The 144179-nt window shown below is 41.5% G+C and overlaps 1 protein-coding gene across 4 annotated transcripts; it reads left to right on the forward strand.

Annotated features, from left to right (window-relative positions):
* The first annotated feature begins 20992 nt into the window (after nucleotides 1-20992).
* On the forward strand, nucleotides 20993-114918 carry msrb3 (methionine sulfoxide reductase B3). 4 transcript variants are annotated; one of them, XM_055650792.1, is made up of 7 exons: nucleotides 20999-21145; nucleotides 39948-40074; nucleotides 55200-55308; nucleotides 57962-58039; nucleotides 67558-67586; nucleotides 112291-112388; nucleotides 114153-114918. In XM_055650792.1, exons 2-7 carry the CDS (start codon nucleotides 39999-40001, stop codon nucleotides 114306-114308), a joined length of 546 nt encoding a protein of 181 aa, XP_055506767.1. In that variant the 5' UTR covers nucleotides 20999-21145; nucleotides 39948-39998; the 3' UTR covers nucleotides 114309-114918. The 4 variants fall into 4 exon arrangements, with proteins under 4 accessions (XP_055506766.1, XP_055506767.1, XP_055506765.1 ...); XM_055650790.1 differs by lacking the exon at nucleotides 39948-40074 and adding an exon at nucleotides 39046-39224 and having other exon boundaries at nucleotides 21033-21145; XM_055650793.1 differs by lacking the exon at nucleotides 20999-21145 and adding an exon at nucleotides 39097-39224.
* The last annotated feature ends 29261 nt before the right edge of the window (nucleotides 114919-144179 follow it).

Below are 144179 nucleotides of genomic sequence, written 5' to 3' on the forward strand. Positions count from 1 at the left end.
GAATGCTGCCTGATCTGAGTATTTCCAGCATTTTCTGGATTTATTCAGATTTTCCACATTTCTATTTTTATTGTGTTGCCATATCTTGAAAATAGAAGTCCCATTGGCTGCATAGTGGAACACAGAGACAATATAGTCAAGTCTGTCTGCTCACTGCAAAACTAACTGAGTTTTGTAATTAGAAATCTCTCATACAGACTTATAAGAAATATGTCAAAAACACCCAAAATAACTACTGACCCTTTCTGCATCCGTCTCAGAGACAATGGCCAACCAAAAACACTAAACTGGAGATAATTATTTTGTATTTCCAACATTTTTGTCAATTAAGGCATGCCAGAATCACATATCTTAATACGCCATTTAATTTCATCATTCCAACAATAAATGTCTGCTTCAAGATGTTGTATCTGGTTAAAACCAAAGATAAAACAAACATAGAAGAGATAAAATGTCAAAGTAGACATCTTAAAAGTAAAGTTGCCTGTATTTAAACCTGCAAGTGGGTCACAGGTGGACTTGATTGAATTTCTTAAACGGTTCAGTTCACAAATTTCACAAGTTCATCCAGGAAGTGCCAATGCGAATGAAATCATTCCATTGTGATGGAAATGAAGAGATGGAATGAACATTGGTGAGTAACATCCTCTGCAGATCTGGGTTCACCTTCTACAATGCTGAAAATACCCAGCTTATCTTTATTTCTGCCATCAAACTGCTTGTTTGAAGTCCTGCCTTGCATTGCTTACAGTTTTCTCCACTCAAATATGCGGCAGACCAAAACCTTTATCTTTGACTCCCTTCAGATATTCCTTCCCTTAAATCAATTCTAATTCCCTTCCTTGGATATAGAATATTCTTTTCCTTAGATAGACACAAAAAGATGGAGTAACTCAGCGGGACAGGCAGCATCTCTGGCGAGGAGCACCCATTCCTTCTCCCCAGAGATGCTGCCTGTCCCGCTGAATTACTCCAGCTTTTTGTGCCTATCTTCGGTTTAAACCAGCATCTGCAGTTCCTTCCTACACACTATTTTCCTTAGGTTAGTAGACTATGCTAGGTTAGTAGACCATGCCACTGCATGCTGACACTGAGTAGAGCTTCCTATCTCACAGTGACATAAACATCTCATATTTCCATTGCTGTAATTTCATCCACCTTAAACCATGTCTAAGCGCATCCATTATTGGAACTCACGGTGAGGCTGTAACTGGGTGATAACAATGCTCAAACTGAGCTGGATAGACTTATTAGCCAGATAACTTGAAAGCTCCTACCATTGAGTTTTTAATAGAGTCTTTTACAGAGCAATAAAAATTCCCACTTGCCCACCCCTTCATTAGTTCCAGCATTGCTGATCCAATGATTTCTGATCAGCCTTCCTGGTTCCATTCTCTAAAAAAAACCTCAGCTCATCCACAAGTCTCCTCTATCTGATAGCTGTTCATGATCATATAACCATTATCTACTTGTCGTTGGCTCCCCAAAAATTGTAATCCACGTTTGCAAATACTCTGTTTAACACATTTCTCGTTCCTTCTCCATTGTGCATACCCATTAAATGATCCATTTGTCTAACACAAGTCTCTTGTGCAGCCCTTAGCCTTGCCATTTGTCACAGTACTGTCAGGCTTCATTGGTTTTTGTCACCTACTCACTCCTTTCATGGCATTCCTGTTTTTTTATTATTGTGACTCTCGTGCCTCAGGATATTTGGTGTTATTTTTGGCGGCTGCATTCCGAAAAAAGTAATGAATTTGGTAAACATTTACAGATCCGTTTGAAGCTGATGAGGAAAGTCACTCATGGATCTTTTCAATAGACTTTTAATTTGTTGTATAGCAACATTCAAATACATTCCTTCCAAATGAAAAATGTAATTTAGTGATTTTGACAAATAGATAACAGTCCCAACAGAATAACCTTTTGATGAAACTGCTGATAAATATCCACTTTATCAAAACAACAGGTTTTAAGGCTTCGAATGGGAATTATTCTTCCAAAAAAGGACACAAAGTGCTGGAGTAACTCAGCAGGACAGGCAGCATCTCTCGGGAACATGAATAGGTAACGTTTTTGATCCCGACTCGTCTTCGGACTTGTAGATGGTTATGCATGCAACCAAATATGTAGCTACCTCATTACCATATTGACACTCCCACCTTATGTAGTATAACTGTAGTATCTGCATGTACCCTCCCCCTGTAGGTTCCAGTACGTGTGTAGACCAGTTGTGGTCAGTGCTGGGACGTGTGGATGTAGTGTCTTAATAAAGACTTAGTGAAGGACTAAGGACTACGTCTAAGCTCCTTTACATGGTGTCAGAAGTGGGATATGAACCCACGCCTCCAATCGGAGACCAGACATGGCCCCTCACCAGCAGCGCCAGCCCCTGTTGCAGCAGCCGGCCCCTGACATGCCCTGGTCTTCACTGGCTGCAGATATGTTTGAGTGGCGTGGGAAGCACTACCTGGTGTTAGTGGACTCGTATTCATCCTGGTTTGAAGTGGACCTTCTTCCCACCATCACATCGGAGATGGTCATCGGCAAGCTGCGACGTCACTTTGCTGCCTTTGGTTCCCCGGTCAAGCTCCAGACTGACAATGGCCGTCAATTTACTAGCGCCGAATTTGCTGCCTTCGCTACCAAATGGAACTTTACTCGCTTTACTAGCAGCTCTGCATTCCCTCAGAGTAACGGTCTGGCTGAACGTGCTGTGCGCAGCGCGAAGACGTTGCTGGAGCAGTCTCGCTTGTCAAACTGCGATTTTTATCAGGGACTGTTAAATCTGCGCAATGTGTCTAGAGATGGTGTTTTGGGTTCACCTGCTCAGCGGCTCATGTCCCGTGTCCTCCGGCCGCCAATGCCAATCGCTCAGCAGTCGCTGGTCCCGGTGGTACGCCACCCTGACGCGGTCCACCGCCGTATTTCTCAACGCCACGAAATCCAGGGCCGGTCCCACGACAAGTCTTGCCGCCCCCTACCTCCCCTCACAACGGGTCAGGTTGTCCGTTTGCAGACACCTACCAGGTTTTCCAAGCTTGCCACTGTAGTAGGGGTGGCGGACTCGCCCCGTTCCTATTTAGTAGACTACGAGGGCACTGTGTACCGTCGCAGTCACCAACATCTGTTAGCTGTCCGGGAGCCTGCGCCCCCGCTTCCATTCCCGGAGCCTCCCTCTCCGTGGCTCGACTCTCCTCCTCGGATTGTGCCGCCTAATCCTGTTGTTGTTCGTGCCCCTACCGTGCCTCTCACGGTGCCTCCTGGTTTCAACTCCCCGGCCGGTGCGTCTCCTCCACGTCTTTCGCCTACTGGTTCTTCTTCTTCTTCTTCTTATCCGCCTCGGGAGTCGCCATCTCGCAGTCCACCGGTTTCTGGCCAGTCCCCTGTTTTTCTGTCTGATCCGCCGTCCCCACATTGTTCTCCGCCTCTGCCTTTCTCTTTGGGGGAGGGGAGTGAGGGTGAGGGTGCTGTACGGACCCGCTCAGGTAGAGTTGTCCGGCCCCCTGATCGGTATGGCGACTTTGCTTAATATTGTGCTGTTTGATTAATTGATACTGTTACTATGTTGCAGGTTTGTATAATTACCCTGCTGCTGTTTATTCTACGGGAAAGGATGTAGATGGTTATGCATGCAACCAAATATGTAGCTACCTCATTACCATATTGACACTCCCACCTTATGTAGTATAACTGTAGTATCTGCATGCACCCTCCCCCTGTAGGTTCCAGTACGTGTGTAGACCAGTTGTGGTCAGTGCTGGGACATGTGGATGTAGTGTCTTAATAAAGACTTAGTGAAGGACTAAGGACTACGTCTAAGGTCCTTTACAGGACTAATTGTAGGGGCAAAGAAGAAAGCTGGAATAGGGGGGGAGGACAAAGTGTGGCAGGTGATAGGTCAACATGGGTGATGGGGGGAGGGGGGTGGTATCTAGTAGGCAGATGGTCGTAACAAAGGCCAGAGATAAGAAAGGGATGTATGGATCAGGTGTAGAGAGTTGCGGATTGTAAAGCCAGAGGGAGGACAATAGTGGGGAAGGGGAGAAATAGGTGGGGGTCCAGGTGGGCCACTGGGGAGAAAAGGGGGGAGGAAGAGAGAAGGCCCAGGACAGAAATGTCAGTGTGGGATTGGGAAGGTGGGGTAATATAGTTAGCAAAATAAAGATCAGGTAGGCCTTGGCAGACCGACCACAAGTGTTCTGTGAAACTTGGTCAGCCTATAACTTTCTGAGATTTCTGCACTGCAAACTCTGGCCTAAATTCCGGCCTAATACACAGGCTTAAATGTAATCACTTCATTGGCCTTGGAGTCCAGAAGAATAACAATCAGATTAGTACCTTTGTCAGGCATGTATCTCTCATCTCCAGCCATTTCCTCGAGGTTAGCTAGTTATCTCAGTATCTAGCTCTGGTCTGATAGTTTGGTTTCATATTTGAGCAGTGCAATTTCTGTTTGTTCACTTTCATTTTCAAAACATTTCAGAATCTGATCTGAATCTATTATCCAATGGCACTGTAGTCTTTAATATTTGGTATAAATAATAAGTGAGTGGGACTGATCTTTTGATATTTAAAAATCTATGCCTCATTTAGTTATCAGGCTCAGGTATAGACTTTAATGCTACCCGTTGCATGAAAGGAGAATTATTCCAATGTTTCAGTGGGGACAGTCATCTGAATGGACAATCTTATTTTGTTCATTACGCTCATGTTTTATCAGTAGTCTTGAGACACTGACACCAACTACCACCAGAACTGACCTCACCATTCTTAAAAGTAATTTGTTTTATGGTTATAGCTCTTGTTAATGATGTGACAATAACTCAATAAAATGAAAATGTCAACAATATACATGTATTATCTAATCTGTGCAAAATTATTGCTTCTGCAACAATAACTTGGTATTGAAACAAAATTTCAGCAGTTCCTTGTAGCAAAGATTAATTTTACTAGTTCCTGATTTCTAGGTAAAGGGTCATGTAGTAATCTTGGTGGTTTCCCGCTTTGTTTCCTTTAAATGAAAGGTTTGGATTGATACATAAAAATAAAGTTTGGATATACTCTTTAAATGAGGTCATTGGATGTTACATAAACAAAACCAGTACCATATTGTTAACATCAATCTTATTTGTTTAAAAAGCTCAAACCTTTCTGAACATTGACACTGGTAAAGTTGAACAAGAAAAATATAGTATCAAATTGCAAGTGATTCTAGTTTTGGTAAATTTACCTGAATTTTCAGTGGCCTTCAACTTCTTTCCTCCTATAATTAAAAATCACAATAACATTAGCGACAGTGTCAGTAACATGGTTAACCACACAAAATCAATTCAGTTAATGCCTGTTTTGCTAAATAAGCACAATATCTGTATAGTAATTGCAACAATTGGTCTAAAATTAAATTAAAATTCTTTCAAAGGCAGTTTCATCTCACCTCTTTATGTTTGCTTCTGTAAAGTGGGATTAGGACTTTGAATTTTTCATTGTCATTTCTTGTTCAAAATCTGTACACCAGATGTTACATTAATGTGGATACCTATTAGTTGTACTCTGCTTCTTAAATATGTCTGAAACAGACACAAGACTCCATAAATGTCAAAAATCTGCATCCCACAGTGTTTATACAAATTCAAGGCCCTCGTGGCTGAACCAGCAATATTTAGAGGCATTGTTGGTGTCTGCTCATAAAACAGCACATATCTTTGGATACATGAAAACTAAAACATTTATTTTATCATCAAAATCCAACCAATTAACCATTCACTTTTGGCTTATTCATTAAGTGTGCATGTCACCAGTATTCACATTACCTACTGAAACACATTGACCAATTTGGACATTACAGGGATGGCAAGCTTAAAATGCTTCAAGAACTGTTGCCCCTTGATAGACTTAATCCACAGAATGGAATGGTAAAAATACCAATTGGAAACTTGGGCACAAGAGACTACAGATGCTGGAATTTGTTACAAAATCTGTCTTGAATCGTCGACTGTACATTTCCCTCCACAGATTCTGTCTGGCCTATTGAGTTTCCCCCTGAAGCTCTCTATTTTATGGTCTGTTTTATAAACTTTCAGTGTGTGATCTTGCAGTTTTAATTCATAGGCTTTTATGTTGCAAATGATAACATTCCCATTTAATTATTTCATTTAATCTTTCATGTAGGTCAAATTGATTTCAATGCTTTATATTTTCAAGAGGAATTCAGCATAATTGATGGGGTGGGAGATTGCAACCTTCACGTGGCCCACCCTGTTTCGACAAATGCAATCAACCCGACGTGCACAAGCAAATAGATGTAGTGTTTTGGTGTCTACAACTTTAGGCTGTGCACGCCATACACAGGAAGCATCATTGATTCATCAACATGTCTAGTCAATTTCCATTTGACCAATTCTAAGTTTCCAGATCAACTTGGGTTGGAGGATGGGCAACAACAGAATCCATGGGCCATGGAAAACATGAAGACATGGGGTGGCAGGGTGGCACAGCGGTAGAGTTACTTCCTTACAATGGCAGAGACCTGGGTTTGATCCTGTTTACGGGTGCTGCCTGTACGGAGTTTGTACGTTCTCCTCATGACCGTGTGGGTTTTTCCAGGGTGCTCCCACACTCAAAGACGTACAAGTTTGTAGGTTAATTGGCTCTGGTAAAGATTGTAAATTGTCACTAATGTGTAGAACAGTGCCAGTGTGCGAGGATAGCTGGTTGGCGCGGACTCGGCCAAAGGGCCTGATTCTGTAAACTCTAAAACTCTAAAGATGTGTGTGAAAGGGAGGAAGGGGAGAAGGGTTATGAAGCAAGAAAGGATGGAAAGAGATGGAATAGAGAATAGTACAGGGAGATGAGAATGTAAACAAAAAGTTAAGTTTGGTGTTAAACAGGGTAGAAAGTGAACACCAAGACATTAAAAAAGAGGACTACATGTCGAGGATGGAAGAGAAAGAAAGATGAAAGAGACAGGGAGAGAGACACCTAATAGGAAGGATGAAAGAGATGGGCAGAAGAGTGCAGGATATTTTAGGAGTTCATGAAAAAGGACAGAATGAAACAAGCAAAAATATTATGTGCAGACAATATCTACTTTACTCCTTCCCATGTAAAAACATTGACTTGACCAGAAGAGATCAGGGTGGGTAGATATTAGATGTTTGATCCAACATGATCAGGTTATGTTTAAGAAGGAACTGCAGATGCTGGAGAATCGAAGGTTACACAAAAAAGCTGGAGAAACTCAGCGGGTGCAGCAGCATCTATGGAGCGAAGGAAATAGGCAACGTTTCGGGCCGAAACCCTTCTGATTGGACTCAAATGGAAACCTACCTCCTGAATTTTGCAGAAACTGTTGATTGAAAAGAATAATGAACACTTCAAAGCAAAAAGACAAAGTTTCATTGTTTCTTCGCTGTAGTTTAAATTTGTTCTAAATTGCAGATAGAATATGGTGAACATTCTTCATGACATAATTTACATTTAACCCAGCTGTGGAAGATAGCAAGGGGGTGCTGTCATTGCTTCTGATGTATTTCTGAATGAATGAATAAGTTTATTGGCCAAGTATTCACATACAAGGAATTTGCCTTGGTGCTCAACCCGCAAGTGACAACGACATACAGTGACAGTTAGGAATGACACAGCAAATATTAAACATTAATAATAAAACATTATTGATTAAACATGTGAATTAAAAAAAATACCAGAGCAAAAGGAGGCTACAGATTTTTTGTTATTTAGTAGAGCTACTGCTCGTGGAACAAAAGCTGTTTTTATGTCTGGCTGTGGCAGCTTTGATAGTCCGGGGTCGCCTTCCGGAGGGAAGTGATTCAAAGAGTTTGTGGCCAGGGTGAGAGGGGTCAGAGATGATCTTGCCCGCTCGCTTCCTGGCCCTTGCAGTGTACAGTTTGTCAATGGAGGGAAGGTTGCAGCCAATAACCTTCTCAGCTGATCGGACGATTCGCTGCAGCCTCCAGGTGTCGTGCTTGGTGGCTGAGCCAATCCAGACCATGATGGAGAAGGTGAGAACAGACTCTATGATGGCCGTGTAGAATTGGACCATCATTGCCTGTGGCAGATTGTGCTTCCTCAGCTGCCGCAGGAAGTACATCCTCTGTTGTGCCTTTTTGACTTGTATTTTTAAAGAATGTGCCCATATGTACACCAAATATATGGCCATGCCAACACACACATTTGAACCTCCTATTGGAAGCTGGTCTTCATGGAGTATAATTGTCAGAGAAAAATACAGAAACACTGGATGAAGGCCATGTAATAGACTCACAGAAAAACATCATTAGAATATGGGTCCTGGAAACATTACCCTATATCAGCCTCCTGAAGTATGGAAATGATGGCTTGGAAAGATGCTTCATTCAGGCTGTTGGATAAGCATGAGCATAGTTATCTAATATATTAAAGAGGAGAAAACGCTTATTCTACTTGGGTCGCTCCATTTCTTGTTAAAGTTGTTCTGTATTTATGAATGTCTCAGTGTTTCCTTCACCTCCAGCTGAACCCATCCAGTATGGCATGGATCCTACTTAGTAGGAAGGCTTAGTCAGCATTATTTGAAGGGATCATTCAGTACTTAAGGAAGTTAAGTTGGTTTCATATTTCAGGCTGGCTGGTTAACCTTTGGACATCTTTTGGTGTGTCACTCTTCAAAGTTTGCTTGCCGTACACAGAGACTGATTTTGCTTGTGGTTATACTGGTTGTCCCTGCCCCATAAATAATCAGCCTGCAATCAATAGTAGTATATTTGTACTAGCTTTAAATGAGGAACAACAGAGAAAAAAGAATGGTCGGTGGGAGCGCTGCGGGACAGCTGCCCTGCCAGCAGCATGTCCGTCGTTAGGGTAGAAAGGGAAGAACCGTTTTCAGTCGCCTCCTCCACGGAGAGGCAACTTTTTCCATGTTGCCTCCGTCGCAGGTGAAGAGCTCCGATCGCCAGCCCGCGGCCTTCAACATCTTGAATCCGTGGTCTGCGAAGCTTCTAGCCACGGGCGCGGCGTGGACTTACCATCTGGAGTAGGATCCCTCACCGGAGATCCTTGGAGATGAGCTCCGACCGCCGGCCTGCGGCCTACAACACCTGAAGCCGCGGTCTCTGGTAGGAAAGCACCGATTCGGGACTTACCTTCCAGACGAGAGGGCCTGTGCATCTGGCCGCCCGCAGCAGCGACTGCGGAGGTTTATGGCCCCGACCACTGGGGAACAATGGAGGAGGACTGACTGTACTTTGTGCCTTCCACCACAGTGAAGAATGCTGTGGTGGATGTTTGGGTTATTTTTTTTTGTGTATTGTGTGTTCTTTTTGATTGTACCGCTGCTGACAAATTCATTTCACTGCACTTTATTATGTATGTGATGAATAAATCTGATTGATTGATTGATTGATTGATTGATTGATTGATTGATTGATACCAGAACAGGAACTGTTGCCAGAAGAAGGAAAGCACGAGGAAAGTAGCGGCGGCAATGCGTCGCGGGTCGACCCGTGGTCGACGGTCGATGAGAGTGTGGAGAAACCGCCGGGAGGGAAAGAACAATGGAGGACCCGGCGTGGGGGGAACCGCAGTGCGGGAGGTGGGGGAGCGGGAGGGGGGGAGAGGAGAGAACAAAGGAGGAGCCGGCATACTTTGAAACTTTGTCAGCGCTGTAGGTGGCTGCTATTTGTGTACATTGGGTATGCAAGCAAAGAATTTCACTGTGCTATGTCACATGTGGCAATGAAGTATTCCATTCCAATATAGGAGAGATAACCAAGAGAAGGGATTTCAGAAATGCTTTTCCTACATTAAAAATCTTTACTTCGGAGCGACCACTAATGTGCCTTCACTTGACCAAAACTCTACAATCATAACCAGATTCAGGACACCAACTATAAAGTGCCTGCGGCTGTTAAAATTATTGTACCTCCCTCACTTTTCTTCCAGACGGAGGAAAGGAGGACAAAAGAGAATTAGATTTCTCATGAGTGATTGGAATGGTAATCTGGTGACCACACCTGTACTGCCTTGTGAAACAAACCCAGACGATATTAACCACTGCACCACTGTGCCACTCAATCACATCTACCTCCATTGGTTACCATTTGGGAGGTGGTTTGTTGACATTCTACCCAAGGCAGCCACTTCATTTGACAAGAGGTTGTTGGCAGAAGGAATAAAGCAATTCTTGCTGCATAAGCTCCAACTGCAAAGCTTTAGACGAGCTTTATAACTTCTTCTCACTTCTTCTCTAAAATGATCCTTGGATGGCTTTCTTAAACTTTAGGGGAAAGGAATATCAGAAAACCATTGCCTGCCATTCTTGTGTGTGTGCACCCCCCCCCCCCCCCCCCCCCCCCCTCGGCATTTAATACTGAAGGCATGATCATATTTCTGCAAAAATGAAATCTCATGAGGTTATTAACTGTGGAAAAAAAAACCTTTGTTTTTTTCTTTCAGAGAGATATTTCACTTCCTTATTTTTATTGTGGCCATTTATTAAGAACAGTAACTGATATTCATAATTTAGATATTCATTACATGTACAAATTGCTTTTCAAACAGATTCATCAAATAAAAAGGGAGTTGATTAATCTATCCAAGACCAAAATTCAATAGCCACTATAATTCCCAGGAATAAACTATTTTGGTTACCTACCACCTTCAGCTTGGTCTTAACCACTTCAATACAGATCTGCAGTTTCCTGATTTTGTAACCAGACAATCATCTTGAGCTTTGTCACATTGCATCTTCAAATATATGAAAAGTCATGATCTTTGAAAACTCTCAGTTCTGCCACTGTATTAGCCACTATGCTCAGTGTAGAGACCTATCAATGTCTCAATGTTTTCAGATTTGATTGAAAGATATTCTTTCACTGCCGTGGAAAAAAAGAGAAAGATTGAGATTTAAGATAATTGCCTAAGGTTGACGGGACAGTCATTCTTCATGCGTGAGCCTAGACAGGAAGTGTTGGCATTTATTTCACCATGGGGACAAGTCATATCTCAGATCGCTCCCGTTCTCATCTGATGTCCTCCCTCCCTGAATGATCAGATACCACCTTGGGTCATATATTTCCAGACAAACTGATTGGGAGAACTAATGGGAGTCGTTTAACAGTAAAGCAAAGTATTTCAAAGTGCTTAAGAAATATTGAAACATAAGAACTAGGGAAATGGCTATATCTTATTTTTCCATGAAATGACATATTTTGAATGCTCCATTTGTCATTGAAATCCCAAAGGAAACACCCATAAAACTGGGCATCCAGCCAAATCGGAATGTCTGGAGGTGACTGTGGGAGATACAAACCTGGAGATTAATTTACGAAAATAAGGTAATGCTGGGTCATCGATGACTATTTGAACTCCAGAGAGCTCCTTACCTTTGCCCCTTTAAGAAGGGGGGAGGGGGGGGGAGGGGAGTCTAATGAGCATACTCCAATAAAACTTGGAGACATGTAGGGACATCATTACACACCAACAGGTAACTTCGAAATCAGTACAAAGTGCACATATGATGCACTGCTTGACTTGAGCTTGAGGAGAATATTTTAATATTATAGGAGTAGATATGTTTGCTTTTCACATCACTATAAATTTACAAAGAATTTTTAAGTGTCTGGGGAATTTGAATGGACTGCATGAACCACAGAAATATGTTTGTGCTGAGCTGGATTTATACCACATCTAAGATGAATCTAACTGGATGTACGATAGCCTTTTAGCATCCTTTCAACTTTATTATGTTCTTAGTAGTTTTAGCTCAACTTGACGCGTTTGAGTTTAGTTTGAGTTTAGTTTATTGTTACGTGTACCGAGGTACAGTGAAAAGCTTTTGTAGTGTGCTAATCAGTCAGCAGAAAGACAATACATGATTACAATCGAGCTATCCACAGTGTACAAATACATAACATGAATAACGTTTAGTGCAAGATAAAGTCCGGTACAGTCCAATCAAAGATAGTCCGAGGGTCTCCAGTGAGGTAGAGAGTAACTCAGGACTGCTCTCTAGTTGGTGGTAGGATGGTCCAGTTGTCTGATAATAGCTGGGAAGAAACTGTCTGTGAATCTGGTCATGTGCGTTTTCACACTCCTATACCTCTTGCCTGAGGAGAGAAGAGGGAGTGGCCACTGTGCGATTCGTCTATGATTATGCTGGTGGTCCTGCCGAGGCAGTCAAGGACTTCTGAGGTTCACTGCTGTTTTCCGTTGATGCACACGGAATATCACTTTGTACCATTAGAAGCTCAATAGAACAGAGCATATTCATTCCCTCGGCATTGAATTAAATCAAGGATGATCTGTGACCTAACAATACTTATCACTATCATAAAAATATCAATCTTATATTTAAATTTACAATTGTCCTGTCATCAATTGCCATTAGTGGAATGACTTCATAAATTGTGTCCTTTGCACGTAAATGTGCTCAAATCACTTCTGAATGGCCTGCCTTGAAATGTTAGACCTAGATTCTCCAAGCAGCGGAAATAGATTTACTCTGTCTACCCCATCAGTCCCCTTAATACCTTGTAAACATCAGTCAATTACCAAAGTGTTGCTTGCAACTCCAGGTGTGTAACATTTTTCCTTTCCACTTTGCGCAGTTCTCAACAACCAGAAGAAACTTGGTGGGACACAGTTTACATTGATATCAAGGTCACTGGCGTAATATGAAACAAAGCATGTTCCTGCCATTAAATTAAGATATAATCATTATCAGAAATAAAGGGGCATTGATATATTACTTTCCTGAACAGAATGCCAGAAAAAGAGATTGCTTTACACATTCAGTTCTGTGTATTGTTCAGATTGTTTCCAGCATGCAAAACAATTTGTCAGTCCTGATTGCTAACATATTTTTTGTTCCTCCAACTTTTATGATAGCTTCATTGGAATTTGACAAGGAATTGAAGTCTAGAACTCTCATTAGAACCTGCAATTATCCTTCTTACATTCTCCCTCCAAACCTTAGTCTTTGTAATTTACTTACAAGGTACCAGAAGGACACTTCTTGATTTTATTTTGTATGTTATTACGTTTTTTTCCTTTCTCTTACCTAGTTAGACACTTCCATAATTTTAACACGAAGCAAAAGTTATGGATAGAGTTTGATTTATGCCTGGATATGGTACCATTGTAGTGTAGCTGTTAATGCTGATGCTTCATAGTTCCAGGAGCATGGTTTCCATCCTGAACTCGAGTGCCATCTGTTTGGAGTTTGCATGTACCATCTGTGATCATCTGGGATTTCTCCCATATCCTACAAACATGCTAGTGTGTAAATTATCCCCACAAAGGTTAAAATAATTAATGAAGAATTTATGAGGATGTATGAGAGAGAATAAGTTTTAGTGGCATCAGGTAATAAGGAGGGGTGAAATGGGACTAATGGGATTGCTCTCTTGGGAGCCAACATGAATCTGATGGGCTGAATGGCCTTTGTTGTGTCAAGGTAAGATACAAGATGTGAACCATTGTGAATGTGAATTAAATAAAATCTTACTGTTAAGTGTGCTTCACTCTTTGTGTCTCGTGAAAATGTATATAAAACAAGAAATGTTCAACCTTATATTTCTTGTGCCTGAACCTAAAAATGAACCGAGTGGGTGAATGGTCTTGAAAGGATCTTCAAAGCAGCAAAGTAATATAACTTCTTCCAAGAAAGCAACATTATAGTTTCTCCCCATGTTCAATATTTTCTCCACTGATTAGACATTTCATTCCTTTTAAATAGTCTTAAAAACTATCCCATTTATGAATCTATTAAAATTAAAACACAATTTTAATAAATTAATAATATGATTTGATCCTAGCAAGAAATTTAATCTGACTATTTTGTGAACTTTTTTTCAAAAGTGGCCACTGATCTTTCTTGTGATATTCAAATAAAAAAGTCCTAATACAGCAAAGAAAGCTGCTGGCCATTTTTTAAATGTTCAGGGTAAAACAATGTACTGAAATGATGTTTGTGATTGATCACCCCTGACTCTCAGTCTGAAGAAGGGTCTCGACCTGAAACATCACCTATTCCTTTTCTCCAAGAGATGGTGCCTGGCCCGCTGAGTTACTCCTGCATTTTGTGTGTCTTTATCTGATATCTAGATACTTGAGCTTCCAAGCACGAATCTATGGAGAGCAATCAGCAGAATGGACCACCTTAGCCCATGTTTTGCTCAGATATGCAGATATTAATTATAGATCTATTTTCCCCTTTTCAAATTAAATTAACATATAAATTAAATAATTTGGATATAGTCTAATGGATGAATACACTCAATGCTGACTTTTTGTTTTAATGCTTATCCCTAGCTCATGCTGTGCACATTTTACTACATTTGTGGTGTGTTCCCACCAGCAGTAATGGAATAGTTACTGCTGATCTGTTCTTAATACAAACAAATGAATCTTGTTGTAATAAAATGCCACACATTGACAAAAAAACAATGAAGCCAATTATTGAATGCTGGAACTGACTAAATTAAGACAGACTGGTATTTCCTCCCAACTTCTATGATTGATCAATTCCTTCACATTTGAGAACGCTGCGTTTCCCCCTCCCTCTTTTGGTTATGGTGATGCTTACAGAATAGAGGTGGTACTGTATGTTAATTCCTTTTCCTGTCTGTCTTAATGCTTCTCAGGATGTGATCTCCCAAACTGACTTTATCCCCCTCCTGTAGTCTTGATCTATCCAGATTGTGAGTTTCATCAGACGTTGCAATTTAGCTTGACTGCTAGTTCAAATATTCCTGACCATTAAATGAATTAAGATTTAATGCAAAGCATCATTTGTTCTCTGTAAATAAAATCACACCAACCTTCGCATTTAAAAATTACAAAAAAAATGCTCAGGAGAGAATGTATGCCAAATAAAGTAACATTATCATAGAAACATAGACATAGAAATTAGGTGCAGGAGTAGGCCATTCGGCCCTTCGAGCTTGCATCACCATTCAATATGATCATGGCTGATCATCCAACTCAGTATCCCGTACCTGCCTTCTCTCCATACCTTCTGATCCCCTTAGCCACAAGGGCCACATCTAACTCCCTCTTAAATATAGCTACATAAAGCACAATATCTTATGTGTTACTTTTCATTATACGACACAGAAACAGGCCCTGTAGCCCACTATCACATTAACCATTAAACATCCATTTACGTCAATCCTACATTAATCTCATTAATCTCAGCCCTTAATGTATTCAGTGACAACATGTTATTATTGTGTGATGTCCAATGGGTCTTATGGTTTCTACTTCTCTCAAAATGTTATTAGCATTTCTGTAAGCGACAACCATACTTAGAGAAGCATGTCATATAAATTACAGCATCTTATTTCAGTTACTGGATCATAGACGGCAATTCGGTCCATTGCATTCACACCAGCTCTCATACTAGTTCCATCCTCCCTTCTGTTCTCCACTGATCACCATATATTTATCCATAGGTATACTATATCTTATTCTTTTTCTTTTGAGTGGACTATGCTAATACAGGTACCATTATTATACAAATTTCCTCCAGAGATGTATCCATTCTGTCTTGGTAGTAAGATCGATCATTGCTCTTTTTCAGTCTATTCCAGGAATTTCAACAGTTAAAGGGAGGGGAGGGTTTGGAAGGGATTTTAAGATTTCCTTTTCAATTAATTGCAATTCCTTTTCCAATTTAAAAAACAGTTTTTATTTAAACCTGCAAACAATATTTCCACCCTCTGCATGAAAACCATGTTCAAAATAAATTCCACGTAGCTAATTTCTGGCAGTCATGGTCAAATTTATATATTTAAAGTTAACTCACTAATGGATGGTTAACCTACTGCTGATGATATTTAACACATGGCAAGGGCTTTTCAATGATAAATAAATGCACTTTGCGAATATTTACTGTCCAAGCCCTTTAACACCAACATGGAGGACAAGCACATTGTTAATTCTTTAGTAGCAGCTGGCACAATGTAATAAAGGTAACATGCACTGCAGTTTGATACTGTTCATATGCCCAATTAACCTTCTTAACAGGCAATCATAAAGGAAAAAAAAATCTTTATTGAGAAGAACTACAGTAAATGGTGTACACATCGCGTTTCTGGATATTTGTTTGAAGGGGTAAACATTGTTGGTGGACATATGTTTGCGGGATTTACACAATATGGGTTAATCGTATAAAATTATGTTTGGAAGAAGTCCATTTTCATTTTTCAAAAACTATTGATTGATTTTTGTAATGTCAAGGCTGGTCAGACTTTAATAAAGTTAGTGAAGCAATAATATTGAAAGGTACAGCATAATACATTACTGAAGGAATTAAAGGAGGTGATATTTTTACACAATTGACCAAAAATATATAGGGAAATGTCCAAATATATTTTAAACGCAAGATAAGTGTTTCACCAAAAGTTTCCAAAGAGCAAAGGTATGAGTTATGCACTCGATTTTTTAAAATAGTATTACCTGTTAATGTCCATGCTTGGGGTTATGCAGGATTCTTAATTTTAAATCATCACATACAGTGAATCAAAAGAAATGTTTATGGATTTGCAAAGAAAGAGAAGATTTTAAACTACATTATGTGTTAAACAAACCAAGCCACTGCTTCAAACTATATAAAAGATTATTGTTTTGTTTAACAGAAGGCACTCAGTATGTCTACTATTTCAGTTTACAGCAAGAAATTAGTTGTTGTATGATGAGAAAAAATTGAAACACACATGGTGAACATTTTAGACTGTGATGCATCTTCAAACATACCCTTTATTAAGTGATCACTATGTTTAACCAGAGAGCCAGCAATCTATAAAAGTCTTAACTGGAAAAAAATTGTTTTAATTGGTACTTGACAGATAATTGAGGCAACATTATTTCAAATAGAAATGACAGCAATCAATAATTTCTTAGTTCTAAAGAATGAAAGAAATAATACTGTTACTGAAAAGTTCATATATCAATGTGTGATTCATAAGATAAAGTAGAAAAACGTGCTGATAAATTTACACTTTCATTTTAATAAGATCATTTTTAATAAGATCATAAGACATAGGAGCACATTAGGCCATTTGCCCAGGGAGTCTACTTTGCCATCCGATCATGGCATCTATTTTTCCACTTAATACCATTCTCCTGCCTTCTCCCTGTAACATTTGACACCCTTTCTAGTCAAGAACCTATCCATCTCTGCTTCAAAAACACCCAATGACTTGGCCTCCTCCTCTGGGGCAAAGAATTCCACAGATTCACCACCCTGTGTTTGCCTGGGGTGCAGAGAAATCTTTACCTAAAACATGGTCACTATAAGCACTAATAGAATGCTGAGACACAATTGAATGAGAACAACATTTGGAATTAAATCTTGCTGAGCATAACATTCTCCTGAGATAAAGAAAAATGTGTTTATTTTAGAATGAAAAGGTTTTATTTAAGATGACTGTGGGCTTTAGACAGAATCTATCTATCTGCGCTGGATTAAAATAATAATGACAGATCCATATGTTTTGCTGGACTGAAGAAAAGTGGAAGAAGAAATCAAAGATACAATTAAAAGGTCCTTCAAAGAGCTTTGCAAGGTCCTAAAATCAATAAAATTAAAAGCAGTCAAGCAGTTCAACATATCTGTCTTGTTCGTCTAAGTATTTTAGTCTTACATTCATTCCCTGGATCATCTAGAGGCACACAGTTTATCATTCTTTGAGCACTTAAAGAGCATTAGTTAGTTGCCAATAAAGCAATCTGTCAGATTAAGACAGTAAATATAGTAAGTAGTCACTCCTTTTTGTAGCACCTGGACTATTTAATCAACAAAATTTGTTGATCAAAACAAATATTCGGGCAGTTCTTCATTAGGAATGCAATTTACAAATTATAAATAATTTCCCTGTTAAGATACTTGGCATTTTTTACTACTAATTGAGCCATCCATTTTCAGAATTAGTTATGAATTGCTGTGGGTGGCAAAGCCAAGGAGTAATTTGGAAACAAGTTTGAAAATATAACAGTGGAAGAACAAATCTACATTAACACGGACGATGAACCGATCAGCACAGGTGAGGACGCGCGCACAGAATTTTGGGTGAGCTCAGAAGAGAGGGTTTATGCAAAATGCTGCAGGTAAGGGTTTAGTGAAAATTCCTTATTAAGCTTCAGTGGATTGAAAATGAAGAGCCTGTCTTCATCCCTCGACTGATTTGGGGTGAATGTATGCACAAGGTTGAAATTGCAGAAAAACTATGGACACATTGGAGATACAACATTGATGCTGATGCCAATGGACAAATGATAATTCTGACCAAGCCAGAGGCTGAATAAAGTAGACACAAAAAGCTGAAGTAACTCAGTGGGACAGGCAGCATCACTGGAGAGAAGGAATGAGTGACTTTTCAGGTCGAGACTCTTCTTCAGACTAGTCAGGGGAAAGGGAAATGGGAGATATAGATGTTGATATAGATAAAGAACAATGAATGAAAGATATGCAAAAAAGAAATGATGATAAAGGAAACAGGTCATTGTTGTTGGGTGAAAACAAGAAGATGCTGTGACTTGGGTGGGGGAGGGATAGAGAGAGAGAGGGAATGCCAGGGTTACGTGAACTTAGAATAAAGTCTTATTAAATACACGAGGCCCATGCAAGGAACTGATGAAAATTTTGTGAGCATGAATGTGACGAGAAGTCACATAAAGATCAATGTTGTTGTTTATTCTAAAATATTTAAAGGCATGCTGATGGAGGAGCAGCTCAAGCTGAACATAATTGCGTATGGGGTGGCAAATGGTGCAGTGGAGAGCTGCTGCCTCACTGCGCCAGAGACCAGGCTTCGTGTGGAGTTTGTACAACGCATGGGTTTCCTCCACTTTCCTCCCACAGCCCAAAGTCGTGCAGGTTTGTAGGTTAATTGGCCTCTGTAAATTGTTCCCAGTGTCTCGGGAGTGGATGAGAGAGCGGAATAACATTGTCCTAGTGTGAACGGGTGATCGATGGTCGGCATGGGCTCACTCTGAAAGGCCTGTTTTCATGCTGTATCTCCAAACTAAACTAAACACGATTGTTTGCAATTTTGCCATTGTGTGTCAACCTTCGTTGGAATTTCACTCCTGTACACACAGTACAAAGACCATTTGTTACCATTTCCATAATAATGTTTATTTTTTATCCTACCTTAGTTTATCTGGAGAAACCATAATAAGATTATTATTCCAATACGCTCAATGCTGCTTTCTCATCTTCCAATAGACAATAGACAATAGGTGCAGGAGTAGGCCATTCGGCCCTTCGAGCCAGCACTGCCATTCAATGTGATCATGGCAATCAGTACTCCCTTCCTGCCTTCTCCCCATATCCCCTGACTCCTCTATCTTTAAGAGCCCTATCTAGCTTTCTCTTGAAAGTATTCAGATTCAGATTCAATTTTAATTGTCATTGTCAGTGTACAGTACAGAGACAACGAAATGCATGTATCCAGAGAACCTGCCTCCACCGCCCTCTGAGGCAGAGAATTCCACAGACTCACAACTCTCCGTGAGAAAAAGTGTTTCCTCGTCTCCGTTCTAAATGGCTTACCCCTTATTCTTAAACTGTGGTCCCTGGTTCTGGACTCCCCCAACATCGGGAACATGTTTCCTGCCTCCAGCGTGCCCAAACCCTTAATAATCTTATATGTTTCAATAAGATCCCCTCTCATTCTTCTAAACTCCAGAGTATACAAGCCCAGCCGCTCCATTCTCTCAGCATATGACAGTCCTGCCATCCCAGGAATTAACCTGGTAAACCTATACTGCACTCCCTCAATAGCAAGAATGTCCTTCCTCAAATTAGGGAACCAAAACTGCACACAATACTCCAGATGTTGTCTCACTAGGGTCCTATACAACTGCAGAAGGACCTCTTTGTTCCTATACTCAACTCCTCTTGTTATAAAGGCCCTAACATTCACTAACAAGTTCATCCAAAACTCTGTTACTAACCTATGCTCTCTTTGCCTGTTGACATGCATTTGTTCTTAGATGTGACCATTTTCATCCTTCTGTTTAAATTACTCCTTAAATTGCTCCTCAGCCTTTTCCCATTTCTGTGACCGCCTCTAAATCTGCATCCTATGAGAACACTGTAATTCTCACACTGTGTCTTCTTGTATCTCTTTAACCCTTTCATCACACAGTGGTGGTCGCCTGGAACGAGCTGCCAGGGGTTGGTGGTGGAGGCAGATACAATAGTGGCATTTAAGAGGCATTTAGAAATGCACATGTAAAAGCAGGGAAAGGTGAGATATGGATCGTTTTGCAGAGGAGATTAGTTTGACTTGACGTCATGTTTGGCTTGGACATTGTGGGCCGAGGGACCTGTTCCTGTGCCGTATTCTTCTGTTCTATCTGCTGTTACTGTTTACACTATTTGAATATTCAGATACTACCGTGTATCCATGAACGTCATTCTTATAACATTTTTTAAAGCTAGCTTCTAGACTAGGATTTTGTCTGATGGATCCTTCTTTGGCTTGGAGCCAATTGCTGCCTTCACTGCAAAAGACCATGGGATGGCAAAGTTGCAACAGCAATGCAAGTTTTTACATGATTTTTAAATCATATGGCTGCCTCGTGGAGCCATATTTCTCCATTATTCATTGCAATGTCCTCAAAATTGAACTCTGAAAACAGCCGTTCCAAACACCAGTAACTTGCAATGACCTTAATTTTGCTTTGCTTAAATTTGGGTTTATGTTAAAAAAAAAAAGGCATGCTGCCTGTTGTAATTCAAACTTTAAAAAAACACTTAAAAAATTCAGCAACAAAAAAAACATATACACCAGATGGGTGAAGGATGGACTATCCACATCTTATTTGCATATACTGCAATAAGTCAAGCCAGTTGTCTGATACCAAGGTGCAAATTGTGACCAACCAACTTTTTAAACAGCATTCTATGTCAGAGTACTTCAGCAGCAGAACCTTGGCAAAGAAGAGGGATACTGACGGTGACTGGTGGCCAATGGTCATATTTGGAGTTGTTGGGCAGAGGAATTTCCCACAGTGCTTCTCGACGTGTTATCTAAGCCACGGAGGAGGAACTCAATGTATCGGAGAGAGAGCGGCCGCCTTGATCCATTTGTCATCGTTTTCCTGCTTCTGACCTTGTTTGCACGAGAGGCGCCAGGTAAGCGGTGCCCCTGACTGAGATAAACACAGTGGTGGGGGGTGGGGGTGTGTGTGTGTGTGTAGCGAGGGCTGGCGGCGGCTGTAGTGTTCGTACCCAGGCTGCCCGCCTCTACAACATACACAATATGAGAGAGAGGGGGGGAAAAAACAGCCAGGCGGCGATGTAAACGTGAGGACAAATCTGCAAGCGGCTTTTGTTGTCTCTCTCTCTCTCTGCCATGACGCGAAAAGTTTGTAACTTTCAGAAGGGCATCTGCCCCGCAGTTAGAGGAGGGCCGCTGTTGGAGCCGCTTCATCCCACCCTGGATGCTGCCAGCGGCCCGGGCTCAATCAACTGCGCAACGCCACGGAAAGGTCGCTTCATAATGCTCGATGTGCACTAATCAACCCGCAACAAACCACTGCAAACTTGCTGCGATTGTCAGAAGTAGCAACTAACACTATTTATTTTTTTTGCAGACTCTGTAGTAGCCGTCCTTAGCTGATATAAAATCTCTTGCAATTTTTTTGTTAAAACCCAGGACCCATCAAACCCAAGCAGCGTTTCATTATTAGTTGCGCCCGTTGCTTCAATATTGCCTCATCATCCGAAGTATGTCACCGATAACGATTAGGATCTGCCAGAATTGCAGGCGACGTTTGAAGCGTAGATTAGCTGTAAAGTATTTGGAATTAAAATTAATTATTTTGGATGTAATCTTTAAGCATACAGTTTGAGTTAACAGCCAGTTCCACAAAAGTGCTGGAGTAACTCAGCAGGTCGGGCAGCATCTCTGGAGAACTTGGATAAGTCACATTTCAGGTCGAGACCAGTCTTCACACTCGCTTTCTCACTGCACCCCCCCTCTGATATTGTATTGTGAGCTCCTCTCTCTCTGCCCCTCCTCTGTGATGTTTAGTTCTCCTCCGCTCTAACAGGAGTTTTGTGAGACCCTCATCGCTCCCCCCCTCTGTGATATATTTGTTCCTATAACGTGATCCAAATTATTCAATCCTACTTGTCAACTTTTTTACATGGAGGATGATGAGTATATGGAACGAGCTGCCGGAGGAGGTAGTTGAGGCGGGTACTACATCAATATTTAAAAGGCATTTGAACAGGTGCATGATATGAAAGGTTTAGAGAGATATGGGCTAAACACAGGCAGGTGGAACTAGTGTAGATGGGGCACCTTGATCGTCATGAGCAGATTGAGCCGAAGGGCCTGCCTCCATGCTGTATGACCTCTGCTTATGTACTGCAGCTCAACAACATAATACCACTGAGATATTTTAAAGGGTGGAAGCGAATGAGATCACATAGCTGTAATCTGATATGTTAACCGCAATTCAATTGTTAGTAAAAGAGTGCACCTACATTTTTAATTTGCAAAGTTGTCTATTGTCAGTAATTTTTTTTGTTCAAAATCAGTTTATTGTCGTATGCACAAATACAGTGAGATACAGGGAATATGAAAATCTTGCTTGCCGCAGCATCGTAAGGATGTAGACTCGGACAACACACAAAAACATCAGTCATACATAAATTATACAAAATCTGTAATATAGCATAAAGAAAAAGACTAGGCAAAAAACCAGGACATTAGTACAAAACACAATTAGAATGCAAGTGTAAGAGATGGTTCATAGTGTTCCTTGGCTAAGGTAGGATTAGGGTTGCGCAGGTCAGTTCAAGATGACTGTAGGAAGTACCTGAAGCTGGTGGAGTGGGGCTTCAGTACTTCCTACTCAATGGTGGCAGCAGGAGGAGAGTGTGCCCTGGATAGTTAGGATTCTTGATGATAGATGCTAACTTATTGAGGCACCGCGTCATGTAAGTGCTTTCTGTGGTGTAGTGAGCTGTGCAGTGGTGGATTAGCAGTAGAGTTGCTTGCTGCCTTATAACATCGGAGACCCAGATTTGATCCTGAGTATGGGTGCTGTCTGTATGGAGTTTACACCTTCTCCCCATGACCATGTCGGTTTTCTCCGGGAGCTCCATTTTTCTCGCACATTCAAAAGACGTACAGGTTTGTAAGTTAATTGGCTTCATGTAAGAATTGTAAATTATCCCTAGTGTGCAGGATAGTGTTAATGTTTGGGGATTGGTGGTCAGCATGGATGGTGGGCCAAAGGGCCTGTTTCTGCACTGTATGTCTAAACTAAATGACATTAAACTAAACTAATGGACCAGGAAGAGTCCACCTCTCACTGGAGCCTCATCCCTTCCTGCAACAAGGCTGGAATTGCCTCGCCAACCATGTTGCAACCAGGCAGGATACTTTCCTCAGTACATCTGTGCAAGTCTGTTAGACTGTTGGGTGGCATGCTAAATCTCTTTAAACGTACAAGAAAGCAGAGTTGTGGTGCCTCCTTCGTGATTCCATCTACGTGCTGGGTCTAGGAAAGGTCATCCGAGATGTCAAAAATGAGTGGTTTTGCAGATAGTGAAGATGGTTGTGAAAGATCACAGCAGGATCTGGATTGATTGGCCAGGTGGGTGGGCAGAGGAATGGTTGATGGAATTTAATACAGAGAAGTGTGGGATGTCGAACAAGTGCAGGACCCACACAGTGAACGGTAGGCCACTGGATAGTGTTGTAGAGTAAAGGGGTCTAGGAGTGCAGGTGCCTGGCTCCTTGAAGGTCGAGTCGCAGGTAGATAAGGTGGTCAAAAAGTATTTTGGCACTTTGGCCTTCAGAGTACTACTGAGTATAGAAGTTGGGAGGTCATGTTGCAGTTGTATAAGACGTTGGTGAGACTGCATTTAGAATATTGAGTTCTGTTCTGGGTACCATGTTATAGGAAAGATATTGCCAAACTTGAAAGGGTTCAGAAAAGATTTATGAGGATGTTGCCAGGACTGGTGGGTGTGAGCTATAGGGAGAGGATGAGTAGGCTGGGTCTCTATTCCATGGAGGGCAGGAGGATGAGGGGGGGGGGGGTCTTATAGAGATGTATAAAATCATGAGAGGATTAGATCGGATAGATGCATAAAGTCCTTTGCCCAGAGTAGAGGAATCGAGGACCAGAGGACAAAGGTTCAAGGTGAAGGGGAAAAGATTTAATAGGAATCTGAGAGGTAACTTTTTCATACAGAGGGTGGTGGGTGTATGGAACAAGCTGCCAGAGGAGGTAGATGAGGCCGGGACTATTCCATCTTTAAGAAACAGTTAGACAGATACATGGATAGCACAGATTTAGAGGGATATTGACCAAGTGTGACTAGTATAGCTGTGACTTTGTTGGCCAATGTGGGCAAGTTGGGCCGAAGGGCCTGTTTCTACACGGTATCACTCTATGACTCTATGTCAATGCCCAAGGAATCTGAAATTGTGAAAATGATGGCCAGTACTTTGCTGCCAGTATTGGTAGTGATTTCAAGGAAAGCTGCTTGTCAAGGTTCGGCAATCTCCTCTCTTGATGTTAATTTAGTACTTTGCCAACAGTGGGGGTTCTCTCGTTCCAGCCACAGTAATGTCACCAAGCACACTGGACAGCCAATTAAATTTACGAATTAAGCAAACCAGGAAGAACAAGCTGTTTTACTAGACGTTTGCTTTTACAAGGAAATGCAACAGAGATTGGGGAAACGCATTAGTAGAGATAGAAGTGGCAACACCATATGTCGACTTTCTTATGACTTAAGAAAGTGTGAACTTTTATCATGGAAAAAATAAATCACGGAAAAAATAAGCATGAGTGCACACTATGGTACATTCCATCTACCACCTATTTGCCCACTCTTCCAACCTAACCAAGTCTTTCCGTAGACCCCATGCTTCCGCATCCGCAGACTCGGCCACAAAGCCATCAATTCCATCATCCAAATCATGAGCATATAATGCAAAAATTTGCAGATCCAACATCGATACATGTGAAACACCACTAGTCACTGGCAGCCAACGGGAAATAGCCCCCTTTATTCCTATTCTTTGCCTTTTGCTATTCAGCCAATCTTCTATCAATGCTGGTAGCTTCCCTGGTATAAACCAGAATCTGCAGTCCTTTGTTTCTATATCTACTGACTCTCCTTTGTCTATCCTGCTATTTATTCACTCAAAGAATGTCAACAATTTTGTTAGGCAAGATCTCCCCTTCACAAAACCATGCTGACTTTTGCTTCTAAATAATCAGAAACCCCATTCATAATAATAAACTCTAAAATGTTACCAACCACTGAAGTCAGGCTACACAAAAAAGCTGGAGAAACTCAGCGGGTGCAGCAGCATCTATGGAGCGAAGGAAATAGGCAACGTTTCGGGCCGAAACCCTTCTTCAGACGGGTTTCGGCCCGAAACGTTGCCTATTTCCTTCGCTCCATAGATGCTGCTGCACCCGCTGAGTTTCTCCAGCTTTTTTGTGTAACCTTCGATTCTCCAGCATCTGCAGTTCCCTCTTAAACACTGAAGTCAGGCTAACTGGCCGAAAATTTCCCCTCGCTCCCTTCTTGAACAGTGGGGTAACATTTGCAATTTTCCAGTCCTTTGGAACCACTCCTGATTTCTTGAAAGATCACTAGTATTGCTTTCACACTCTAAAGCTACATCCTTCATAACCCAGGGGTGTGGTTCATGTAGTCTTGTACATGACTTAGACCTATACATGAACAAGACTGCAGAGAGTCATCATTACAGCCCAGAAGATCACGAACACACATCTGCCAGGCCTGCAAAAGATCTATAGCTCTCGTTGCCTGCGGAAGGCATCACACAGACTAAAGGACTCATGTCATCCCGCACATCACTTGTTTGCCCTTCTGCCCTCAGGAAAGCGTTCCAGGTCCGTCAAATCACATACCACTAGATTAACAAACAGTTTCTACTCCAAGCCCATCACCACTCTGAACTCTGCACTGAATACACAGCCCCCATAGCCAATATTTTGTACTGCCACAACACTATACTGTGGAATTTTGCACATTCTGACGACAACGTTTTTCTTGCCGTTTTTGAAGTTTCCATTGTTGTTATTATTTATCTGATACGTTGGAGCGCCGCCTGAAATTTTGTTGTATGTATTTATGACAATAAAGTATTATTATTATTATTATTATTATTATTATTATTATCTACCTACGATACGATAGAACTTTATTTATCCCAAGAGGGAAATTGATCTGCCAACAGTAATAAAAACACAAAAACACAAAAAGACATGAAACAAACAAAATGCATGAAACCTTCACCTTCCCAAGCACTTCTTAGTCACAGCAACTCCACTAACTTTGCCCACTGTCTTGAATTTCTGGCATGTTGCTGTGTCTTCTGCTGCGAAGACTGATGCAAAGAACGTATTCAATTCATCTTCCATTTCTTTATTCACCATTACTACTTCTCCAGTGCCATTTTCCATGTGTCCACCATTGCCTCTCTTCTACTCTTCATTTCTCTGAAGAAATGCAGATATCTTGGGGAGTTTTCCTGATTTGAATGGCCATTATATTGATTTGGTGACATGACGATTAACTAAAAGAGATAATTTCTGTAAAATAAGGAGGCAGTTTAAATGTCAGATGACGTTGATTTGGGCAAAGAGGAGTGGAAATCTACTTCTCTCTTCCCCCAAAAGCTTGGTCGAGCTCTATTTTGAAGAAACAAAAAAAATCAAATGACCAATTTTTAGGATACAGGACCAATATTGGTAAATGCATTAAGGCGTAGTTCAGCCATGACCTGATTGGCAAAACAGACTTCATAGCCTGATTGACCCACCTTTGTTGGTTGATTGTATTAACACAATGGGATGTGCCAGGTGGCTAGATTGTGGGAATAAAATGTTGAAAGTAAAAGGGTAATAACTGCTCTAAGGCTTTTACCCCATTAAAGCATCATGTCTGATGGTTGACCTCTCCCTTTGGTTGCAATGTTATTTGTATAACATTTCAGAATCAGCCTGGAGGAGCCGTTGGAGTAAACAGTCTCCTTTAATGGAGTTCTTGATTCTTACTGAGTTTATTTAATAATTCAACCAATCATAAGACAAAGAGCCCTGATACTATCTGAGATATCATTTTACAAAACAGTTTGGACTAAGTTCTGAGTTAGTTATCGTACAAAATGGCTGAAATGGGTTTATTGTATAAAAAGCTGAAAAGATTACTGAAGAACCACACATCTGTTTTGAGCTTCTCTGTTCCACGAGTGAATTAATAGCCTGTGATAGTTATACTTGTGTTTCTCTAAAAGAAAAAAAAAGCATTTAATGCTGTCTGTAACTCGGGTTTAGTAGTAAAAAGAAAAAGCCTTTATTTTATGTATTTCTTGCCTTTAGTTTGACTGTAGTGACTTTAGTGCCCTAGTTCCCAGCCCAGTCCCTGCTGATATTTCGAACTTTGGTTTGTATTGAGAAGGAATTCATGGAACAATTTGACTACATATGATTCAGTTTGGGTGGGTCAGGTTACACCTACATTACAGCTGGAACAGTCATGTGCTGTCTGGCTCTGCTGTTGGATTTTCACCAGCAAAACAATGCCAAATGAAAGTGCTTCTTCGACTGTGATAGTCGAAGCACTATCGACACCACGTGTTAGCTGAAATGGAGCCACCAGCAATTTCAATCCCACAGCATAACTTTTCTTTTAAACATTTAATTAAGAGCTCACAATCTATGTCAGTTTATTCGGAGGGGTGGGCCATAACCTACCAACATCCAGTCTTATATTTCTGATAACACATTTATTTATGCAATGTGTTTATGCAAAATAGTACAACAAAATGCTCTCTCATGACTTAACACGGTAACATTTGTTTTCCAACTTTACAACAAACCAAATAGTGTAAGGACATAGACGGTAACTGGTCCCTAGGGCGCTGGAAGGACATTGAGGTTCAAGTCTCTACTTCCCTGACAGTGGCAACACAAGTAGATAGGCTGGTGAAGAAGACACGCTTGCCTTCATAGACAGGGCAAAGAATATAAAAGTTGGGATGTTATGTTGCAGCTTTACAAAACACTGGTTAGTCCACACTTGCAGCATTGTATGCAGTCCTGGTTGCCACATGCTGTGGTTGTGATGGGGGAGAATACAGAGGAGATTTGCCAGAATGTACCTGGATAGAAGGACTTTAGTTGTGGGGAGAGATTTGATAGGTCAGGTTTGTTTTCCCTGGAACAAAGGAGGCTGATGGCTTACCTGATAGAGGTATATCAAATTCTATGTGGCATAGATAGGGTAGACGCATGATACCCTATAGTAGGGATATCAAAAACAAGAGAGTGTAGTTTTAAGGTGGGATGAAGGAGTTTCAAAGGGCTATTTGAGAGAAAAAATCTTGTATCCGGCTTCATAATCCAGAGAGTGGTTGATATGTGGAACACTGGCAGAGAAAGTGATGGAATTGGATGCAATGACTCTGCTAAACAAAGATGTGGACAAGCACTAGACTAGACAATATACAGACAAATACAGACCTAATGTAGGCAAATGGGATTAATGTTGATGGGCAAACAATTCTGTACGTGATAGGCTGAAGGATCTGCTTATCTGCTGTAGTACTTTATGACGTTATTACATAAATGTTCTGTAGTAAGTTCTGTAGTAAACAGGCCATTGAGAAACATAGAAAATGGGTGCAGGTGAAACTGAGAAGCTAGTGTGACTTGGGTGGGGGAGGGATAGAGAGAGAGAGAGAATACCATTATCCCCCTTCAAACAGCCTACAATGGCCTGTTTCCTTTATCATCATTACTTTTTTGCATGTCTTTCATTCATTGTTCTTTATCTCCCCACATCACCGTCTATATCTTCGTTTCCCTTTTCCCTAACCAGTCCGAAGAAGGGTCCCGACCCGAAACGTCACCCATTCCTTCTCTCCAGAGATGTTGCCTGTCCCACTGAGTTACTCCAGCTTTCTGTGTCTATCTTCGGTTTAAACCAGCATCTGCAGCCCCTTCTTACACATCTGATCATTACCACTTGGCTCTTTGTTGACAAAATATGTATGGCCTGTCAAATTTAAATCAAGATTCTACTTTTAAAATTCTTGGAACTTCTGGTGGATGTGTATTAATTATTCTAACCAGAATAATTACAGACCTTTTAAAACATTTATAGGTTCATTCCTTATTCCTTTTTAGCTTTGCTTTTTGAGTCACTGAACAACAATATAGAGGAACAGTTCTTACTTGCTGCAGCTTTTCAAGCCCGTAAACGCAACAACACAAAGTAAATAAACAATAATCAAGGATACATTTAATTAACAATCAGTAATACTTGGTAATGAGGCCATAACAGTGCAAGGCAAAAGTCCGCAGTGTAACCAAAACAAAGTCCATATTCAGTCATAGTTGCTGAGGTAAATTTGAGGTTCAAGTTGTGCAGTGTTCAAACATCTGGTTGCTAGGGAGAAGCTGTTCTTGAAACTGGAGATCACGGCAGGACCCTGGACCTTCTTTCTGATGATATTAGCAAGATGAAAGCATGATCAAGATGGTGTGAGTCTGATGATGTTAGCTATCTGTTGATCCCTTAGATGATGGGGAGGTCAGTCTCCATGACAGTCCAGGCAATATCTACCATTTTCTGCGGTCTCTTTTCCTGTGTGTTCGTGTTACTGAATCAGGCCATGATGCAACCAGTCTACATGGTCTTTATCTTATACCTATAGAAGATTGATAGAGTGGTGACCTACAGCATTTTTTCAGTCTTCCAAGGAACAAAGGGCATTGATGAGCTTCCTTGTGATTGCATTACTGCGCTGGGCCATAGTATACACATCCAAGATCTTGAATCTGTTGACACGAAATGTTGGAGTAACTCAGCGGGACAGGCAGCATCTCTGGAAAGAAGGAACGGGTGACTGTTTTCAGGTCGGGACCCTTCTTCAGAGATGCTGCATGTCCCGCTGAGTTACTCCAGCATTTTGCGTCTACCTTCGATTTAAACCAGCATCTGCAGTTCTTTCCTACACATTGAATCTTTTGACTCTCTCCACCACTATCTTGTCAATGAAGGCAGGTTCATGGATTCCCAGCTATCCTTCCCTGAAGTCAACAATCAGCACATTGGCAATAGCCCAATGGGCTCTTGATCTATACAGGTATTTGCATGCACACCATTCTTTCCCTTCCTCAACCTCACCCCTCCCGCAGTCACTCAACTCCTTTTCATTCTTCCTGCAGCACATCCAGTCTGAGTCCTCCATTTTCCACTCCACCTGCACCACCCTTCTGTTCCCATCCACCCACAACCCTCCCTCTATTGCTACTTTTTACTTCTCATCGTCTTTTTCATGAGATTCCATTATCCGCAGCCTTGTGTCATCTTCACTCATCCACTCCAGTCTTCAGGGACAATCTTCATCCTTCTCTCCACCTCGCATCTCTCACCTTCACTAGCTTGATCCATCTAGCAGGTGCCCAACCCCTTCCGCTCACCTCTTTACCAGCTATCTCCCATCTATTCCAGTCTTGAAGAAATATTCCCATCCTAAACATTGACTGTCCATTTCTCTCTGCAGATGCTGACCCGCCAAGTTCCTCCAGCAGTTTAGATACAAAATGCTGGAGTAATTCAGTTGGGTTAGGCAGCATCTCAGGAGAAAAGGTATCGGGTTGGAACCTTTCTCAGTCTCAGTCCCACTCTCAGACTGAAAAATGATCGTGACCCGAAACGTCACCTTCCTTTTCTCCAGAGATGATGTCTGATGTCTTGCAGTTGTACAGGGTCTTGGTGAGACCACACCTGGAGTATTACGTACAGTTTTCGTCTCCAAATCTGAGGAAGGACATTATTGCCATAGAGGGAGTGTAGAGAAGGTTCACCAGACTGATTCCTGGGATGTCAGGACTTTCATATGAAGAAAGACTGGATAGACGTGGCTTGTACTCGCTAGAATTTAGTAGATTGAGGGGGGATCTTATAGAAACTTACAAAATTCTTAAGGGGTTGGACAGGCTAGATGCAGGAAGATTGTTCCCGATGTTGGGGAAGTCCAGAACAAGGGGTCACAGCTTAAGGACAGAGGGAAAATCCTTTAGGACCGAGATGAGAAAAACATTTTTCACACAGAGAGTGGTGAATCTCTGGAACTTTCTGCCACAGAAGGTAGTTGAGGCCAGTTCATTGGCTATATTTAAGTGTGAGTTAAATGTGGCCCTTGTGGCTAAAGGGATCAGGGGGTATGGAGAGAAGGCAGGTACAGGATACTGAGTTGGATGATCAGCCATGATCATATTGATTGGCGGTGCAGGCTCGAAGGGCCGAATGGCCTACTCCTGCACCTATTTTCTATGTTTCTATGAAACGCTGAGTTACTCCAATATTTTGTGTCTACCTTGAGTATAAACCAGCATCTGCAGTTCCTTCCTGCACATTTTGTCTCCTCCAGCAGTTATTTTACCTAAAGTCTCTTGTGTCTCTCATTTAGCACATTTGCTCGGAAGTTATTCTTAACATGAATGTTAATGCCCAGATATCTTAGCAATGACCTTGTCTGTGTGGATGAGGTCCCATCGCAGCTTGGTGAGGCTCTTGAAAGTTGGGATATTTTTAACACCGAGTCATTCTGTTCATAACATTTTATAACAGGAAGTTAAAGTGGCCTTTGAAGGGGAAGGAAGGTTAATTGTGCTTTTATGAATGGAGTAGAACACCTGATTCATTCATGACACCGTTTACATTTTCTCAAAGAGTTTAGATAAAGATTTCTGATTTTTTTTTGTGTTACCATTAAGAAAAATGACAGTAGATCTTATCTTCCTGAACTTCCAATGTACATTTCATATATTAATGGTATTCTCCTTCCTGGTGGATTTGTGTGGTGTCCTGATAATGGACTGTTCTTTTGTCTGTTTATACAATAATACTTTACAATACAATAATACTTTATTAGCCAAGAGTGTTTTGCAACATATGAGGAGTTTCATTTGCCAAGTCAGTCATACTAATATATATATATAATGCATATATGTAAAATGTAGATGTCAGACTTCCTGTGAATGATTTTGTGCATAAAATATTGACACCATTTAAAGTCATTTTTAAATCGATCCATCTATTCTAAGAGGAAGACCTTTCCTGGCCAATAATATTTTTTTTCAGTTTATCTTGGTCACTATATTATCACCAGGCAGCTGAAACTTACATTTTGTGTGGATTGCATGAACCACCAGGATCATATAAATGCAAGCTGGAATGTCAAAGTGCAGCTTAACATAGACCGAGCTTAACTATCGAGTGATCATTTAAAGGTCGCTTGTTGAACACTCGTAAAAGTATAACGTATGTGGAGTTTCTAGCCATTCCATTCTGTAGAAGAAATTAAAGTCTTAATAGATGACAATAAAGGCTGCAGAAAAGGAGAGAGTGGGGGGGGAGAGCTATTTACTCTCCATTTCAATGACATCTTGATGAACCTCTTCAAAGACTGCACATCTTTCCTGCAGTGTGGTGAACAGAACTGCACACAATATGCCAAATGTGGCCAAACTCAAGTTATTTGATACAGATTTTTGGGAGAACAAAATCAGCAGTTTTAGATACCAACAACCAATCCTCATGCCCATTCTCACAAACCAACCATTGAAGTGAAGTTTTATACAACCGCATCTTATATGGTTATGTGTTTGACAACTTTGTTAAACTTTTAGTGATCTTTAAACTTTGTTTTTGAATTGACGTTCTCCTTCAGGACTTTAGGGTCCTCTTTGACGGATAGCAAAGATGGAAGCATAGCTTTCTTGCATCACAAGGGTGTCCTCTGCATTTTGTAGCGATGGGGGGGGGTTTCTGGCTTCACCACAGCTGAAATGATGTAAAACCCTGGCATCACGCAGGGTCTCAGCATGATCATGCATCCTGATGGACAAAGGGCAAAGTGCTCATGGGACATTTGCATATCCTGGGGGAAATGCAAGTGACAAGCCAAGCTTGACGTTCCTGACCAATAACCCTCCATCTGGCTTGGTGTCAAATTTGTTTGATAGATTATTTCTGCTCATAGTAAAATTTGTATTAAAAAATCTGATTTCTATTTCCTATTTGGAACCATGTTGACCTTTTCGAATTGACACATTTTAGCCTTTTGATAATAGGAGAATGTTATGAATGACAGCACCACTGGTTGGTGTCACTTTAGATATAGTTACTGTTGTGTCTCAACATCTGATACTCAACATTTTACGGCTGCCTTGGGAATAGAGAAATTATTAATTTTGACTAAATGCTGTCATGGGAACCTGTGAAGAAATATGGTGCCTTTAGGTCATTTTTATGGGTTTTAATTTGAAAATTACTAGTAAGCATTCTTTCAATTGCAAAAAGACAAACGACTTTGTTGAATATTCGTGACAGATTGTTCTGTGGCTATATTTAGACTCATCTGAACTTTCTACCGCATTGATCAATCATTCATTTCCGTATAGAGATTTTGGCCACAAGTTTTTTTGATTATTCAGGAATGCCCTTATAGAATATTAGTCATCGGGAGATGCAGCGCAATAGCAGATTTGTCAGCCTACCAAGTTAGTGCTGACCCCCCACCACTCATTTACACCAACCCTATAGTATTCCCATTCTTTTAATCACTCCGTATTCTCATCGACCCCATCCTTCCGCCAGACTCTCCTACACAGTAGAGGCAATTTACAGTGACATTTTGTGTCTATCTTCAGTTTCAACCAGCATCTGCAGTTCCTTCCCACACAACCTACCAGCTTGCATGTCTTTGGGATGTGGCAAAAAGACCAGTGCATCTAGACGTAACTAACCCATGGGGTCATGGGAAACTTGCAAACTCGACAAAGACAGCACCAGAGGTCAGGACTGAACCCGGCTCTTTGTTGTTGCATTGCAGTGTTCTCTACCAGATGTTCTACTGGTGCTCAGCTGGTAAAACATGTAACATTTGCTTTTAATTTCAACACAGTTAACAAAAGTGATACAAAATATATCATCCTATTTCCTGGGGAAAGATTTAATAGGTGGCTGAGGTGCAACTTTTTCCACACAAAGGGTGGGGGGTATATGAAATGAGCTGCCAGAGCAGGTAGTTGTGGTAGGAACTATCACAACGTTTTAAAAGACATTTGGACAGGTAAATGGATAGGAAAGGTTCAGAAAGATGTGGGCCAAATGCAGGCAGGTGGGACTGTTGTAGATGGGGCATGTTGGTCAGCATGGGCAAGTTGGACCAAAGGGCCTGTTTCCATGCTGTATGACACTGAGTCTATGACTAAATCACCATGATTTGATTAAGAGTGGGGGTAGAAATGGGGCAGGGTCAAAGAGTTGGGAAAGCAGGAATATCGAACAGCAAGTTATGAAAGTTAGGTCTTTTTGTAGTTGTTGCTTTGAAGGATTGGAGGACAGTCCAGGACTGGATTGACACAGCAGGACTTCAGACAAATGGGGCCAACATGGACAATAGAAACCAGTTAGATGGATGCCATTGAGTCTGGAAGTAACATAGCTGCTTATCAGGATTTCTGACATGGAAGTGGGCCTACAGTCACAGAGTGTTAAAACATATATCACTGGACCAATATGGGATGTGAGACCTGGCTGTAAACTCTCATCCTCAAGTTGAGAATGATGTGGATACTGATGTCTGCTAACTTTGGAGCAGGATCAAAAACAGGCATTGCAATACAGATCTAATGCTCTCATGATGAGGCAGTGTGTTTCAGCTCGGCACTGTGGACACCAGAAGTTGCTGTTTTTTCAGATCATTATTGATGCATGTTCAGAGCAGACCCAGCAAAACAAAAGGCAGTAATCAATACTCTCCGCACCACTGAAACGGAACAATTCCACTTGTTGTCTTGTTCTGACAGTTACATCAAATGTTCCATTAGCGATACCTGCCATGCAATAGCAGCGCGCACAGTATTTACATGAATAATTAATGAGCATGAGCACCATACAGCATGGAAACAGGCCCTTCGGCTCAATTTGCCCATGCTGACCAACATGCTGCATCTACACCAGTCCCAGCTGCCTGCATTTGGCCAATACCCTTCTGAACATATCCAATCCATGTACCTGTCTGAATGCTTTTTAAGCGTAGTCATAGTACCTGCCTCAGCCACCTCCCCTGGCAGCTTGTCCATATACCCACCACCCTTTGTGTAAAAAAAAAGTTGCCCCTCTGGTTGATATTAAATCTTTCTCCCCTCACTTTAAACCTCTGGTTCTTAATTCCCCTACCCTGGACTCTGTGCATTTACTATACCTATTCTTCTCATCATCTAATACAGCTCTATAAGATCACCCCTCATTCTCCAAGGAATAAAGTCCTGGCCTGCTCAACCTCTCCCTATAGCTCAACCTCTCCCTATAGCTCAACCACTAGCCCATGCCGTTGAGTTTTGGCAACATCCCTGTAAATCTTCTCCACACCCTTTTCAGCACTTTAATTATTTGCTGCATTTTCTGCTGTGAATCATACAAACACAGCTTTTATTTAGTGATCCAATCTAGAATAGTTACCTGGTACTGAGAGTTTATTTTCATCTGAAATAATTTGCACGAGTGAACATTATTCGTCTGCAATGGCCCAAATATGGCACACGGAACCTTTGCCAACTCGGGCATAGAGTGCCAAAACACACTCCACAATCAGCAGTATCAGCATAAGTTGTGTGAATCATATTGTATACTCATTGGTATTTAGAATGGGTGCCTGCTATTGCTGAAAAGAACTCTTGAATTCTCCCTCCTCTATAAAAAAAATAGCATGTAGGAATTCATGTTGCCAACCTGAACTTAATATTTCCAAACGTTTACTTATGCAATGGCCAGTGGCTCACATTGGAAGTTGTAGACCATTGATGAAGTGTGTGTTACTGTATGCACTATATACTGGGGGCAGTGCAGTGATATTTGGGATAAAGCAATAGACTCAATGCACTGTCTGAAACTGATTTGCTGCTGTTTAACCATTAAGTCTAAGATTTTCTGTCAAATACAAAGTCGTAGACCTGCTGCCCAGTTTGAAGCACCGTATCCACTAGAAGCATGATGGCAGAGCCCATTTTTAATGCAATTTCCTCAGTATTTATGTAGTGGTATTACCTCTTGGAACTTGTGCCATGTCTAACCTGGCACAGGATCCAAAACCTTATTCTGTTAAATTATTTAGTTGTACTAGTTTTTAAATGTCTCCGGACTATCAGAATCATTTGCAAACAGTAGAAATTGGCCAGATTTCGCACAGCCATGTGTAGGAAAGAACTGCAGAGGATAGTTTAAATAAAAGGTAGACACAAAATGCTGGAGTAACTCAGCAGGACAGGCAGCATCTTTGGAGAGAAGGAATGGGTGACGTTTCGGGTCAAGACCCTTTTTCAGTCTGAAGAAGCATCTCGACCCGAAAGGCCATCCAGTCCCGCTGAGTTACTCCAGCAATTTGTGTCTATCTTCACACAGCCATAATTGTTCCACGCTTTAGGGGCAGCTACGGAGGCTGCCCTTCATTAGCTGCAGCTCAGGCCATGTTCCTGGGTGCTCCAAAGTGTGCCTGCCTGTTCCCTCTGGATCAGGTAAGATGTTGGGAAAACCATAGGGCTATTGAGGAAACACTACCGGAGCCCACAATATTTGACCTTTTATTTTACAACCTTCCATTCACAAAAGTTAATGGATGTAAACTTCTTGAAGAAAAGATCACATTGGATGAAGCTGAAACGTAATGTTATGAGTTTGGATGAATGAGAGGGAGTCTCATTAAAACCATAAAAACTCTTCTGCCTCACACATAATGAAAGGTGGATAGAGTGGCGATGGAAAGGATGTTTCCGTTATTGGGAGAGTCCAGAACCAGAAGACACAGCCGAAGAATAAATGAATGGAGATGAGGAAGAATTATTTTGTGGTGAATCGGTGGAATTCATTTAAAGTGGTGATTGATAGGTTCTTGATTGGGAACAGTGTCAAAGGTTACGGCTAGAATGCAAGATAATGGGATTGAGAGAAGGAAAAATAGATCAGTCAATGGCAGATTAGACGTGATGGGCTGAATAGCCTAATTCTGTTCCGAGTTCTTATGGTCTTACAACAATGTGGTTTACATGAGGAGATATTGGAGCACAGAATGTCACGGGGAATGGGTCTGAGTGCATCTTTTAGGGGAAAATTGAAAAAATATTTGGGTCTATGACAAAGTATAATCATTTGAGAATTCAACACGAGCCAGATGTAAAACATACATACATTGGCTTATCTCCCATGGCACTTTCCATGGTCATTTGGAGGTCTTGCTTTTATTTAAAGTGTAGCACATAACTACTCTAAAATAGAATCTTTATTAAGTTGGATGCTTTTTAAATGCTAGTTTAAAAACAAATGAATTAATGCAAAATTGATTCCATACGGATGTGCAATTTAAAAATTGAAATTAAATTTGTTTTATTAATTAGAAAAAACAGATTGTATATAAAAGACATTATTATAGATTAGAAATTAAAGAAATATTCATTTGCGATTAATTAAAATAATATATATGAACACGAGCTACATTTAATTTAGAATATTTTGCAGAATTCCACAGTACTTTGTTTCAGAACTTGTATGATGCATTGGCACAACCATTTATATCGTAACTGTTGGTGGACAATTAGATGAAGAATCTGTTTTGAAGGGAGGTGGAATATCATGGCTCCTCTGGGCTTTGTAGTCAGGTATGAATAGCCTTCAGGTGACTGCCTGCAACAACCCTGCTTGGCTGTATGCAGACCTGGATTTCCTGAATACAAACTGTCTACTTCCAGCCAACCATCTCAGTAAAGAAGGAATCAAATAGGCAGCAGACCCCTTATTGCACGAGGAAACTGACAAAAACAAATCCGATGTTCAAACCCAACCTTTGCATACGGATCCCACAAGGCAAAGGCAACCTCTCAATGGTGAATGTTTTCAGGCTGCTGGATAGTGAGGGACAGAATAGGTCAGCTTGGTCCTGCCTTCACCTTCTCTTCACATACAGGATAGTGAGAAGGATCCATGGCTGAATTTACTCTTCTGCCTCACACATAATTTTGACACACGGTGCCTCTGTTGAAGCACAGCGGGCTGCTTTTGTCTAGTGCATGTTACCTCGTGGCAGGGATCTGGGAGCCAATTTACTTACAATTATGTAATGAAAACCAAAGGTCCTTCAGTTATTTCTCTCAACTGCCTTGTTGATATTCACAACAATATTAGCAACAGAGATAGATAATGTAAGAAGAAAAAGTCCATTCATGAAAGCTTAATAGACTTAAGATTAGTTGTGGAGTTTAAATATGTGTACATCATTGATGACATTTATGCAAAACTCTCCATTTGCAGTTATTAGACATTTAATAGGAACCTGAGGGGTAACTTTTCTACACAAAGGGTCGTGGGTGTATGGACCAAGCTACCAGAGGAGGTAGTTGAGGCTGGGACTACCCCAACGTTAAGAAACAGTTAGACAATATATGGATAGGACAGGTTTGGAGGGATACGGATCAAGCGCGGGCAGGTGGGACTAGTGTAGCTGGGACATGTTGGGCAGTGTGGGCAAGTTGAACCGAAGAGCCTGTTTCCACACTGTTTCACTATGACTTTATTACTCCAGTTGAGACAGGTACTATAGAAAAGCTTAAGAAACATTTGGACAGGTACATGGATAGGACAGTTTAGCGGGATATGGGCCAAATGCAGGCAGGTGGGACAAGTGTAGATGGGACATATTGGCCGGTGTGGGCAAGTTGGGCTGAAGGGCCTGTTTTCACGCTGTAAGACCTTATGACATTTGCAAAACTAAGTTCTTGTGAATGGACCCATCCTGCTGTGCAGTGCTTGAATCGACCAGTAGATGGCAGCTGTTTCACTAGCTGCATGAGCGTTACATTAAACATAAATCACACAGTTCAACTATGCTGGAGCCCCAGTACTGCGGCACACTGCCTTTTAATTAGAAAATACATCCTTGTTCTTTGCCTGACCTGCAGAGTGACATCACTGCCTCTCTTCCTGTTGCACTCGAGCTGCCTGACCCAAAGGCTTGACACAAGCCAGATGGCTTCGATTGGTAGGTGCTCAGGCTGCCTGGTACTGCAATTGATGATACCGAATAGGAAGACCTTTTATGATCAGCTGCGCGGACTGAGAAAGAATGCAGTTTTGCTAGGTAATTGGACATCACTGAACACTCTCATTTTCATAACGAGCTCTGCGAAAAGTGACACGAATATCTTCTTGTACAGCTTTCCATTTTATTTTTAGATGTAATTTTATATGTAAAAATGAATAGATTTCCCATCATGTAATCTCCCTCTATGCCCCTTCAGCATATAGTCGTTTTGAAGTTGACATGTTTACTTTTATTTAATGGCTCGTTGAGACTGTTCGTTGTGACACTTAATTTTGTTTCCTTTTTTTCTCCTTGTAAAAACAGGAAAAATTGTTTTGGTTTTGCAATGTCACTTTTAAGATGTCAAAGTTTTACATAAGCATATTTCTTTCAGACACACTCCAGAATGACTGCTCACTGTGTAAATCATTGTTTTGTTCTTCAGAAGGTGCTGGCTCTCCTGAAATGCTTTTGCTGCTTGTCTGTAAAAGCACAAGAATCAACGGTGCTTTGAAGATTCATTTGCTTATGAATGATCCATGTTCAGTTTTACTACCTGCTTATATCAACTTGATCCAACGTCATATCTAAGTAATAAACATCATTTGCATGGAAAAAATAGTCAACTGGAGATGCATTTTTAAAAAACTCAATGATTTAGCTCCAAATTATGTGTTAAGGTTTTAAAATGTTAGAAATGTCAGAATATTGTTTGAGACAACCTGCACGCTGTCAGCATTTTGATGTTTAACGTAACTTTCTTTTTGTTTCCCTACTTAGCTGTTGTTCCCTGCTTCTTGCCTCTTGTTTCTTGGTGGAAGTCCCCCAGTGATGTCCGCATTCAACCTGCTGCATTTGGTGACAAAGAGCCAGCCAGTAGCCCTTCGTGCTTGTGGGCTTTCCTCAGGTTGAATGTGTGTGTGCTGCATGCTGTGTGTCTTGCATACTTTGGTGCTGTTGGCAAAAAGGAGAAGGTGACTGCTGCAGAAAAAAATCCGGCTTAGTGTTTTGACACTGACCCTACTTTTAATTTAGCAGAGTTTGACTTTGAAGGCGGAAGTTAGCAATAAATCACTGCTTTAAACATGTACATTATCGCTATGTTAAAAAAAAAAAATCCAAAGTAACATTTACCAGCAACCCTCTTGTCTATATATTATCTCCCCATACTATCTTAACTGTTCTGTGAAACAAGGACAGCTCTCAGATCCTGAGAAAACATAATTGTTATCATCTTTGCTACTTCAGATGCCCTTCCCTATTCTACCAGCATCGTGACTGTGTTAGCATTCTCATTTTAAAGTGATGGACACCTGTACATTGAGATTCTATAATGTCAAATGCCACGAACAATCATTTAGTGACAAATCTGCATTAAAAATATACGGTAGACAAAACGCTGGAGAAACTCAGCGAGTGAGGCAGCATCTATGGAGCGAAGGTGGTGACGTTTTGAGTCGAGACCCTTCTTCAGACTGATGGGGGGGGGGGGTTCGTGGAGCTGGAGGATAGGGGGAATCACAGAGTGGGGGGCAGTGTAAAAATATAAAATTTACAGTTTTACAAAGTTAAAATCTTAAGATAAGTTTTGAGTTTCTATGTTTTACATCAATGTAAGCTAAACATATACATTCACTGTCACAAGGTACACTGAACTCAACTCATTACTAACAAAAGCACTGTAAAGTCCAATATACTGTAATTTTGTGCAGGGTTATGCTAAATCCTCATCAAATTGAGTGATTGCCACCAACATTGTCCAATTTTTTTTTTAGTAAGCAAAATCATCACAATAGTTCCTGTAATTTATGTAAAATAATATTAAAATGCACTAATTTACTTAAGTTGCTGGTAATACTTTAAATTATTTCTGAAAAATTGGGATGTGTGTGTGCGCATGTGTGCACATGCCTAATATAAAGGCAAAGAAACAGCTTTAATCATCTTAATTTGTGCATGTGCTATTTGTCATGTCACAGCTTAGGAATTATTCACTGGAGGTAATTTGATGCAGTCAAAAGTATATTTTGTTCCACTGTAGAGAATGTGAGCAGTTTCAGTTTAAGAAGCAAAACAAACGGGGTAGCAGATTTTTTAAACTTGTGTGCAAAAATAATAATGTATGTCCAGTACCAAAATTATTTTGAAGCATTTGAATAGTATGGGCTTTAAAAATCTGGAAGAAAAGCTGGAACCATTTCAGCAGGTCAGACAGTATCTGGGGAGATGGCAGACGAGACAGTTTGGGTATGAACGTGTCCTTACCACGAGGAAATTAAAATGTGTGTTCTCACTTAAAATAACAGGCAGAAATTGATTTTAACAAAAACACAAAGGTAAAACTGGCCCATTAGCGCAGCCCACTGATTTGGAAGAACACACACATGCACAGGAAATATTCAAAATCAGACACGGACAAGCAAGATGCAGTTAAGGATTCGATCGACACAGACTAATAGGGCTGTAACCCAGGGATATTCTTCTCATTCCCAACCGTAGTTCAGTGGCATTAACTGGTCAACATGCTAAATATGATCTAATTATCTCATTCCATTCCTCCTGAATAGTGCAACTTTCGAAGACAGCAGTGTCAGTAAACACCAGTTGGCACATGGAGAAAGGCAAACACAGCAGCGAACTGTGAAGTCCGTGCCACTACCTAGACTCGAGTTGTTTGGTTTATGTATGACTCCATTTCATGCACTACAACCACAAGGCCAAGTTAAATCTAGAACTCCTGAAGAGTTTTAAATCTCCTAGATGCATGTTCCCATGACAACTGAATCCAGCCCTGCTGTGTGAAATAACTTGACAACCTGTCTTCCTTTGATTTGACTTCCTTGGTCCCATGAATTTTACACAGTACACAGTTCCCTACAAATCTGGGCTCAAAAAATTTAATTTTTAAAATGGGACAACTGCTTACAAATCAGTTACCTGGAGCCAAAGTCTTGCCATGGACTTGTTTATGCAAGTTCAAGGGCTTCAAGGTGGTAACTGATATCCTGATGCTACCTATTAAAATAAAGTCTCAGAAAAATAATTGCAGCATCTCTTTCACTTGCCTCCTTCCATCCCATCACCTGTGGAACTGTTTGGAACATGGACAGATAGTTATATCTAAGGCATTCATTAATTACTATGATTTTTTCACATGTAATTTCCTTATTTTGGAAGGTCAATTTACTTCAGCTTTTCCCCCCCCCGAAAGCACTAATGCTGTTCGAGTCAATTTCCAGGATTCAGTAACTCCTCCAAGGGGCTATTCTTCATGTTAAATGTGGACAGCGAGTCTTGGTAAGACGTTTGACTTTGAAACCAGCACAGCTGATCCAGATTATGGTCTCATTTAAGGGCCATGAATTTACCAGTAAGGATTACTAAATGGCAATCACAAGGTGGAACCCAATTTCCTGCCCCTCCCACCCAAGGGATATTAAGGCTAATTATAGAAGCCACTACTGCTGCTCTAGCAGATCTGCACAGACTGGAAATTGAACCCATGACATTTCTGAACCTTTGATTCAGCAAACCGCCTGCTTAACCAACCGATGCGTCAAGGGAACCACTATGCTGTGCTTTAAAGCTCATGGGTACATTGACCTATATATTATCATAAATGGCAGCAATACAGAGGTTTGCTTATACAATCAACTCCATCCAGTGCATATCACATTACAAACAGTACAGTAACTGAGTTAACTTTAAACTTCACATTATCTTCTGCATTCCTTCACTCTGATCACAGCTTCCAATTAAATCGTTGTTGGTCAATAATGCATTCCAGGGCCATACTTTTCAATCTCATTCTTAATGAAAAGCCCACTGAATACTACGTTGTAGTTTTACATTTAACTGATTAAAGCAAAACAAACATGTTTTTTTTTGATCCGATGAAACTTTATCAAATCCAGCAGATGGCGCATGTGATTATACGATATTATCGAATTCAGGAATATTAGTTGAGATTGTTCAGGCATTTATCAAAAAGTAGCTGTTCATTACAATGCACAGTAAATATAAAATAAATGGATTGGAATGAACTCCAGTGACAAATTGCAGCATTGGAATGATTTGGAAACTAGTGGACATTCAACCACTCCCAATAATTTACTACAGGATTTTATTTCCTCATTTAAGCATTGTTGTATGAGCTGCTATCTTCAATTACCATCTCTAGTCCTAAGACTACTTCTATTTGATTTCTGTTATGCCTCAGTTTGTTATCTGTGTTCAAGTCATGCGTTGACGAGAGAGAGATGAATGAGTAATATGACTAAATTATTGTGATACAAAACACATTCTTTGTGGGGATAGTAATACTTTACAAGAATGTAGCTGGAGTCTTTGAGCACATAGTTGTAAAAAATGCGTTGATCAGTAGTTGGAATCATTAACTCTCCAGCAAGCCGCGTTCAATGCTGGAATCGTTAGTAGGCTGCTAAAAGGAAACACCACCTTGATCTAAACTCAGAAGAGCTCAGTAAAGGGAAGTGAACACTGTAAAGTTATTTTGAAGGATTTTCTGCAGCAGTCTGACCCTACTGTAAATGCAGCGCTGCGTAAATTGCTTTTCCTATATATTATGCTTTGCTTTTACAATTATCTCCAGTCATTTGTTAAATTATTTACTACTTTGATATTCTGCTAATTAATTGCATGCTGCTATTGGGAACACCCGTTTCCTCGTATATAACACTTTGCACAGATAATTTAATATGGTGAGCAGTCTGTTAGTGGGGAGGGGAGGAAAAGCAAAGTAAATTATTCATAAAAATGATTTGATAACTGAATCTTTGTCTTATTATACTTATTAACATTATGAAATGAATTCTCAAATGACCCTTCTTTCTTACACCAGGTAAACAGCAGGCACATATACATTTTCCTCAAAGATGTTTCTTATTAGATTTTTAGAAATCCCAATCTTTATCTAAACAATCAACTTCCTGTTACCTCGCATTCGTCTGGATATTTTGGCATTATATTGTAAATACTAGTCAATGGGCACATGAACTACTGCACAGTAAAAGAGGCGGAATGGTATTGATGCTCTGCATTGCCTGATGCTAAAACTATTGTAATTAGCAGTTAACTTTTTCAAAATGCTGCATTCTGCAACAAAAAAAAAATCATTTTTAATCTTTTGAAATTAGGTACTTTTGATTTAAATCCTCCAACACAGAAGCTATTTTTATGCTTTTAATTGCAAAGCACAAAATGGTTCTCCATTGTGGAAACCTTCAATCTGCAGATGCATATTGTTGAAAAAACTATGGCTGCTTATTAGTACTTTGAAAGTCACAAATGATCCTGTGTTTCCCCTCCAAACTGTGACCATCTTTGAAGCTGCTTTACACAAATGTTCATTGAAAAGTGTTGCCTTGAAACTTTCCCAATGATTTTGACCAAAAAATTGTTTGTTTTTTGAAAATTGGTTGACTTCTGTGGTAAATAGGATTGAGTATAGTTGAGAAAGTCAAGTAAGTTTATTTATAATAGTTTCTGGAAAGATACGGTTGACTTGGTGTTGAAAGTATAGGGAAAAATTGCTCTGTACACATCACAGTTAACTGAAATATGCTAACTGTCTGTACCCATATCTACAAACAGCTCAATAATCTTTGAAATAAATCTTTAATAAACATGGTGAAAACAAACTGTAATAAATAAAAACAAATTTTATTTATAAAAACAAATTTTATTTATAATAATTTTTTGTTTATCTTGCATACTTAGTGAGGATTATGTCCCTCACACATTGCACCTTGCGGCAGGTGAGTTCAAGAGGGTAAACCTTTTTGAAAACCAGGGGAGATTAGTTCCTCTTTTGTGTTGTTCTTTAATAAAATGTTATTCTTGTAAGAAATTGCTTGAGAGTTGTTTAACTTAAGCATTCCTGTGCTCACAACAAAACTTCAGTACTTGCATAAAATCAAATCTTGTCAGTATTTTACTAATTAAGAGGGGAAACCTTGGTTAACCTTGTTATTGACCCAGTACTATAGGAATGAATAAAAGAGGAAATGGGCTTTAGGTGATTGACAAGGTAATCTGCTTCTTATTTATGAAAATATGTAAAAATGCTTGAACATAGGCAAAAAAAATCAATCTTTATCTATATGTAAACCAAAAAATAAATGACTTTATTTGGGCAGATGGTTAGAATGTTGTACGCAGAATTGACTCTAGAAGTTTCAAACCTTTATGCTACGCTGTGACTAAATAAGCAGTATTGTTAGAACGGCAAGGTCTGTTTTTCTTTATATAACCCAAATGGCCTGTTTTCTCTTTGCTCTCCTTCTTCTCCACCCTAACAGGTTTTCAATTTCGTTGTAAGACGGGTAAATTAACAGAATAGAACTTCTGAGTATTTCGTACCAGAAACTGATATAGGGATTATGAAATATTTTGACAATGAGTTGTTGCTTCATATTAGTAAGGATAGACGGCTTATTTATCTCTTAATTTAAAAAAAAATAGTAAACGAAGTTAACAAAAAGTTAATAAATTAAGGCTAATTGGATTCCTTTAGACAGTCTAATTCATTCTTGTACAGTCAATCCACTAGGGTTTAACCAAGTAGAAAGTTGTTTTTGTATGTTTAAAATTCTAAAATGTTGAAGAAATTTTGCTAATTAGAAACTGATGTCTTACAAATGATTTGTTCTCAACACATTTAAAGCATGACATGAAGCACATTCTGGGAAAATTGTGCGATTATTCATTTAGTAGTTCTTGTTAGACTAACAAAGAAACCAAGAATTAAATCTTTATTCCTTTTAAATAAGACTGCAGATAGCAGAGATATATGGCAGTGCTCTTTCAAAGCCTGGTATAGAAATGAAGCAGTGTCACAGTGAATGCAAACATTGGTCAGAGCAGCAGTCACATCAAAAGCATTTGTACAAAATTTAGAGTGAATTTAAAGCCCATTTTTCCAGTGAGACTTTAATGGTTTCAACTTCAAAATCAAACTTTGTAAAACAAACCTTTTATTCTGGCCAATGAATATTTTGGTGCTTAGTCAATGTTAAACAATGTGACTTTAAAATAAGTCCACATTCCTTAAATGAGCTGCCAGTAACTGTGTTTGGAGCTGTTTTTATGAATACTTTGTAGTAATGACTCAAGGTAAAAGTAGAAAAGCATTCAATGTTAGGAAATTGCAATCCAATACCATGTAATTTAAACCTGCAGTTGCTTCTCTTGCGGTAAATGACATACAGATGGGCAACTGATTCTTGTAGCTTGTGTGCACAATTGGCCTTTTTATATAAATACACATTTCTCAGTAACAAAAGTATTATTTGACACAGTTTTATTTTTGTACACCTTTCCCTTTTTACACACGTTTTGCTGATGCTAATTTTTGTGCAAACTGCCTCTGTCACATAATTTGCGCACATGTTAAAAACTTTTACAACAAATAAAACACGAGGAAAATCAAACGGCTTTCCTCTTGTGGTTACTTTCTAATTTTACCCCTGAACATTTTCCCACTCCATTTTGAGAAGGCAGAATTTCGGATTTTCTTGTGACTTGATATGTTGGGTCAGTTAGTGCCTCACCAAAATCCTGACATTTTTATGCACTAATATTATCCAAATATCAGGTTATTGTACTGTAGTGGTCATCACAGTCAAACTGGGTTAAAATATACATACATCAGTTTGTGAACAGGGGTGGGATTCCTGCTGTTTATCTTTGGGTTCTCCCTAATGGGCATTTAGACCAATTCCAACACCCTGAGCAGTCTTGCTCAATTAAGCCAACACATTCCATGTTTCAAATTTGGGATTTAATTGATCAGTTTAATAGCAAATTAAATCAAAAATGTATGTGCTAATCTATCCTGTACTTCCATAAGATTAAGTTTGGGGATATGAATATTGCATGATAAATTTACCGTAACAGACTATAGACCTGGGAATATTTGATCAGATGGTTCTTTTTTGGTTGTGTTCAGAATTTCATTGCAAGGATATATTAAAATTATATATTGCCAACATTAAATATATGGAAAATTCTAAGTGGACCCGATGAGTAAATGTTACATTTAGCGCTTTATTTAGACAAAAATGCTGGAGAAACTCAGCGGGTGCAGCAGCATCTATGGAGCAAAGGGAATAGGCGACGTTTTGGGCCAAAATCATATGTACCAAGGTACAGTGAAAAGCTTTTGTTGCGTGCTATCCAGTCAGCGGAAAGACAATACGTGATTACAATGGGGCCATTTACAGTGCATAGATACATGATAAAGGAATAACGTTTCGCGCAAGATATAGCCAGCAAAGTCCGATCAAGGATAGTCCGAGGTCGCCAATGAGGTAGATAGCAGTTCAGTATTGCTCTCCGGTTGTGGTAGGATGATTCAGTTGCCTGATAACAGCTGGGAAGAAACTGTCTCTGAATCTGGAGGCTTCTTTACAATTCTATCAACTGCAGCGTGTGGGCATATAAAATATCACAAATCACTACGGAGAAGAAATATATTGAGATATAAAAAACAGCTTTGTTTTGAGCTGATTCATTTTTAGGTGTGCAATTATCTTGACTATTAGCTTCTGAAACATTGTAAATTAAGTTATTAAATAACAAGCTAACTATAAAAATCCTACTGTGTTTCACCCATTATCACTGTTAATCCCATTGACAACTGCTGGAAATGTGTCTGCCTCAAATGACAGTTTTTTAAAAGTTAATATTGGCATAATTAAATGTTATTTAGAACGCATATAAATACTAAATTGAAACATCCAAATGATTATGCTTATAGAGCCTATTTGTTTTCTTAATTTCTCTCCCCCCCCCCCCCCCCCATGTTCTTTCTCATACACATATCCTTCGGACAGGCTTAAGACATATTTGAAGCTAAACTTCACCCAAGGAATGCTGCAGGATTGGGTAGGAGTGTGAGAGGCTAGATTGCCCAAAGTAGGAACTGGAAATGAAGAGGGACATGGTATAAGGAAAACAGAATATATTAACAAAAAAATGAATGCAAATGATGTCCAAGTCTATGTCACCACAATTTCCCTCTTTCAGAAAGTCGTTCAGCATGGAAATAGGTCCTTTGGACCACCTCATGCTGACCCTAATGCCCCATCTAAGCTAGTCCTATTAGGGGGAGGGGGAACTGTGTTTCTTAGTCCCTACCTGGTCGGAGATGTGTCTTTCCTCCGAGCCGCATCTTCGCCCCTTCCTTGCGGCCTACCAACGGGTCTGGAGTGGTGTTTCCTGCCGGGACCGGCCAGAACTTCAGCTTCGGCGGCGGCGCAGCGCTGAAGCACCATCACGTAGCGGGCGATGCCTTACCCGGGTCGCCGTGTGGTAAGTTCCGAGGTGCTGTGACCGCCGACTCCAACATCGCGGAGCTGTGATTGAGGAGCGTCCAGCTGTGGGCGGCGCTGACTTTTAAACACCGCGGAGCCTGGGATCTTTCGCCGAGATCGCCAGTGTCGGAGCTCCGACCAGCGCGGCCTGTGGACTTCGGGAGCCGTGGCCTCTGGCAGCGAGCGGACGTTCCAGACGCTCCAAGCCAGTGAAGAGTGTTCTCACGACGCCGGAGCTCCATCATCCGGCGAGAGGGCCTGGACATCGGGCCACCGTTGCCGCGACTGTGGAGGCCTCAATAGGCCCGACAATGGGTGAACAAGGGGAAGAGAACTGGAGTTTGTGCCTTCCCTCACAGTGGGAACCATTGTGGGGGGATGTTTTTATGTTTGGTGTTCAATCATTTTTTAATGTGTCTTATTTTTATTGGTGTAAATGGCAACTCAAATTTGACCACACCAATTGGTGTACGTGACAATAAATGTCCTTTGTCCATCCTGTCCATGCAGCTCAGGTCTTTGAGTACTGGCAACATCCTGATAAATCTCTGCACCCTTTCTAGATTAATGATATTGCTCCTGCAGTAGGGTGGTAAAAAAAGTGCAGCCTCACCAACACCTCCTACAACTATAACATTTCTCCCAACTTTGCTCAATTCCTTGACCGATAAAGGCCATTGTGCCTAAAGCCTTCTACCATCTACCACATCTTCCAGTGATGCCACTTTCAGGGAACTATTTATTTGTACTCCTAGATATTTCTGCTCTACAACACTCTCCAGGACCTTACCACACTGGAGGTCCAGCCCTGGTTTGACTTCCCAAAATGTAACACCTTGCACTTATCTGAATTAAACTTAATTAACCATTCTTATTGCCTACTTGCCCAGCTGATCAAGATCCTGCTGTAATTCTTGATAACTATCTTTACTGTCTATGATACCATCTACTTCAGTATCATCTGTAAACTTATCAGTTAACATTCTCATCCAAATCTTTGATATAGATGACAAACAGCAATGGACTTTGCACTAAACCCTGAGGCACACTATTAATCACAGGCCTTCAGTCCATAAAACAACCTTCCACCGCTTCCTAAAGTGAGGCCAATTCAATATCCAGTTAGCTAGCTCTTCCTGGATCCCATGTGATCTAATCTTCTAGAGCGGCTTGCCATTTGAAGCTTGCTAAAGTCCAATTAGACGATATCTATGGCCCTGCCCTCCTCAATCTTCTTGGTCTGTAAATTTTCAGACTGGCATCCTTTTCTGTATAATCAGAGGTTTCTTCCAACTAAATATTGAAATATAATGGAATCATTGTATTAAGTTCCCAGTAACAATCTCTGCTTCCAAAACAGTGGCTCCATATCTGCCCCTGGCAACTGTTAAATTTAAGTAGGCCTTAACATCAAATCTGTGCTTTTGCTGAGGTCGCCTATTAGGATCTGGCCACAACATTATCTGTTTGCATACGCACCTTATCTGGATTGCTGACTCGTGACTTTGCTACTTTGGACCAGACTGTTTCATTGCATTTTTCATTGGCCTTGTTCTATACTCCATAAACTTGATCATCTAAAGCTCTGCTGTCCTTTGCCCTAGTCTATATCACGTGTGTGTTTGGTGATGTAAGTAACATCTCCTCAAGCTCGATAGGCCCTTTGGCCCAACTTGCCCACGCAGGCCAACATGCCCCATTTACGCTAGTCTCATCTGCCTGCGTTTGGCTCGTATCCCATTAAGCCTATCCTATCCATGTACCTGTCTAAATGTTACTTAAACATTGTGTTAGTACCTACGTCAACCACCTCCTCTGACAGATTGTTCTATAATTCTTTCACCCTTTGTATGAAAATAAAGTTGGCCCTCGGGTTCCCATTAAATCTTTCCTCCTGTCCTCTGGGTCTCGATTCCTTCCCCTTGTGCATTCACCAGATCTCACAATCCACCATGGAGCATTCTCGTTCTGATCTCCAGACTTTTACCCAAGTGAGGTGTCTGTGCTCCTTCAATTATGTCTGAGATGTCTGAGCATTATAACCTGAATGTAATTGTTCCATACTGGTTAGCCTTGCCTTCAGCCGTCAATGTCCTGACTTCTAGCATGTCTTGCCTAATCCACATCTGCTCCTAATCCACATCTGCTCCCTCTTGGTCCATTATGAAGCTACTCCAATTAACTTCTGTTCATTCTTTCCTGACATCTCCTTGCATAGACCTATTTGGTAACTTGAGACTCACCAACAATCTCCAGTCTTTCCACCACCACCCCCTGCTTCCGATGGTGAACCCTATTCTACATCCAGTTAGCTACATCTCTGTGCATCCTATTTGATCTAGCCTTCTAGAGCTGCCTACCATGCAGACCTTTATCAAAAGATTTGCTGCAGTCCCATATAGATTACGCCTCTAGCCCTGCCCTCATCTACCTTCTTGGTCTGTAACTTTTCAGGCTGGCAACGTCATCATGACAATCTTGTCCATTCAAATCTCACTGTGTGGAAAGTGGTGCCATGTTTTTTAGATAGTGTGTTCAAGGAGCAGCATATATATAAGTGGAAGGGATCAAGGGATACATTGTTTTGGTGCAAGAGGAGAGAAGAGAAGTAATTGCAGATGACTCAGTCCATGATCACTTAGGAACCACACCATTGACAAAAAAATGTCATTTGCAGGAAATTTGTAGTTCCTTCCCTAAGCAGTAAAATATTGTCAAGTCAGGCTGAAGAATGCTGCTTTTTAAGGAAAGCACTCTGCTCCAGGATCATGGAAAATGAATGTCGGGTTTGACTGCAGGTCATGGATCAATATTTTTTTTCTTCGTACTTTCCCACAACTTTGAATACAATCAGGCATTTTAATATTTACTTTTATGAACGTCACTATTACTATCAAGTATCTCACTTTGCTTTGCATCGTAGAGCCTTGACTTTAAAGCAGGAGTTCACTTTGGAGATGTGTTCAAAAATTTATTGTCTTGTTGACAATAAATCAAGTCTTATTGTCAAATGCACCAGTGTGTATTGAGCAAAAGTCTATATTGCTGTGAAATTGGATCGGATCAATTATCGCTATGTGGATTGATTTTCGTAGCCATGTATATGCAGTTGGACTGAGAAAAGCTGGAGTAGATGATACATTTGGCAACAGGATTGAGGGTAACTCCCACTCCTCCTGGAGTTGATATTGTGGAAAACGTCAAGAGAAAATCTTGAGGGCATCATGGTGGCGCAGCGGTAGAGCTGCTGCCTTATAGCGCCAGATACCCGGGTTTGACCCTCTGTAGGAGTTAGTATGTTTCCCCCATGCCCAAGTGTGTTTTCCCAGGGTGATCTGGTTTCTTCCCACACTCCAATGATGTACAGGTTTGTAGGTTAATTGGCTTTGGTAAAAAATTATAAATTGTCCCTAGTATGTAAAATAGCACTGGTGTACTGGGGATCACTGGTTGGTACCGACTTGATGGGCCGAAGGGCCTGTGTCCATGCATTATCTCTAAACTAAACTAAAATCTCAGAAAATAAACACCAAGCACTGACTCAGTTACAAAAATAAATACTTTTAAATTTGTTTTTTCATTCCCTCTTATATTAAAGAGATGCACCAAGCTACAATTCTTGCATACTTCATGTGGAAACAAACAGAATTCTGAAAGTACATGTTATGTTACCTTGAATAAATGTGATATAGACATATTCTGGGTGTATATAAATTCAGTGTTTCATGCAGAGAAGGAAGGTCTGCCTAGTTAATAATAATAATAATAATAATACACTTTATTGCCATTGTAAATACATACAACAAAAATTTCACTACCCAAGCAGAGCTCCAAACATGAGCCACGAACGGAATATTTTTTGTTTTCTAACTTTCCTTCAATGATGTATTTCAGCAGCATGATACACATCATAAAGTAATTACAATTATTACAATGCATACATAGAAATTGTGCCATTTAATTGCATGTAAAATACAATCTTGGGAAACTTGACATTTACAGTTAGAACTCAATAATGGCTGATTTGTATTTTCCATAGTAATTCAGATTTGGTTAGTTTATTGCCGTATATCCCCGAGTGCAATAAAATTCCTTGTTTGGATGTAGTTCGTAGCGTCCACAGCATACATGAAAATGATAGATATAACAATAGATACAATGATGGATACAAAACAGCAGAATGGTGTAAGGATTGGAGTGCAATCTGGCATAGCATGATATTTCAAAACGTATGTTTTCTTTACAGTAGTTCAAAGTTTTCATTTCTGCATGTGAGTGTTTGCACTGATCAGTGCTGTAGGATTCACTAACTTTCTGTTTGCCATTAAACATGCCTAATCAGTAATGGCTATTTGGGGAAAGGCCAGCCAACCAGGGTTCCTTGTGCAGCTTGCTAGTCAGTGGCCACACTATGAAAGCGTATGTGGTTTGGATGGGAAGAGAATTGGACACAGCTAAGTGATGCACTCATAGATGAATAGCCAGAGAACACTTTATTTTACGAGAACTGGCAATTTAACATTGAAAGACTGGCAGTGCAGATGGAACAATTGGAATTATTGCCTTAAGGAGAGTTAGAATAAAAATAAAACTGGGGACAAGATATCTGAAGGAAACATTTGTTTAGTGTGACTTTAAGTTGCTGTAACTGACTAAACAGCTCCTTTTCAATCTGTCTATATATCATTCTGTCTGCTAGGGTGGCCTGATACAAAGCACATTTGTGTTCAAACGTATTGTTATTGCTGAGTAATTGGACATGAAGTTTTCCACAGGATCGAATGTAGATGATGGTTGTATGTTCAGGTAGTCACACAACAGTAATGGACATTGCAGTTCAATCAGCCAAGTGAGCTCCACTCATTAATTGACTTTCATGAATTGTGGATACAAGCCACATTTTTTTTAAATGTATCCCTTTAAAAGCCACTTTAAAAGTACGATTTGTAGTGGGTCAGAAATATTCCCAGAATAATTGGAGCTGCAGGTAAAATGAAGATTTTTTAGGCCAAATGTATGTAGAAAGTGTGTGGAGGAGGTGGACCATTGCAATAAAACAACTTCTCCCTATTAGTGTATGAAATCGTTGTCATTTTAAAGGCACCGTACAAATAAAATGACTACTTGGATGATGTCCCTGCCGTTGCAAAATTAGTAGATTTAATTTGGTGGCATTAGAATTTCAAGGTCTTGTGGTGTTATATATAGTCAAGCAAAAATAGAAGAGTGTGGCATTGATGCTTCGCTTGGATGAGATCTGTTGACATTCTGCGTGGATTAAAAATTGGTGGAAATGGTGGAAGCAGGCAGCATCCTAGGCAAACCCAAAAAAGATGAAGTGGACTAAAGAAATATTAGGACAGGTTATAATTGAAATTTTATCTGTTACATTAAAAATTTGAACCAATTCATTGTGTTATTATAGAAAAAATGAAATTCCAGGGAGAATTATTAAAAAATTAGAATGACCATTATCACTTAAAAAAAAACGATTTCCTACTTAAAACTTTGTTTGTTCTTTACTGCTTAATTTTTGTGAAATCTTAATAATTCTGGTATATGTGGCTGGGGCTGACAGAAATTGGGGGGAAATCAAGACCTTAGTTTAGTTTATACCAGATTATGATGTAAAAAGGCAGCTCAAATATATTTGGCTTTGGCGTTAAGCAGCTACAAAGATTTATTCGAATAGTTTAATGGAAGTAAATTAAAACTTCACATTTATTGTATAGGATGAACTCTCTCTATTCATTACAAGCTAATCATAAAACTACAAGGAAATTTTTTTTAAATACTTTGAACAGTTTTGTATTATTATGCCTGCACTTTTTAAGAAATGCCCGCAATCATTCTGCCATTGGGATTATTCTGTGTGGTGTATCATTTGCCCATTGACCTGTAATTTGACTGAGTTATTAAATATGTAAAGTTGGAAGCATTGTTTTTATCTAATGTTCTGTGTATAAATCTAAAACACCTACGCACTGCTCCCAAGTTGCTTGGTTGGTTTCCTAAATGGAGGCAGACCTGTCCTGCAATCCAAGCTGAATAATATACATTTATCCATTTATCTTTCAATCCAGTGGGAAGCTCTCGTGCTTGCTTGACCAGGAAAGTCCAATTCTGTGATGTTTTGTTCAAACTCACTCAGTGAGACCTGGCAAGTTGCTGACAGACGATGTCACGTGACACCATTATCCCATTTGTGTCTTAATTTCCACAAGGATTGATAAATTTGAAATATTACCATTAATCCATTTTGTCTCACCTCGCCGTAACACTTTGAACTCATTATTTTGTACCAGTCTCTTCAGGGACCAAGAGATGCTTTGGTGATTTTGGAACAAGGAAGTTAAAATAGTCTGCTTACAACCAAGCGAGCTCCACTCTTTAATTTTAATGTGTAGTTCACAGTTTTGCACTGTTGTTATATTCTCACGCAAGATCGATGTACACACAGTGAAAGCTTTGGCTGCTACACATTGTCACAACACTGGGATCACATCGCTCTTTTGCAGCAGCCTTGACTTGTAATTGAAGAATAACCAACAATATTCTCCTGCTCAACTTCGCATTGCTTTAAGGACTAGTTTGGCAATTGAAAAATGAGTGCAGTCGCTATGCTGTGGCCATTAGCCAAAGTAATTATTCAGCTTTTAACCTGGAGCGCTCCTTCTCCCACATCCTCCCTCTCCAGGTTCATGTAGGGATAAAAAGAGCTGCAAGGTGGCCTTCCCACAGCAGGAGTTGAGGAAACGCTTGACAGCCCAGCAGTACCACGTGACTCAAGAGAAGGGGACGGAGAGGTATGACTTAACAGAGTGAGAAAAATGTAGAGCCTGAATAATGTGGTGTCTGTATTTTGAGTGATTAATGGGTGCTGAAGGGACCAATATGGTTTGACCACTTCCATTTCACATTAGCTTGAAGGTATATGCCATATTAGAAAAATGCAGCACAGGAAAATGCCCTTTGGCCCACAATGTCTGTGCCAAACATAATGCTCAAATAAACTGATCTCATCAGCCTACACATGATCCATATCTCTCTATCCCCAGCAGATCAATGTGCATATTTAAAAGCTTCTTAAATGCCACTGTTGTATCTGCCTCTGCCAACGCTTCTGCCAGTGCATTCCAGACTTTCACTGCCCTCTGTGTGTTTAGAAAAAGGCCCCATACATCTCCTTTAAACTTTGCTCTTCTCACCGTAAAGCTACGTTCTCTACTCCCTCTACAAATCTGGCATCTAATCAATAGTTCCAATGTTTGGAGGCACTTGCCATGTGCACTGTAGTCCACTTACTCAAGTAAACAGCAGACAAACATCTAATCTCTGTAGATACAGCTCTTCCTGACCACATTAAACGATGGGGTGTTGAGATCAACACTTAATCACTTCAAGATCTTTTTTCATTATACACCCATACCTTCCCCAACGGTACAACTAATATTCATCTATATCTGCCTGGATAGGGTGAATGTGGAGAGGATGTTCCCACTAGAGGGAGAGTCTTGTACCAGAAGCCATGGCCTCAGAATAAAAGGACATCCCTTTAGAAAGGAGATGAGGAGGAATTTCTTTAGTCAGAGGGTGGTGAATCTGTGGAATTCATTGTCACGGAAGGCTGTGGAGAATGTCAATGGATATTTTTAAGGTTGAGATTGATAGGTTCTTGATTAGTAAGATGTCAAGGGTAGTGGGTAGAAGGCGGGAGAATGGGGGAAAGATAGAACAGCCATGATTGAATGGTGTAGTAGACATGATAGGCCGAATGGCCTAATTCTGCTCTTCCAATTTATGAATTTATGGAACTGCAGGTGCTGGGGTTACAAAAACAAGAGTAAGTGCTGGAGTAGCTCAGCAGGTTATGTAGCTTCTCTGGAGAACATGGTTTTGGGTTGTGGCCCTTCTTCCATTTACACGTTTTGGAGGACAACTGAATATTTGCACCCAGTTGATGTGTTTAACATCAGCCTTTCCCCCCCCCCCCCCCCCCCCCCCCCTTTTTATTTGACGGTTTAAGCACAAAATAGAGAGCAAATCATGTTTAGAATCATGTTTCCAAGTCTTTTCTATTTTGAGAATGTCCGCATTGTTTCTAAACCTCGTGTATACAAAGCACTGTAGTAGTTTGACTGCGTCTTTGGAAGTCTCTCTCTAGATACTAGAATAAACTAAACACTGGGGGAAGTGGACCACTGCCAGAGCAGTTTGAAGGTGATCATTGTGTGTTCAGAAGCAGGGCTGCCAAAAGAAGGTTGTGTAATTAAGACCTTTTTTTTTTTTTGAAGCACATATGGAGAAAGTATTTATTGGCTCATTTGCGGTTGGAATGTCAAAAATGTTCAATAACTGCCCGCGCATGTCTTTAGTCCCTGGAACCTAGCCCTCAATGTGTTCTTTTTACAAACCTTTCTCTCGTCCAAGACAGTATTTGGAGAATAAATGGAGCCTCTCAGCTGATTTTTAGTGCTGAGTTGACATGCTAAGGATAACCATTTTGTCAAGTTTATACAGTACACCCTGGCACATGCCTTCAGGAACATTAAATCCAAATTTATTAGTGATGTAACTGCTTGTTCCCATTTCAAAGAACTCTTTACAATGCATGGGGTCCCAGTTAATGGACTATACTTTCTTCCTGTCACAATAAATGATTTGAATTTAGTGAATCATTGACACAGTAAGGGGCCTGTCCCACTTGGGAGACCAAATCCGCGAGTTTGCCCTCAACTCATAATCGCAGCATGGTCGACACGAGGTCGTAGGAGGTCTTCGTAACTCTCCTTCATGCTCGAGAGTGGTCTAAACGTACTCAAAGCCTCAGCTAGGTTACGGCGTTTTTTTCAATATGTTAAATAATGCCTGTGAGTAAAAAAAGGTCGCCATGGAAATAATCAATACTTTTTTTACTCGTAGGTTTAGTGGTGGTAGGTCGGCATGTTAGTCGTAGGTAATCGAGGGTAGTCTAAGGTAGTCGTAGATAGTCTTCATCATAGTCGAAGGGAGGTCGAAGGAGATCGAAGGAGGTCGTCTTCACTCTCCACTATTCGGTGTCCACTTATCCCGAAGTTAGTCGAAGCTAGTCTTCTACATAGTCGAAGGAGGTCTTCAACATGTCATTTTTTCAAACTCTTCTAAACTTGCCAATTAGGTCGCCCATGTAGGACAGCCCCTCAACTCCAGAAGTGCATTGGCACAAGACCTTAACATTTACTCTCGAGTTCTCGACCAAATAACATTTTGCTACACAGCAAACTGGCAGAATGATTCTGTACAAATGCAAAGACTTCTAGGTATTTTTAAAATCTATTTGTAAAATGGAAACTTGCAGGAGAGGTGTGGAGAAAGAACCAATGGTGGGTGCACAATCTATAGCTTTTTCAAATAACATGTATACTTGTTTGTAATAAAATAACATTTTTATTAATTCTAATCACTATATTTTCCCTTTAGCGCATTTACAGGAGAGTACACTTTATACAAAGACAAAGGGACCTATAATTGTGTTGTTTGTGGGACCCCCCTATTTGCGTAAGTACAAAAATGTACCCATGGTGTATTTATTAGGCAAATTAATTATTTAAAACCTTACAGTAAATTTGCACCATGTGATGAAACCAACAATTACATTGAAAGATAGGCACAAAATGCTGGAGTAACTCAGCGGGTCAGGCAGCATCTCTGGTGAAAAGGAATAGGTGATGTTTTGCTGAGTTATTTCAGCATTTTGTGTCTATCCTCAGTGTAAACCAACATCTGCAGTTCCTTCCCACACATTACATTGAATAAGGAATAGATTGGTGATGTTTCTGATCGGGACCTTCTTCAGACTGATTGGTCTGATTCATCAGACTGAAGAAGGGTCCTGACCCGGTTACATCACCTAGCCATTCCATCTACAGTTGCTGCCTGACCTGCTGAGTTACTGCAGCATTTTGTATTTTGCTCAATTAAATAATATGCTTGTGTATGAGTAATGTTTGTGGTTTGGATTTGATATACCTGACTTTTGACATGACCTTTCTATTATGTTTGCATAGTACGAGCAATGAATCAGCCACTTCTTCTGTACGATCTTCATGTATGTTTCCATTTGAGTCATCTTTGGGATCATGAATGCCCCTATGTTTTTTTTTGGGGGGGGGGGAATATGCCAAGTGTCCCTGGAGCTCCATAAATCTCTACACTCACAAGCGTGGTATGATTTGCACTACACGTTGTCTGGAATGCTCTTTATCTAAACTAAAGATTCCATTAATTTACGTTTTTAGCTGGTGTATATCCATTGACATTGGATCCAGTAGATCGATGCACTGTACATTAGCAGCAGTCATGATGCCTTTATGTATGATTAAAAAAAAACTGTACCAACTGGATCTGAGGTATCACAACATACTTAAATTTGGTTGAGGGATGGCAAAGATTCTCCTTTGTGGAATCGTGCGAGACAGACACACATGCAGACACAGGCACACACACATGAGTATAATGATATCAATTTTGTGGTGCCAAAAGATATAGCTGATTAAACAGAAACACCTTGGTATGGTGTAATTAAGTTAACAAAAATGCTAACTTGACGATTTTCCTGTAATTAATAATTTGCCGAAACCTCAATTAAGTTACCATAATTGTTTTGCAGTTCTTCATTATGAAAATAAAAATGCAGCAAGCTTCATTCTAAATTGCTGTTGCCAACCAGAATCTGATATATTTTCAGTGATACGAAGGCATAAATTATTATTTGAAATTGTAATAATAACTGCCCAAATATTTACATTTCACTCTGCAATGTCACATGCTATCTTCCATCAGATTTTGGTGTTGATAAGTATTTTATTTTGCACCCCGTCATTATTTCACAAGGCCACGAGTGCAGATAAGTAACCTCTACAGCCAAACATCTGATAACTGCTTGTGTTATGAAAGTTTAAATGGAAGATAGACACAAAATGTTGGAGCAACTCAGCGGGACAGGAACATCTCTGGAGAGAAGGAATGGGTGACATTTCGGGCCGGGTTCTTGAAGGGTCTCGACCCGAAACGTCACCCATTCCTTTTCTCCAGAGATGTTGCTTGTCCCGCTGAGTAACTCCAGCATTTTGTGTCTACCTTCCATTTAAACCAGCATCTGCAGTTTATATATCTTTTATTCATTGTTCTTTATCTCTCTACATCAACGTCTATATCTCTCATTTCCCTTATCCCTAACCAGTCTGAAGAAGTCTCGACCCATATACAATCGCACTGTAGTTAAGTTACAGTACTGGTCTTATTAATCCAGAGGTGCAACTTTGAACCTCCCCACAGCATCCGATTAAACATCTCTAGACTTTTTTTTAATAGCTAGTCTTATTGTGTAGTCTTATTGGTGAGTAATTGGGGGATGTGCAGTAAATGACAACCTCATCCTGTGAACAACTAATTTCTTAAAATGCCTCCTGATCTACTACTAATATCCCAAGGAGGAAAGGAATTGAACTCAATTAAATTCGGAAACCATAGGCTTCCAATTCTCCAAAATAATAGATCAACCACAGTGGCTGTTACCTTTCATTCCAAATGCCGATTAATCAATGTGGGTTTCCATTGGTTTTTAGAATGAAATGTTCTACTTTCTGAACTTCTTGTATCATGATTTTATGATGACACATCCCTATGCAATATAATTTTTAGAATATCTTAGATATATATTGCTGAGTTTGTTTGGTCTGGATCCACACACATTTCAGTTGGAGAGCATGTGCGTCTATTCCTGTGTTTTCAATATGTTTCAAACTCATTAGCTAGCTATCTGTTATTCTTTCCATTACAAACCTATTTACCCACTTATAACTATCTAAGCTCAAGTCAAAACAAACTCCAATCACTTTATCTCAAATCTTGTCACTTGGGATAAGACAGGCTTCTAAATATAGTAAATGGGAAGGAAATGAGATTGAAAAGCCTGCACACAGACAAAAACACTTTTGCCATTATTGATGAAGATTTGTTGCATAATAATTGCAGATCTGTCAGTAGAAATAGTTGTCAACGATTGTCGAGGACCCCATTAAGAATTGAGGGCTGGGAAATTACAGAAATACTTAATGAGGATTTAAACTGGGTTTTATTTTGCAAAGGAAGATGAAAGAGATACTCATTTTGACGATTGCCAAGAAGCAGACAGCAGCGGAAAACTAACAACCGATACATGTTGACAGGTTGCTGGTACTGGTGTGGCAGGAGATCTATGCTGGAGTCATTCTTTATCATTTATAACATTTATATTTATCTACAAGTAGGCAAGATTATTTGTGTTAGTATGAACATTGTCTGTAGGTGGAAAATACACATGAGTATGTATTAGGGATTGGTAGATAGTTTGGGAGGTGCTACCTCTAGGGAACTATAAGTTTGTGAATAATACTATGAAAGGAATTGTGTCCATGTAAAGTGGAGATACCCTGTACTTCATCTGATATTTATTCTTTAATCAATATCACTGATATAGATTAGCATCAAATGTTATTTACTCATCATTAGAGATAAATTATGCCGTGCAGTTAAGAATTGTCTTCGAACAGTAGATTGCATGATTTTCAGGTGTTTAGGTGCCCATTGAGACATTTCGCTCTGCTTCTATTCCCCAGTGTTAAATTCCCTCCAAATCGGCTCAAGAGTATTGCAATACAGAATATTGTCTGCACTGAGTTTTTCATTGTGTTGGTTTGGGAAAGTACAGTTATTGTATAGACTAGAGCAACAAAACTATATCACCCCCTTCAAACACTGCTATTTAAAGGATCAGTGCTGGGGCTGTTTTCTTTGCTGGGATATGTGTGCCTAAACTACTCTGTCTGCAGAGGTCAATGTCCAGGTCACAAAGCTCTCTACGCTTGGCTTATTGCAGGCTGCTGCTGACCTTTCCATATCCCAGCTTGCTGCTCGCTACTGCTTTAGTGAGGGCATGCAAACTCAAGGAGAGAAAACTCTACCTATCTATATCTATCTATCAGAACCAGGCAAAGGCATTTGTCTGCATGGCAAGCTCGGCAAAAGTCTAGGCATTGGCAGATTTCCCTTGTTCCTCTACAAAGACATATCTGCAAACCTCCTGCTGGGAGTGCCTGACTCTAGATGTCGGAAGGAACTCCAGATGCTGGTTTACACCGAAGATATACACAAAGTGCTGGGGGTAGGTATCTCAGCAGGTCAGACAGCATCTCTGAAGAAAAGGAATAGGCGATGTTTCGAGTCGAGAACCTTCATCAGACCAAACATCACCTATTCCTTTTCTCCAGAGATGCTGCCTTACCTGCTGAGTTACACCAGCACTTTGTGTCTATCATTTTGTAGGTGTTGGGGATCTCCCTGACCCTGTCTCCAACATCTCTAAGTTTGCAGATGAAATAGCTGGGTGGCAGCGTGAGCTGCAAGGGGGATGCTATTGAAGCTGCACTGTGACTTGGATCGGTTGGGTGAGTGGGCAGATGTATGGCAGATACTGTATAATGTGGATAAATGTGAGGTTATCCACTTTGGTGACAAGACCAAGAAGGCAGATTATTATCTGAATGGTGTCAGATTAGGAAAAGGGATGGTGCAACGAGACCTGGGTGCACTTGTACATCAGTCACTGAAAGTAATCATGCAGGTACAGCAGGCAGTGAGGAACACAAATGGCATGTTAGCCTTCATTGCAAGAGGATTTCAGTATAGGAGCATGGAGGTCCTACTGCGGTTGTAATGGCCCAGTGGCGACCACACCTGGAGTATTGTGTGCTGTTTTGGTCTCCTAATTTGAGGAAGCACATTCTTGCTATTGAGGGAGTGCAGCGCAGGTTCACCAGGATGGCAAGACTGAAAATGGTGGGACGGTAGTGGAGAGGGTCAAAAACCTAAAATTCCTGGTCGTGCATATCTCTGAATATCTGAATGGTGACCACGGTGGCACAGTGGTGGAGGTGCTGCCTCACAACGCTTGCAGCGCCAGAGACCCGGGTCCGATCACGACTATGGCTGCTATCTGTTTGGAGTTTGTACGTTCTCCCCATATACAAATGTACAAACTCCGTACAGATAGCAGCCATAGTTGGGATCGAACCCGGGTCTCCGGCGCTGCAAGCGTTGTGAGGCAGCACCTCCACTGCTGCGCCACCGTGGCTGCCCTTCAGATATTCAGAGATATGCACGACCAGGAATTTTAGGTTTTTGACCATCTTCACCACCGTCCTACCAATGAAGACATGTTGTGGATAATAATAATACTAATGAATTTTATTTATGGGCGCCTTTCAAGAGTCTCAAGGACACCTTACAAAAATTTAGCAGGTAGAGGAAAAACATGTAAGGGGAATGAAATAAATAGTAGGGACATGACTAGTACACAAAGTAAAGACAAAATTCAATACAAAACACAATATGAGGCAATTAATGCACAGATGAAAAGGGAGGGGGGCGTGGGGCTAAGGATAGGCAGAGGTGAAGAGATGGGTCTTGAGGCGGGACTGGAAGATGGCGAGGGACACGGAATTGCGGATCAGTTGGGGGAGGGAGTTCCAGAGCCTGGGAGCTGCCCTGGAGAAGGCTCTGTCCCTAAAACTGCGGAGGTTGGACTTGTGGATGGAGAAGAGACCGGCTGATGTGGATCTGAGGGACCGTGAGGGTTGGTAGGGGGAGAGGAGGTCAGTGAGATATGGGGGGGGGGGGGGGCAGATGGTGGAGGGCTTTGTAGGTGAGGATCAGGATTTTGTAGGTGATCCGGTGGGAGATGGGAAGCCAGTGACGTTGTTTGAGGACTGGAGTGATGTGATGCCAGGATTTGGTGTGGGTGATGAGTCGGGCGGCTGCGTTCTGGACCAGTTGGAGTCGGTTGATGTAGGTGGAGCTGATGCCAAGGAGAAGTGAGTTGTAATAGTCCAGTTGGGAGGAGATGAAGGCATGGATGAGTCTTTCAGCAGCGGGCGGTGTGAGAGAGGGTCTGAGTTTGGCGATGTTGCGGAGATGAAAGAAGGAGGTTTTAATGTCATGGCGGATGTGAGGCTCAAGGGAGAGGGTGGAATCAAAGATCACGCCAAGGTTGCGGGTCTGGGGAGATGGGGAGACAGTGGTGCCGTCGATGGTGAGAGTGGGGTTATTGATTTTGCTGAGTGTGGCTTTGGAGCCTATGAGGAGGAATTCTGTCTTATCGCTGTCGAGTTTGAGGAAATTATGTTGCATCCAGGTTTTTATAGCTGACAAACAGGAGTTGATATGGGAGAGGGGGGGGGGGGGGGGTTGGGGGGGGATTTGGTGTCAAGGTAGATCTGGGTGTCATCAGCGTAACAGTGGAAGTCCAGGTTGAAGTGGCAGAGTATCTGACCAAAGGGGAGGATGTAGATGATGAAGAGGAGGGGGCCGAGTACGGAGCCTTGGGGAACACCTTGAGTGACTGTGGCTGTAGCAGAGGTGTGGTTGTGGAGAGAGATGAAGTGGGATCTGTTGGAAAGGTAGGAACGGAGCCAGCTGAGTGCAGAGCCTTCAATGCCGAGGTCTTTGAGTCTGGTGAGCAGGATGTTATGGTTCACTGTATCGAAGGCTGCGCTCAGGCCGAGGAGGATGAGGATATTGAGGGAACCAGTGTCAGCAGAGGTGAGGAGGTCGTCGAGGACTTTGAGGAGAGCAGTTTCTGTGCTATGGAGGGGGCGAAAGCCAGATTGGAGGGGTTCAAGTAGGTTATACGCAAGGAGGTGGGAATGAAGTTGCGACGCAACGATACGCTCCAGGGTTTTTGAAAGAAAGGGGAGGTTTGAGATTGGGCGGTAGTTAATGAGAGAGGAGGGATCAAGACCAGGTTTCTTTAAGATTGGTGTAACAGCAGCAGTTTTGAAAGCGGAGGGGGACAATTCCTTGGGACATTGAGGAGTTGAAGAGATTAGTGAGGTAGGGGCAGAGAACTGGGAGGCAGGACTTCAGCAGGGGAGTGGGGAGAGGGTCGAGGGAGCAGGTAGTGGGTTTGGAAGAGCTGATGAGTTTGGAGATTTCAATAGGGGTGACCAGGTCAAACTGGGAGAGGAAGCAGTGTGGAGGAGGGGTAAGGAGGTCAGTGGAGATGTTGAAAGGAGGGGCCTTGTACCAGATCAAGGTCATTGGAGCACATAAATAGCTAAAACATGGTGAAAGGTCCTCTTTTAGGCCTATAAGGTTCACAATGACAAGAAAAAGGAGTCCAATGGATTTGCATGTTTTGAAGGGGGTAAAATACAGAAACACGCAAGGCAAAAATATACAAGACAGCACCAGGTGTTGTGTCCAAAATTTGGCTTAAGCACACAATTTGGTGGTTGCAGATTCTTCGATTGCACTAAGGAGAGCACACCAAAATACATTTTTACAAGGTTAGGTCTATTGGAGTAGTTTCCTGGAAGTACTGAATGAAAGAATTAAATGAAGAAAGTTTTCTAGTGTTGGTGCCGGCAAGAAGAAATGAAACATCAGTGACAGTAACAAGGGAAAATGTAAAGGTTCCTTGAAATGCTATGTTAACCACGGATCATCACCTCTGATTATTTGACCTTGTGCTCAAATAAATACTATAAAAAGTGGAAGAGAAAGGTGATTTGATTCTTCCAGGCTATGCTGCAAAAAGAGGCCACATGCCTGGTTGAAATTCACCGTTTTGCACTTTCAATTGAACTTTGGAAATGAGCTATTTTGCCTGTTTGTTTTTGCACACATCCCACATCCCAGAAGTATTGTGCTGAAGAAAACCAGTGGCATGTATTCAAATTTCCAACCCTTGTATCTAAGAGCCTGGTCAATGATTCTGATAAATTTGATAAGGGTTAGGTAATTGGTGTGGCTTGGGAAAGGAATTTCAGAATCTGGTACACAATTGACTCTCAATATTGGAGTAAAGTCTTACACGAAAGAAATTTAAAAGGACCGAAACATAAATGCTGCTGGTATTACGGAACTTTGTGGTTATTTTGAAGGTCCTTTTCTAAATTTAGAAAATCTTTTCAGATTCAAACCATGCATATCCATTTTGAGTTTCCTCTAGGAATGTGGCTTTATTTCAGCATACCCCTGGTGTTCATTTCCAACATGGTAATGTACTGTACCAAAATGCTTGGTTTGAGCTGTAGTTATGCAGTTCCATTAATTTTGTGCTCCTGGTAACTATGAAACATTTGCTCCAAGATCTTTATTAATACATCACTTGATTTTTAAAAAAAGGCAATTTTATTACATTGTAAGGGGAGATGCAATAAAATTGTGGCAAAGTTGGACTTCTGGAAATTAATCCTGTTATTTTTGCTGTAGATCAGGGGGAAAAAATAGGTTGGCTGAAGCTCAAAATTTGTATGGAATACTATTATAACCTTTGAATGCACTCTGGTTTTATCTATCACTGAGGGGAAAGGAGGTTAATGCCTCATTCTCAGGTAGTTTAATACATTTTATTGAAAAGCCTTTATGCGTGTAACATCCTCTAACTGGGCTCCCGCTGAGCAATTCTTGTATCTTGCGGTGGCAGCTGTGGACAGATATACAACTGAGCGTTAATGTGTGATATAAATCTGACCAGAGCATGCTCACTAATTGGTTCGAGAGTCTCATACAGACAATGCTGTCTTATAACAGCTTGCATGGATAGGCCTAGTCTGAGGGTTAATTCTGCTTGACAGCACATCAGCAGCATCTTGAGTGTAATTACCCAACAGCAGTTTTCCCACAGCTGAATGGAGAGCTTCAAAGACTCCTGAATTTACAGCCAGTATTAACTTATATCTGAAACATGATGTTCCCACAAGGGCAGAATTTTTTTTTTTTAATGTATAAATTGCCTAGCCAGTTAACCATGCAACAAGTAGTGAGGGGGTTGGAAATGACATCTGGTTTTGAGATACTGAGTTTCAAGATACAAAAATTCTTAACATACTCAACTAATTAGCAAGTTTTCAGAGGGTTTGTGCTTGTAGTCTGATTTTAACCTGCAGTTCACTAATGTATCAAAATACCAGTTAAAAAATGGATCAGCGATATTGTATTGTCATAAGTGGAAGGTAACAAATGAAAAATAGTTATGAAATGAAATTATAAACTCCATGGATTGGATGAAGTTCAAGGGAAATATTTGAAAAAGACGGTGGCACAGCGGTAGAGTTGCAGCCTTCCATGACCAGGGTTCGATCCCGACCACGGGTGCTGTCTGTGCGGAGTTTGTACGTTCCCCCTGTGTGGGTTTTTTCTGAGATCTTCGGTTTCATCCCACACTTCAAAGACGTACAGGTTTGTAGGTTAATTGGCTTGGTGTATGTATAAATTGTCCCTAATGTGTGTGAGGGATAGTGTTTATGTGTGTGGGGATCGCTGGTCGGTCGGCACGGACTCTGTGGGCCGAAGGGCCTGTTTGTACTATATAACTAAATTAAACTAAACTAAACCTTTATATATATTATAAAATGTGTGTGTGTATATAAAAGTTTACATATAAAAAACATGTTATTTTGATTAGTTCTTAGGAGAATCACATCATCAAATCTTGCTTTTAAATCTTGCCAATTCATTCTCTCAGTGGTATCTTGTAAGGATGTTGACTGTTACTGGGATTCAGTGCTATGAGCTTAAGACAACCATGATGTCACCATGGTATGAAAACTGATAGGGGATCTGTCAAATCTTCTATTAGTTTTCATTGTACTACCAGTGAAAGTTGAGCAGGTAAAGAAAGGTAGTTTCATTGAATGCAGTGTATAATGACAGCAGAAAACTCATTTTCACTCCCTTCATGTGAATTAGCTGGGATGTGAATAGATGTGCCACAATTGACTAGTGGCTGCCTGCTGTTCCTTTCCATAATAGAACTTGTGCAACTACACTGGCCTATGTTTTGTTGCCAGCAGGAATCCCGTGGAAGAACAGAGAAATCAAATGCATTAATTTCTGAGTTTCCGCAATTAAATGTGCATGTGTGCATTCCATAGGCTGCTCTCGCTCCGAACCTCTGGCCATTGTACATATATTTATACGTGCATATAGTGTTCATCTTTGAAAAATAAAGTCATTTTTATTTCATTTTGCAGGTCTGAGACCAAGTTTGACTCTGGGTCCGGTATGTATAATTTTTTGATAATTCTGTGAGTTGACGTCAATTTTATTCTTGTCTAAACTAGAGAAAAGCAAGACAGTGAAGCTTTGCAATAACAGACCAGAGGGATGGGGGGGGGGGGGGGGGGGAGGGGGGAGGGGGGGGATTGTGTCCGTTATTGTTACTTGTCCACTATAACCAAGTGAGGGGGTTAAAGTTTAACCCAAGGCCAGGAAGGAATAAATGAAGCATTGGAGGTTTATGGGTGTCAGACAAGCGGAAATTCGCCGGAAAGCTGCAGAACACCCGGTTTCACACGCGGCGTGCCAGGTACTCACGCCACCTTTATATAGAGGTCTGTTATTGCCAGGATTTACTGTAATATTTAAACATTTAAAGCATTGATTTTTTGACGTACAAAATTGCGTCAAACATTCAGCCTGACTGCTGCTTTGTATAGTGTTGGCTAGATGTCACACAAACGTTTATCTCTTTCAAAGTAAGTAAAAACAGCTGTTGTACGGCCATGATCACAAAGGGCCCAAGTTTCCTGGTGTTCCACACTGCTGATAGAAATGGTACAGTAGGTCTTCGTTGTGGGAATTTGTAAGAGGGGTATATATATAGCTATCGCATAATCAGGATTTTGTGCTCAAGGTTTAAGACGATGAATTCTATCCATTTAACTTTATTCCATTGACATTGATATCGTCGGGAAAGATGGGAAGAACCTCACCCAAAAATGTGTGACATACTTTGAATTTTATTTGGTATAATTTTGTCCAATGAGTGCAGATGTGACATCAACATGTTTTTGTGGAAGGCAATAATATTGCCTCAAATGTGTTTCCATTGCCACATTTCATTTAGCCTCGCATGAAATGTATATACTATTTATATGTGGCAGATTAGGATAACAGAATTATTCATCCAGGGTCCATTTCATTTGTTTTGGAAGTGTGAAAGTATACCAAAGAATCCATCTGCAGAATTTGAAATGCTTATGCACAGCAGTCTCTTTTGCAACTCTTTAATTCCACATTTACTAATTGCTGTAATATAACACAAAAAAAAATTGTCACAGTATCTTAATGTGTATCATTATAAATATACTAGCAGATACCGTGTAGTGTTGATGACTATGTCAGAGTTCACAACACATCATTCAGTATAGTATTGCAGCTTATCAGAGCTACTGAATTACAGTCAGTGAGTTGAGTTGCTCGTCCTTTGCTGCTGATGTGCGAAATTCAATCCTCCAACCTAATTTAATCCTTCCAAACCTGAGGTGCACTAGAAAAATATTTAAATGCGTTGACTCCAAACCATTGGACAAGGGCTGCCAATTGATGTCCAGCCATACTTTTGTTTAAATGAATGCCATTCACAAAAAAATCAGAGAGAGGAAAAAAAAGTTACTTGTATCCTTCTGAATTGTGTGCCATTTTACACTTATTAAAAAGTTTCAAAATCAACAAATCGTTAATGAATTCATGATTGATGACTGCACTGAAAACATTACACAAGCTTTCTGGTCACATTTCAAATCTACTAATGTAACTAGTACCTCAGTTAATTCAGTAGAGCTTCCAGCTTTGTGATCTCAAAATGTCAGCGATTGCAGAGATAGAATGCTGGATGTTTTGTTATGTACTGACGTTGTAGTTGGAAAATCCTGTGAAAATGAACACTTCCATCTAGGTTCTGATGTAAATTCAGGCCCGAGGGGAGAACATTTTCTGAAATACCAACTGAAGAAGGCTGAACTGAATGATTTCAACGTGCTAGGCCCATGGTTTTAGCTAGTTTACTGAGTTTGATAGTGCAAGGCTCGAAGAGCTTCCACGAGGCAGTGCTTCCATACAAGTAAAGTATCGCAGGCTACATCTGACTAGGCAATTAAATTGTTCCTGGTTGCATATCCAGTTAGTGCCTCTCCCCTACTCAGGCACTAACACTTGTTGTGCTGGATGCTGTTTTCTTAGTTTAGTTTAAATTTAGTGTAGTTCAGAGATATAGCCTAGAAACAGGTTCTCCGGCCCACCGGATCCACGCCAAGCAGCGATCCCCGCACATTAACGCTACCATACACACACACGAGGGCCAATTTTACATTTCTACCAACTCAATTAACCTACAAACCTGTACATCTTTGGAGTGTGGGAGGCAAACTAATATATCGGAAAACAAACACGGGTCACGGGGCGAACGTACAAACTCCGTACAGACAGCACCCATACAGACAACGGTCTCTGATGCTGCTTGCTGGTCTGCTTGCTTGACATTTCATCCTCTATTCTAAACATCTACCTTTATGCCCCTGTCCCACTTAGGAAATCTGAACGGAAACCTCTGGAGACTTTGCGTCCCACCCAAGGTCTCCCGGAGGTTGCAGGTGGTTGCCAGAGGTTGCAGGTAGTGGAAGCAGGTAGGGAGACTGACAAAAACCTCCGGGAACGGCACGAAAACCATGTGTGGGGCGCAAAGTATCCAGAGGTTTTCGTTCAGGTTTCCTAAGTAGGACAGGGGCATAAAGGTAGATGTTTAGAATAGAGGATGAAATGCCAAGCAAGCAGTCCACTGTCTCTGGATAATTCTGAGGAAACTTTTAAAGAGTTGAAGTTATTTCCAGTAATTTAAATCAGAATCTTCCATCAATCTTCAGATGTTTTTTAAGCGGTAAAGAGGCTTTCGGGAGCAAGATATTTTGTGCAATAAATCTCCTCTATGGTTTACTCCAGAAGCCATGCTTTTCATTTTGTTGAGATTTTGTTCAACGATCATTGCCAAGATAGTGATGGCAGCCTATTTGCCAAGTAAATGCTACAAGATCTGGCCAATATTCAGGCTTGATTTGATAACTGGCAAGTAGCAAACGGGCCACACAGGTTCCAGCCTTTTACCATGAGCAACAAGGGTGTCTTACCACCTCTCCATGGAATAACCAATGCCAAATTAGCCTACAACAACAACTAGGGGATCTTCATTGACCAATATTTTAATGTAAGTGGCCATATAATTACTTTGGCTACAAGCTTGAAAATATTCTATGATGAGTTACTCACTTTCTAAATCCTCAAAACGTTTCCACTATCTGTAAGGTGCAAGTCAATAATAAGATGGAATACTCCCCACTTGCCTCATTACACAGAGATATTATGAAGACAGATCTCATGTTTAGATTCCACTAAATGTCACAGTCAACTTCCTTACCCCGTACTATTCCAGGTAGCCATGCCTGGTAAGTACCATACTCTCTACAGTGCTAGGAAGCTCAGCACAGCAGTGTGGCAAGGTGGTGCAGCGGTAGAGTTGCTGCCTTACAGAGCAGAGAGCCAGGTTTGATCCTGCCTACGGGTGCTGTCTGTACAGAGTTTGTAGGTTCTCCCCATGACCTTCATGTGTTGTCTCCGAGATCTTTCATCCCACACTCTAAAGACGTACAGGTTTGTAGGTTAATTGGCTTGATATAAATGTATATTGTCTCTAGTGTGTGCAGGATGGTGTTAATGTGCGGGGATCGCTGGTCGTCGCAGACTCGGTGGGGGAAGGGCCTGTTTCCACACTTCATCTCTAAACTAAAAAACTAAACGGAAGATGAGCCTGATCCAATGGGTGGAATTGTCAATACTGAGAATTAAAGTTCAAGCAATGGGACAGTGCTCTCATGTGGCACTTCATAATTCAATGACCTTCGAGAATCACTTGGGCTTCTACTCATCAAACAATTCAGTCATAATTGCCATGAGAAGATTCTGCTCGTGGTTCAATGCCAGCTCCCCAGAATGCTCAACATCACCCCTTTACTGTCAGCACGTCCATTTTGCCAGCCTTCCTGTGGGCTGGGGCTGCACCTTAAGGGAAAGAGCTACCTGCTACTTCATCAATTTTGAATCCTGGCGATGCTCCATCATCTCTGGCTCAGCAATGCTGCGATGAAATCCACAGCAATACCAGGTCATTGGCAAGGAATGGCCGGCTCAGTCTCCCTACACTGGTCTGGAAGTGTCCTGTGGGACATTCCAAGTACACCTCCACACTCATCACCTGCTACACACCTGGACAACATAACCAGTCCGCTTTGCACCTTAACGATGCCATGGAGTAAGAGAAGAAGGTGGCCATGGTAGCGCGGTGGTAGAGTTGCTGCCTTACATTGACTGCACTCTTTATAAGAAAAGCTAAAGCAATTCAGCTCTTACTGCAGTGCCTCTTAAATATATTACTTAAAAGACAAGGGCAGCAAGTTTGTATGGAGCTGCTGCTACCAAATCACTATCTAACAGGTCAGATCATGTTGGAACCAGCCTGTGAGCCGCCGTACATGCATGCTTGCACCAACTCATTTGATGCAGGATAAGCCAAGTCCTCCTCCACATCTGAAAACTGTTCAGTAAAGTGGAATGGACCTCGTTTATCAAAAACCGAGCCTCAAAACTGTTTGAGCAGACTTAAATTTTTTTTAATTGTCTGTATATAAGTACTAATATGAGTATTTTTTAAAGGTACTTGAAGACAGTACTTGAATCTGTAATTAGTTTTTTAATCAGTGTCGGCAACACTGTTGTTGGCTGGTGTAAAGCTAAGGTTGGGGGGGGGGGGGGGGGGGGGGGGAGGGGGGGGGGGTGCACTTGGCACCCAGTTCCCACACTTCCTTGCATCTGTGATGTGCTGCTGGAGTCTGTGGCACCTCCAAGAGCAGATCAGGAAGTCCTCTTCAGGGTGCGCTCAACTCTGACTGCCACTTTTCAGTGCATTGTTGTGGAAATTGGAGACGAGCGGAATTGGGAATGTAGGATGCAGGACCAAGATGAGCACAAGCGGGCCCAGTACCTTGATGGAAGCATCTTCACCAGAGTGGACTACAATGGTTTAAGATGGCTGTCCACCACTATTTTCTCGAAGACAACTAATCTTGAGCAATTTGTAACATGGAATATTGGAGCAATGTTTATATAAACGCACGTAGATAAAGCCACTGTAGATATATATGTAATCATTACAAATTTGCATAACTTTATAGTTATCACAATATGTGAGACAAAATTAGTATTGAACCAGAGGTGCAGTTCTCCAGATTATCTCAATGCTTACTGTTGCTCTAATGAGGCTCTTAGTGTTTTCCAGTCAGGTGAAAAATGTGGCTGTGTTTCTTACAGCTAGTCCTGTACCTCCCTGATTTTGCAGCTTGTAAGCTTGATATTTGCTCAAAATATGGGAATCTATCTTTTGAAATGGAATATTTTAAGTGACGGGCGGCAGGTTGGCACAGCGGTAGCGTTGCTGCCTTATAACGCTTGCAGTGCCTGAGACCCGGGTTCGACCCCGACTACAGGTGCTGCCTGGATGCAGTTTGTATGTTCTCCCCCTGACCGCGTGGGTTTTGTCCGAGATCTTTGGTTTGCTCCCACACTCCAAAGACGTGCAGGTTTGTAAATTAATTGGCTTGGAGCAGTGTAAAAATTGCCCCTAGAGTATGAAGGGCAGTGTTACTGTGTGGGGATCGCTGGTCAGTGTGGACTGGGTGGGCCGAAGGGCCTGTTTCCACGCTGTATCTCTAAACTACACTAAACATAAACCGCTGCCTCCAATATCCCAGCTCATCAGATGAAAGTACTGCGAGGAACTCCTGTGGGAGAGTACTCTGGTAGCAAACTGGAAAGTTTAACTTAATTTAAAGTTTATTGCAAGTCTGAAGTGCCTGTAGGTAAAATTAATTTTCACATTATTAATCATCAGTTTGGCCCTTCAGTATTTCAAACAATTGGCCGTTCTTCATATGTGAGTCTAAACAAGGAGTGAGAGTAGATTTTGCATTCAAAGAGAGAATCACAATTGATTTCAATCTTGTCTGCATGTGTACTTTCCAGAGGCCAGGCAGGGGTGGCGGAGGCAAGGGGGTCAATGGATGTGGGAAACACAGCTGTCTTCTCCCCTCAGTCCTCTCTAACTCAGTAATACTGAAACTAATTGAGGTGCATCTATTGCTGCACAGCTGATAGCACCCAACATTGAGAACTAATTAGCCTGCAGAACTTAGAAACCCACCAAATATTTTCCTCTGTATTATCTCTAAGGGAATATAACAAGAAAATAAATGTGACTGAAATAACAAAAAATTGAAATAAACCGTTCAGTACTTCTAGTCTTGCATACTGTGGAATGCAGTGCAATAAGAACATTTTGTGGTCATTTAGCTCTTGGTTTCTTTTGATTTGTATTTTACTGCCTTTGGTAACATAACTATCTGGAAGATAACTTTTTGATCTTTTTTATCAATAGTAATAGCTAATTATACATCCTCAACAACATGCTCGCAAAGGTTTAATGTGTACGGTCCACTTAAACTTTTATGGGGAATAAAGTAATTGTAGTAAAGAATGAGTCAGTATATCTTTAAAAAGGAATAACAGGATACAGGAAAGCTTTTGATATGTGTTCACTGACCTTTTTATTCTAGTGCAGGGAGGGTTTTGGCATTCTCAATCCCATTAGATGTTAAAATGTACAACTTAATGATATTCCCCTCCTATGTATTTGTTCAACAGTCATGACTGGAGTTCCCATACTCCGACTCTGGTACATTATCGACTGCCTGGCTCATGTCACCATTCCCACCATGGAATTGGGGAGAATTGCCCATTTGTCAAAGCTGAGGTGGGAAAAGGAAGGTTTTTTTTTAAAAACTCCTACTCTTCTGAATTGTCTTTTCATTTCTATTGCTGAAATTCCAAATCATGTAACTGATCTTTAATATTGAACCTCTTTTCTTGAGCTCGAAAAATGAACTCGTCATCACTCTTTATCAGAAGGCAAAACTAAATAGTTTTTTCTCCGTGATGACAATTTTGTAACCAAATTTTCTATTTTTATTGCTAGTCCCTTCACTAACATTAAAGGACATCCAGAACATCCAGATATAAGAGTTTGTTCCCCACGGGCATAAGAGTCCTGAACCAATCACCTCTTTCACTGAAGAAGGGTCTCAACCCAAAACGTCACCTATTCCTTCTCTCCAGAGATGCTGCCTGTCCCGCTGAGTTACTCCAGTTTTTTTGTGTCTATCTTCGGTTCAAACCAGCATCTACAGTTCCTTCCTACATCACCTCTTTCAGTTTAGTTTAGTTTATTGTCACGTGGTACAGTGATTAGCTTTTTGTTGTGTGTTATCCAGTCAGCAGAAAGACTACACATGGTTACAATCGAGCCGTCCACAGTGTACAGATACATGATAAAGGGAATAACGTTTAGTGGAAGATAAAGTCTAGTAAAGTCTGATAAAAGATAGTCATACCCCATTGCCAGAGCAGCTGCAACATACTCTTCCTCTTAACTCGACCTTATTGGGCTATTCTGTGACTGTACTTGAATAATTTTATTGCACCACTTTGGTTTGCAAACTTGGACCATTCTGCTGATATGCATTTGTCATTGTGATTATCATTGCTGTAGGTATTCTGTATATTAGGTGAGCTTCTTGCGAACCAGGAATTTCATTGCACTCTGGTGTATATGACAATAAACTAATCTGAATCAGAAGTACTCTGATTAGTAATAAGGACCTTTTCACCCCTGAACAATATAGTTGGGTTTATTATTGTCACGTGTACTGAGGCACAGTGAAAAACTCATGTTTGCATGCTCTCCAGTCAAAGACAAGACTATACATGATTAAAATCAAGCCGTCCGCAGTGCACGGGTAAAGGGTACATTTAGTGCAAGATAAAGTCTGATTAAAATCAGATTAGTTCAAAGGTCTCCAATGAGGTAGATGTGAAGTCAAGTCCACACTCTGACTGATGAGAGGACTGAATGCAGTTGCCCATTAACAGTTGGGAAGAAATGCTCCCAGAATCTAGAAGTATATATTTTCAAATTTCTAGATCTCTTGCATGATAGGAGAGGGAGAGAAGAGGGAGTGACTAGGGTGAACCTGGTTCTTGGTTATGCTGGCAGCCTTGCCAAGGCAGCATGAAGTGTAGATGGAGTCGATGGAAGGAAGATTAGTTGGCATGATATTGTTTAAGAAGGAACTGCAGATGCTGGAAAATCGAAGGTACACAAAAAAGCTGGGGAAACTCAGCGGGTGCAGCAGCATCTATAGAGCGAAGGAAATAGGCAACGTTTCAGGCCGAAACCCTTCCTCAGACGGTTTTGCCCCGAAACGTTGCCTATTTCCTTTGCTCCATAGATGCTGCTGCACCCGCTGAGTTTCTCCAGCTTTTTTGTGTACCTTAGTTGGCATGATCGTCTGAGCTAAGTCCACAACTCACTGCAATTTCTTGCGTTTCTGGATGGAGCTGTTCCCAAACCATGCTGTGATGCATCCCGATAAAATGCTTTTAACAGCGCATCTGTAAATGTTGGTGAAGATTGTTGGGACATGCTGAACTTCTTCTGCCTTCTAAGGAAGTAGAGGTGTTAGTGTGCTTTCTTGGCCATAGCTTCAATGTGGCTGGTCCAGGACACATTGCTGGTGACATTTATTGCTGGAACTTGATGCTTTAGACCAAGTCTACCAGCGCCATCAATGTATACCAGGGTATGTGTACAGCTTCACTTCCTGAAGTCTCCTCAATATCTTCCGTTCAGCTGAATATTTCGATTTTTCTCAGAGGTATACAATTCTATTGATGCCACCATTCTCTAATATCTTACCCAAGTGGTGATGGTTCGATAAAAAAAGTCAAGAAATGAGTGCTCTCTGCATCAAATTGCTATGTTCCAACCATCTATACTAATTAGCTGTGAGCACTTGACACTATTACTCAGATAAGTACTGTATGAAATAAATCTGGAATCTTCTCAAGATAAATTCCCAAACCCTTGTAGGCTATAAAGAACGTAGAAATATGGATGGCAGTCCGAGCCTGTATCTTTTGTAGCAGTAGGGGATTGGATATACAATGGAAACTTGGGAGTGCATTGAATGCATTGCCATTGAATTCTGAAATTGAGTTATACGTAGATACACAGACAATAGATGCAGGGGGGGGCTTCGAGCCAGAACCACCATTCAATGTGATCATGGCTGATTATCCACAGTCAGTACCCCGTTACTGCCTTCTCGCCATACCCCTTGATTACACTAGCCCTAAGAGCTCTAACTAACTCTCTATTGAATGCATCCAGTGAATCGGCCTCCACTGCCTTCTGAGGCAGAGAATTCCACAAATTCACAACTCCCTGTGTGAAAAAGTTTTTCCTCATCTCAGTTCTAAATGGCCTACCCCTTATTCTTAAACAGTAGCCCCTGGTTCTGGACTGCCCCAACAACGGGAACATTGTTTCCTGCATCTAACGAGTCCAATCCTTAATAATTTTATATGTTTCTAAAAGGTGCCCTCTCATTCTTCTAAATTCAATGAATACAAGCCCAGTTGCTCCATTCTTTCATATGACAGTCCCACCATCCCGGGAATTAACCTTGTTAACCTACACTGCACTCCCTCAATAGCAAGAATGTCCATCCTCAAATCAGGAGTCCAAAACTGCACACAATACTCCAGGTGTGGTCTCACCAGGGCCCTGTACAACTGCAGAAGGACCTCTTTGCTTCTATACTCAACTCCTCTTGTTATGAAGGTCAGTATGCCATTAGCTTTCTTTGTCACTGCCTGTTGTACCTGTATGCTTACTTTCAGTGACTGATGTACAAGCACACCCAGGTCTCATTGTACTTCCCCTTTTCCTAACCTCCATTCAGATAATAATCTGCCTTCCCGTTCTTGCCTCCAAAGTGGATAATCTCACATTTATCCACATTAAACTGCATGCATCTGCCCACTCACCTTCCTGTCCAACTCATTCTGCATCCTCATAGCACCCAGCTTTGTGCCATCAGCAAATTTGCTAATGTTACTTTTAATTCCTTCATCTAAATCATTGATGTATATTGCAACTAGCTGCGGTCCCAGCACCAAGCTTGCGGCACTCCGCTAGTTACTGCCTGCCATTCTGAAAGGGACCCGTTAATCCCTACTCTTTGTTTCCTGTCTGCCAATCAATTTTCTATCCATGTCAATACCCTACCCCCAATACCATGCGCTCTAATTTTGCCCACTAATCTCCTGTGTGGGACCTTATCAAAGGCTTTCTGAAAGTCCAGGTACACTACATCCACTGGCTCTCCCTTGTCCTAACATTAGCTACCCTCCAATCGACAGGAAGTGATCCAGAATCTATAGAACATTGGGAAATGATCATCAATGCGTCCACAATTTCTAGAACCACCTCCTTGAGTACCCTGCGATGCAGATCAGCAGGGCGTGGGGATTTATCTGTCTTCAGTCCCATCAGTCTACCCAACATCATTTCCTGACTAATGTGAATTTCCTTCAGTTCCCCCATCACCCAAGATCCTCTGTCCCCTAGTACATCTGGGAGATTGTTTGTGTCTTCCTTAATGAAGACAGAACCAAAGTATCTGTTCAACTCGTCTGCCATTTCCTTGTTCCCCATAATAAATTCACCTGTTTCTGGTGAATTCAAGGGGCCCACATTTGTCTTAACTATTTATTTCTCTTCACATACCTAAAAAAAGCTTTTACCATCCTCCTTTATATTCTTCGTTAGCTTACCTTCATGCTTCATCTTTTCTCCCCGTATTGCCTTTTTAGTTACCTTCTGTGGATCATTAAAAGTTGCCCAATCCTCTGGCTTCCCGCTCATCTTTGCGATGTTATACATTTCTCTTTTATTTTTATATACTGTCCTCGACTTCACTTGTCAGCCACAGTCACTTCTTACTCCCTTTAGAATTGTTCTTCCTCTTTGGAATGAAATGATCCTGCATCTTCTGGATTATTCACAGAAACGCCTGCCATTGCTGTTCCACTGTCATCCCTGCTATGGTCCCTTTCCAATCAACTTTGGCCAGGTCCTCCCTCATGCCAACATACTCCCCTTTGTTCAACTACAATACTGACAGTTCCGATTTTACCTTCTCCCTCTCAAATTGCAGATTAAAATTTATCATGTTATGGTCACTACCTCCTAATGGGTCATTGACCTTGAGTTCCCTATCAAATCTGGTTCATTACACAACACAACACTAAATCCAGAATTGCCTTCCCCCTGGTAGGCTCCAGTACAAGCTGCTCTAAGAATCCAACACGGAGGCACTCTACAAACTCCCTTTCTTGGGGTCCAGTACCAACCTGATTTTCCCAGTTTTCCTGCATGTAGAAATCTCCCATAACCACCGTAGTATTACCTTTGTTACATGCTCATTCTAACATGTTATCCAGGTTATTATTCAAATTTGTGAGTTATGATGGAACACAGGTGAATAACAAGTAAACTTTGCAATATACCACTCTGACGTTGGAGGAGAACGTGTAGCAAGTTAGCACATTCCTCCTGTGACCACGTGGGTTTTCTCCAGGTGCTCCATTTTTTCCCCCCTGTATCTTGTTTTTTTTGTTGCTTTCAATGCAATGCAATATAAATTACACTGAATAGGTTGTTTTCATGAAAGTGGTCAATGTTAATTTTAGATTACTCAGAGATGAGGTTGCCTTCATCTTGTATCTCTATAATTTACAGTAAATAATTAATTTGTAAATGATAAAATAAGACTTGCCCCTAAAGCCCTTCAGTGAAAAGATTATTTTCCCCGAACAACTGCTGATGGGAATTCAGAATTTAACGAGTCCTGTTTCCTAATCTTTTCAACCTTGGTGTTAGGCTGTGCTTTGTCCCATGAACTCTGTTTCTCAGATTTACAAGCAGGAAGGATGTAATATTTATCTAATAAAAGTCTTTGCTCGTTTTGATCAAACTTTCTATAATCATCCAGATATGAATACATTGATGAATGCTGGTAGATATTATTGTAAAAAAAAAATCAGTTTTAAAAAAATTATTTGAACCTACTTTGATAAACTTGTCAAAATATAAAATGTTACTACAGGTTCTTGTTCCGTTAATAATATGACCTCTCATTTGCTCCATAATAAAGACATCAAAACACTTCCATTGTGCATTATTTCAAAAAAAAATTTAAATTTGATACGAATATTAAAACTTAACAATTTGAAAGAATATCTGTTATTGGTAATGATGATTTCATTGAAATATCAAATTAATTTGTAAACTGATACAAATTTGGTGACTGGATGTGCTAAATTAAATTTGCAAATTAAAACTCAAGTATTTATTTTTTAAATACCTCCATACATATTTATGTGACACATTTAGTTCACAGTTGCTAATTAGGAGTTACATTTCACAAGTGTGCCTCTGGGAGTTGGGACATTGAAATTGTAACATTGTATCCTTATACATATATATATATACAAATATGCATCCTCCTTGATTAATGTGTGGGTTCAGGAGGAAGGACGCTTGATATCTTTAATACTAAACAATTTCACATTTGTTTTGTGAAACCATTTTGAAACCTCCTTGACATTGGCAGCACTCAACCATTTATACTCAGAACATGGTTGTGCATTGTCATGTGAGTTGGAATCTTGGTGAAAGGCCACCGTGAGTAGAATTTAGTCCCCAGATGAGGTTACCATCAGATCAAGCATGATCTTATTCAATAATAGAGCCTATCTGAAGGGCCGAAGGGCCTATCCCTGCTCCTAATTTGTAGGCTCATATGTTGTGTAATGTTGTCTTTGAGTCTAACTATGCAGAGCAGCAGTAGGTTATTTAGCCCTTCAAGCTTGCTAGATGATGGCTGATCTGTGACCTAGGACCTAAATCAGCCTTTATTGCTTACCCCACAATAATTAGGCTTTAAAACATATCTGTGATTCATGGATTTCAAATGAGCGTTTAATCCAACCTCACTTTTCATTTATGGAAAAGATTCCCAATCTTCCATCAGCTTTTTATACATGCTAGTCTTTCTATACTGCAGTTCTGTTTAAATTATTAAAAACCTTTTGTTTATCCTCCGTATTCTAGACCTTCAAATGTAAAGACCACCATTCTGTTGCTTATTTGATTGATTTTGACACTTGTGCATGTCATAAGAATGATCCCCAAACATGGACACCCAAGTCTTTTTGGAGTTTTGTGTTTTTTCATTGTTTAGAAAATACTGCTCTGTCCAATTCTTTGTTGTTGTTATTGTCCATTTGTGTCATTTAGCCATTACTTTGCACAATTAAGTGCATCCAACAATTCCGCATTCATTGTAATATAATTACAATATCATGTAACGCTTTCCCCGATTTCTTAAGTGTGCTTTTCCAATTTGTCAGTTTAATGTACTGTTAATAAGATGGAGAATTAAGAAGCAAAGAGGAGAAATGATTTGATCATTTTGTACATAACGCTTAGTGAGTGGGACTGGGGGTGGAAGAGGTTGCAGTCAAATAAATTTTAAATAAGAAAATGTCATCCCTATTCAGTATGAAGCTGGCTTGGTACTAGGAATTTTCCCTCTATATCTCAGGAAGGAGGAAATCGCCCAGACTCATGCACTTGATTATAGCTATGTCCTGAGAAAGCACATGTGGGAGGAAATCCACTGAACTTGGTTACAATTTCCCCTGTGATCAATGAGCTTATCCACACTTGTATCTGGGTTTACCAATGTAGATGAAACCGTCTGTGTAAATAGTTACGGCCCTTGACATGGGGAGGGAGAGAAGAACTAGCAGATTTTACCTGATGAAGGAAAAAAAAACATTTTCCTCTTTAACTTTTCTACTCAACTAAACGGGCTTTTAACTTGATGAATGCACATTCTTGACCGCAGTTTCTGGATTGCATTAAGATTCAAAGCCCTGGCCAGATCTGTCTCTGAACAGGGCTCAGGAAAGCTAAAGCAATTCTAATATCCAACTTCAATCCGAGATATGGCCCACAAAGCCTTCTATGGAATAAATAAGATTTTCCCTCAATTTTTCAGCTAAAGATTAGAATGAATGCAGGCTGTTCATTGTTCAAATACCATTGGCATCTTATGGAAAATAAAACAACAAATTAAACACGCGCTGCTAAGTGGCAACATTTGTGCCAGACAATGGCCATTTAGAGTCAGAGGCTCCTAGAGTCTCACAGTGTGGAAACAGGCCATTTGACTCAACTTGCCCACACTGGCCAACATGGCCCATCCACACTAGTCCCTCCTGCCTGCATTTGGCCCATATCTCTCCAAACCTGTCCTATCCATACATTAGTCACTTATTCTCACATTCAACTTTTTTAACATTACCAAACTCTACACCATCAACACCCTTGAGAGACTTGAGAGATTGGTTGGGGGGGGGGGGGGGGGGGGGGGGGGGGGGGGGGGGGGGGGGGGGGGGGTGGTGAATGGGGGGGGGGGGGGGGGACCAGTGACCAGAAACACAATTGAACTAGACCAATAAGAATCTTGCCTTCTGTCGCAGGCCAGAGAGCTGCTGACCTGGGGTATGACACTTTGACTTTGGCTCTGGTCAAAAAAAAGTCAAAAAATGAGTAATTCCACAGGACAGCAGGTCTCTTTTTGCCAGTCCCAGTGCTCAAGTCAAAATTCCTCGCATGGATGAGTGCAGCCCCAACACCTGTCAAAAGTCAACATCATGCCAAACTGCAGTACAACCTGTTGTGCTTGTGTATGGCTTGATGGTATTTGTGTATAGCATGATTTAAATTGGAAAGCATGGAAATTATTTTTGCACTATACCTCAGTACATGTGATAATAATGAACCAATACCATACCAGTTGGACCACTTCACAGAGCCAGATCTCATGGGTATCTCAGGAGTATCAGCCACTTGTTCTCCTTCTTCACACTATACAATTCTCTCAAGCTCCACTATGCACCAACTAGTTGAGTACATCATAGAAAGGTAAGCTAGAGAGCATGCAGAAAAGATTCACAAGGACATTTCTTGGACGTGGGCTTGGGTTATGAGGGTAGGTTAGATAGACTGGGACTGTTTTTCCTGGAGCAAAGGAGGCTGAGGGGTTAGGTTGTTGAGGTTTATAAAAATCGGGGGGGGGGGTACAGATGAGGTGAATGGTCACATGTTGTTTCTCAGGATACTGTAGTCTAAAGCTAAAGCGCACAGGCTTACACTGAGAGGGGGAATATTTAAAGGAAGCCTGAGAGCCAGTGTGTACGTGGAATGAACCGCCAGAGGAAGCATAGAGGTGTTTAAAAGACATTTTGACAGGTGAATGGATAAGAAAAGTTTGTAGGTATAGGGGCCAAATGCTGGAAAAAGGGACAAGCTCAGTTAAGCATGTTGGTCAGCATGGACTAGTAGGATTGGAGCACCTATTTTTATGCTGTATAACTCTATAAAGGGACTGGGTTCATTGGCACCTTGTTCATTATGGCTCAGCATGGCTGCAGTCTGGACCAAGTACACAATTGTGGCTAACAGAATTGCTCAAATGCATAAACTTGTATCATAAGTAGAGTGAGGGTGTCAGGTGCCTGGGAACTCCTGCATGTTCTGCTCCAAGTCACATCATCCTTCCGTGGAAATCTATCACTTATCCTTGTTTAAGAAACGGCATTTCGTTTGGACCTCCAGGGGTCCAAATGACAATTAAATTGACTCTTGACTCTCTCTTGACTCTTGAAGAAGGAACTGCAGATGCTGGAAAATCGAAGATAGACAAAAATGCTGGAGAAACTAAGCGGGTGAGGCAGCATCTATGGAACAAAGGAGTTAGGCAACGTTTCGGGTCAAAACCCTTCTTCAGAAACCCGCTGAGTTTCTCCAGCATTTTTGTCTACCTCCTATCACTTATCCTTCATTGTCACTGCGTCTAAATCCTGGAATTCCCTCCACAAAAGCATGATGAGAGTATCTTCACCACGTGGGCTGCAATGGTTCAAGGAAATTAAACATTAGCAGTCTAATTTATGTGCACTTTGTAACACCCAATATAATTTAAATTATTAAAGAAAGTAATCATGGAAATAAAAGCTTCTAAAAATATCTGCTGTTCTTGCGACATGGCTGGGGTTATTTTTATTCTAGAATATGATTTTTAAGGCAGATCAATCTCCAGGGTATTTTCAACCACTGACTTGGAGATACATTAATAACATCTAATGCATCTCCAACATTGCTGCAGTTACACATTACAGCTTCTTGTGCATAAAATGTCACTTTTGTTCTTTCCCAAACTTGTTTTTTACATTTTATCTGACAACAATTCAAGAGCTGTATATTTCTTTCATAAATTCTAATGCAGTTTAAAGAAAAATACACAGCCTAGATTTGTGTAGTCAATTCTGCCAACGTTACTCCAATAAAGACCTCAGACCAACCTTCATGCAGAGCACAAAACTGGAAGAGCCTTTTAAAATAAGTTTTATTTATAAAAAGCTTTTGCTGTTATCACATTTCAACATTGTGGTTTATTTATGTAAGACTATTGTAAAATTAATGGGTTCCAGGGACTGGAGTAATAGGAAGTGATAACAGTCATCTTAAAAGCATTCTGTTAACCTAGACTGTAACAAATGACTACACATTCCAATAACTGATGATGAGGAAGGCGGTGAGGTGGGGGGTAGTGGGGACGATTTACGGGTTATTGAAAGTATCTGACATAGTAGAATGATAATGAGGACAATGAAGAAATCTAAAATAGTGTTTTTTACAACTAGTAAGAAAAAATAGACATTTAAAGTCCTGTCTTGCGACAACTTCAGTCTGAAATAATAATGTGACTTTGCAATTCAATGAGTGATTGATTGAAAATCATAAAATTCCCATTTTTTTTAATGTTTGGTAGCAATGGACTAAAACTTAGTAACGGAAAAATATGCTAATTAGCCTGCTTGGTGGTTTGCAGAAGAGTGGCTTTTACATACAGTAGAGGAAATTCGGGAATGTTCGTCTAAACTAACCAGGCCTAACTAGCTCTAATTGACACCCGACCTACAAGTCATTTTGCAGATTGAGTCCATGAAAATCACATGTATTAAATAGTCCAAGCACAGGCCTGGTCTGTGGAAGAGACGAACATGAGCGGGAATATTGGCTGGAGAAAGTGACACAACTCCTTCACTTCCTTGGAAAACTTTGAGGTTCTGGGCACGTTGCCACTCAGGGAGATGGGACCATGGTTCCAGATGGCTCTTGGCCCTCATATCTATATCCTTAAATAGACACAACATTTTAAAGGGTGCAGCGACGTTTTATGTATAATCAGAATTAAACCAAGACGACATTGTAAGTTGGTAAATGGTGGAACGATTAGAGAGTGAAATTTACAGGAAGGTCACATGGTGTAAAGAAAGAAAATGATGGTTCAAATACAAGCTGGCTTCATAAACGGTTCAAATGGTGCCTGGCATGGTAGATAAATGATTCACATCTAACGTGGAAAGAAGAAACAAGCTTGACAGGGCTTCTTATATTATTGAGCCAGAGGTCATTGCTGAAAATTGGATGTGGCAGAGCATAAGAAAGCAATCTTACTCTCAGAAATCGTCTCTGAAGTATACCACACACACACACACACACACACACACAAATTCAGCAACTCTCCAGGAAGTTATAGATTTCTCATCTGTATTGGTGCTTCAGAACTTGGCAGAATATTTCAACCATATGGTATTTGAGATTGTGGAGAGCTATAAACTGGCCACATGCAGTCAGGAGCACGCGAGGGCTTGAATGATGGCACCTTCAAGATATTGCACTGTTGGTGAGTTTTTAATCACGTGCTTGGCGACAAGTTCATTTGTAGTTTACAGAATGTGAATACTGTTGAACCATTTATTCCTTCATATCATCCTACTTCCAAAGGGCAGCAGAGATATAGTCAATGTTTGCAGTTGACAACTGCACGAGTTTCCACTATCTTTTTACCTATTTCAGATTTTCAGCATCTATAGTTTTTAAAAATTTACTTTTCCAGCTGAATGGATAAAAGTGATTTAAAGAAACATGTCACCACACTGTATGCGTACTGTAATTAGTACATAGAACTGAAAGATGTTTGCATTTGTTTTCCTCTAAGGGAGAAAGCAGTGTAATGAAATATAACTGTATTATGTAAATGTTACATGGTCAGGGGCAGTAGTGTCATCATGTGGTACTTAAGTAATATGTATGTATGTAGGGAGAGAGTATCTTGTAGAGAACATTTTTAAAACCCTGCGGATTCTGCAGTTCAAACCCAGCAAATACTGAGGAGGTCAGACGGCATCTTTGGTTTAGAGATACTGCGTGGAAACAGGCCCTTCGGCCCACCGAGTCCACGCTGACCAGCGATCCCAGCACACATATACTATCCTACACACACTAGGGACCATTTACAACTATGCCAAACTAATTTACCTACAACCCAGTAAGTCTTTGTAGCGTGGGAGGAAACCAGAGATCCTGGAGAAAACCCACGCAGGTCATGGGGAGAATGCACAAACTCCAGACAGACAGCACCCATAGTTAGGATAGAATCTGGGTCTGGCACTGTAAGGCAGCAACTCTACCACTGCACCACCATGTCACCCTATCTGTGGAATGATAAATTATGTTAATGTTTCCAGTTTACCTGACCCTTTGTTAGAACCGGGAAAGAGAGAAAAGGAGTTAGTTTTAAGTTTGCAGAGAAATCTGGAGAAAATAGATAGGACAAAGGAAATACTTCTGATAATGTGACTGCAGGTTTGCCCTGGGGATGTGAGACAACGAGAGTTGTTGGGAAAATAAAAATAGTGGAACAAAAGCTGTGATGAGGGTGATTGCAGGATAAAGGGCCTGTCCCACTTACACAACCTTTACAGGCGACTGCCGGCACCCGTGATAGGTTTCCGAAATTTTCAACATTGTTGAAAATTCAGCGGCGACCAGAAAGACACGATACAGGCTGTATGGCCGTGAGAGGTCTCCTATGGCCGTGAGGGGTCTCCTATGGTCGTGAGAAGTCTCCAAAGATTCCTAGCGTCTTTCTGGTCGCTGCTGAATTTTCAACGTTGAAAATTTCGGCAATCTATTCTGCGACCCTAGTAGATTCGAGTCGAGACCCTTCTTCAGTCTGAAGAAGGGTCTCGGGAAGGGTCTCGACCCAAAACGTCACCCATTCATTCTCTCCAGAGATGCTGCCTGTCCCGCTGAATTACTCCAGTATTTTGTGTTTATTGAGTATAGATGTTATGTTACAGTTGCACAAGACATTAGTAAGGCAACATTTGGAGTATCGTGCTCAGTTTTGGTCAGGAAGGATGTCATTAGACTGGAAAGAGTGTGGAGAAGATTTACAAAGAGGTTGCTAGGACTTGAGGGCCTTATCTATAGCGGGAGATTGGGCATTGTAAGTTTTTTAGCAGCATAGGAAGCTAAGGGGCGATCTTACAGCAGTGTAAAAAATCATGAGAGGTATTGATATCATCATTGCATACTTTTAGCCAGGTTAGTTGAAATCAAGAACTAGAGGATATTGGTTTCAGGCGAGAGGGAAAAAATTTAATAGGAATCTGAAGGTAGCATAGAGGGTAGTGGAATGGCCTGCCATAGGAGGTAGTTGATGTAAACATCATTTACAGGACATTCTTTTGCAAATTAAAAAAAACACTCACCAGTATCAACCCATCACTTGCGAGACATTTTCCCCACCTCTTCCAGCTTTCTCCCCCTTACTACTGTCTATCCAAAGAAGGGTCCCCACCCAAAACGTTGTCGCTTATTCATATTTAGTTAGGTTAAGGATACAGCATGGAAACAGGCTCTTCGGCCCATCAAGTCCACACTGACCATTGATCACCCCCGTTCATACTAGTTACCCACATAAGTGGAAAAAGAAGAACCAACATGCTGGAGTAATTCAGAGGGTCATGCAGCTTCTCTGGAGATTACTGAGTTACTCCAGCACTTTGTGTCATACTGTTAGGTTGTAAAAACAAAGAACTGCAGATGCTGGTTTATGCCAAAGTTAGACACCTCTGTTAGGTTGTATACTACCCAAGCGGGATATGAGAATATAATATTTTATACCAAGGACACAGGACCTAAACAAAGGGTAGAATGCAATTACATTAGGAATGAATGGTCTGAGTTCCTGTCTGAAGAAGGGTCTTGACCCAAAATATCACCTATTCCTTTTCTCCAGAGATGCTGTCTGACCCAGTGAGTTACTCCAGCTTTTTGTGCCTATATCTTAGGAATGGAGAACTGTATCATTAGGAAAGATCCACAAAAAGGTTTGAGTTTTAAATGTAATGCAAACTATACTCAATAATCTTGCAATTAAGGTCAGCATACCTTCCTATATGAAAGTGAATGTGCAGTTGCAGCAAGCAACAATACATGTAAAAGGACATCCAGGTCTCTCTGAGCAACAACACCTTTCCATTTCCACAATTCGTTTTATAAAGGAAATTGATAAACACAAATAACGATCGGTGTAATTAATCAACAGAAATATTGGAAAGGAAAGGTGATTCCTTACTTTCACTGACCAAAGTGGCAGGAACTTAAAAAAGCAGCATGATATCTCTCCCATCATTGATTGGAAATTATAATGGTGGTGCGCGGTTGCGACCCGACTCCGGAGCTCGGAGGCTCCAGCCGCAGGCCCGGTGGACGGTGACATCAGGAGCTCGCGGGTCCCTAGTGGGAGACCGCTTTTCGGAGCTCCCGCAACGCAATTTCTCCTGCCCGTGTCGCGGGATTGGAACGACCCGGAGCGGGGCCTTACATCGCCCGGCGCGGCTTTAACGGCCGCGGGACATGCCAACGCCCGCCGGGGGCTCCAACATTGAGACATTGAGACCTGGAGCGGGGCCGTACATCGCCCGGCGGGGACATAACGGCCGTGGGACTTACCATCGCCCGCCTTGGGCTTTAACATCGGGAGAAGAATGGAACACGGGAGCGAAAATACTTTGCCTTCCATCACAGTGAGGAAGAGATTCGCTGTGATGGATGTTTGTGTGAATTAAATTGTTTGTGTGTCTTGTAGAAATTGTTTCTTTTTGTATGGCTGTAGAAACAGAGTTTCGTTTGAGCCTCATTTGAGATTCAAATGACAATGAATTAAAAAAAAATATTGTATAATGTCCCCTGAGGTGTACTTTGGGTACATTTGAGTAATATTAAATTCTACTGTGATAATTTAGAAGACACAAGTTTTCCTTACCTTAACACAATCAGTTACTCCAGCACTGTGTGTGTGTGTGTGTGTGTGTGTGTGTGTGTGTGTGTGTGTGTGTGTGTGTGTGTGTGTGTGCGCGCGCGCGCGCGCTCCAGCGTTTTTTTGTAAACTATCATCTGCAGTTCCTTGTGTCTTCATTTATCTCAGCTAGGACTCCTGCAATTTCTTCTCTAGCTTCCCGCAGTGCCTTCGGATATATCTGATGAGGCCCGGAGATTTATCTACTTTCATATGCCTTATGGCGTCCGGAGCCTCCTCTACCTTAATATGGATTGTTCTCAACACAACTATTATCTGTCCCAAGTTCCCTGTTACCTAGTCCCTAATTCACAGTAAAAACAAGGGAGACATACTCATTGAGGAATTCTTATTCTGTTGGTCAGGGCCATATATTCCTGGATTGTACACGTCCAAACTGGAGAAATATGATGGGCAGCTTCTGAATGTTTTTATAAAGGTACGGACATGTTGGGTTAAAGGGCCTGTTTCTGTGCTCTATGACTCTGACCTAGTAGGAGGTTATTCTGCCCAAGTCCATGCCATTGTCAGAGTAATCCTATCAATCCCATTTTCCCACTTGCTTCCCTCTTTCAGTCTTGTTCCTATAATCTTGTTGGAAAAGCATGAATATGATATTATTGAATGTTTCTAGTTTGTTCAGTTGAGTCTGTAAGTGACCACGGAAAGTCAAGTCCTTGAAATGTACAGAGTCATCCAGCAGAGAAACAGTCCCTTTGGCCCAGCTTCTCGTTGCCGACCAATGTGCCCCATCTACTCTGGTTCCACCAGTGTGCATTTGGCCCATATCCCTCTAATCCTTTCCTATCCATATACCTGTCCAAATGTCTTTTAAATGTTGTTATAGTTTCTGCCTCAACTACCTCTTCTGAGATATTTGGGCCATATAGCACCTTGTCTCGGGCTTGAAGTAACCTGAAAATTATCATATTGTGGGCCCAGATTATGCAAGAAGCAGAATATTTTAGTTGCTTCTGGGTTATGTAGTAAAATTAGGAACTGCTGTAAATCCTCAGCAGGTCAGGCATCATCGGAGACGAGAGAAGACAAGTTGACATCTCAGTTGGGGAACCTTGCTTTTGTAGGAACCACTTACATCAGTGCATTTGACCCAGTGTACTTTTCACAATGTATAAAACCTCACCGCGTGGCATTAACGGACAATAAGATGCCTTCGCCAGCCACTATTTAATGGGATCATGTTGTTTTTACAGAGTAATTGCAGTCATTTAATTCAGCATTGACAGTTGCCACAGTCATCTCTTTCTCCTGTCATGTGTGACCTCCTGCAGGAAAACTAGGCAAGATTTATGGTAAACATTTGTGATGTTTAGAGCAGCTGGCCACAATGTGAAAATAACTGTCACTTAATGAGAGAGGGGGTTGCAGCAACAGTGCACGGATGAGGAGCATTGGGATCGGCAAAGTGTGGTGGAGGGAATGCAGGAGGGCAAGTCAGTAGATCAGTAGTCACAATGATAATGATGACACAGGACGACCAAGCCAAAATGCCGCAGATGCTAAAGGTCTGAAATTGCTGCGATTCAGGCCTTTGAATTTTTCAAAAATTGGAATCAACCTCCTGTCCTGGGCCTCCTCCGTTGCCACAGTGAGGGCACACAGGAGGAGCAGCACATCATATTTGGGTAGTTTACCGTAAGGACATTGAACTTTAGGTAACCTTGACATACCTTTCCCCTTCCCTTTCTCCCCCACCTCTACCCCCCACTTTCCTTCCGCCCACAATATTTAATATGAAAAAGAATATGTGAATCTGTTGCATTCTGTTTGTAGTTTGTTTGGTTCTTTGTCTTTTTGCACAAAGTCCGCGAGCATTGCCACTTTTCATTTCACTGCACAACTCGTATGTGTATGTGTGGAATAAACTTGACTTGACTTGACTTCCCACCGCCCCCCACCCTATGCCCCATTTGGACTCACACCTATTTCTCCCCCTCCACCCACATTCCTTCCTCTGGCTTCTGAATTTGCAACTCTTCAGTTTGTTTATCGTTATGTCTCATACCTTCTTCGGTTTTAATCTCGGGCCTTTGTTCCAACCATTTGTCTATCAAAACTCCCCCTTGCCTGTGTCTGCCATGTTTTGTCCTGCCTCTCCTCTCTCCCAGCTTTCTTTACCCCTCCTGCCCATCCCCCTCCACAATCAGTCGTAAGAAGGGTCCCGACGCAAAAAGTCACCTATTGATTTTTCCCAGAGATGCTGCTTGACCTGCTAAGTTACTCGAATGCTTTGTGTCCTATTTTATAAACCAGTCTCTGCAGTTCCTGGTTTCTACACTTACAGTGCCCTCCATAATGTTTTTTAGCCTCTGTGACTCCACAATTTGAGATTTGTAATAGAAAAAAATAATGTTGGATTTTAATTAAGGCCATTTTTATACATTTTGGTTTCACCATGTAGAAATTGCAGCAGTGTTTATACATAGTCCCCCCATTTCAGAGCACCGTAATGTTTGGGACACAGCAATGTCATGTAAATGAAAGTAGTCATGTTTAGTATTTTGTTGCATATCCTTTGCATGCAATGACTGCTTGAAGTCTGCGATTCATGGACATCACCAGTTGCTGGGTATCTTCTATGGTGATCCTCTCCCAGGCCGGTATTGCAGCCATCTATAGCTTATGCTTGTTTTGGGGGCTAGTCCCCTTCATTTTTCTCTTCAGCGTATAAAAGACATGCTCAGTTGGGTTGAGATCGGGCGATTGACTTGGCCACTCAAGAATTTACCATTTTTTAACTTGAAAAACTCCTTTGTTGCTTTTGCAGTATGTTTGGGATCATTGTCTTGTTGTAGAATGAACTGCCGGCTAATGAGGTTTGAGGCATTTGTTTGAACTTGAGCAGATAGGATGTGTCTACACACTTCAGAATTCATTATGCTACTACCATCAGCAGTTGTATCATCAATGAAGATAAGTGAGCCAGTACCTTCAGCAGCCATACATGCAAGGCCATAACACCCCCACCTCCGTGTTTCACAGATGAGGTGGTATGCTTTGGGTCTTGGGCAGTTCCTTCTATCCTCCATAATTTGTTCTTGCCATCACTCTGATATAAGTTAATCTTCATCTCCTCTGTCCACAAGAACTGTGGTTGCTCTTTTAAGTACTTCTTGGCAAACTGTAACCTGGCCATTCTATTTTTGTGGCTAACCAGTAGTTTGCATCTTGCAGTGTAGCCTCTGTATTTCCGTTCATGAAGTCTTTTGCGGACAGTGGTCATAGACAAATCCACACATGACTCCTGAAGAGTGTTTCTGATCTGTCGGACAGATGTTTGGGGATTTTTCTTTATTATAGAGAGAATTCTTCTGTCATCAGCTGTGGAGGTCTTCCTTGTCTTGCCAGTCCCTTTGTGATTAGTAAGCTCACCAGTACTCTCTTTCTTCTTAATGATGCTCCAACAGTTGATTTTGGTAAGCATAAGGTTTGGCTGATGTATCTAGTTTCATTCTTGTTTCTCAGTCTCATAATGGCTTCTTTGACTTTCATTGGCACAACTTTGGTCCTCATGTTGATAAACAGCAATAAAAGTTTCCAAAGGTGATGGAAAGACTGGAGGAAAGACTAGGCGCTGAGAGCTCTCTTCAGATGCAATTAAACACACCTGAGCAATTACAGATGCCTGTGAAGCCATGTCTCCCAAACATTATGGTGCCCTGAAATGGGGGGACTATGTATAAACACAGCTGTAATTTCTACATGATGAAATCAAAATGTATAAAAATGGCCTTTAATAAAATCTGACAATGTGCACTTTAACCACGTGTGATTTCTTTCTATTACAAATCTCAAATTGTAGAGCACAGAGGCAAATAAATAAATGTTGGGTCTTTGTCCCAAACATTATGGAGGGCACTGTAAACTCCTGGCATTCACATGCTCTGCGCGTCTCTCTTCTGGAGGGCTATCTACCTCCGGGGAGAAAGAGGATGTCTTTCCTCTTATCCATTCTAAGCACAGAGCATCCAAAAACAAGACCAGACCCTGTTTCCTTTTCCCAATAACTTCCGATCTTAAAGCTGCCTGGATGCTAATAAATCAGTGCTCCTGCACATGTAAAAGCTTTGATTTACTATGAACAATAACACAGATGATCTGCTAGTCATTGCAAATATATTACAAATTAATTAAAATATTGTGGTTAACAATTGCACAGTAATGAGCAGATTTGTAATATGGCCATTTTTAAGCATTGGTCTTCTTTCAAATAGTCCTGTAATTTGCAATTTGTGCAATCACTGCAGAGCCAAATTCCTTTCTCTGAATTAGATTGCCATTTATTCTTGTAAACAGCTGGAGTAAATGGCTCCTCGGTCTCTTTAATCATTTTCAAAATCAGCAAAAATTAAAATTGAAAATTGAAATACCTCTTTCCCATCGTGAAGGTTCCAAGTGCTTTGGAGTTAAAACTGTCATGTTATGGTTCCAATTGCAATCCTTGAAGACTGAAATCAAAGGGAATACTTCAGCTTGAAGTTATTTTACAAAAGAAGGGCCCGTAATGTTTGACGGTTGTGGACAATTAGCATGGATGAAGTACAGGCAGAATTATCAAGTTGTGAGAGGAAGTGCCTTGGGTTGGAGACAGGTGAAATGTATATATCTTGGAGCATCCACATTCAAACAGATACATAGATTAATATTTGTCACTATGTGCTTCTTTACAGTTGGTGTAAAAAGCATAGACAATATTATGGATTTGGTTCCAACTTCTTGCATGTTTTTGAGTATGTTAAATGCATAAAAGATGCAAAAGCAACAGCACACTGCTCGGTTCTCTATCTGTCCTGCTACAGTCGGTTAACATTTTTGATTAACCTGGAGTAACTCATTGGGACAGGCAGCATCTCTGGAGAGAAGGAATGGGTGATGTTTTGGGTCAAGACCCTTCTTCAGACTGGGTCTGAAGCGCCTCGACCCGAAACGTCACCCATTCCTTCTCTCCAGAGATGCTGCCTGTCCCGCCGAGTTACTCCAGCTTTTTGTGTCTATCTCCGGTTTAAACCAGCATCTGCAGTTCCTTCCTACACATGAATGATTAACCTATCAGCTTTTCTCCCAAGCATGCCAGTGAAGCTTTTGTTATTGATTGTGGGGCGTATAATCCCTGAGCTCTGCATAATCGCAGTGAACTGAAGCCTTCTCTCCCAGCTGCTGTGAGTCACAGCACTTTTGACAGTTCGGTAACATCACACATTTTGTTGTATTTTTAACATAAATATTTACTATTTTAAGTGGAGTTCACTATTGCACTAAATTAGGAGGATACAACTGATATGTGGTGAGCTTGAAAACTTCCAGTAGACTAAGCACAGCTTTGTTCCAACCAAGTTTTTTTGTGTGTCCTGTTTTGTATCTCATAAACGAGTATACACAGCGATCACCCAGCAGGCTTTGTTTAGTTCTGTTTGGCCATTTGTGTCTGACTTCACCAAAAATAACCCAGTCCTGAATATTTATTTCTCTAGCAGCATATGGCATTAGTTATTTGCTTCTCATCGTATACTCGATGTACTTGGTTCTGATTTCACAAATCGCAGGCAGTAATTGCAAAAGGCAAAGCACATGTTGAATCATATCTCTCCCAAGCTTTCCCGTTTTATTTTTGCCACAGAAATGGTTTTCTGTCTGCAAGTAGTCTGCTTCAATAACATGACAATTTGGTAAATCAGTAAGCAAGATCTCTACATCAGTTTGGTAAATATACGTTAGCAGACTGCTTTTTTTTTTGCCAGAGTCCCTTGCACAATTCAAGAAAATACATTGTTTGTACAGGTCTGCAGAGCAAATAACTGGAGGCTTCCACCCCAACAGCTAAAAATGTAACGTGGCTCGGATTTGTCCAATTTCCTGTTTTTAAGCCCTGCTGCACAGAGTATAAATTGACCTTACAATGTTCATGGTGACAATACTTCATTACAGTAATTTAGTCAGTATTCATGAGGATTTTCTTCTTCTGAGTCATAGAATTCCTTTATTCCCTGAAGAATTTCCTGTGTCTGACTGGAATTTCAAGTCTTTGTAGTTTTAGCTGAATTCCTTGAAGCAGTTACTTCTAAATGACCATGTTCTTTTGGGTTGCACATGATACCTGGATGGCTGGGTCACTTACCAACTCCTGGTTTTCAAGAAAATTAATCTCTTTGGAAAACTGGCTACAGTAACCTTTTTCAACTTTAAAACAGTGTTTCCCACTTTCTTTTCGTCATTACTGTTCTCATGGTCAACATGGAAAACAGCTGTAGATTAAACAACATTTGTCTCTATCTTTATATATGTTGATGTTTCTTTGATTCTTTCTATTCCGTGGTTATTTGCTTGAAGGCTGATCCATCAGGTTTTCATCACATTCACAGAAGAGGAAAGGGGGATAGAGTTACTGGTATATTGGCCCATTTAGCAATTAATAAGAATATGCTATTGGATATCTTTTTTGGGGGTGAATTTTGGGATATAGTAGAATTCCAGACATTTTGTGATCCTGGTTTAAATTGAATTTTGGTAAATTGAAAAGACTTTATGTTTATTTAGTTATTCTTTTTAATGAAGTGTTATGCAATGTGCATGAAACCAGTGACGATGTCTAGGAGGTCTGGCTGCCTGCTTTAATTATTCTTTGCAACATTTTTGTAAAGCGTATTGGAATGCACTTGCAGAAGAATATGAGAGCTCAGTGTGGCATATTTCACTTTAATGAGAAATATCATTTAGCCATATGCAGTTTGATAATACTATATGCTGCTTAAATCAGTGTGGTTTGGTGACATCCATAATGTGTGGTATGATTTATTGATTGCTTTGATTATAGATGTGTTGCTAAAATCCAGGACAAGGTTCCGGTGAAACGTTGACCAGTTTTTGCCTTTTTTACATAAAAATCCAGGAATTAAACATTTCTTTTGTTTGTATTACTAAGGATTGCCTTGAATTGAAATGGTTTTCAGATAGATAAGGGTTTTGAAATTGAAATAGTTTTCAGATAGATAAGGGTTTTTTGGATCTTCCAAAAACTTGGCAAGTTTATTCGATGAAAAGTAAAATCATGCAACACAGGTTCAATTCCAGGGAGAACGTGTAAACTCCACACAAACAGCACCTGAGGTCAGGATTGAACCCAAGACTCTAGCGCTGTGAGGCAGCAGCTCTACCAGCTGCACCTGTGTGCCACCACCATGTGCTGCATTTTAATCTTCTGCCGAACGCCCTGGACTCGCTCTGCAGAACATCAGCCCTTTTTCTATCAGTGGCATAAATACCAATGTGTACTTCAGCTCCGAGCTGTTCTTCCTCCCCCTTCAGAATGTTGTGTGCCTGCTCTGAATCGCCCCTGACTCTGGCACCAGGGTCCCATTGAAGTCTCGCTCATGGCTACAGAAATACCTGTCTGTTCCCCCCACCCTCTACCAAGACCGATCCCTCCTCTGCTGCGCAGCAGAGCCAACTGCAGTAAATTTGGCTGCTGCTGTTGCTGCTGCTACTTACTTCTGAGAGGACATCCCACCAAAAGTGGCCAACATGGTGTACCTATTTGATAGAAGAATGACTACAGAGAGTTCCTGAACCACCTCCCTGCATTTACTGCCTTTCCTGGCAGTCACTGTCTTCTTTCTGACTGTGCCTTCAGCGTGACTATTGCCCAGTAAACATTCTATCTACAACATTTTCTGTGTCCTGCATTCTCTAAAGCAGCTCCAACTGCTCTACGCTGTTCAACAGAGCTACATCTGGACACACGGTAAAAGTCACCAGCAAGACTAGAAATGTCCCTGATCTCCCACATCCTGCACTGTCCAAGCTTCGAATCTTTATTCCCCGTCCCTCATACTGCACAAGAGAAGATAAAAACATCTTCTCTGATCAGTACTCAATGTTCTCACAATAATTGAACCTAGTAACCTGGCGTAGCACAAGAACATAGGAACCCGTGTCAGTCGTTTATCAGTAAATTATTTGCTCATTCATTGTTCAAAGGAATTATGGTTGTTCTGTCACAAAATACTTTCCTACGTCAATTTAAATCCTTGCTTAACAAATAAATAACAGTTAGAAACAAAGAACTGCAAATGCTGGTTAATACACAAAAGGACACAAAGTGCTGGAGTAGCTCAGCAGGCCCAGGCAGCATCTCTAGAGAACATGGATAGGTGACGTATCGGGTTGAGATCCTTGTTCAGATCGGAAGAAGGTCTGAAGAAGGGTCTTGACCCGAAACATCACCTATCTGTCTTCTCCAGAGATGCTGCCTGACCTGCTGAGTTACTTCAGCACTTGGTGTCCTTTGATATAACATTGACAGTTGACCTGGAATCACCAAAGCAAGCACTCTGACTTCCACCTCATGTCACAAACCTCTCAAATGCTCATTCGTGTGTAGGTGTTCATAAGTCAAGCGATCCTTCTGCAGTTGTACAGAGCCCTAGTGAGACCACACCTGGAGTATTGTGTGCAGTTTTGGTCCCCTAATTTGAGGAAGGACATTCTAGCTACTGAGGGAATGCAGCGTAGGCTTACAAGGTTAATTCCCGGGATGGCGGGACTGTCATATGATGAGAGAATGGAGCAGCTGGGCTCGTACACCCTGGAGTTTAGAAGGATGAGAGGGAATCTCATTGAAACATGTAAGATTGTTAAGGATTTGGACACACTAGAGGCAGGAAACATGTTCCCGATGTTGGACTCCAGAACCAGGGGCCACAGTTTAAGAATAAGCCATTTAGAATGGAGATGAGGAAACACTTTTTTCTCAGAGAGAGTGGTGAGTGTGGAATTCTCTGCCTCAGAGGACAGTGGGGGCAGGTTCTCTGGATGGTTTCAAGCGAGAGCTAGATAGGGCTCTTAAAATAGAGGAGTCAGGGGATATGGGGAGAAGGCAGGAACGGGGAACTGATTGGGGGTGATCAGCTATGATCACATTGAATGGTGGTGCTGGCTTGAAGGGCCGAATGGCCTACTCCTGCACCTATTGTCTATAGTCTATAAGCTGGGGAGGATCTGTACCTCAAATGCCACTGCTAATGCCCAACATCCTTTCCTCTGAAGCTACCATTTTCCGAGTTAAAACCTTGCTGTTGTTGCAATCAACCTGTAACAATCAGTTGATATTTTTTCTGCCAGTTTAGGTCTTCACTGTTTCACCCTCGTGTTTTGGCATTGGCCATTTGAAAAGTCCAGGAGCTGGTGCCTAACCAGAAGTTTAAACCTCATTTTGAATTTCATTGCAAATCATTCATTGCAAATCTACCAGCTGTTTCCCGATAACCAATATCACATCAGTCCTGAATCTTTTTTTGATGCTCATTAACTTAGGATTGCTTAAAATTTGGATTGTTATAAGTGTACCAATAACAATATTCCAATAACAAAATTCCTTGTTCCTTGCTCTGATGGTGCCTTGGACAGATCCTGGCTTTCTGTCAAGTGAAGTTGCCCTTATGTGTATGCCTTTGATTGCTGGCATGAATCGCTTGAAGGATCCATATGGTAGAAGTGAGCTTTCTGTTGACCATGGCTTGACCATTTTGACCTGCCATTTGGCAGACACTGTTGTAGCTGCTGATCTTTGCTTGTGCCTTGTTAGGAAATAGCTGGAGCAGTCGGTGAAGGCACTTGCCATTCACCAAACTGCTAATCTTCCAGCTGCTCCGTGCAACGATCAAATAATTCCCATGCCAAAACGCCAAGGTGTCACCACTATTTTCTGACCTTCCACCAGTGGGATAGTTTTTTACCCATCAGACCAGTTCACACCAAATAGTGGGGAAGGGTACGCAGGTTATTGTGCTGCTGTCTAATAATTCAGTAGCAATGGTATCGAGCACTATTTTGTATTTATCGTAAGTACAATAAATACGTATGTGTCGTTTGAATTAAGAAAATATTTTTCAATGGTCCAATGGTGTTTTATTTGTCAATTATTCAAGTACACAGTGAAGTTCCTTTTGCATATTTACACATGGGCGCCTATAAGTTTTGTGCTCTATTTCCCAAGTCCAAAGTACGGTCTGCCTGCACGTTTGTGCATGAATACCTTACGATTATAATTTTGCAATAAATTATTCTGGGTTTTGCGTGCTTCTAAATTACTTGTAATGTGAAATTAATCCGATCTGAAAGAATGAATTTTGTAATAATAGGTGATCTCGATTAAAATGCATATTGTTAAAGATCATCATAATAATAATTAAAACAAATAAACCAGAATAGCACATAATATAGGAACCTGTACATGCCATTGAATCTCCAGGCTCAAGTTGCACTAATACGGAATTGATCCTTTTTCTCTTTGTCCCTTATAGTCAGCCTTAAGTTTAAAACTAAATAACAATTTGGGATATAATGTTTACAACATATAAGTTTACAGATAAAACAATTACAGTGCACAGAATCAATTGCTATTAGAAACATAGAAAATAGGTGTAGGAATAGGCCATCCGGCCCATCGAGCTAGCACTGCATTCAATATGATCATGGTTGATCGTCGAAAATCAGTACCCCGTTCCTGCTTTCTCCCTTGATTCCGTTAGCGCTAAGAGTTATACAGTGGCTTGCAAAAGTATTCATACCCCTTGAACTTTTCCACATTTTGACACGTTACAACCACAAACGTAAATGTATTTTATTGGGATTTTATGTGATAGACCAACAGAAAGTGGCGCATAATTGTGAAGTGGAAGGAAAATGATACTTGGTTTTCAAATTTTTTTACAAATAAAAAACTGAAAAGTGTGGCGTGCAAAAGTATTCAGCCCCCTTTACTCTGATACCCCTAAATAAAATCCAGTGCAACCAATTGCGTTCAGAAGTCACCTAATTAGTAAATAGAGTCCACTTGTGTGTAATCTAATCTCAGTATAAATACAGCTGTTCTGTGAAGGCCTCAGAGGTTTGTTAGCGAACATTAGTAAACAAACAGCATCATGAAGCCCAAGGAACACACCCCAGACAGGTCAGGGATAAAGTTGTGGAGACGTTTAAAGCAGGGTTAAGTTATAAAAAAATATCCCAAGCTTTGTACATCCCACGGAGCACTGTCCAATCAATTATCCGAAAATGGAAAGAGTATGGCACAACTACAAACCTACCAAGACATGGCCGTCCACCTAAACTGACAGGCCGGGCAAGGAGAGCATTGATTAGAGAAGCAGCCAAGAGGCCCATGGTAACTCTGGAGGAGCTGCAGAGATCCACAGCTCAGGTGGGAGAATCTGTCCACAGGACAACTATTAGTCGTGCACTCCACAAATCGGGCCTTTATGGAAGAGTGGCAAGAAGAAAGCCATTGTTGAAAAAAAGCCATAAGAAGTCCCGTTTGCAGTTTGCCACAAGCTATGTGGGGGACACAGCAAACATGTGGAGGAAGGTGCTCTGGTCAGATGAGACCAAAATTTTTTGGCCTAAATGCAAAACGCTATGTGTGGCGGAAAACTAACACTGCACATCACCCTGAACACACCATCCCCACTGTGAAACATGGTGGTGGCAGCATCATGCTGTGGGGATGCTTTTCTTCAACAGGGACAGGGAAGCTGGTCAGAGTTGATGGGAAGATGGATGGAGCCAAATACAGGGCAATCTTGGAAGAAAACCTGTTAGAGTCTGCAAAAGACTTGAGACTGGGGCGGAGGTTCACCTTCCAGCAGGACAACGACCCTAAACATACAGCCAGAGCTACAATGGAATGGTTTAGATCAAAGCATATTCATGTGTTAGAATGGCCCAGTCAAAGTCCAGACCTAAATCCAATTGAGAATCTCTGGCAAGACTTGAACATTGCTGTTCACAGACGCTCTCCATCCAATCTGACTGAGCTTGAGCTATTTTGAAAAGAAGAATGGGCAAAAATTTCAGTCTCTAGATGTGCAAAGCTGGTAGAGACATACCCCAAAAGACTTGCAGCTGTAATTTCAGCGAAAGGTGGTTCTACAAAGTATTGACTCAGGGGGGCTGAATACTTTTGCACGCCATACTTTTCAGTTTTTTATTTGTAAAACATTTTGAAAACCATGTATCATTTTCCTTCCACTTCACAATTATGCACCACTTTGTGTTGGTCTATCACATAAAATCCGAATAAAATACATTTATGTTTGTGGTTGTAACGTGACAAAATGTGGAAAAGTTCAAGGGGTATGAAAACTTTTGCAAGCCACTGTATCTAACTCTCTCTTGAATAAATCTATTTGTAGATTAGTTACGAATTTCCACCTCTGTCAGCAGGCAAATGTATTTTCTGACTTCAACCCGGAAAGACTCTGACATTTACACCCTGCCTTTCTCAACATCAAATATCAAAACCAAGTGCATAATAACACTGTCTTAAAAACAATTGTTTCATTTGTGATTTGATTATATTGACACTGATTATGGTTTTTGTACGTTTTTCCTTCCATTATTTATTATGTAAAGGTATGTGTGTGTTTATGATTGTGTTTATAGTTTGTTTGGTTGTTTGTCTTTTTGCACAAAAGTCCGCGAGCATTGCCACTTTCATTTCACTGCACATCTCGTATGTGTATGTTGGAGTTGGATGATCAGCCATGATCATATTGAATGGCGGTGCAGGCTCGAAGGGCCGAACGGCCTACTCCACCTATTTTCTATGTTTCTATAATGCATCTGCCTTGTGATTGCAAAGTGGGTGGTGCTGCTGCTGGAGAAAGTGTTGCGCTCACCCCAGCTTGGCAAGGCTCTGTCAACATTTCACGCCCCACACTCTGTGAACCAGATACGAGACGTGGAGAGTGCGGGCAGAATGGTTCGAGCCCACCAAGAAGCCTCCACTGTTGACCCGCAGGAACGATGGGGCAGGTAGGACTGACAAATGTCCTCACTGGATGTAAAGGAGCGCTGCCGCTTCTGGCCTGGAAGAAAACCTTTCTGAATAAATTAGGCTTAATTATTCTGGCTGTTTCAGGCCATACGTGTTCCTTCCACTCTGGTGCTCCTGCTGAGACTGTCACAATGTGCAAACACACAACTTTCAGCTAAGTTCTAAATCTAGTTTTAAATACATCATCAGGATTTATGTTTAAATGTTGACACGGCCTTCGTCTGACGCATATTTGTTCCCTGTTAGAAAGATCCAGGGAACATATATACGTCGTCTGCCCCTATTTACAACCCAGTGCTCCCTCATCGTGAGTGAATACCTGGGTGTAAATCGGGATTGCAGTCGTTGCCTTGTGATGAGACAATGGGGTTGAGAGAAAAGTAATGCCCAGCATTGCGTTTTCAGTGCTCAGTGGATTGCACCTATTAACTTGCCTTGCCTTGTGTCGGATCTGCTGACAGGGATTGCCCAGGTTTGCTGAGATAAAACATAACTGTGAATTAAGTTACTCATGCTGTAGTGTAGATAAATATCCAAGGAAACGATACAAGAGCTTTGTGAACTTGGCAATTGCACTGCAATAAAGATAGGCAAAGATAAAGAATATAGGAACTTTGAATAAACTTTGAAAACATTAAGGCTGTCATATTTATTGATGTGGTGCAGCAATTTTGTGGTAGGCCTTAGAGGTTTGACAGGGGATGTTTCAGAGGAAATATTTTGCAGACTTACTTCCTGTAACCTTAAAGTGACCATTATGTCTGGTACATTGAATAAATAATGTTCTACATCGAATTAAAAGGAAGATTGCCTGCTTCTAAGAAAAAAAACGTTTTATGTCTTTATTAGCTGCACCATTATGTATGGTGCATTGAATAAATAATGTTCTCCGTTGAATTACTGAAGAGATTGTCCGATCCTAAAAGGAAAAGGCAGGCTTTTATCAGCAAGACTTTATATTAATTTAGACTGCCGTTTACTGCACTGATGTTTTACAGGTTTACAAATAAAGAAGAAAAGATACCCAATCATGAAATTGGTTGCTTTGCTATTTAAAACTTCTAAGTCTGTGGGGAGCAATTTTCGAGTTGCATGAATATTGGATTGATGAATTGCTTTGTCTATTACAATTTCCATGTGAGAACCCCAAAATATATGTGTGGTCAAAGGCTTCAATCACTTTCTTGGCCCTTCCGCTGAACAACCGGAGTGCTCTGCTGCAACTCTGCAGCAGTGGCAATGACTAACAACAGCCATATGTTGCCCATCCTCACGGGAACTGCACAAGCACTTCACTACTTGCCGGTCAGGCATTAAGCCGAGAGGCTACCACCTGCAACAGGACTTGCTCCTGAAGCCTGCAGGACCTCGGTCATCTCTCGAGCCCGTATCTGAGCCACAGCGGTCATTTGTACACGGTGACCCAGCCTCTGTGCGACAAGCCGCAACAGCACAAAATGAAGAGTACAGAAGTGGGCTCCAGAGTGAACAGAATGACTGATTTGTTTGAGGAATTTGGAAAGCAAAGATAGATATTATATTATGTGCTCAGGATGTGACCAGCATCTATCAGATGGTTGTGCATCATTTAGCTGTCACTGTATAGGAAGGAACTGCAGATGCTGGTTTACACCGAAGATACATGCAAAATGCTGGAGTAACTCAGCGGGACAGGCAGCATCTCTGGAGAGAAGGAATGGGCGACGTTTTGAGTCGAGACCCTTCTTCAGACTAATGTTCCATATTGGCCAATAAGTAAGTTGCTCAGTGGACCTTTCGGGCCGAGACCCTTCTTCAGACTGAGGATCCTACTACAAAAGAAGCAGGCACGGTGCAAGTGATGTCCTCATCAATGATCAGCTGCTCAGATTGTCAAGCACCAGGATAGTTTTGAAGACTGAAAGGCAAACAAAAGATATAGAAGAAATAACCTTCTTCAGCCATCCCGCAGAAAAGCGAAATCTGTTTCTCTCTCCAGTTACCTTCTGAATACCGCCAGCATTTTCTGTTTTTTAAGTTTTGAAGCCCTCAAACTCAATATTATTAAGCTCGTCATGCTCAGTTCTACTGAGCAAAGTATTGCGATGGAAGTGTGGCCTTGCAGCCAAGACATCTTCACTTCATCAATCTAATGTTCTATCTGGTGGAGAGTTCTTGTGGAGATGACGATCACTGTATTGTGTTTCAACCTGTACCAGAGAAGAGTCATGAGTCGTATATGTGAGGGGTCATGTTTGTTTTGTCCAAGAGATAACCATCAAAAATTAAACAGCACAGAGTTGAAGTAACCTTTTCACACATGTTATCAATTGGTTAAGACCAAGATGCCAAACAGTAGAGTTATGGCGAGGCATCTCCAATTGGTGGGATGATACAAATGCTGTTTGTCCAGGTTTTTCACAGAAGCTGTGGTTTGTTGTTCCCTGTGTTTCAATTACTTGGTCAAAGAAAAAGGAAGTTGAGCATCACTGGTTGCACAAAGGTAACACAAGGATGGGCAGAGGCCATGTGCAACAAGGGGAAATATATATATATCAATTAAATGGCAGAACCAACGACAGGTGGAGTTTAATGAGGGATAGTGAGATGACAGCCACACTGAATGCAAGAAAGTTAAATCAATGTATTTTCTCAATTGTGAAAGAGCAGAAGTTACAGGTACAAATTTTTGAGGATGCCCATGAACACAAATGTCTCCAACTAGTGTAACGGGGGATCATTGGTCGGAACTGCAGATGCTGGTTTAAACCAAAGAAAGAGACAAAATGCTGGAGTAATTCAGCGGGACAGGCAGCATCTCTGGATAGAAGGAATGGGTGATGTTTTGGGCTGAAGAAGGGTCTGGACCCTGGCTCGCTGAGTTACTCTAGTATTTTGTGTCTATGATTGATGGTCGGCATGGGCTTGGTCGGCCAAAGGGCCTGTTGCCATGCTGTATCTTTCAATCAATAAAAACATCAGCCCAACTCTAACCTGCGTCACACTATCCTTTGTGGAAACAATCATCCATGATTTTGTTTCGTCTAGACCTGTCTCTTCCAATAAGTTTCGAGTCAGTGTTCATCCTTTGTTTCTAGAAACTTAAGATTACATTAACTCCGCTATCTGTTCCCCAACATGGAGCTAGGCTGAACTACATTGGTTCCTGTTAAGTCATGTCTCATTCTTAAAATTCACACCATTGTTTGAAAATACCTCCATGATCTTACCTCTCCTCCAGTCCTCTAATTGCTCAGATGTCGATGCCGCTTTTAATCCTGCCACCTTCCTCTCCCTCACATTTAGAGACACAAGGAGTTGCAGATACTGGAATTGTGAGCAGAGCACAGTGCAAGAATGACTCAACAGGTCAGGCTGCATCTGTGGAGGCAATGGAGAGGCGACGTTTCAGGTTCGGGGCCCTTCGTAGTCTGAAGAAATCCACAATCCTGCCTATTCATTCCCTCCACAGATGTTGCCCGACCAGCTGAGTTATTCAAACACTTTGCTTGTTCACTAATGTATTCTCTCCACCCGCAGTACCCATAGCTTCAGCTGTGAAGATAAACAAATACTACAATTCAATCCCCACACCTCACCACCATTGCTTCCTCTAAAATCCGCTCTTTCAATTCTACATCTCTTGAGCACATTTTTTGGTCTTCGGCACTAATATTGCCTTACCAGGCTCAGTGTAAAAATGTTATCAATACATCTGGTTGAGCACCTTGGGGCTATATACATGAGTTGTTATTATTATCTGTTAGTAATGGGTCTAACACCTCAATGTCCTGCATAATGCAAAGAAAAACCAGGCGATCATAAACTGTTGCATAATATGAAAAAGTACTGACAGGCAATACCATGACACCACTGCAATCTGGAGTTTTACTGACTTTTGAAGAAAACCTTTAAAAAAAATAACAATCCATATGGAGTAGATCAGCAGTCCATTTTCCTCTATTGGGTCATTTTAAGCATGTAAATTGCTATCATTTAGATTTTATCATCATGGCAAAGTGTTTCTTAGCACTTGCCATAGGTAATTGGGAAACTCATTATAAATATTACATTTGTATTTTCATTGATTTCATATAGAGTATCACTAATGGCACCTTTATGCTGTATTACCGCATGTTTGCATGGTGTTGCTTAACATACTTGGAATGAGTCCTAAACAAAATAATGAGAAGCTCAAAAGGTCACGAGGCTGTCATGGTGAACCACAAGTATTTCAACTGCTTTTGTTGTTGGAGAACAGCAAATTTATTGGCAATTACTAAGCTAGACCTTTGAGGGGAGAAAGTGCTTATGGCTGATTTGTATCTCTTTGTGGTGCACTGTGGTAATGGAAGGTTGTAGATTGTTAGGTGAAGAAAAAATTACAGTGCATGAATTGTAAAAGACACAGCTACTGTTATTAACTGTGCACAGCCTGTGCCAAATGAATGCATAAGCATTGTTAAGGATATAGAAAAAGAAATTGCTAAATAATTTCCGGTGAAGGGAAGCCAAACGGTTGCTGTTTATGTTGTTGCAATACCAAAGAGACAAAATATATTCAGCAGTGTGCTGTTTGCAATTTAACTATTTAAACAAGCCAAATTCATCAACTACACCATTCTCATTGAAGATCTAAATGAAATTATTATGTCAGCCTCATGGAATTCCGATTATTCAGCAGGTAAAGGATTACAATGATCTTTTATGAGCACTTTGCACTTGAAATCTGAGTTGATGTCTAGCCTGTTTAACATTTAATAAATTAAAGCTTTCTTCTTAACCGCTGGCTGAATAATTGCCGCATTGAGTAGTCTGTACCAGGGATACTATGAATGGAGGCATTTCTATGCACTCACCACAAAGTAGCGCTATACTTAGTTTTTCATTTATATATTAATGTCATTATGACCAATTATCCGTTTACAGGAATAAAACCAGAAAATGGTGAAAACAATCAACAAGTCAGGCCGCATCATCAGAAAGATAAATAGACGAAGGGTTTCAGATTTTAAATGTTAAGGGCCTGTCCCACTGTACGAGGTAATTCAAGAGTTCTCCTGAATTTTCTCCTGATTCGAACTCGGAGAATGCCCGTAGCGGGTCCGAAGGAGTTCGTGGACGTCTCGTAGCGGCTCGTGCGAGTAACGGTAGGTACTCGGCAAATCCGGTAAACATGTGACGTTTTTTCAACACTGAAAAATGACCACAAATAAAAAAATACTCCTGATGAAAAAAATTGTTACTTTTTACTCGTACGAGCCGCTACGAAACTTCCACGAACTTCTACGGACATTCTCCGAGTTCGAATCAGGGGAAAACTCAGAAGAACTCTTGAATTACCTCGTACAATGGGACAGGCCCTTTAACCCTGTTTCACTTTCCACAGATACTGCCTGTCCTGCTGAATATTTACAGCATTTTCTGTTTCTCAATTCAGATTTCCAGCATTTTCTATTTAAAAAAAAATCTTTTGTAGGACTTCCACTGCATTCTGCTATGTAAATATTAGTTTAGTTTAGTTTAGTTTAGTTTAGAGATACAGCGCAGAACCAGGCCCTTCAGCCCATCGTGACCAGCGATCCCCCAACACTAGCACTATCCTACACACTAGAGACAGTTTACAATTTTTACCGAAGCCAATTAACCTACAAACCTGTATGTGCTTCAAGTGTGGGAGGAAACCGGAGATCCTAGTGAAAACCCACACTATCTTGGAGAGAACGTTCCCTCTCCTTACAGACAGCACCTGTAGTCAGGATCATACCCATGTTTCTGTCACAGTAAGGCAGCAACTCTACTGCTGTACCACTGTTAAAGAAATCACTGTGACTAATCACTGTTAAAGAAAATGTTTTTAAAATAGAAGTTAAATGACTAAAAACACACACGTATACAGATCGGAGCAAGTTAACTACTTCTAAAGTATCTTAATTAAATTAAGCATTATGTACCATTCTGACAGCGGACAATATTTCCGATTGAGTTTAGTGGGTGCACTGTACCTGTGGCTGGCTAATCTGGTGCAGGTTCAATGGATGGAGTTACCAACCTGGGAATCAGGGAATTTGCAGAGGTCCATACTGCCCTGTTGAACTCCAGGGGCAGGTGCGTGTAAAGGCATTGTCTGCATAGCAGAAAGCCGTACTCTAGCTTCAGTTCTGGGATAACTGAGTTAAGGGCACATCTTTGTCATTCTCAGTAACAGATTTGCCACACTATATACTTTTCAACGTGGCAGCGTTATGAAGACGACTGTAGCTGTTCCTTAAAGCAACATATAAGGTAATAGTAACCAATTCTCAGCGACATGCTTTAGACAAATTAAGAGTGGGCTGCAGAGGACATTCACTGAAATGGTTCCAAGAAGTGAAGGGTTTTGTTTGCAGGGAAACACAACAACATCTGGAGATGCTCTTCCCAGAACATGAACAGTTCAAGATAGGTTTGATAAAAGTGTTGAAAAAATCTCTGAGAATTTCAATCTCATTTGGGAGAAAATGTTTCCAGTTTTGGAAAGAATGGTAGGTGAAGAAGACTCGAAGATGGTCACAAAAAGCTGGAGTAACTCAGCGGGACAGGCAGCATCTCTGGAGAGAAGGAATGGGTGACGTTTCGGGTCGATGTCTGAAGAAGGGTCTCGACCCGAAGAGTCACACATTCCTTCTCTCAAGAGATGCTGCCTGTCCCACTGAGTTACTCCAGCATTTTGTGTCTATCTTCGGTGTAAACCAGCGTCTGCAATTCCTTCTGATGCAGGCGAAGAAGACATGTTAGGTTAATTGGTACTAAAACCACAAACAACGTGAGGATCATGTTGTTGTGATCTGGAATGCAGTGGATAAAGGAGTGGCAGAAACACTTTCAGTAAAGTGGACCAGCCAGGTGCTTGAAAGGAAAAAAACCTTCATGCCAATGGGAAATACCAGCGTCTTGCGACAGAGGGTAATTCCTCTGCTACAAATACACTGGGCCAAATTCCCCCACCCCCAACGCTCCATCATTCCACCTTTCTCCGAGAACCTTACATTAAAATCTGATTTGCCGATCTACAATATCCTGTTGCAACGTGTGATGTCATTATTTGAGCAGTTCGCTGCAGGGGATTCAAAACTTCAGAGCCTGTGTTGGTGCAGTCATCTGACAACTGGAAGGGTTAGAAAAATATGATATTCATGATTAAAAAGGAGTCCTGCGCTGATTGGAGGAGCGCCAGAACGGGCATGTGTTCTTTTCAAAGATGACAGACTCATGTTGCCACAATGAACCGTTTAAAAAAAAGTACAACCACATCACATCCATTGTTCTTAAGAAGTCGGCAAAGGGCCAAGGATTATTAATTTTAAGCAAGTTGCTTACTTAAGCAGTGCAGTGACAACTTTCATTGGAGGTATCGTCTTTAGCAAAGATTTATTGTTTTCTCTTGAACATTGGTGGCTGAGGGGAGAACCTCAAGCCAAGTCAAGAGGGTTTGTTGTCATGTGTCCCAGATAGGACAATGAAATTCTTGCTTGCTGCAGCACGATAGAATATTTTAGGCATAAATGATAGGTAGATGAAATGATAGGTATATATAAGGTGGATAGTCCCAGGTCAGCGGGTTCAATTCCCAGCATCGCCACTCATTTTGGCAAGGACAAGTTGGGCCATAGGGCCTGTTCCCATGTTGTATAGCTGTAATACTCTTATGGTTAGAGAGCATAGTTTTGAGAGGGAGGAGGGACAATATTTACAGTAGGTGTGCAAGTACTTCACACATTCAGTGGTGAGTGTGTGGAACACGCTGCCAGGGACGGCGGTGGAGACAGATACATTACTCACATTTAAGAGGCTTTTTGTATAGGCAGGAGATGGAAGAATATGGATTTTGTGCAGGCAGAGGAGATTAGTTTAACTTGCCATTGAGTTTGGTGCAGAATTGTGGACTAAAGGGCCTGTTCTTCTGCTGTTCTGTTCGAACAAGTTGTTCATTGTTACTATCCACCTTAATCATTGAAATATGGACAGAAGCTCTTCAAATTCTCCTTGTTGCACTGTGGTTGGAAGTATGTCCATTAATATTGGACTGGCATGGTAAACAATATTGGAAAACAACCAACTTTAATACCCCATGGAATTTTGAACATTTCCAAGAGTATTATATTACTGGTATGTATGGATTAGTGTGACAAGGAAATACACACAAGAGGTTCGTGGCCTAATCCGATGTGGGAATGTATTGTGTCCTGCTGATATCCCACCCTCTCACAATAGACAAGATGTGCCGGCTTAAATGAAGCCCAGATTAAGATTTGACTCTGGTTGTGGACACTGACACAGGTGGTTGGAGCAGCCCCTGGCGTTTTCTCCCTTTGTTTTGGGCCACTAACTGATGTACAGAGACATAACATCATAAGTAAAATAAATTGGCCCCTCAGATCTGCACTACTGCTCCATTTTTGGTATTAGCTGATCTTCCACCTCACTATCCACATTCCCTGTACAAAATCCATATCCCTTGATTCCCTAAATATCCAAAGTTACATTACCAACCTCTGGGTAAAGAATGTTCTTCTCATCCCAGACTTGAATAGCTATTCCCTTTTTTTGAAACAGTGATACTTTATTTAGACACTCCAACCAGGTAAAACATTGTCCCTGCATCTATCCTGTCAAGCCCTGTACTAATTTTGTACGTCTCATTAAGATCTCTCACCTCTCACTTTATTAAACTGATGTTAGAATGGACCTAATAAAGCACGCAGAGCTGGAGTAACTCAGCAGGTCAGGCATCATCTCTGAGGAACATGGATATGTGACATGTCGGGTTGGGACCATCCCCATGTCCTCCAGAGATGCTGCCTGACCCATTGAGTTCCTCCAACCCTGTTTTACTCAAGATTCCAGCATATGTGGTCCCTTGTATTGCTCTTAGTTCAGATTCTGTCTTCGTAATCCTTGTTAGATGATTCATTCCATCTCAGGAACCAAGGATTCAGGACGTTTTGTTGTTCTCAGATGATCACAGGTACTTGCTTCCTTACGAAAGTCAATTATTATACTAGCTGCTATAGGTCCAAGTCCCTATATGATTTTAGGAAGGTATATTTTCGCTTATACCTTCCCAATTCCTTCCGTAATTGCATGTTAAGTTCTTGTGTAGGAAAGAACTACAGATGCTGGTTATACACCAAAGATAGACACAAAATGCTAGAGTAACTCAGCAGGACAGGCAGCATCTCTGGAGAGAAGGAATGGGTGACGTTTTGGGTTGAGACCCTTCAATTCTTGGTTCCTCTTACACTTTTCAGTCTTGATCATTAAAGATTCCCTTGCTCCATGTTTTCTATTGAAGTGGATGATCTCACGTTTCACCTATTATTTTCCATTAGCCTGGTTTGTACCCCTTCTGTTGATGTTTCTCTATGCTTTTGAGTCCTCTCTGCATCTTCTTTACATTGCCACACATTTAATATTGCTGGTAGACTTGGATATATCACACTCTGCCCTGTCCTCTAAATCACTGTTAAAGATCGTGAACAACTAAGGCCCCAAGGTCGATCTTGTAGCACCCTCACACGTTATAAACTTCTAACCCCCAAAATACCTGGTTTTAATCTATTACCTGTTTTCAAAAATGTTGATCAATTTCAATTATGTTAGTATTTTATGGCCACACCCAACTTCCCTAATTTAGTTCAATATCCCTTGGAGGCATTTCATTGAAGGTTTTTGGAAAACTCTAAATATACTAGATTTCTGCTCCCCCTTTATCTGTTTAGCAAATTACAAATTCAAAAACATTTTGTCAAAAATTGTCAAACGTGTTTTCCCTTTTGTAATGTCATGTTGATTCTTCCCAATCATTTTATAATTCTTTAAATTCCCTGTAACGACTCAGTAATAGATTCCAGTGTTTTCCTTATTACTGATATTAGATTGATTCATCTCAAGTTCCCCATTTTCTCTGCCCCTCATTCTTAACTAATGGGGTTATGTTTGCCACCTCCCAGTGTTTTGGAGCTATTCTAGAATCTATACAACTTTAGGAGATAAGAACCAGTATCCATTACTTCCATTGGCATCATTTACAGAAGTTTTGGATGCACGTCAGCTGGTCTTAGAGAGTTATTGGTTTATAGTCGCATAACATTTTCCAAAATCATTTTTAACAAATTCTTCAAGATCTACCTAACCGAGACCAGTTCTCCATTTCATTGTTCCGATCCCAGTCTATTAGGCAACTAAATACTCTTGACTATTTAAAAAAAAGTTGGGAACCATCCATTGTTTCTAGCAAGAGTTTTGGAATGAACTCACATGTAACTTTCATTACTAACATTAACAGACTTAATTATAGTGAAGATTGATAGGTTCCTGATTAGCAAGTGTGTCAAAGGTTATGGGGTGAAGGCAGGAGAATGGGGTTGAGAGGGAACAATAGATCGGCTATGATTAAATAGCGGAGCAGACTCGATGGGTGTAATGTAAGTGTGTAATGACAGGCAACTTGAATGCACAGGTGAGCGTGAGACCTGTTATTTTGTTTTGTTACTTTATTGATAATGTTTCTGTATTTTACTTATATTTGCGTTAATAAATAGTTATTTGTGCTCTTTAGCATGTGCTTTCTCCATTCATTGATCCAAATCCTTGAATCCTGCATATATTTTGTTACAGTGGGCTGACTGGCCTAATACTCCTGCTCCCGTGTCTTATACTAAGTCATTGCAGCAGATATTATCCTGTGAATGCAAACCTCCACCAGCACATCGGCTGTGCAGGTATAATCAAGCTATTAATGATAATCTATCACTCCACAGGTTGGCCCGCTTTCTACGATGCGCTGGAATCTGGTACAATAACACTGGTGGATGACTTTTCCCATGGAATGCACAGGATTGAGACAAGCTGCAGCAATGTAAGTTTATTAACAGTGACTTGTATTACATTGATTCTGCTACTCAATGTTATTACTCTGGAACCAGTTTACTTTTTAATCATTTTCAGTTAAGCTGATTCCCAGTGGAGTTAGCAGTGATTACCAATCGTGTTGCCAATCGGATAATTAAGCTGCCATCACATATTCTAGCAGGTCTGACAAAGGGTTCCAGCCCATAATGTCACCTGTCCATTCCCTCCACAGATACTGCCTGACTCAATGAGTTCTTTCAGCTCTTTGTGCTTGGCTCTATTTATAGTCTGTTAATTGTTTCCAGTGCACCAACTATTATTTATGTGGGTCAGAAGATGGAAATGCGGAAAGCATATCTTGAATTACTCTCGGAGTTTATTCACTGGTGGAGCCATAGAGAATAAGAACATCCCAGATCAGGCATCTGGTTTGCGCTCGGTTGACCTCAGTGAGGCTGGCAGTAAGAGAAGTCAGATTTAGCCTCAGTGCCTCTGGTTTAACAATTCCCGATGACCAACAATCCACAGTACATGTGTGAGAGTGGAATTTGACTGGGTTATATTATCACCTTGGCCACAAAACCTTTATTTAAAGATTTGCAATACGGTTTTGATGGTGTACATCGATGAACTTGGACACTTCTGGAGATGCACCTGGCAAGGGTTCAATATTGCAGTCTAAGTGGAGGTTGATACAAAGAACAATGAAAAACATACTTTATTCACAAAGGAATGTACGCGTCTTCAAGACTGCACCTCCAAATCTCCAATAAATTATATAAAAAGCTTGATTTATCTATGCATTTAATACAAGGGATCCATAAAGAGGCTTGATTGTCCAGGAATTGGAACATTTGAGTTCAAATATTTATTAGACTCGAGGATCAGAATATTAAAGCTGATCGAGGAAATCTAGTAATACTAGGAAATAGTGGAATCTTTGCATCCTTGGTAGCAAAGAGAGGATTTAACCTGTGCTTATGCTGGTGTATACTGAAGATAGACACAAAGTGCTGGAGTAACTCAGCGGGTCAGGCAGCATCTCTGGAGGAAAAGGATGGGAGACTCTTTGCCTCGTGACCTCTGAAGACTCAGCATCTGAAGAAGGGTCCTGACCCGAAAACTCAATCAACCTTTTTCTCTCCAGAGATGTTGTCTGACCTGCTGAGTTACTCCAGCACTTTGTGTCTATCAAGAGGGTTTAACTTGTCAGGCTGCTGATGGTCCACACTGCTGACAGGGCCACAGTAGCATAACGCAGTTTAACAACACTGCCATTGTTTTTCACCGACACACAGTCTGATCTCAGCATGCTGCGTGCACGCCATGCTTTGACAGCACCCCCTCCCACGCGCGTACACAAGCAGAATCTTTCAAACGTGACTTTTATTGTTTCCAGTGTCTGCTGACAAAAGGTGATCATTTCAAAGGTGATTTTGTTTAAAACATTCCTGTGGAATTGGTCTGTGGTCTTCGGTATAAAATAATCATTCTTGTTGAAATCTTCTGGAATCTTTAAATGCTGCCCCGGTGGGTGTGCGGGAAGCATAATTAATATTTCTGAATCTGTATCACTTTATCAAGTTGCCGGGAGAGTACTTTTTTAACCGCGGTAAATAGCTGCTATTGATGGGTGAAAGGTTAGATCTGAACGAATATTTAGATGTTATCTCAAGTTTACTACCTTGTGATGAATGATGTCGACTGTAACAGCAATCTAAAATATCCATCTTGTTACAAAAAAGCAATTACTTTTGCTATTTTATTTCAGTGCGGAGCACATCTGGGACACGTCTTTGATGATGGGCCCCGTCCAACTGGTAAACGGTATTGTATAAACTCTGCCTCATTATCCTTTATACCCACGGGCCAGAGCTCCACTGATGAAGGCAGCGTTCCTGCCCCATCTGGCAAGACGGAACTTTAGGCTACAGAAGGCTGATGAATGGGGTTATTACTTCACAAGCCTGGGCACCAACGACAAACATCTTTGTGCATTTAAAGTAATAAAATAACAAGTTATTTAAATACACACAAGTAAAAGCTCTACTGCATAAAACATTGAACTTACTTAGCGTGGATAAGAGAATCCTTGTAATTTTTTCTCTCATAGGATGTAGATTGTAGCGGAGCAAGTCAGTGTGGTTGGGTTTTGTAAACTGTGGGAGTGCTACCAAGTAGCATAGAAAATCCATTGTACTCTCCCAGAGTAGCATAGCCTGGCACAGGGCAGTCAGGAAAAGCAAGGCATTAGCAGTTTCCTCATAATGTAATTTGGAGACTGCCAGGAATGCTTCACAATGAAATGCAATGGCAGGAGAAAGAAAAGTTCAAGCACAGGTCATAATGTCCTGAGCAGACAAAATCAGGACAGCTGCTGCATGTTTGAAATCTATGTATTTTACTCCACTCTGAAAAATTATTTTGTTGAAATGGACATGTAAATTGCACATTTTCCTTTTTCTTTCACTACGAACTTGTTTGTAAAAAAAATATATATTGCCGAATAAAAAAAATTACTGATTTAGTCCTTAAAATGTGTGTGTGTGTGTGTGTCTTGCTGGCTGACCACAGGTCATTTGGTTCACAGCTGGAGTATGTCAAGAGCAGCTCGGTGTACCTGGTCCCATTACTGACAGTCTGCATTTTGTATATAGTACTTCCAGCACTTTATCTCAAGCAGTCTCCTGAATCAGGGGTCAAAGCAGTGGAGCATGCTCAGATTCCCTGCATACACTCATTCCTGGGAAAATATTTGAGGGGTTTGAAATCTAATCAAGAGGAGGCAGACATTTATAGAAGGCTTCAACCTTCACCTTTACAAACTCTCCACCTTCAGCATGTGCTTGTGAGCACATAAAATCTAATCAATAGATGTGCATTTAGGAGGATGGGAGTAATTTCACTGGAATTTAAGAGGGTTTTGAAGATTTTCATGAAGAATTTGTCATCCTGTAGTGTAATGATTCTTCTGGAATGCTCTGAAGGATCAGTGACTACAAAATAAACCTTTGTAGTAATTTATTGAAGTTGTCTTAGATTCATAGATCATCCCATTAAAAATGCTGCAATGCATTCCACGGTTTTGCCAATTAAAAAAAAAAACGTTCTTCTAGAAATTCCTAGATTTCTTAAATGAACAGACTCTGAGTTTTATATCTGATCTAATTCAAGAAGTACGTTATCGTGTATTTTGCAAAAATTTGAAAGATCAATTAAAGTATAGCATTAAAGAATTCATTTAAGTAAAGCATTTGAGAAACACCCCTATCAACCTTTCTTCTACTGTATCCTGATAACCAATACACCCTGACTTAGCGATAAAAGAAAATGTTACCCATATTTCTTGGAGAATATTCTCTTCAGTTAGTTAGGAGTGTCTAATTGGATATTTTAGCGTTATCGTTTATTCACTACTACCCAAACAAAACAATGTGTTTCATGTGCAAATTGCCCTTTTCCTATCTTTGCTAGTTGCCTCACGCCAGACAAAGGCATATGCATGCCATTTGTCAGTGGAACAATGTTTGCAGGTACTTCAATTTAAAAGAAACATTGCCTGGTCTGCAGCCAACTCTTCACAGGCTTGGCATTGCCAAGGCCTGTCAAGATCAAAAGTACCAGGTTATGAATGGGGATAACAGGAATGTTAGCTGAACAACCATGTGTAATTTTCTTAAAGTGACTGATGACCAGTTTGTTTTGGTAGAGATTTATCCCCATTCCCCTACAAAAGCAGCAAGCTATTGTGCGATTTATCACAGTGGCAACATTTCTGAAGGCTTAAGAATTACAAATCACATTTATTTTACCTTACATGCTCTCTCATAGTGCCAAGATCTATGTGAATATTAAAGGATTCTAACTGATCGACACATTTACATCAAAATATTGATTTTCAGGTGGCTGTCGTGCTGCCTATTTTACAGCAGTCCACCTTCTCCCCAATGTAACAAGTCCCAGGAGGCACAAGATATTGCAGATGCTGGAATCTGTAACATACAAAGTGAGTGGCCGGAGGAACTCAGTAGATCAGGCAGCATCTGACTTTCCCTCCACAGACGCTACCTGACATCTGAAGAAGGGTTTCGGCCCGAAACGTCGCCTATTTTCTTCGCTCCATAGATGCTGGTGCATCCGCTGAGTTTCTCCAGCAATTTTGTGTACCTTCGATCTTCCAGCATCTGCAGTTCCTTCTTGAACACCTGACCACTGTGTTCCTCCAGCTGCTCTCCTGTTTTTCCAAGTGCGATTTTCCCCAGGATTTGGAGCTAAAGGTGCCAGCTGTTGAGCTGTATGCATTCCACTGCAATAATTGTCGAGCATGCATTTGCCATTTTGAAACAGGACTTCAACAACCGGGACAGAGCTCAAGTCTCAACACAATCAAGGTTCAATGATCTTTGATGGATCTAATAGCAGGTGCGCTGCATGCTGCAAAACTTTGTCCTGCAAAGAAGTCTTGTCACAAATCATCGGAGTTTTTGAACAGTGTAACTTGGAGAAACGGTGAAAGAAAAAACAACGCTAGTTGCAAGCCTCAACCTATTGGGTTAAAAATACGATGATTATAGCTTAGCATTTTCCCCAAGCCTTCCCCAAATATGCTTTTATTCAACAAATTTTCCCCCCTACAATCAATCTGAAGAGCCTGTCCATGTTCTCCAGGGATGAAGTGCCAGACCTGCTGAGTTACTCCAGCACTTTATGCCCTTTTGTGCATTAACCAGCATCTGCAGTTCTTTGTTTCTACCTCGAAAATTCTCTTCACACAACAATTCAGTGCAGTTAGGGATTTTGTATAGAATGCCTTGCATTGCACTCAATGGAAAGGACAATGCCTCTTCCATCATGGTTGTTCCGTGACTTGAGCAGCAATGCTTTGATGGAGCTATGTGAGCTCATTTGGAAATATTTGATAGACCTGCTATAATCTGGTGCTTACCCCTGACTCCCAGTGACACTGTGAGCTGATGCCAACCTACCTGTGAAATCTCATCTTTTCCAACCACCCACCAGTTCTGCAGCCTTTGAGGCATCCACAGTTCAATGGTTTGGTGGAAGTGAAACTCAGAGGCCAATTTCGACACCTAGGCATAGTATTGCTCTCTTTTCCTGATACAAAACCACTTTCTGTACATTATGGGAAGGGTTGCTTTTACACACTCGAGGTCACCAGGCTAATCAGCTCCAGCTCTGCTTTATAGAGCCTTCCCTTGGGCAACTGGAACATCTGCCTGTTTTAGGCAACAGATCTCTTAATTTCATTCAATCTTCCACTTGCACTTCGCCTCTGTTTGCAATTTTGCGTCACATATAGATGGAGTGAACTTAACCCCTTAAACATGTGGCCTTGTCAAATATGAGCAAACAAAACATTTGCCAAGAGTGTGGTGTGGTTGAAACAGAAAGCACTGGTGCCCTTATGGGATGCTTGATGGTCACATGGAGAGGAAGAAAAGAGAGGGATAGGGGGACAAGATGGCAAGGGATGATTAGAATGGGAATGTAGATAAAAATGCTGGAGAAACTCAGCAGGTGAGGCAGCATCTATGGAGCGAAGGAAGTAGGTAACTTTTTGGGTCGAAACCCTTCTTCAGACTGATGTGAGGGGGGAGGGGTGCATGAAGAAGAAAGGATGAGGAGGAGGCAGTGGGCTGAGGGAGAGTTGAGGGGGAGGAGACTACCTGAATTTAGAGGTCAATGTTCATACCGCTGGGGTGCAAACTGCCCAAGCGAAATATGAGGTGCTGCTCCTCCAATTTACGGTGGTCCTCACTCTGGCCATGGAGGAGGCCCAGGACAGAAAGGTCGGATTCAGAATGGGAGGGGGAGTTGAAGTGCTGAGCCACCAGGAGATCAGGTTGGTTAATGCGAACTGAGCGGAGGTGTTGGGCGAAGTGATCGCCAAGTCTACGCTTGGTCTCACCGATGTAGAGCAGCTGACACCTAGAGCAGCGGATGCAATAGATGAGGTTGGAGGAGGTGCAGGTGAACCTCTGCCGCACCTGGAAAGACTTCTTGGGTCCTTGAATTGAGTCAAGGGGGGAGGTAAAGCGACAAGTGTAGCATTTCTTGCGGTTGCAAGGGAAAGTGCCCGGAGAGGGGGTGATTCAGGTGGGAAGGGAAGAATTGACCAGGGAGTTATGGAGGGAGTGGTCTCTGTGGAAAGCAGACAGGGAAAGATGGGAAGATGTGGCAAGTGGTGGGATCACGTTGGAGGTGGCTAAATGTTGGAGGATTATTTGTTGTATGTGACGGCTGGTGGGGTGGAAGGTGAGGACAAGGGGGACTCTGCCTTTGTTACGAGTGGGGGGGTGGGGAGTGAGAGCAGTCACGGGGTATAGAAGAGACCCTGGTGAGAGCCTCATCTATAGTAGAAGAGGAAAACCCCCGTTCCCTGAAGAATGAGGACATCTCCGATGCTGTGGTGTGGAACACCTCATCCTGGGAGCAGATGCGGCTAGACAGAGGAATTGGGAGTAGGGGATGGAATGGGAATATTGGCATTGAGTATAAGTACAATGAGCCAAATGGTAAGTCATTATTTTTCTGCAGGTGTCTGGGTTATGTTGCCATGAAGCAGATAATCTTGCTGCATTTTGATGCAATATGAGGAATATAGAAACGTAGAAAATAGGTGCAGGAGTAGGCCATTCGGCCCCTTGAGCCAGCACCGCCATTCAATATGATCATGGCTGATCTTCCAAAATCAGTACCCTGTTCCTGCTTTTTTCCCGTATCCCTGATTCCGTTAGCCCTAAGAGCTAAATCTAACTGAGAATGGATCAATAAGGGTCAAGGTGTCACAATGCAAGTCCTGACACAGTTCTTTCAGTCTATGAACATTCTGTAGGTGGGCTGTTCCTCATGGTTGTAAGCTCTGAGGCCCATCCATCAGTCAGACCAGTGTCCGAGCCTTCCAGTCTGGTGATCAGTTAACCGGTGAGATTAAAATAAGACTAACATTCAAAATAGTTCAACTCCCTTCACTCACTTGACAGGATCTACCGATTGTACATTTTTCACAAGGAAAATGGCTTCTCATGTTTTGTAGTCTCAGCACATAACCTCAGCAGGATGTGAAAATATGCGAGACAAAGTTTGTTGTCAGTCCTATCAGGTGCAGTCTGTGAGATGGGTTGCCGGAGGGTATTGGTGTGTAGCTGTGTTGAAGCTGTGCATCAACTTCATTATGGGTCCATTAAATCCCCAGCTGCTCAATGTCACTGCACAGTGTGACAACAATCCCAACAGCACTCCTGCTCATGACAGAGGAGATCCCCGTTTCCATAAATCAGAGTCGCTGAATGCTCCATGAAACTTGTGCAGGTAGAGAGGTTACTAACTGCATCATGGCCTGGTTGGATAATTCAAATGCCCATGAATGTAGGCGGCTGCAGAAAGAGCCGATCATCGCTGTCACCATCACAGTTATTGACCTCCCACCGTCGAAGGGATCTACAGGAAATGCTGCCTCATAAAAGCAGCTAATATAATGTAAGGCCCACACCACCCACTGAGAACCAAGACCTCCACATTCAAGGACAGTTTCTTCCCAACATTCATCAAGCTCTTGAAACACACTGAATCATAGCTGTACGACAATCCACCACCCCCCCACACCCCCACCCCCATCCCATCCCCATCCCCCACCCCATCCCCACCCACATCCCCACTACATCCCCACCACACACCCCCACTACACCCCCACTACACACCCCACCACCCACCACCCCCCCCACACCCCACTACATCCCCCCACACTCCCACTACATCCCCACTACATCCCCACACATCCCACTACATCCCCCCACACATCCCACTACATCCCCCCCCCACCACTCCCCCCCACCACATACCCCCCCCCACTACATCCCCCCACCACATCCCCCCCCTCCCCACTACAACCCCCCCACCCCCCCACTACCCCCCCCCACACATCCCCACTACACCCCACTACACCCCCCCCCCCCCCCCCCCCCACTACACACCCCCACCCCACCCCCCCCACATCCCCCACCACATCCCCACTACACATCCCACCACATCCCCACTACATCCCCACCCCACACATCCCCCCCCCACTACACCCCCCCACCACCCCCCCCACCACACCCCCACTACACTCCCACTACACCCCCACCACACCCCCACTACATCCCCACTACATCCCCCCACATCCCCACTACCCCCCCACACCCCCACCACATCCCCACCACATCCCCACCACAATGCTACCCCACAGCAAAATCTACAATGGATTTTCTATTGGTTGCAAAACATACTTTGTTTTGCACCATAATGGTCCAGTCACCTTGTATTGTTGACTATTCAATATTTATTTGTTGTGTTATTGCTTTAATGTACCTGTAAAATTATGGCAAATAAGAATGTTATCGTTGTTTTCCCAGTGTGTATAATAACACCCTGAGCTCTTATCTGCATAGGGAGCAGTACTCTGGCAGTCAACTCCGGGTCCATTACCAATGTAAGAAATTATTTGCCAAGCCAGCAGGTAAAAAAAAGGTTTTCACTGACAATAATACCCCAATACCAATACTGGGACATGAGCTACATGCCATGATTTCCAGTACTTGTGACAATGCTCAGATACAGCCCTCTATAAAAGCAGGACTATGAAGTCTGGGATAGCAGGGCTGCCAACATTGGGTGAGAGTTGAGAGTGAGAAATTGCGAGAGACCAAGCCCGAGGGAGCATAGCGACCGGGGGGGGGGGGGGGGGAACAACTTTGGTACGGAACATTTGCATTTTTCAGCTTGAAATTGTGCAATATGGTGCATACTGCAGCGAGTGTTTTAACTTACACTTGAATACAATATATATGCTTTAAATTGGAGCGTTTTTGAAAGGGGGGAGGCTGTGCGATCACTGATCATTGGCCTTGGGGGTACCCGGTGAGGGAGTGGAGCAACCGAGTGGGGAGAGGGTGTGGAAGAAGGGTGTCCCCCCTCCCAGGATGGGAACTTTTTGAAATTTGATGTACAGATGCACAACCTTTTATCCGAAGATCCAAATAACAAAAACCTCCGAATAGCGACATTTTTTCGGTCCTTGAAGAAAGGTCCTTGAAAACGTTCACCGAGGGCGGCCCGCAGAGGTGACAGCGGAACCACCGGTCGGTCCTCGAAGAAAGGGGAACTAAATCCCCATTCATAAAAGAGAAGGTGAGAGTATATTGCGCGGGAGGGTTAATAATTGACAATATGCTGCTACCTGCCCGCTGAGTTAAAAAGTTCCCACGGTAGACACGATACACAGTGTATCGTGAGTCTTGCGTGCAGGCAGCAGCAGATTGTCGCTCCCTTAAGTTTCACCCCACCTACACCACTCTGCTTCCCGGCCATGTGTGTGACCCCTTCCCTCCCCTCTCCAGCTCCCCGCTCATTGCACCGGCGCGGGGGCTTTGTACTGTCTTCACGTCGGCGATGGCAGCAGGCCAGTGCAGTCACCGGAGACTTCAGGACCAATTGGACGTCGACCACCAGGCCCACCGCAAGCACAGAGATACCAGAGACCCACAGCCAACAGCAGCCCAGCCCCGCTCCAACTACAGAGGAACCTGGGTTGCGGATGTCGTAGGGGCCCATCGGGGAGCGGGTTCCTGTTGGTCCTGACGTCTCCGACCACCTGCTATCCTCCGGGAACTGTACCGCCCTTGCAGAAGAGTGGGGTTGTTTGCAGTTGCAGAGGGAGGGGGCAAGGGCGGTACAGTTCCCAGTCTCAGCTCCAGTCCAGGGGGGTGGCCGGAGACGTCAGGACCAACGGGACAGCGACCCCCAGGCCCACTGCAAACACGGAGATCCCAGAGACCCACAGCCAGCAGCAACTGCAGCCTAGCCCCACTCCAACTCCAGAGGAACACGTAGGGGCAGAAGCTGATGGTGCGCAAGGTGTTCTTGGGGTGGGCGCAACTCGGGCTGTGGGCAAACTGCCACTTGTCCCCGTAGCGGCCCATCGGGGAGCGGATTCCTCTGGAGTTGGAGGGGGAGGGGGGTATTGTGCTGTTTGATCGCCCCCTACTATCCCAGGGACAGGGAGACACAGCGGCTTTTTAGACTGGTGGGCAATCACTTCCAAAGTTCTGCCCACACAGTCAGTATACCTCTCCTACACTGCATTTCATACAAACATTTATTCTGCAAGAAAAAACTACATTGAAGACAAACTCGTGACCGAGTAACTACCGGGATCAAGGCGCAAACTCGCGACCTTGCGGGTATGAGCTGAGCACTCTACCACTGAGCCAGCCATTAAAATCTACAGTAAAAAATTTCCATTCCGAAGACCGACAAATTCTGAATTACGAAAAGTGTCTGGTCCCAAGGCTTTCGGATAAAAGGTTGTGCACCTGTATTAAAATCATGTTTTAGTGCACTGTAGAAGTATGATTTCAATGTTTTTTGTATGAAGTATTTTTAAGTGGTAACTTTTTAAGGGGTAACTTTATCCACACAAAGGGTGATGGGTGTATGGAACAAGCTGCCAGAGGAGGTAGTTGAGGCAGGGACCATCCCAACATTTAAGACAAGGTTAGACTGATACATGGATAGGACAGGTTTGGAGGTATGGACCAAAAGCAGGTGGCGTAGCTGGGACATGTTGGCGGGTGTGGGCAAGTTGCACCGAAGGGCCTGTTTTCACACTGTATCACTCTATGACTACATTATACCTCCACCATGCATGAATGTTTCAAAATCAAGTGATCGAGTTTTATTGCCATATACTCAAGCATAGAAACATAGAAAATAGGTGCAGGAATAGGCCATCGGCCCTTCGAGCCAGCACTGCCATTCAATATGATCATGGCTATTCATCTAAAATCAGTACCTCTTTCCTGTTTTTTCCCCATATCTCTTGATGTTGTTAGCCCCAAGAACTAAATATAACTCTCTCTTGAAAACATCCAGTGAATTGGCCTGCACTGCCTTCTGTGGCAGAGAATTCCTCAGATTCACAACTCTCTGCATGAAGAAAGTTTGTCCTCATCTCAGTCCCAACTGTTCCCCCCCTTTATTCTTAAACTGTGACCCATGGTTCTGAACGCCCCCAACATCGGGAACATTTCCCCTGCAGTTACAGTAAGTGAAAATCTAGCAGGCAAGCAGGATGCTTTAACCAACCACCCCCATTTGACGTCCACTACCTTCCACCGATTCTACCCAGTGCTTGGTACTTACTTCCAGCAGCCACTGGTTGTCCTCCAGGATGCACTGAGCCGCAGCCTGATCCATGCCAGTCACCTGGGCGAATTCAGCACAGAGACTCTCTCTCTCTCTCCCCTCTCTTCTGCTCTCTCTTCTCTCAACTCCCCTCTCTCTCTCCCTCTATCTCTCCACTCCCCCTCTCTCTCTCTCTCCCTCTCTCTCTCTCTCCCCTCTCCCTCTCTCTCCCCCTCCCTCTCTCCCCCTCTCTCTCCCCCCCCCCTCTCTCCCCCCCCCCCTCCGTCTCTCTCCCCTCTCCCTCCTCTCTCTCTCCCTCTCACCCTCCATCTCTCCCTCCCTCTGCTGCCCCCCATCTCCGTCCCTCCCTTTCCCCTTCCTCTTTCCCTCTCCCCTCTCCCCCTCTCTCTCCCTATCTCTCTCTCTCTCCCTATTTCTCACCTCTCTCTCTCTCTCTCTCGCTCCTCTCTCTCTCTTCCCCCCTCTCTCTCTCTCTCTCTCTCCTCCTCTCTCTCCCCCATATCTCCCTCTCACCTCACTCCCCCCCCTGGCTCTCTCTCCCCTCTCTCTTTCTCCTCTGTCTCTATCTCCTCTTTCCCTTTGCCTCCCCATCTCTCTCTTTCCCCCTCTCCCCCTCTCTCTTTTACCACCCCTCTCACTTCCCCCTCTCCTCTCTCCATTCTCTCCTACCTCTCTCCTCCTTCTCCATCCCTCTCTCTCTTCCCTCTCTCTTTACTCTTCCCCCCCCCCCTCCCCCCCACCTTCTCCTCCCCTCTCTCTCTCCCCCCCTCTCTGTTCCCCTCCTCTCTCTCTCCTCTCTCCCTCTCTTCCCCTTCTCTCCCCTCCTCTCCCTTCTCCCCTCCTCTCTCTCTCCCCCCCCCCTGTCTCCCTGTCTCCTTCCCCTCTCTCTCTCCATCTCCCTTTGAGAGTCTGTCCCTTCGGCACAGAGACTCTTGCGGCAGCGGCGCGACGCTTCCGACGGCTCCGCGGCCCGGGACACTCGCACTGTCCGGAGAGCTCCATGGCCAGAGCTGCAGCGAGCGACTCGCAGCGCCGCAAACACTCGCCAGTCCCGGCTCCCCGCATCTGTTCCCGCCGCTGGTTCTGCTCCCATCCCTCCCGCAGCCCCGGCTCTCCAACACCAGCGGACCATGCAGTTTATCCGAGTTTTATCCATGCCCTCCATGGCTTTTGTCTGACCCGTTTTATTCCTTCAGCATTTTGTGTTAATTGAAAGACTAATCTTGGTTCATCGGGATATTTTATATGGATGAAGAAAAGAACAAGAACACCTGGAGATGGAGAGAAAATTACAAACTCTTGTGTAGGAAGGAACTGTAGATGCTGGTTTACACCGAAGATAGATGGATAGACAAAATACTGGGGTAACTCAACGGGACAGACAGCATCTCTGGTGATGGGTGACGTTTCGGGTCGAGACCCTTCTTCAGACTGGAAAAATAAGTTCTTGATGGAAGAAAGCCTTTGACTGGAAATTTTAATTCTCTCTCTCTCTGCATTTATACTGTAACATTTTCTGAATTCATATGATATTTCCAGCAAATTAAACGCTTCTGTAATCATGCATAAATCAACGACCTTTGCAGTTACAACCTTCCACTTCAACTGTCTATTGTCCCCATCGGCTTGAGGGAAACCTCCATCTTTCTAGTCCCCCCCCCAAAAAGTAAAGTGACTTGTCAATGAGTATCATCTACTAACTCTAACTGCAACCATTAAACAAATGGTAATGGCCCATATCTGCTCCAGCCTTTCAGACAATCTAGACACCTTGCAATTTGAGTATTAGAAAAATAGGTCTGCAGAAGATGCCATCCCTCCTCTGGATCATCGCCTTGACAAGACGAACATCTATGTCAGGTTGCAGGTGGGTCGGATGGTCAAAAAGGCTTTTGGCACTTTGTCCTTCTTCAGCCAGAGTATTGAGTGTCGAAGTTGGGAGGTCATGTTGGAGTTGTATAAGAAGTTGGTGAGGCCACATTTAGATAATTGTGGTCAGTTCTGGGCACCATATTAGAGGGAAGATGTTGTCAAGGTGGAAAGGGTACAGTAACAATGTACCAGGATGTTGCCAGGACTAGAGGGTCTGAGCTATAGGGAGAGGTTTAGGCTGGGACTATATTCCTTGGAGCGCAGGAGGATGAGGGGTGATCTTATAGAGGTGTATAAGATCATGAGAGGAATAAGCCGGGTAGATGCACAGAGTGTCTTGCCCAGAGTAGGTGAATCAAGGAGCAGAGGACATAGGTTTAAAGTGAAGGAGAAAAGATTTAGTAGGAATCTGAGGCGTAGTTTTTTCACACAAAGGGTGGTGGGTGTATGGAACAAGCTGCCAGAGGAGGTAGTTGAGACTGGGACTATCCCAACATTTAAGAAACAGTTAGAAATGTACATGGATAAGACGGGTTTGGAGGGATACGGACCAAATGCGGGCAGGTGAGACTAGTGCAGTTGGGACATGTTGGCCATTGTGGCCAAGAAGGGCCTGTTTCCACACTGCATCACTCTATGAGTCTATGACTCTATGATTGCAGCTCAGCCTTTGACAACACAATACCAAATAATTCTTGGACCTTGACCAAGGTGCTTAAATCTGCAACTGGCTTCTGGACTATTTGATGACAGACCTCAGTCAGTTCGAATTGAATGTACAGTAACATTTCCTCCACCCTGACCCTCCCCACCGGTGCTCCTCGGGATTATGTGCTCTGCCCCCTGCTCAACTCCCTGCACGCCCGCAACCGAGTGGCCAAGTATAACGCCAACTCCATCTTTACGTTCACCAATTATACACTATGGTCTGATGGATCAACAAAAGTGATGCAATGGAATACAGGAAAATGATCGGGAACCTTGTGTCTTAAATTAGATTAGATTAAATACTTTTTATTGTTACAAGTGACAAGTCACTATGAGATCACTATCTCCATCGCAGGTGACAGACTACTGACAAACATCTACTCTGAAGAAGGGTTTCGGCCCGAAACATTGCCTATTTCCTTTGCTCCATAGATTCTGCTGCACCCGCTGAGTTTTTCCAGCACTTTTGTCTACCTTAGATTTTCCAGCATCTGCAGTTTCCTTCATAAACATCTAATATAAACCCACTGACTCCCATGGCTATCTGCACTACTCTTCTTCCCACCCTGCTTCCAGTAAGGACTCCATCCCCTACTCCCAATTCCTCCATCTACGCCGCATCTGCACCCAGGATGAGGTGTTCCAAACCAGGGCATCGGAGATGTCCTCATTCTTTAGGGAACGGGGGTTCCCCTCTTCTACTATAGATGAGGTTCTCACCAGGGTCTCTTCTATACCCCATAACTCTGCTCTCACACCTCATCCCTCCACTCGTAACAAGGGCAGAGTCCCCCTTGTCCTCACCTTCCACCCTACCAGCCGTCACATACAACAAATAATGACATTTGATATTTTCGCCACCTCCAATTGGATCCCATCACCGGCCACATCTTCCCATCTCCTCCCCTGTCTGCTTTCCACAGAGACCGCTCCCTCCGTAACTCCCTGGTCAATTTGTCCCTTCCCACCCAAACCACCCCCTTTCCTGGCACTTTCCCTTGCAACCGCAGGAAATGCTACACTTATCGCTTTACCTCCCCCCTTGACTACATTCAAGGACCCAAGCAGTCTTTCCAGTTGCAGCAAAGGTTCACCTGCACCTCCTCCAACCCCATCTATTGCATCCACTGCTCTAGATGTCAGCTGCCCTACATTGGTGAGACTAAGCCTAGGCTGGCGATCGCTTCGCCCAACACCTCCACTCGGTTCACAATAACCAACCTGATCTCCCAGTGGCTCAGCACTTCAACTCCCCCTCCCATTCCAAATCCGACCTTTCTGTCCTGGGCCTTCTCCATGGCCAGAGAGAGGACCACCGTAAATTGGAGGAGCAGCACCTCATATTTCGCCTGGGTAGTTTACACCCCTGCAGTATGAACATTGACTTCTCCAATTTCAGGTAGTCCTTGCTTTCTCCTTCTTTCCCCTCCCCTTCCCAGCTCTCCCACAGCCTACTGTCTCCGCCTATTCCTTCCTTCTTCCTGCCTCCCCCCCCCACCTCCTATCCCCACATCAGTCTGAAGAAGGGTCTCGGCCCCAAAACGCTGCTTATTTCCTTCGCTCCATAGATGCTGCCTCACCCGATGAGTTTCTCCAGCATTTTTGTCTACCTGCCACTATGAGATGCTTTGTTTTGCATACCTAGGCATATTAGTATTGCTGCCAGAATAGCAATTTTGTCCTTAATGTTTGCAAGATAAAAGTGTTGGTTGTTGATCTAAGGAAGCGAGGTGTGAAAACAACCCTGTTCTCTTCAATGGATCTGCCGAAGAGATGGCTGACAGCTTCAAGTTCCTAGACATTTATATCACCAGCAAGCTAACCTGGTCACTTCACACTGATGCGGTGATCAAGAAAGTGCTTCAGTGTATTCATCTCCTTGGGTGTCTGAGGAAATTTGGCATGTCCATGGGGAATCTCTCAAACTTCTCCAGATTCACTATAGAAAATATTATATAAGAAGGAACTGCAGATGCTGGTTCAAACCGAAGATAGACACAGTACAGCTGGAGTAACTCAGCGGGACAGGCAGCATCTCCGGAGAGAAGGAATGGATGACATTTTGGGTCGAGACCCTTTTTCAGAAAATATTGCGATTAGTGTTCAGTCTGGTTTCTGCTCTGCTCTTGACCTCCTGAACCTGCAGAGAGTGGTGAACATTGCCCAGTCTATCTCAGGCACATCAGTTCCTTCCATCCATTCCATCTTCTAGGTGCATTGCATTGGGAAGTTTGGACGCAGGGTCAGGGATGCCTCCCACCTTGGTCATTCCCTTTTCCCTTTTCTACCTTCTGCAGGAAGATACAGGATCTTGCAACCCCTGATGCCCAGACAAACAGTAGCTTCTTCCCCACCGCTTGCAGTCTCCTGAACAATCACCTCTTTTGTACTCCCTTCTAGGAGATGTTGCCATGCACCCCAACTCTTTCCTCGACATTATTCTGCCCTTGCACTTCAATATATTTTTGCACTACTCAGATTGCACAACAATCTTTGCATAATTTATTCATTATTCCGCTGGTTTGCATTTGTCATGCAGATTATGTATCTTGTGTACTCTGTGAGATTCATGCGAACAATGAATTTCATTGCACACTGTTGTATATGACAATAAACTAATCTAATCTAATTAATTCTATTGAATGGATGTTTTTGGTATGACCTGCGTGGTTTTTCCCCAGGAGTTCCGGTTTCCTCCCACACGACAGAGACGTACAGGTGTGTCGGCTAATTGGCTTTGTAAAATTGTAAAAATTGTTCCAAGTGTGTGTAGGATAGTGTTAGTGTTCGGGGATCGCTGGTTGGCGCAGGCTCGGTGGGCCGAAGGGCATGTTTCCGCACTGTATCTCTAAACTAAACTAAACTAAACTAATTTCAATTATATTATAGAAACTTCAAAGCCCAATTATAATAATTTCAAGTCAACCCTGGTTTTCAACAAGGTCTCTTCAGATTATGGGGAAAAGGCAGGAAAATTCGATTAGTGGGAGAGATAGTTAAGCCACGATTGGTGGAGTAGACTTGATGGGCCGAATGGCCTAATTCTGCTCCTAACACTTATGATCTTAAGATCTTCAGATCTTCAGAAATTGCTCTTGAAAACCAGTTATATCTTCATTTCCAGTGTTAAAATGTTCAAACAGTCTGATCATGTTGGTTCACATGCCTTTTGTTCCACATTGTTCTTATTTCAATGCATTAACTGACCTAGACTCACGTGGGGTTTCTTGATAGCTCAGATAATTAAGGTGGCATGTGGATGATCATTTAGTACTAGGAAGGTGCAAAGTTTGCCCAACCTTAGATCAGAAAATGATAAATATACTGCAATTGCTTTAACAACCTGCCAGGGTTTCACTCCTGATTGCTGTTCAGTCATTTCTGCTGAAACTGCATGTGTGAATGATTACAGGATTACTTTCAGCGGTGATATTTGTTGCAGTTAAATATTCTGGTGAGACATTGTGCGTGCATGTGAAGACTGACCAGATGGTACCTGCAAAACCAAGGACAAATGAAATCCCTTCAGTCGGGGACGAGGGGACTTGGGATTTAAAAAACCCAACTATACCCTTCAATATAAATTCACCAAGCCTATTACGCAGAGAAGCAATACCATGCTTTTATTATCTTAGCCCTTAATACTAGGTTGGCACGGTGGTGCAGTAGTAGAGTTGCTGCCTTACAGCGCCAAAACCCGGGTTCAATCCTGACCACGGGTAATTGGCTGTAGGGAGTTTGTACTTTCTCCCCGTGACCTTTGTGGGTTTTCTGAGGGATCCTCAGTCTCCTCCCACACACCAAAAAGGCGAACAGGTTTGTTGTTTAATTGGCTTGGTATGAATGTAAAATTGTCTCTAGCGTGTGTACGGTAATGTGCAGGGATCGCCGGTCAGTGCAAACTCGACGGGCCGAAGGGCCTGTTTCAGCGCCATATCTCTAAACTAAAAGCAAAACTACTTCTGATATATGCACCAATGAATGTGATCTGCACTAACTACGGACTTAAATCTAGATCTTTAGGGAGTACATTCACCAGTTAGCCTTTCACCCCACACCACACAGTGTAGAAATCAGAGGAAAACTCATACAGTTGCTTCTCACTAATCCCTGAACCAAATCCCGCTCTTGCAAAATGAACATGTACAACATCAAAGACTCTATTTAATTCAATAATCAAACAACTTGTTGATGAACTACATTTGATTTGAGATGTCGTTTAGCAGGTGACATTCTGTTTAGTAGCTTCCAGTTCTGCTGCTGCCCCTATTTATGCCCCATTAGATTCAGATTCAGATTCAGATTCAATTTAATTGTCATTGCTGTCCTTATTTATGCCCCATTAACTTCTCCATTCTCCTATCATGAAAGCTTTTACACCTTTTAGGTCAGCACCAAGTCCCTGCTGGTGGACCCACTACCTCTTATCTCCAACAACCTGAATTCAATCCTGACAGTGAGTGCTGTCTCTGTGGAGTTTACTCGTTCTCCCTATAACCACATGGGTTTCTTCCAGGAGCTCTGGGTTCCTCCCTCGTGCCAAAAAACATGGATTGAAAATTGCCCTAGTTTGTAGGTGAGTGATAGAATCTGAGGGGTGTTGGTGGGAATGTGAGGAGAATAAAATGGGACTGGTGTGGGACTGGTGTGAAGGGATGGTCCAGGTGGATATTTCTTCTATGCGATATGACTTTGACTTAATGACGTTGTAAACCCACACGCCCAAAGGAACAGAGCAACTAAATCACCTTGTTGAAGTAGCTACAAGTGAGGGTTACACAAAAAAGCTGGAGAAACTCAGCGGGTGCAGCAGCATCTATGGAGCGAAGGAAATAGGCAACGTTTCGGGCCGAAACCCTTCTTCAGACCGGTAGCTACAAGTGAGTCCTGGTAAGATGTTTTATTAAATGAGGCTTCACATATGAGTACAATACTTCTCTGACATAGGGGAAAATGCATAGGAAGGAACTGCAGATGCAGGTTTAGCCCAAAGATAGACACAAAATGCTGGAGTAACTCAGTGGGTCAGGCAGCATCTCTGGAGAAAAGGAATAGGTGATATTTTGGGTGGAGAACCTTCATCAGACCAGAAACGTCACCTGTTCCTTTTCTCCAGAGATGCTGCCTGACCGCTGAGTTACTCCAGCATTTTGTGTCTATCTTGTTGGGCAAAATGCAAATGGAACCAGTACTTCCAGAAATGAAGAAACAAGAAACTGCAGATGCTGGTTTACTCAAAAAGGACAAAAAGTGCTGGAGTAACTCAGCAGATCAGGCAGCATCTCTGAAGGACATGCCTAGGCGGTAGTATGGGTCTGAAGAAGTTTCTCGACTCGAAACATTGCCTACCCATCTTCTCCAGAGATACTGCCTGACCCACTGAGTTACTCCAGCACGTTGTGTCCCACTTCCAGCAATGTTGTGTCCCCCACTTCCATGAGCAAGTGCTTTCAGTTAAAACGGGAAGATGTTTTAAAACCTATTTAAAAAGCATTAAATTATGATAAAACAAATCAGTAGTTTGCTTTGTACATCTCTGGGGAGAAGAAGTCGTTACTGATCAGCACAAAGGAAGAGGTTGGGAGGAGGGGGAAGAAGAAATGAAGTAAAAAGATCTGTGAGCATCCATGACCCAATCCCAAACAAAAATAAATAGTTTAAAAAGCCGAGCCAAAAAGAAGTTCACGGGCGTTTGACTTAAGTTGGCCTTACTTATACCCAAGGGACCAAAATACAAATTTACAAAGTCCAGCATTTCTATTGATCAGAGTCATTTGTAAGATTTGTACAAGAACAGAACAAAGGTACCAGTGTCAGAAAGGAGAAGTTTGCTTGGAGAGCTTTTTAAAACTAATTATGGTGATGCCATTTTGATTTGTTTCTTCAGCATTAGATCCAGAAACTTCCTTTGCATCATTTCTTGTGGCAGTAGGAGAGGTTCCTGCAAGCAAATATTCCTTTATTCAAATAAACAACAAGCCTAATACATATAATCACACATGAAGGACATCTCTCAGCAGCTCTTTGCAGTTCAAAATTTATATAAAGAAACATCCGAGGGGGAATTATATTCTTCAAAAACAGTCCAAAGAGATTCTAACTCTCAAAAGGCACAGGTGAGTACTATGCAATGTTAACAACAACATTATGTTGCTAAAATGTAAAATATTTTTTATGTTGGTAACTGGCCAGACTTTTTCTTCTTCATGCATTCCAGATGCAATGTATTTCAGCATTTTCTAAAACATAAATAAGTTCATTATTTTGCTTTTTCATCATAAAGTCAATAGCAAGTGCCTAACGATAGTTGATTTTACTCTATTTTTCCCCTCTCAATGAAATGGTCATCTTCACACGTAAACCGAATCAGCTGTTTGATCTGAGGGGGCAACATAGACAATCTGATGTGAACATACATACAAACACACAAATTAGGAGCGGGAATGGGTCACTTAGTCCCCAAAGCATGCTTAACCATTTCATAACATGTTATAAGTAATAGAAGCAGAATTAGGCCATTCGGCCCATCAAGCTTACTCTGCCATTCAATCATGGCTGATCTATCTCTCCATCCTAACCCCATTCACCTGCCTTCCCCCCCATAACCCCTGACTCCCGTACTAATCAAGAATCTATCTGTCTCTGCCTCAAATATATCCACTGACTTTCTCTCCACAGCCTTCTGTGGCAAAGAATTCCACAGATTCACCGCCCATTGATGAAATAAATTCCTTCCTAAAAGAACATCCTTTAATTCTGAGTATAATTCACTGGATGTATTTTCTTGAATACATCCAGTGACTGGCTTTCACTGCCTTCTGTGGCAGAAAATTCCTCAGATTCACGACTCCCTGGCTGAAAGAGTTTTTCCTCATCTCAGTCCTAAATGGTCCACCCCTTATTCTTAAACTGTGAACCTTGGTTGTGGACTCCACCAACGTCAGGAATATTTTTCCTGCATCTAGCCTGCCCAATCCCTTAAGAATTTTATATGTTTCAGTAAGATCCCCTCATCTTTCTAAATTCCGGTGAATATAAGCCCAGTCGAGCCATTCTTTCATCATATGTCAGTCCCGCCATCTCAGGAATTAACCTGGTGAACCTACTCTGCACTCCCCCAATAGCAAGAATGTCCTTCCTCAAATTAGGAGACCAAAACTGCGCACAATACTTCAGGTGTGATCTCACCAGGGCCCTTAAAACAGCAGTAGGACCTATTTCCTCCTATACTCAAATCCTCTCGCTATGAAGGCCAACATGCCATTTACTTTCTTCACTGCCTGCATGTTTACTGTCAGTGACTGACGTACAAGCACACCCAGGTCTCATTGCTCCTCCCCTTTTCCTAATCTGACACCATTCAGATAATAATCTGCCTCGTGTTCTTGGCACCATAGTGGATAACCTCACATGTATCCACATTATACTGCATCTGCTATGCATCTGTCCACTCACCCAACCTATCCAGGTCACCCTGCAGTCTCATAGCATCTCACACTGCCACCCAGCTTTATGTCATCCACAAACTTTGAGATGTTGCATTTAATTCCCTCGTCTAAATCGTTAATATATATTGTAAATAACTGAGGTCCCAGCACTGAGCCTTGCGGAACCCCACTAGTCACTGCCTGCCATGCTGAAAAGAACCCGTTAATTCCTACTCTTTGCTATTTGTCTGCCAACCTGCTCTCTATCCATGTCAATACCCTACCCCCAATACAACGTGCTCTAATTTTGCACAATAATATCTTGTGTGGGACCTAGTCAACGGCTTTTTGAAAGTCCAGATACACCACATCCACTGGCTCTCCCTTATCTATTCTACTTGTTACATCCTCAAAAAAATGCCAGAAGATTAGTCAAGCATGATTTCCCCTTCATAAATCCATGCTGACTTTGACCGATCCTGTCAATGCCTTCCAAATGTGCTGTAAGTACATCTTTAATAATCAACCCTAGTATCTTCCCCAATGTGCTAATAAACAGCTTGTTCTTACAGCTGGCAAGGAAGAATTGGCCCCATGCTTGTTCAATTGTAACATATAAGTACAAAGAGTGATAGGGGTGTCGGACTTTGGCTCATAAACTGGGCAATGAAAGCAAATGGATCTTCATGAATGTTCATCAATGTCCTGCTTGCTATGATGATAGACGTGGACGTGCCGACACTTGGTGCCAAAGACACTATTGTTTGAAGATATCATACATTCCAAATCAGTGCATCCGAATTTGTTGGCATGTTATTAATTAAATATAATATGTCTGTCTCAATAATCCTCACCACTTGCCTCCGTGTTATTAATTCTTTAAAATTACAATGGCTTTTTGAATTAAATATTAATGTACTCTTATTACATCCTATAGGCCTCTGCAAGACCTCTGCAAATGGAGAATACGCCCCAATCTCCATTTACGGGGAAAGTGTGGAGAGAGTGTCCAGTTTCTGGGCACTCACATGTCAGAGGACCTCACATGGTCCACCAACACCGCTGCACTGGTCAAGAAGGCACAGCAACGACTGTTCTTCCTGAGGACATTAAAAAAGACTGGTCTGCCCCAACAGCTGCTGACAGCGTTCTACCGCTGCACCACAGCCAGCATATTAACGTATGGCATCTCTGTGTGGTATCTCAGCTGCACGGAGGCAGAGAGGAAAGCTCTTCAGCACGTCGTCCACAGAGCGCAGAGGATCATTGGGACAGAGCTACCAGCCTTGGAGGGCATCTACCACACACGGTGCCTCAGGAAGGCCATCAGCATCCATAAGGACTCATCACACCCTTGTAACGGACTGTTTGAATTACTTCCCTCCGGCAGACGTTACAAGGCCTTCTACGCCTGAACCTCCAGACTCAGAAACAGCTTTATTCCAAGAGCTATAGTGGCTCTGAACCGGCCCTGCTGAGTGCCCCCACCCCCCCTGGACAGTCTCCCACGGATGGTCACGTCACTCAGCTTGCTTATTTATTTATTTTACTTTTCTTGTACATCGGTGGAGCTGCATACTAAATCTCGTTGCACTGACGTGCAATGACAATAAAAGATATTATTATTATTATTATTATTATTATTAAGGTGATGAACCTCTCATCAAAGGTGAACCGTGTTTGCTCTGACCTTAAATATGGTGGTTTCAGATATGGCTGAATATCTTGGTCACCTATTTTGTCCAAACATCAATGTTGGATCATATCACTTATCAATATTTGCATCAATAAAAAGAACAATATGTTTTACTTAATTTAGGTCTAAAAACGTCATAAGGAGTAGAGTTAGGCCATTCGGCCCATCAAGTCTACTCCACCATTCAATCATGGCTGATCTATCTCTCCCTCCTAACCCCATTCTCCTGCCTTCTGCCCATCACCTCCGGCACTTGCACTGATCAAGAAAAAGGACCTGCTGAGCTGCCTTTCCTCACCAATTCGGAAGATAAATTTGACCAAACCATGCTTATAATCTAGAATTAGAGCTTGCACAATCTCGATGGGCCGAATGACGTCCATAGGTGCCACATCAGATCCAATGTTGGTGATGAGGAATGAATATTGGCAGGCCACACACAGTGGGATTAGCACCAATCTGGTCAAGAATCCTTCATCATCTTCGCAAAAATGTGGAAATGAACCCCAATATGTTGAGTTAGTATATGTGTTTTTGCCTACAGTTTTGTAGGTTTATAGTCTCCAAGATGTTTCAGACAGGTCAGTTGGTGCAGGAAAGGCACTAGATTATCAAACTGTCCATTGGACAAAATTTACAATACTAAGGAGATTGAGCAAATAGAACAAAGGATGATATAGAAGTGATCCGATTCTCAAGAAAGTAAACATCCAAAGAGGAAATACTTAAAATTCGCTTTTTACTTCTGGAGTATATTTTTGATGCACACATTCAAAAAATAGCTTTTGAATTGAAGTGGAACACAGTCCACAAGTCTGAAGAAGAGTCTCGACCTAAAACGTCACCCATTCCTTCTCTCCAAAGGTGCTGCCTGTCCTGCTGAGTTACTCCAGCTTTTTGTGTCTATCTTCGGCTTAAGCCAGCATCTGCAATTCCTTCCTACACAGTCCACAAGCATGTTTTTAAAATGACACCGTTATATTAAATGTCAAAATATATCCATGAAATATATCATATCTGCGACAAATGTCTTTCTCAAGAAGCAACTATAACACACTCCTATGCCTCGCATAAAACTCCATACATTTTGGAAAGGAATTTTTGAAATTTTCTCCAAATTATTCAAAACAAAACTGGACCCCCAAACAGAATTGATTATTTTCGGAATATCAGGAGCCTGCTGTGCTATCAATATTTCAAAGACATTTCCTTAATTACGGCCTGATAATGGCAAAAAAACATATACTTCAATTTTGGAAAAATGCTTCTACCCCAACTCTTAAAACGTGGATCACAAGCATGTCTGAGACGCTACATCTTGAAGATATGCGACTCGTCTTAGCAGGAAAATCAGAGCAATTTTCAAAGATATGGTCTCCTTTCATTGATTCACTACAAGTATAGCATGGGGCAACCCAATTTTGGAATGAAACCGATTTACTGACAGGGTGATGGGTGTGGTGAGAAATGAAGCAGGTATATCAACATGTTTTGGTGGGGTGGAAGATTGCAACCTTCACGTGGTCCTCCCTGTTTCGACTAATGCAATCAACTAGACGTGCACAAACAGAAGATCAAATAGAACAAGTTGTCCTACAACTTTAAGCTGTGCATGCCACACGAAAGAAGAAGAAGAACATGTTTTGGTCCCTTTTTAAAAAAATTATTTTTCGTTTTTGTCTTCTTATTCTTTTTTAGGTTTTGACTTATTCACTCTTTGACTACACTATTTGGTAGTTTAGTGGTTTACACATTCACTATTTAATTCATTTTCTCTCTTTCTTGCTCTTTCTCTCTTTTTCTTTTTCTTCTTTGTCAAAATTAAAATGGGAGATGTACAATAAATGTATTGTGTCATATGCCACGGTTTATACACTTTACACTGCTTCTAATAAAAATATTAATTAAAACAAATAAATTAATATATATCCATGATATGTTTGCATCTGACTGTTCAGCAAAATGATGCACTATATTTTGAGTCTGGTTTGGGTGAGGTAGGGATGGGGTGATGAAGGGACAGGATGAGAATCTTAACCTGGAATTGTCTATCTGCTCCTGCAGTTGGCTATTATACTCATTCAAGTGCAATGTGTGACCTATTTTCTAATCTGATCACAGATGCCCAAGAATTGGCATTAAAAGCTTTCTCTCTGAAAGCAGTATATAACTAGATAGTCTTTTTAAAACCAGAGTTTCTTGTATTCTGTTGAAAATCACAATGCTTTTAAATCTTCCCAAGTTTGGCATGAAATAAATATATGGCTGTGCCACTCAGATTGACAGTGTAAACAAGAATAGTTAACTCTTTCTATGCTTTGGCACTTGCAAACATTCATTTTTCTGAAGGAAGGATTCATTTTTAAAGGACTTAAAAAAAAATCTGATAAATGGAATGCTCAGCATTTTTATTAAGTTAAAATGTTTGTTATTGCTTTATCTTTACGTTGTACATAAATGTAAACTTGACCCTCAAGAGGTTAAAGTTCCCTGTGCCTTTTAGTAAGCAATTCATAGCCCATAATCTGTATCTTTAACACTTTGAAGATGTAGATTGTTTAACCACTGAAAAGAAAGCTCACCCTGGTAACAAAGTACATGCTATCCTTCATGTGTGGTCGATGTACCCAATGGTTTATTTGTGGTTGTTTGTTTTCCACCTGGAAGTGATTTCTGTGACATCACATGACCTCAGATCACTTGGGGTAAGAAACATTGCCACCACTTTAAACTTATTAATTTTCAGTACTTTTGTTTCTCAACCACATTAACCTGTGATACAAACCAGATATATGGTTCATGAGCTGCGGCCTTTTTTTCCCTTAAAAAAAATAAACAAACTTCAAAACAGGGGAGCTCAGTAACCCACAAATCCTTCACACTGTGGCCTGTTCCTTCTGAGATCATTCATTGCTTTGTTCATCCATAAACCACAGTTTGGCATTGTCCTGAACTGAGGCTCTTTGCAGAAAAATATGAGCACTACGAAAACTATAAAGAGCAACACTCGGTATAAATCACCGTTGGTATGTTGTTTTTTCTGATTTGGGGATGTGTGGATTTTTACTGCTCACTTCACATTCCTCCGTAGTCGTCATTTGCAATACATGGAGTGGGATTGTATCAGGGTCAGCTAAACATTTCTTTCTGTGAGAAGCTAATGGTGAAAACATAACTTACTTTGTATTTATGCTCCAAATGTGACTGAAACATTTGAATGCGGCCAACAACAAAACACTAATGTAAGGTACATTTGAACAAGTCATTGTAATTTTAAACAGGGGCCGGGAAACTCTCCTTCAATGTTATCATCAGTCCTCCTTGACCAACACACGTTCCTCTCCCCCTGCTGGCTGAGAGTGGACCCTTCACCACGGCTGGAATCAATTTCACACTGTGGCTGACAGGTAGTTCATGCATGTCTATGAACCGAAGCACTGACCTAACTCCGAGCTTTTCCTTTTGGGATGGTGTGGTCGACTACTGCTTGGAGATTTTATCAAATGTGCCAGTCAAAGGCGTATTGGAATCAACTCAAGTTCAATCAACCCACTTGGACATTTTAGAACATGGACAGACAGCTAGAGAGACCAACTATGCTCCATTGCCCCAGCCAAACACAGTCTTTACTTTTGCTAATTTATTATTGTTTCTGTGACTAATCTGTCATCGTATAGATACGGGATAATCAGCTCTTTAGGACTTGTTACATTACGGTCTATTTGCGAGTTCATATGAATCTCGCTTCCTGTCGTTAGGATGTCCAATCCTTTTTAGAGAGTTGATTTGCATCCGGTGATATAGAACATCGCAATTAATGTAAATTTCTTAATGGATATGGGAAATACAAAATGCATTTTCCCTGTTACTCTTTGAAAAAAATTGCTGTCCCACAATAGCGACACCTCACCCGGTGAGAAAAGCCTTTTAAAAGTGTCACTTTTAAAAAAAAAACTCTTTTCACGGCCCACTCCCCCTTAAAAGTAAACTGCTATAGTATCAAAAATGATTGCCACTTTTTGACAGATGCCATGAAATTTATTTAAGCTATAATTTGTGGTAGTGAAAGATTGTGTCTATGGAAACATGTTTAGGGCATTAAGTCCCATGTGTCCTTGAAAATTAAACAATAAATAATCTAGTGTTTGCCGTAAGCACAATGTACTCATTGTATATTTTCCCCTTATATGCAAGTAATCCCACCCCATTTGATCTTTGCATCTGCAAACAAAATCAATTAGCTTTTATTCATGGTCCTTCATACTTTGAAAGGGAATAAGATCTTTGATGGTTGCAGAGGGCTGAATACCATTTGCAGTGTATAAGAACAGGCAAGCTCATGTGGCTATCTCTGTGGTAGACAATCTAAGGCCAGAGATAAGGAGATAAGGATGATCAAACAGTTAAAGCTTGCAGATTAGTACTTGTACCTCCACCTCACATTTACAAAATGTCTTATTGATTGAAGCTTTTGTGTTTGACACACTGTGGGCACTAAATTAACTCTTTCACTGTGTATGTGATAGTTTACCATTAACCTTCCAACCACTCACGGACCATGCAACCGTACTCTGAGTAGCACTGATTTTTTTAATAATGAAAAACTGTTTTCCCAGCTGATATTTCACAAAGAAACTGTAAAATCTAATGAATTTGTTAAAAGGTGAAAAATGTCGTTCCATTAATTTCCACTAAGGGTTTACACCTTGAACAGAAGACAGATGTAGGGATATTGAGCACTTTTGAACCTTTACCTTTCTGAAAGCTCCTGGAAGTTCACATAATGAGCTTCCTGGGCAAACTAGGTTTAGAGGGATCAATTATACAAAAACATAATCTCTTGTTAACTTTTACATAATTGCCTGAATATTAACATTCCATTAACAAAAGTTGGCAAAGTCTAATAAATCTGGCGATTGGAATTTTCAATAATAACTAGTATTTTGGCATTTCGTTTGTAGTTTAATATCCATGGCACCAGATTTAAGTGAAAGTTTTTTAAATTTACCAATGAACCAACTTAATGAACACAGCTCTAATATTAAAGTAAGACATATATATGCAAAGGCATTTCTAATGGATGGACATATCCATTGTTACAGAACTGTAATAGGTACAGTATTTATGAAGTACCTTGGAAATAAATCTGAATACTGCCTTGAGAAGTAAATCAATCTGGCAGATTTCATTTTTACCAAGAACATAATATTAACAATGAATATTAGACTAAATTATGCTTGTAATGTTTTGTGAAGACTGAATATAAAGCCATCACATGTACATTAAGTTAAAATCTTTTGGGGAAACTTAAATTAGATTTGTAAGTAGGACTAATTCTATGTAGAAAGTAATTCCCTTTGCTCCAGGGACACCATCTTAGAAATGGAATATATTAGATTGCATAACCGAACTGTCAGGTCTAGCTCTTTTGAAAAGTAAAATTGTCCAATTTTAAAACCAAACGATAGTGAGATTTCATACCATATTTGATATGTAAAATAATGCTGTGAGGTTCAAATTTATTTGCCTAACACATTTTAAGACATAAAATTAAAGGATAAGTTGAATCTCATGCAAGGAAAGGAATAATATTCCATTGATTCCTTATGTTAGTGTGATAAAGTACAAATATCAATCTAACCGGGTATTTCTTTGTAGTGTTGTTTTGGCACGGATACGTATAACCATTGTAAGAATATGAATATACATGCCCACATCTAAATTAAATTGAATACATGTTATCAGGCAGCTGGCATATTTGACATATTCCTACTTACAAAAAGTCACATTTTTTAAACAATAATAATTATAAAGGCAATTAAGTGGCAAAAGAGACGTGGAGCAACTATTGAGCAGTGAGAGCATTTATGAAACCTGAATAAATGTGTCATGTTGCAGTTCCCATGAGGAGTGGCAGGGAATGTTACTGAAAGGACATGATCATAACCAGGCAGCTTTTGCTTCTAACAAAGGTATTTAGTGACAAGAAGACTGTGGATTTTTTTTTTGTGCATTTGAATGAACTGACTGTGGGTGGCTTGAATTAACATAGGGCTTCAGCAGGGGACTATCAAACATCACAGCTACCAGCCCAAATCAGATGCATTAAAATTCCTTCTTTGTATACCACCACATTCCAAACAATCTGCAATGCAAAGGGAATGCTATATTTTCCATCAATATTTATTTAAAGCTCAATGCTCAGTCATAACCAAGAAGTGGACAAGGCTACTATAAAAGGTTGTTATTTGCAGCCTTTATCACTTTGCTCTCTGTCTGACACCAAACATCTCCTCTGTGCATAAACACATTGCCAAAGCAAGTGGCTATCAGCTGCTGTTCTCACAGAGACCAAGGAAACAGCATTCCTTCAGTCAATGAGGTCCATCACATAATTTATCCCTTCATAAGGGACTCTTGGTGCACTACAGCTCATTGTGTGTTCACCACCTCCCTTGCACTTGCAAAATGCTCCAGTTACAAATGTGATGAATTAAATGAATACTTAATGAATTGCTTAAATGAATGAGATAAAGTTGATCATCATACTATGGCACCAAGTATATTGATTTCAACAGTGTAATAAAACTGAACACTATTTCAGTAAACTCTCTATTAATATAATTAACAACTGAAAGTGTTCATTAGCAAAACAAATGGTGAAACAGATTTTTGCTGCAGGGATATAATATATAAAATAATGTTTCATAACCAAAACGCTTTCACTGGCTATTTTACTTCAGTATTCTTTTTATGAAGCATCTTAATTTATTTTACCTAGAAATTGAATTACACCATTTGAATAACAGGATAATCACAGTTTTATGATGCAAACAAATTGCTAAATTATCAAACCTGGATTGAGTTCAAAATCTGGTCATTAATTTTATGTTCAATGCAATTATGCTTCTGAAATTTGAAGCAGACCTTCCAGCTAATTAACAATTGATTTAAGAAAAAATTTAATAACCCTGTTTTAGGAAACTAGTCATTAACCGCACATACTCTATCTCCTTAACATGACTGAAGTTATCAGCTGGTGATCCAAGCTCTTAAAGTACAAACTCTGAAGCCTTATGCACACTCGCAATTAAAAAAAAAATCTATACACTTTAACAATAATGATTGACTTTTATCCAATTTTTAAAAGTAAAATTGTAAAGTATTTAAGATGGCCCTTGGGCTGACTAAAAATGTAACAAAATGGGCTTTAAAATGTTAGTTTATTTCTCATTTCCAGCTGGATTGCATATGATAATTATTTTCATCCTGTGGCTCCACAGCCAATGGAAATGTTCAGCCAATGAGAAATTAATTCTCAACCAAGGATCAGATATTGCTCTTATTCATGGTTAATTCCCAAGCTAGGTAGCACTTCAAACGCAGTTGGTAGAGATGCTGCCTCACAGCTCCAGAGATCCGGGTTCGATCCTGACCACGGATGCTGTCTGTGTGGAGTTTGTACAATCTCCCTGTGACCGCGTGGGTTTCCTCCGGGTGCTCTGGTATCCTCCCACATCCCACAGATGTGCAGGTTTGTAGGTTAACTGGCCTCTGTAAATTGCCACTTGTGTAGGGAGTGGGAAAGTGCAATAACATAGAACTAGTTTGAATCGGTTATTGATGGTCTGCGTGGACTCGGTGTGCTAAAGGGCCTGTTTCCACGCTGTATCTCTAAACTAAATTAAACTATTGCTGTGAAATTGTGAGACAGATTTGATTACTCGCAAATGTCACAATCGTTTCAGAGCAATAACATCTTGATACTGAGAAAAGATCCTTATTATCAAAACTGGCATTTTGGAAAATGATGGAACATTTTCAGGCACGCAGACTCATTCTTAAACCTATGCAAATCCTCTTATGGATCCCAACAAAAGTGGGATTAAAATAGGAGGAAGGCACTGCCACAAATAATTAAATATCCAACTTCGACTTCTACAGTAGCATCTCCATGAGCACGCTGACATTTCTGAGATCCTCTAGGTATATATTATTTTAATGCTTATAACAATTCCCCTTGGTTCCCTAACATACAATATGTCCTGGTTTGTTTTCTCCAACTAGGGTTGCCAACTTTCTCACTCCCAAATAAGGGGCAAAAGTTTGGCAATTTGTTGACTGACTCAGTCGTCATGGCTGGATGAATGATGAGATGGCCCGGGTGCTGGACTGCACAAAAGACCAGCTGGCGGGCCAGCTGAGGAGTTTTGGCCCGCGCAACATCGTGTGCAATGTCCGGCACCCCATCCAACTCATGAACCGATGATCAGCCATGAGAAGTAGGGGTGGTGGTGTCGGCAGTAAGCGAAGGTCCAAAGGTCGGACAGCTGTCCGGGTTTCTGACCGACGGGGCCATGGGCGAGGCGCTGCTGCTGCACTCCATGGGCTGCACTATGTCGGGACGGATGAAGCGGGACCTAGCGCGGCGCTCCGGCCCGACTGTCCCCTCGACCCGAGTAGTAGCAGTCAAATACGGGACAAAGGCGGTCCCGTATGGGACAAACCAATTTAGCCTGTATACGGGATGTCCCGGCTAATACGGGACAATTGACAACCCTATCTCCAACCAGCAGTTGGAGAATAAGCTCTTCATTTAAGAATTTACCTCATGAGAGGTCTAAACTATAGATGGTTTACTATGCCATTCAATGCAGTCTGCCTGCACATTCTAGTTCCCTCTAATAAAGCTCATCTTCCTTTAAAAGAGAATCCATACAGAATAAACTCTCTATGAAAGAACAAACCGAGAGTGGTATTCAGTGAATGTTGTTTGCATAACAGATACTTTATGTGAAAGAGATCAACTGTAAAGGCAAGTTGAAAGAGTGACTATGTGGAGAAGAGAGAGAGGCAGAGTTAATGTTTACGTTCAACGATCTTTGTTCTG

The sequence above is a fragment of the Leucoraja erinacea genome, chromosome 19 (assembly GCF_028641065.1).
Source record: "Leucoraja erinacea ecotype New England chromosome 19, Leri_hhj_1, whole genome shotgun sequence".
NCBI lineage: Eukaryota > Metazoa > Chordata > Chondrichthyes > Rajiformes > Rajidae > Leucoraja > Leucoraja erinaceus.

Bases quoted from the DNA above. Each gene is read 5' to 3' on its own strand.
- msrb3 (XM_055650790.1), top strand. From the start codon at position 39,113: ATGGCTTCGATTGGTAGGTGCTCAGGCTGCCTGGTACTGCAATTGATG. The intron at 67,587-112,290 runs GTATGTATAATT...ATCACTCCACAG, and splicing joins CAAGTTTGACTCTGGGTCCG to GTTGGCCCGCTTTCTACGAT. The intron at 112,389-114,152 runs GTAAGTTTATTA...ATTTTATTTCAG, and splicing joins TTGAGACAAGCTGCAGCAAT to TGCGGAGCACATCTGGGACA.